Raw genomic sequence first — 125,755 nt, 5'->3', positions numbered from 1 at the left:
GTAGTAAGAGAAAGATCCGAGAGAGGAGGAAAAAATATAGAGCTAACCTTATAGCTAATTTAATGTATTATACATGTTAGCTCTGCAATAAACTTATAGATACTAGTAAGCTCTACTATTAAATTTGCTTTTACCCTTGTCTCACAGGGTTCAATAGTGGCTTGTTTCTTTGGCAGATTTAAGATGAGAAAGATGAGGTCGACATAGCATTGTGCAAATGTATATCACCATCAAAAGATGTGCTAATTTATATAATACATGTGAAGAAAGGCAAGAAAAAACACGCGAACAGTGGCAATTGTTAATTGTGGAGGAATATCAAACCAAAGATAAACTAGCCACTTAGTCGCACGTTGCGCGACATTAAATACCCGTATGAAAACGTTGTATATATGAGTCAAAATATGGTATGAAATTCTACTTTAAATTTGAAAATTGACAATACCATATGACTTAATAAATAGTAATTGTTAGAACCACCGCTGCATAGGGTGGAAGTATCTCTTTCGCTTATCTTAAGTAATAACCTTTAATTAGTTTTCTAAATATACATTATCTTGCCAATCAAAAGAACTTAAATGTTATGTTACAAAAAATCATATATCATTAAATCTAACGAAGTGATCTACAAAATATTTCTGACTTCAAAGGTGTATGAACCTAAGTTGTCCTACTCCTACCATGTGCACTTTGCAGAGTTAACAAAAATGAATTAGGTTGGGTTTGGAGTATGATAAAAGAGTAAATAAATCCGATGTATATCCATACGGATTACTGTATTTGCAGCTCTTCAATTCAATCTAGCTTTCAGCAGCAAAATGAAATATGTGAAATCTAAAGACCAATTATAGTCATATAGGAGTTATTCTAAGAGAAAATTTACCATTTCTAAAACCAAATATGAGCATCAAATGAATCGTTGTGCTGATGTACATGAGCATATGGAATCTGACAATGTAGTAAAATAGGTAAATTGGCATTCTGTGAGTTACTTTACCCTGTGACAAACAATCATGCGCTTTGTCAATAGTAGAAAAGGTTGCTGCTTCTTCCTTGAAGATGTACTCTGTCAGTTAAAGAAAATTTCAGTGCCTTATCCTTCTAGACCATAATTGATAAGTTTTCATCACTATTCTCTTATTTAAAATGATATTAATTATTTAGTTAGTGAAGGAAGACAACAATGTTAAGACACACCAACGGAAGAGAACAAAAATCTAATATAAAATCAGAGCACATTAAGTTCAAAAGCTGCATACCAAAAGCCATCATCAACTGACGGATGAATGCATCGCTTATTCGCTTCATTGCTTGAGTTAAATTAATCGCAAGTTTAAGCTAGCTAGCTGGGGAGTTCCCACGGGAACTGATCAAATAGCAGACCAATCTCAAGTAAACTTTTCATCGAGCATCTTGTGTGCATGGATGGTGAAATCAAGGAAGCCAGTTATCGGCTGAAGCATAGGCATAGCTAAGATCTTGTCATGCATGCTTGGAGCAATCCTGACTCCTGAGTTCCTGACGAGTGGTAGTTGAGGCGAGGCTGGGAGCTAGCTAGGAAGAAGGGAGGAGATGGCGATGACTTCTGACGACACGCAGTTGTCGCCTCCTCATCTCCCCAACCCCGATCTCCTCATCCTGGGCACAGATCGACAATGCCGCTAAGATCCATCTATAGATCGAGCTAATTTGTCGCATGATTGATCTATATGTGGAGAGAAAGAGATAAAAGTGTTGGGGAAGAGGATGAGGCGATGGAGACGGGGAGATGAAGGTGGCGACGGTGGGGCAATGGGGATGGGGAGGACGAGGTGCGGAGGTGCTGGGAACGGAGAGGAGGTGTAAGAGACGGTGAAGGAGATGTGGATGGGGAAATGGAGGACGAGGTGACGCCGCCACGGTGGTGGAGAGGAGCGGCGCGGGAGAGGGCGGCGACGACGGCGATGAGGATAGAGGCTGCAGCGCGTGCGGCTATGCCTATGCGAGACGGGTGGTCGCGAGGAGAGCGTTAGGAGGAGGAAAATGCAACATTAGGGGTGTGGAAGGACTGGACTGTAAAAGAAGTTTCTGGAGGGATCAAGACAAGATTTCACCGATTGCAGGATCCGACGGTTTACAACGTTTAGAGGAAGAATCGGACGTTCCATGTTTCTCTGATGACGTGGCGCATTAATTTTGCAAGAAAGTTTAGTGCTTTCACTACTTTAGATTAGAAGGAGGTATTTACAACAAATCATTTTTTTATAATGGATATTAAACCAACTGAGCTACAATCACTTGGTATAAAGTTTTTGTTTGAAACCCAAGCACGACAGATAAAAACAAATGTAGATTAAAAGACAACACAACCACACCAGCCAAAGAAGAATAGTAATTTATTCAAAGTTCAAGTCTATTGCTAAATCTCTATCCAAAATTAATGAAAACTTGCATGACTATTGACTCTAAATTCTAGCATGCAGCATATATAACTTCTATGTTCACTTCACACTTTTGAAGTTGATACTAGATCAGATTATTATAAGATTTAGTTGAAGTTTTTTCAAAACAATATCATTTCTACTTAGTCACGTAGCATGCTCCTATCAAAATAATTATTTTTAACTTTAATATTCAACGAATAAATCTCAAACAAGTTGATATTTAATGTGTCTTTAAAAGAAAAGTCAAACGCCAAGGTAATCATTGGTCAGATTATACAGGGAAGAATTCGCAATTTGAGGAAAGAAACAAAATTCGTGGTTTGCTCAGGAGAAGTTGCATGTGAGGGCGCGACAGCGAAGGGGAGGCAACAGCCAGCCAACAGGTCATCGGGCACCGGCGAAACCGCGGCTCGGTCCGACACCACGGGCGGCTGGGCACCGCGTCCCGTGACAGCGAGACGATTGATATCCATGCACACTCTCATGGTCAGTTGGTCTAAAAAAAGGCACTCTTTGACGACGTAGACCAAGACTTTGACTGACTGTTCATAAATTGGATAAGGGACTCTTTTGATTTATACGAAAAATATAGAAACTTTGGAGGATTTCAATTCTATAGAAAAAAAATCCTATGAAGGCCTTTAAAACAAAGGATTGAATCATATCTAATCCTTTAAAATTCCTATGGAATGAGTAATCCTATACACATTTTAAAGGAAAGTTAGCAAGAGGTCTAATCTCTTGGAACATTTCCTCTGAGTCTATCTCTCTCATCTGATTCCTGCGTTTTTCCTGTGGTCCAATCAAACGGCCATTCATATGTTTTTCCTATGTTTTGCAATCCTCTGTTTTACAATTGTATTCCTGTCAGAATCCTGTGTTTTTCCTATTCCTCTATTTTTTCATTCCTACGATTCAAAGGGGCCCTAAAATTTTGGATACTCGTGACACGCTTTTCAAACTACTAAACGGTCTGTTTCGTGCGAAAAACTTTCTATACGAAAGTTGCTCTAAAATATCAAATTAATCTATTTTTCAAGTTTGTAATAATTAAAACTCAATTAATCGTACGTTAATAACACCTCGTTTTACGTAAAACACTTAATCTTCATTTTATCTTTATCTTCAGGAGAAAATAACACCACCGAACATCTTGGTTTGGCTATGCATACGACGAACATCGATCGGACAAGCACTTTCTTCTGTCTAGTGCTCGCTATTAGGGATCTGTTTGGAGAGCTTAAGATTTTGAGAAGCAACTGGTTTGGTAATCAATTTCTGAGAATATGGAAAACTGGTTTTTTACCTTCTAACTTCTAGTTTATTTTTTATTCTATATATAACTATAGTTTATTATAATCTGGACTAAAAAGCTGAATTTTTTAGAGGAACTTCTAATTCTGGGGAAGCTGCAGCAGATAGAAGCTCCTCCAAATAGGCCCCAGGACAGTTAAGCTGTCGACTGCTACTATATATAGTATGATATATGCCAAGTAAGTTCCAGCAATCTGAGAGGATTAGATCGAGTTGCATTGCAAAAACAATACATGGACGTGTTTAGATGCATCCACGTTCTAATAGCCTTAGCCTTGCTTTTGTTCACCCCAATCATCTCCAATGAGGCCTCAGCCAATGCCAATAGCACAGGTGGTTGTATTCCAAGTGAGAGATCTGCACTTATCAGCTTCAAATCAGGATTATTAGACCCTGGAAACCTCCTTTCGTCATGGGAGGGTGACGATTGTTGTCAATGGAATGGCGTGTGGTGCAACAACGAGACCGGGCATATTGTTGAGCTAAATCTCCCAGGAGGTAGCTGCAACATCTTGCCCCCATGGGTTCCGCTGGAACCAGGACTCGGAGGCAGCATAGGCCCCTCGTTGCTTGGCTTAAAGCAACTGGAGCATCTCGACCTCAGCTGCAACAATTTCAGTGGGACGCTACCGGAGTTCTTGGGTTCTCTCCACAACCTGAGATCTCTCGACCTATCCTGGTCGACATTCGTTGGGACAGTGCCACCGCAGCTGGGTAATCTCTCCAACTTGCGCTACTTCAGTCTTGGTTCTAATGATAATTCTAGCTTATATTCAACGGATGTATCCTGGTTGTCACGGTTATCTTCTCTCGAGCATCTAGACATGAGCCTTGTGAATCTCAGTGCGGTTGTGGACTGGGTTTCGGTGGTGAACAAGCTTCCATCTCTTAGATTTCTCCGTTTGTTTGGATGCCAGCTTAGCAGCACGGTCGATTCTGTTCCGAACAACAACCTAACATCTCTTGAAACTCTGGACCTTTCACTTAATAATTTCAACAAGAGGATTGCACCCAATTGGTTTTGGGATTTAACTAGTCTTAAACTTCTAGATATCTCAGATAGCGGTTTCTATGGACCATTTCCAAACGAGATAGGCAATATGACCTCTATTGTGGATATTGATTTATCAGGCAATAATCTTGTGGGAATGATACCATTTAACCTGAAGAACCTATGTAACTTGGAGAAATTTAATGTTGCTGGAACCAACATCAATGGGAATATAACGGAAATATTCAATAGATTGCCTAGATGCTCATGGAATAAGTTACAAGTGTTGTTTCTACCGGACTGCAACTTGACTGGAAGCCTACCAACAACACTAGAACCCTTGAGCAATTTGAGCATGCTTGAGCTTGGTAATAACAATATCACAGGTCCCATCCCACTTTGGATAGGAGAGCTCAGTAATCTAACAATGTTGGGCCTCAGCTCCAACAATCTAGATGGGGTCATACATGAAGGCCATTTATCAGGCCTAGAAAGTCTAGATTTGTTGATCTTGTCTGATAATAACCACATAGCCATCAAGGTGAATTCTACCTGGGTTCCTCCTTTCAAGCAAATAACAGATATTGAACTTCGGTCCTGTCAGTTAGGGCCTAAATTCCCAACATGGCTCAGGTATCTAACAGATGTATACAATCTTGATATCTCAAACACAAGCATATCAGACAAGGTTCCTGACTGGTTTTGGAAAGCAGCGTCATCAGTAACACATTTAAATATGAGAAACAATCAGATTGCAGGTGCCCTTCCATCTACATTGGAATACATGAGAACGATCGTAATGGATCTCAGTTCTAATAAGTTTAGTGGTCCAATACCCAAGCTTCCTGTCAGTCTAACCAGCTTAGACTTCTCAAAGAACAATTTATCCGGGCCTCTACCATCAGACATAGGAGCGTCAGCTCTAGTATCACTTGTTCTGTATGGCAACTCCCTTTCTGGTTCAATTCCATCTTATTTGTGCAAGATGCAGTCTCTGGAACTGTTGGATATATCAAGAAACAAGATAACTGGGCCAATTTCTGATTGTGCAATCGATTCAAGCTCAGCAAACTACACATGTACGAATATTATCAATATAAGCTTAAGAAAAAATAACCTCTCAGGACAATTTCCTTCGTTCTTTAAGAACTGCAAAAACCTTGTTTTTCTGGATCTTGCTGAAAATCAATTCTCTGGGACACTGCCTGCATGGATTGGGGAAAAATTACCTTCTTTGGTATTCTTACGGCTGCGTTCTAATAGCTTTAGTGGTCATATTCCAATTGAACTTACCAGTCTGGCGGGTCTTCAATATTTAGACCTTGCACATAACAACTTTTCAGGATGCATACCGAATTCTTTGGCGAAATTTCATAGGATGACACTCGAACAAGATAAAGAAGACAGATTTTCAGGGGCTATTAGACATGGAATTGGGATCAATGATAATGACATGGTTAATTATATTGAGAACATATCTGTAGTCACAAAAGGTCAAGAACGCCTATATACAGGTGAAATCGTATACATGGTGAACATTGATTTATCTAGTAACAATCTTACTGGAGAGATTCCTGAAGAGATTATCAGTCTTGTTGCGTTGACAAACCTGAACTTATCATGGAATAGCTTAAGTGGACAAATTCCTGAGAAGATTGGTTCCTTGTCACAATTGGAGTCCCTTGATTTGTCACACAATGTGCTTTCTGGTGGGATTCCCAGCAGTATAGCATCTCTTACCTACTTGAGCCACATGAATTTGTCGTACAACAATCTTTCTGGAAGAATTCCAGCAGGAAATCAACTCGACATTCTTGAAGACCCTGCATCTATGTATGTTGGAAACATCGATCTCTGTGGGCATCCTCTACCAAATAACTGCTCTATCAATGGTGATACTAAAATTGAACGAGATGACTTGGTCAACATGTCATTTCACTTCAGCATGATCATCGGTTTCATGGTTGGCCTCTTGCTAGTATTCTATTTTATGCTCTTCAGCAGAAGATGGAGAAATACTTGCTTTGTGTTTGTCGATGGCTTGTATGACAGAACGTATGTTCAAGTGGCCGTAACCTGCAGGAGGTTATGGAGGAGAAACTGAGGACAAATGGTATGTCTTGGTAAAAAATAATTAGAAAAATAGTCATGCATAGAACGGGTAGATGTGAAAAATTGAAACGTAGTTTCTATAGCAAATGCTGGCTATATAAAAAAATTCCCAAGCTTTTTTTCTCATCCACCACTGGGCATGGGGAAAAAATGTTTGTATTTTCCTGGAGATTTAATTCTTGAACATAGTACATGCTTTTAGTGGTAAAGCACGTACCCGCACTACATGATGTTATGTCTCTACTATCTCATTTGAATGTGTAAAGGATACATATCTAATTGGGCACGTGCCTGCACTACATGATGTTATGTCTCTACAATCTCATTTGAATGTGTAAAGGATACATATCTAATTGGTTGTTTTGTGTGAGTTTGAGTGTGGTGTGTATGCATGAGTGACTTTGTGTGTTCAACTTGTACTTGAAAAAAAAAATGTAAACTTACTGTGATATGTTTGCGATGTTCATTTGCGATAGTTTTGATTTTGATATTCTGATATTTTTGGTATTGTTTTTATTTCCAACGTTATTTTGATTACATATTTGAGGGGAAAAATATGGGAACGGAAAAGGTTAGGACAAATTTTCGACCGTTTTTATCACTAGTAGCGGGTATTCTCTGCCAAGTGTTTCTCTGGCTTTGATGAAATACAATTTTGGCATGTTTTGCTATGGGCACTTATTTTACAAAACTTTTGAGACCCAAACCAAATGCAAGCAGTTTTTATACCTCGATACTGTTTCTCAAGACTTGAGATGTTTACTAATTCAAATCAGACTGGTTTATACTGAAGATGATTATCATCACTCCTGTACACTAACTCAGAGAAGCGGAAGCATGTCCAAGAAAACACTGAAAAATGAGATGGCAAATAAAAACAAGACTTCCCTTTTAAAAAAAGGACTAGCCGGTGGTGGTGGTCGTGGGGTGGGGGGATACTGGTCGGTGTTGGGGCAGCCAATTATGATAAGGTCTATGTACAGGTGGTTATAAGCTGGACTCGCTTGGTGCAAAAAACACAAGGCAATGCAGCATGAAGAGCCTGTGTTTGCTGCCAGTGAATTATTGAACTAGTATCTAAATACCTCATAACTCAATGAATAAGTTCTACTGTTCTACAAGGTAGAAGATGCACTCCATAATCTTTTTCTTCCAAGGAAAAAAATATATATACTCTAATGGCAACTGCACTATGCCTTTTTTTTCTTAGTAATAAGATTCATTTTTTTCTCCAATAGCATTGCAATACAGTACTACTTACCGTTTAATAATTTGGATATCAAAATTCTATTTGTAAGAAGGGTAGAGACCTCGGCATATGGATACGGGTCATTCTATGACAGATTTGCAGGTCCAGTACTGGAGTTTCCAAGGGGAAAGTTTCATACCTTGACTTGTGCAGTAATCATTTCTCAGTACCTTTGATCCATTTCGTTCATCAATTGATAGAGATATAGGAAGAAGTGTCAGCCAAACATTGCTGTTCTAGCTACAGCAACCTTGGATTTGGAATTTGTAGAGCGGATCAGCCTCTGTAAGGGAAGCCCATGACACAGACTGGCGACCTGGCCACACCGACCTCTGAATCGGTGGCGGCTCCCGTCTCCCCTAAATCGTGAGGTTCTCCAGTATAAACGAGCTGCTTGGGGCCCGCCCAGCCGCGCTGCCTCTTGGATCGATTTCCCATCGATCGTTGCTGTGTCGAGCTCCGGTCAGGCATACGATCGAACACCTCGAGGGGGATCATCGTCCACCTCCGCCCGGCAAGCCGCCACGGAAGGGGCGGCCCAGCTGAGGAAGCAACCGTGGTGCTTCCTGACCCCGACCTCACCGGCAGGACGCGGCACGCGCTAGCCCTGCACTGCAGCGAGCGCGCGAGGAAGGCCGGCGGCGGCGAGTCGGTCCGCAGTTGCCGCCGGTGCACCGCGGCCAATCGCATGCGCAGGAGGGCCGTGCGCCTGTGGATGGGCCATAAAACGGCTAGTACAGGAGCAAGTCTATTTAGCCTCTCTCTCAGCTGTTTCCATTGATCGAAAAAGTATACTTTGGACAATTTCGTTTCCCCCCCCCCCCCCCACTTTATCTCTAATATTAATTTTGTCTTCTATTTTTTAGGATTTTCGTTTTTGCTCATACTTTTTTTTTAACTGAAAGAGACGTTTACCTCTTATTTGGATGATGGAAGTTAGTTGGATGGGGTTTATGGCAGAAAAAAAATAGAAAAATAAAGAGAATAAAGATTTTTCGAATTAGTGATTTAACTTTTTACCCCTGGAATTCTCCTCTCCTCAAACCCGAGACCTAGCCGGCGGCGCAGGCGGCGGCGGAAAGCGGGCGTCGGCCGCTCCTCTCGGCGCGAGCAGGAGGCGGCGGCGACCGGCCGGCGGCCAAGCGGCGAGGCTGCTAAACATGGCGCCAAACACAGCGAGGCTGCTGCCGTTGCACGGGCCGTCGTGGGCGAACACGAAGTTCATCGCCATCATCAGCGACAGCGCGTCCTTGCCGGCGGCGACGACGTACATCCCCTGCGCGCGTCCGACCAGCCTCGAGGAGGTCAGGTTGGGACCGTCGGTGAGCGGGTTGTCGATCACCACCACCGTCCCGAACCACGTCGCCGAGGCGTTCGTCGTCGGCGCCTCCGCCACCTGCGCCACCGTGGAGTTGGGAGCACCGCCGCAAACACGAAGGAGGAGGAGGCAGCCATTACTTAGCTCTGTGTTGGTCGCATGGTTCTAATTAAGATAGCTTAATTAGCTAGCTGTCTGATCTATTTGTTTGCCTATGATAGATGTGGTAGAGGGTATAAATGTCCTATTTAACACCGTTAACTCCATCCAAAACAGGGGCAAAAGTATTTTTCGGTTTAAAAAAGTGAGGGAAAAAACGAAAACCCTAAAAAGTAGGGGCAAAATCAATATTAAAGATCAAAGTGGGAGCAAAAACGAAATTGTCCCTATATTTTAACATCAAAAATCGGTGCATTGATTTGCACCAGTTCTTTTTAAAAAATGGGGAAAACGTTATATCCGGTTTTATATTTAAGGGACAAGAATTTCAAAAAAAGACAAAAATAGACTTATTTAGGTAGAAGTTCTATCTGTCGGTAATACCGTGTACCGACAGGCTTTCCACTGACACATCCTCTCTATCGCCAGAGGCCTTTTCCGACGGACTATTGATGTTAAAGGTGGTCTTCGCCGACAGATTAGTTGTTGCCAATTTTGGGACATGGTGTAGTGGTAGTATATATGATCCATCCAAATTCCTACTTTGATCCAGATTCCAGCACAAAACCTAAGGTGCGAATGAGTGGGGCAGTGTTTGCTAATGAGCCAGATTTCATAGCCGCTCCTAAAGCTTTGGGCTTCCAAATGGGCGAAGTCCTCCATCTGCTCACTTGTCGCCACAACACATAGGCGTTCCGCTCCGCAACTCTCGTGCTGACCTATCTACCACACAAGGTCAAGGAGCTGTCGGATGAAATTCCTCGCAGCTCATCAGCTCTCACAGCATTGAGACGTTTCAACTTGTTCTCGATGACCAGGCATTTCGGTGTATGTTGGCAACCAAAATATTTCCTCCATTTCAAAATGTATGACGTCGTTCAATTTTTCGTATAACGTTTAACCATTCGTCATATTCAAAAAAATTTATACAAGTATTATTTATTTTCTTGTAACTTGTTTTACCATTAAATAAAATATAATTTTAACTTATACTTTTACATATTTATTTTTTTAATAAGACGAATGGTCAAATATTTTTAACTAAAAATCAACAGTGTCATACATTTTGAAAAGAATGTACTCTCTCTGTTTCAGGTCATAAGACGTTTTGACTTTGGATCAAGTTTGTAGAAAATAATAATAACATTTTCAAGCCAAGACAAATTTATTATGAAAATATATTCGATTATTGATTTCATAAAACTAATTTAGTATTATAAATATTACTATATTTGTCTATAAACTTAGTTAAACTTGAAACAGTTTGACTTTGACCAAAGTCAAAACGTCTTATAATCTAAAACGGAGGAAGTAATATTTTTGTTTCTCCTTTAGTCAAAGAATTGTTCAGAAACCTTAAAGGAAATTCGCTTCCCCCACCGGGTCACACATCCCCTCATACTCGGGCCTTGTTTAGTTCCAAATTTTTTCTTCAAACTTCCAACTTTTTCATCACATCAAAACTTTCCTATACACATAAACTTTAAACTTTTCCATCACATCGTTCCAATTTCAACCAAACTTTCAATTTTGCCGTGAACTAAACACACCCTCATTGGAACTGATTATTGGATAAAAATCCAAGCAATGACACTGATCGATCTTCCTGTTCACATATGGAATTAAACGTGATAGGGAGCCTCCTGCCTGATCCCCCACGCTAAAGATACAATGGCAGCATCCATATATCCAAAGGAGTAAAAAGGACATCTACCCAAAAAGACAACCGAACTGCTACCAAATGAAGTCTTTGGTCTTCCGATAAGCATAGAATCATAGATGCTTCATAACCATCCCGTTCGTGCTCTTAGCCTCTTACAACTCTTGTGAAATTAGGTTCAACAGCCAATTAGTTACTCCACCAACTGAGGTCAATATGTCTAAACTGGCGCTCCTCCTCCGAGGAGCTGCAATGATCTTGTGGCTACTCATCTCGCAGACACCATCTACCTGTTGTGTTCATGCGAGATGCGTCACCGGCGAGCGTGATGCGCTGCTCTCCTTCAAGGCAAGCCTTCTGGACCCTTCTGGCAGGCTGTCGTCATGGCAGGGTGACGACTGCTGCCAGTGGAAGGGAGTCCGGTGCAGCAACAGAACTGGCAATATCGTTGCGCTTAACCTCCGCAACACTAATAATTTCTGGTACGATTTCTATGATGCTGATGGGTTGAACCTATTGAGAGGCGGTGACTTGAGCCTATTGGGAGGTGAATTGAGCTCCTCTTTGATTGCTTTACATCATCTGAGGCATCTCGATCTGAGTTGCAATTTCTTCAACGGAACGAGCATACCTGTTTTCATGGGCTCTTTCAAGAACTTGAGATATCTCAACCTCTCCTGGGCAGGTTTCGGTGGGAAAATACCTTCGCAAATTGGTAATATTTCCAGCTTACAATACCTTGATGTTAGCTCGAATTATTTCTTCCATGAACAGAACACGTTTTTCATGTCTTCAACTGATCTTTCTTGGTTGCCACGTCTCACCTTTTTGAGGCATGTTGACATGACTGACGTTGACCTCAGTTCCGTGAGGGATTGGGTTCACATGGTGAACATGCTTCCTGCTCTTCAAGTTCTTCGTTTGTCCGAGTGTGGCCTTAACCATACTGTATCTAAACTATCCCATTCAAACCTCACAAATCTTGAGGTCCTTGATCTATCATTCAATCAATTTAGCTACACGCCACTCCGACACAACTGGTTTTGGGATCTCACTAGCCTCGAGGAGCTTTATCTCTCAGAATATGCATGGTTTGCACCTGCAGAACCTATCCCTGATAGATTGGGTAACATGTCTGCCCTACGTGTCTTAGATCTAAGTTACAGTTCTATTGTTGGTTTGTTTCCGAAGACCTTAGAGAATATGTGTAATTTGCAAGTATTGCTAATGGATGGCAACAATATTGATGCGGACTTAAGGGAATTCATGGAACGGTTGCCAATGTGCTCGTTGAATTCTTTGGAAGAGTTGAATTTAGAATACACAAATATGAGTGGAACATTCCCAACGTTCATTCACAAAATGAGCAATCTCAGCGTTCTTCTATTGTTTGGAAACAAGTTGGTTGGCGAGCTACCTGCTGGTGTCGGAGCGCTGGGTAATTTGAAAATATTGGCTCTTAGCAACAATAACTTCAGAGGTCTAGTGCCGCTTGAAACAGTAAGTAGTTTGGATACTTTGTATCTTAACAACAACAAGTTCAACGGTTTTGTGCCTCTTGAAGTTGGAGCAGTAAGTAACTTGAAAAAGTTGTTTCTTGCGTACAATACTTTCAGCGGCCCTGCACCATCATGGATTGGAACACTAGGTAATTTGACAATATTGGATCTTAGCTACAATAACCTCAGTGGTCCAGTACCGCTTGAGATTGGAGCTGTAAATTTGAAAATTTTGTATCTTAACAACAATAAGTTCAGCGGTTTTGTGCCTCTTGGAATTGGAGCAGTAAGTCATTTGAAAGTGTTGTATCTTAGCTACAATAATTTCAGCGGCCCTGCACCATCGTGGGTTGGAGCATTAGGTAATTTACAAATTTTGGATCTTTCCCACAATAGCTTCAGTGGACCTGTACCACCAGGGATTGGATCACTCAGTAATTTGACAACATTGGATCTTAGCTATAACAGGTTCCAAGGCGTAATCTCTAAGGATCATGTTGAACATTTATCTCGTCTGAAGTATCTGGATTTGTCAGACAACTTCTTGAAAATAGATATACATACAAATTCTTCTCCGCCATTCAAACTAAGAAACGCAGCTTTCCGATCATGTCAGCTGGGGCCGCGCTTTCCATTGTGGCTTAGATGGCAGACTGACATTGATGTTCTTGTTCTTGAAAATACAAAATTGGATGATGTTATTCCGGATTGGTTCTGGGTGACATTTTCCCGAGCTTCATTCTTGCAAGCATCAGGAAATAAGTTGCATGGCTCATTACCGCCAAGTCTAGAACACATCTCAGTTGGTCGCATATATCTCGGTTCCAACTTGTTGACAGGTCAAGTTCCTCAACTCCCTATAAGTATGACTCGCTTGAATTTGTCTTCAAACTTTTTGTCAGGGCCATTGCCATCTCTCAAAGCTCCACTGCTGGAGGAGCTGTTGCTTGCCAATAATAATATTACAGGCAGCATCCCACCATCCATGTGCCAATTGACTGGTTTGAAACGTTTGGACCTGTCAGGAAACAAAATAACAGGAGATCTTGAACAAATGCAATGCTGGAAACAGTCAGATATGACCAATACAAACTCTGCAGATAAATTTGGTTCTAGTATGCTCAGTCTTGCCTTGAACCACAATGAACTTTCAGGTATATTTCCTCAATTTCTTCAAAATGCCTCACAATTATTGTTCCTGGATCTTTCACACAACAGGTTTTTTGGAAGTTTGCCAAAGTGGTTACCAGAAAGAATGCCAAACTTGCAAATCTTGAGGTTGCGGTCAAATATTTTCCATGGCCATATTCCCAAGAACATTATTTACCTTGGTAAACTTCATTTTCTGGACATAGCACACAACAACATATCAGGATCCATACCAGACTCCTTAGCAAACTTCAAAGCAATGACTGTTATAGCTCAGAATAGTGAGGACTATATTTTTGAAGAGAGCATACCAGTAATCACGAAAGATCAACAGCGTGACTACACCTTTGAAATCTACAATCAGGTGGTTAATCTTGATTTTTCATGTAACAAGTTAACAGGGCATATTCCAGAAGAAATACATTTACTTATTGGACTTACCAATTTAAATTTATCAAGTAATCAGTTCAGTGGAACAATCCATGATCAAATTGGTGATTTGAAGCAGTTGGAATCCCTTGACTTGTCCTACAATGAATTATCTGGTGAAATCCCCCCAAGTTTGTCAGCTCTAACTTCTCTAAGCCACTTGAACCTATCATACAACAATTTATCAGGCACAATACCATCAGGATCACAGCTACAAGCACTCGATGACCAGATTTATATATATGTTGGAAATCCTGGTCTTTGTGGGCCTCCTCTCTTGAAGAACTGTTCAACTAATGGTACACAACAAAGTTTCTATGAAGATAGAAGCCATATGAGATCTCTCTACCTCGGGATGAGCATAGGATTTGTGATTGGTCTATGGACTGTGTTTTGCACCATGATGATGAAGAGAACCTGGATGATGGCTTACTTTCGGATCATTGACAATTTATATGATAAGGCCTATGTACAAGTGGCTATAAGCTGGAGTCGCTTGATGCGGAAAAACCAAGATGCAGCGTGAAGAGCGTTGTTTCCACTGCAAATGAATTATTCAAGCTACTAGTTTCTGAAAAACCTAGTAACTCAAAGAATAATTTTAGGTGTTTTACTATTCCAAGTGGATATTTACTGTTCCTACTATAATATCTGGTTTCCGATGAAACCTACTAGCATATTTGTCTGTAATGTGCTTGACATTCTGTTGTCATTGTATTATATGTTGTTGTTATATGATTTATTTTTTAAGCTGGATGGATTGAAGCTAGTAAAGATAATATATAATGATAACTGCCCTCTGCCTTTTCAAGGTACTTACCTTCCTGTCTGAACATTTGCATGTCATAATGCTAGTTGTAGGGTGTGTCCGTACTTACCTTCTTATTCATAATAAGAATATGTATATGCCTCATTTTAACAGATTTGCATGTCCACAGCTGAAGTTCCCAAGGGATGTTTCATACCTTGAATCCTTGATTTGTCAGTAACCCTTTGTCAAAAATGTTCTAGCTAAGCTTGAGCTCCAACGTGACGGACTGGAGATTATCTTGTCTAACATAATAACTGACCATGATGATCCAGTGTCTTTGGTCTCTGGGTGGCCACAACGGATGGATATACGGGAAGTTCCATCCATGTTGATGCAGGATGGCTGGATATATGGGGAAATTCCTACAGAACATAGGTTTAGCTACCAGCACCTTGGAATCTGTGGACGGATCAACCTGGAGGGGAAGCTCATCGTGACATATCGGCGACCTGGTCACATACTCACATCAATCCATCATATCCCTGAATAGGAGTAAACGGAAAAATCCGCAACCTGCCCACACGGCCACACCAACCTCTGAATCGGAGGAGACTCCCCGAAACTGTGAGACTGAGACATTGCTCCAGTCTCCACTGACCAGCTTGGGGGCTCGCACTGTTGATCTGGTCGAGTTCCCGGCTTCCCGTCGATTCATTTGATGCACCGCGCCCCGGTCAGGCAAACGGTCGAGCACCTCGAGGGGATCGACGCCCACCGCCACCCGGCACTCCCCCGCCGAAAGAACGCCGGCCCTGCAGATGAAGCAACAGTGCGCGGTGCGCCTTCCTGAATCCCTGACCTCGTCGGCAGGCTGTGGCACGCGCTGGCCCGGCGAGTCCCGCCGGCGCCGCCACCAATCGCCTGCTCTGCTGACCGCGGTGCTAAGGCCGAACTCGCAGATTCGCGGGTGCTGGGATTGGATGCGGCAGCGCAGTTGATGGCGCCCCGTCGGCGGCGAGGTGGATGGGCCATCGAGAGGCCCATTTACGTCCAGCTGACATTCCGGCCCACACGCTCGCGAGTAGCCCGTTCAGAAGTCCGGCTGCTATTTGGAAAAAGTACACCGAAGATCCCTTAACTTGTCATCGAGTTACAAATCGTCCCCGAACCGCAAAACCGGATACAACGCATCCCATAACTTACAAAACCAGTGCAAACTAGATCCCTCAGCGGTTTTAACTCCAGTTTTGACCGACGTGCAGCTGACTCAGCGTGGGACCCACATAGGTCCCACGTGTCAGCCTCTACTTCCCCTCCCATCTCCACCTCTCTTCCTCTCTCTCCTCCCACGAAAGCAGCTGGGTACGGTTCGGCTGGCGCGGCGGATGGCTGGTGCGGAAAAACTGGGCGGCGCCAGCGGGGGAGGAGCTGGGCGGCGGCGGTGACAGGTGACGCGGGGACGCGGGAGAATGGGCGACACGGTGGCGCGGCGACACGGGAGAACGGGCCACGCGGCGGCGATGGACTCGGCGGGTGCCCCGACCGCGGAGCTGTTCGCCGCCTTCGCAGGAGAACCGCGGAGCAGGCGAGCGAGGCGGGCGGCGACCTCGCTTTCGTTCGCGTGCGGCGTCGGCGTCGTTTTCAACTCTTCATCCTCCGCAGCGAGCTCCCGGCGAGTTGGTGAAAACTGCAAAACCGGGCAGGGGCTAGCAGGCAGTCTCGGCCGCGTGTGCGTCGGGCGGCGTCGTCGTCGGCGAAGGAGGCGGACGAGGGGCTGAGGGCCGGGTTGCTACGGCGGTTCACGGTCGTGGGCGGCGGCATGTCGGAGGCGTCGGGCGCCGCGCGCGGGGTGTGGGGGGGAGTGCGGCGTGCGGCCGTCGTCGTCGCCGCGGGCTGGACGCTAACCGGCGGAGAGTCGCCGCCGCCGCCGCCGCCGGTGGCATCTCCTCCCTCATCGGCAGCCGCCCGCGTCCGCCGTGCCCATATACTCTTTGCCATCCGTCTTGTCACGCCGTTCCTCCCATCCCGCATGCGCGCACGACGTGCCCACCGTCGGAGGAGAGGGACGCGTTTGGTGGGTGGAAGCGGACAGCGACAGCGACGAAGACAACACGGGTCCGGCGAGCGGCGAGCGGCGGTGCACCTCGACCCGGACGGCATGGAGGCCACCTATAGGCTACAGCGCACGGTCAGCGGCGGCAGAGGCCGGCCGAGGCAGCGCGACAAGCGTTGTGGGGGCAAAAGTCGGTGGCAGCTGCACGCCGTCCTTGCTGCCCCACAGCGCACGCTTATCTTCTGTGTATTCAACTCTTCATCTCCACAAGACTTCAGTGATGAAAAGACACACACGATGCACCGCCGCCTACTGCTAGCCCGATGTCCTTGGTGACCGGTGCTCCTTGTCTCTGTCTTGATGCAGCAACGTGCCTCGTCGTCTCCCTCTCCCATCAATAGATTCATCCCCAAATTTGCGATTGGTTGCATACGGACGACGATGGTGGCAGCCCAGGCCGCTCGACCGCCACAGCGCCACGCCGCTGTCCCGGGCCGCTCAACGTCGCGCCACCACGTGGACCGCTCGACCGCCGCGGCGGTGGGCGCCAAGGTAGAAGCGGGCGCCACCGCGGTGGTGGGTGCGGAGGCACGGCTGCTGCTCTGGACCGCCGCCAGCATCGGTCTGTTGTTCGGCGAAGTGAGAGAGAGGGACAGAGGAGGGAGAGAACAGGGTGAAGAGAGGAGGCTGAGGTGGCCACGCTGACACGTGGGGCTCACGTGGGTCCCATGCTGAGTCAACTGTCATGTCGGTTAAAACCGGAGTCAAAACCGCCGAGGGATCTAGTTTGCACTGGTTTTATAAGTTAGGGAATGCGTTGTATCCGGTTTTGTGGTTGGGGGACGATTTTGTAACTCGATGACAAGTTGAGGGACCTTCAGTGTACCTTTTCCGCTGCTATTTCAGGCTTTTGCCAAGAAAGGAATAAGTTCACCGGAGGTCCCTCAACTTAACACCGAGATTTCTATAAGTACCTTAATCACAAAATCAGAAATGTGTACCCCTAAACTATGTAAAACCGTCCAAAAAAAGGTCCCGAGGTAGTATAGCTGCCCGATTTCGCTGAAGTGGCATCCTAGTTAGCAAAAAAGTTAAAATAAATATGTGGGGCCCACATGTAAGTGAGAGAAAATGGTGTGGGTCCCACATTTATCCATTCTTTTCTTTTTCTCTTCTCTTTTCTCCCGATTCTCTCAAGTGCACGCAGCGGCAGAGGGGAGAGAGGTGGCTAGCGGTGGAGCGGGGGCGGCGAGAGAGCCGGCCGGCGCGACGGCGGCGGCGGGAGAAAAGGAGAGGAGGCGACCGGCGCGATGATGAGCTCTCGGACGGCGCGACGGCAGCGGCGGGAGAGGAGGCGATCGACACTGTCGAACGGCGCTGTCGAGCGGCGGCGAGAGACGGCGCCTGCTGTGGCGGTAGCAGCTGGTGCTAGACAAAGAAGGGGGAGATAAGATCGGCAAGAGAGGGGGCACCGCCACCTCACCTGTCGCCTTCGTCTCCACCTCCGCTGGCGGGGGCGGAAGGATCCGCGCGCTGCGGGCGCCCATCCCCTCAACCGCCGCCGCTCCCGAGGGCATGGGGACGATGGTGACGACGGTGTTGGCGTGGCGACGGCTCCACAGCCAGCCATCATCCGGTCACGGCGGGAGAAGATACGCGCCGACCACGAGAAGCATCTCTCAACTCATCCAAGTCGAAGCCGATCATGTCGATGTCGCCGTGGTCACGGCGTGCGCGCACCGTGGCGACCTCTTCGCTGATACGGTGCTCCACCCCCTCTCCCGCCGCCTTCACCTGCGCCCTCTCCGGCCGGCACCAGCTGCTGTCGCGTCACTGCTGCCGCTGCTCGCCTGCCACGGCCCCCGCGCCCCAAGCCCCTCTACTCCTCCTGAGCCCAGAGCCGCCGCTCCGCAGCCGCACTCGCCCGCCGCGTCCCCCGCATCCCAAGCCCCTCCATTCCTCCCGAGCCCGGAGCCGCCACTCGCTTGCCACCGCTCTTACCTGCCACCGCCGATGCTCCGCAGCCGCTGCCACTCCCCCTCTCGGCCAAGAAAAAAGCGATTGAGGAGAAGATTGCTGACTAGGATTGTTGACCCCACATTTTTTTCTCACTTACATGTGGGCTCCACATATTTATTTTTTTCTGACTAGGATGCTATGTCAGCAAAACCGGACAAAAATACTGCCATGGGACCTTCTTTGAACGGTTTGAGTGAGTTTAGGGGTACACATTTCTGATTTTATAATTAAGGGACCTTAAAAAATCTCGCGGTTAAGTTGAGGAACCTCAGGTGAACTTATTCCGCCAGGAAATAAACCAGGTTTCACCCAACTACTATTCCTGCTTAGCCGTTTCAAAAGGAGGCCTTTCCATAGCTGCTGCGAACAATATGGGAAATGGAAGTGAGTTGATTCATATCTAGCGCAAGTTGCTAACACTAACCATGAAAAAGCAGTCAGCTACTCTACAATCTGTGCTGAAGCCTGACGGTGCCTTTGTTCATGAGCAAAGCACGGATCCTATCAGAGATCCCGAAAGAGACGCCATAGAACGGATCCGTATTGCTGCTGTACAGATGAAAATACTACTTCCTCCGTTTCACAATGTAAGATTTTCTAGCATTGTCATTTAGATGTTAATAAATCTAGACATATGTATGTGTTTAAATTCATTAACATCTATATGTATGTGGACAATGCTAGAAAGTTTTATATTATGAAACGGAGGGAGTACATTTCTTTCCGGAGGAAAAAAAACAACACGTTGCCTTACCCTAAAGTATGAAGTATGAACACAAATATTTCAGGCCTTCTGGTGATAAAAAGTGATCGTACGTAACGCTTATACAAAAGCTGTATCGTATCTCGCCGATGTCCCGGACGGCTCACGCCGCCCTGAACCGTCGCCGTCGCCGCATCGCCCCATCGGGCTCCTCCGATCCTTGAGCAAGAGCGCATACAAAAACTTCAGGTGGTTCAGGCGTTCAGCATCGACACCGACGGCGACAAAATGGTTGTACTAATAATTGATTTAGGGAGAAAAAAACAAAATAAAGAAGATGCTAAAAACAAACCTGCCGTGATGATAGCGCAACATCATCGGCCTCCAGCATGCGGACGACGCTGCCCATCGTGGGCCGCTTGTCCGCTTTGGGGTCGACGCACTTGAGGGCAGCCACGAGCGCGCGCCTCAGCTGCCGTTTGGTTGGCTTGGCCTCCATCGCAGGGTCTACTACCTCCTCGGCTCTTCTGCTGCTAGCCATCAGCTTGATCCACTCCAGCAGGTGCACCTGCAAACAGCACGTCTTGTGTTATTGAAGGGGGAAAAAAATGAAGCTTGAAGTATCCACGTGTGCATAGAGAACAACACACAGCTCTGAGATTCAGTCGATGTAGAAATAAACTGTTTTACTGCTTTTAAATGTGAGAACTCCATATTAAGAAAATAATGGCGACCGGGCAGCAAGGGTGACAGATATGAGATTGTGCATGTCCACCTCATCGGTAGGTCGACCATAGTTAACTGGATCCCTTCCGGTCACTGCTTCCAAGAGTAGCACTCCAAAACTGTAGACGTCACTCTTCTCGTTTAGCTGCCCAGTATTAGCATATTCAGGGGCTACGTACCTAGAAAACAATGGGGGATTAAGTGGCAATTGCTTGAGACGCTATCAACTTTGAATAAAGGAATTGGAGATAGTTAAACATGAATTTCATGTTGATCAGTATTTTATACAGCCCCTGCAACTCAATCAGGAAAATTACAACTTAAAACGAGAGCTTAGTAGCTTACCCAAAGGTTCCCATAACTCGGGTAGTAATGTGGCTTTTCCCAGCACGTAAGAGCTTAGATAATCCAAAATCAGAAAGTTTTCCTGTGAAATCTTTATCAATAAGGATATTACTTGATTTGATATCACGGTGGATAACTTTTGGCTCTATCCCCTCATGCAAATATGCCAGTCTGCACAGCATTCCGTTTACAAATTTTATGCTTGGTCTCATATACAAAGGGAGAAATCAGAATCACTGATAGTTCATTTCTTACGCTTTTGCAATGTCAAGGATAATTTTCATGCGGGCTTCCCATGTAAGAACACCATGTTGACTCCTTGCGCCATGTAACCACTGGTCTAAGTTCCCATTGTTGATGTATTCATAGACAAGCATCCTGCAACGTGAGAAGCCTAATGATGTTTTGCTGTAAACCTAACAGATTCACGGAAAAGCTTAGTTTGATATAGGTTAATGGACTTCTATAGTTCTATGAATATGCCTCTGTAGTAATACATTTATACAGTATATGATTGTGTTTGATTAAGAAAGCAGACAATCTATCAATATCAGAAACTTCTAGTTCAGTTAGCTGGTGGGGTGAGTGTACATTCCGAACACCCATTTTTACTAAGGCGGGTAGATCCTCTTAAATGTTCTCCATTTCTAGAACTCTAGCAATATATCAGGTCCATGGATAAATATTGCGTACCAAAGTTAACAGCAGACCAAGCTGACGTTGTGGAGGTTTCTTATTACCTGGATGCTAACTTAAGATTTCAGGATTGCAGCAAATGGTTCAGAATCAGAAAATTTAGAACCAAAGCATATCTATGGAAACACGATATGCAGATACTAGAGTAGGATAACAGTTAAAGACACTTCTAGGCTTTGAAGTGGGCCCTTTGCATATTTTTCGAGTTCTATAGTGCTTTGCATAATTAAGTACATAAACCATCTAAAAAGACAGATTATTCTAACCATTATACCAGTACTTGGTATCATTATCAGTTAATATATTTTGCTGAATAGATTAAATATGACCATGTCGAGCTGCCAGACTTGAACATTTTGTTTCTTTCTTAAGTTGTAATTGACTTGTGACATTGAAGGCTGTGTAACAGCAAGAGGACATATTGTAGCAGTCACTGCAAGAAAAATATACAATTTCCTGCAGATCCATGAACGATCAACTGAAAATATAAAGGCTAACTAACAAAACACAGATTTACCTGTAGCTTCCCTCAATGCAGTAACCTAGAAGTCGCACCAGATTCTTGTGCCTAACATGACCAATAGACTCAACTTCAACCTTGAACTCTTTTTCTGCCTGCCCTCTGCAAAACCATAACCAGAGTATATGGTCAATAGTGAACAACCATAGCAAATCATTAAAAAGCATTATCGGAAGAAACACTCCTTTTTGGCTAAAATCAACTTCAGTGTCTCTTACATGTTGTTAAAAAGCCTTTTGATTGCAACATCAGTTCCATTTATAAGACGACCGTGGTAAACAACCCCATAGCCGCCCTCTCCTATGATATTGTCATCAGAGAACCCATTTGTTGCGTCCTCCAAATCCCTGAGAGTGAACCAATAGCCCCAACCCAGATGAGAGAATTCTGGGAGACCAATCTGAGGAGATGTGGACATTGTGGCATACTGAGAGTACTCCCTCTCATTATGTCCTGAGGTGCCTTCGTCACTGGAGTATGAGCACTGAGCCTTATCATTTTGGTACATTGAACTGCATCCAACTAAATTATGGCTACCACTTGATTTGCAGCTGAGGAAATGAGCCAGCATTTTCCGTGAACCTTTGTTGGTCTGCCTCTCCTTCAATGAGAGGGTGTAACTTTCTTGACGTTGGACGTTTTCTGCAGCCACTCTGTTTCTTGCTTCGTCTACTGCAATCTCTTTGGTAATATCTGGGATTTCAGGTTCAGCAGTATCACCAAAGCGATTACCTCGTTTCCTCCAGTATATAAGGAAGAAGCATATGCAACCTAGGACAAACAGAATTGCAGCCCAAATGCTAATGCCAAGCACAACCCATAGCCTCAGACCAAATGGAGGCGTCCTAGACAATAACCCCGCCTGTAAGTTTTCGCCGGTTGACATCTTCATTTCCCTGACCAAACAATTTAACATTATAGTATTATCGAAGCTGCATGCCCTACTACCATAATTGAAGTGAAGTAACCAAATCAGGGTAAAAAAACTAAGAAAAGGAAAAGGAACAAAAATGGTAAAGCAAACGGAAACAAAGAACCCATCACGGTCAATTTGCCAAAAGAGGATCATTTTGAGACCAGGACTGATGCCGACTCATAGTTCGCTTTCAATTGTCACTCAGGTGCATTATCTAAAGAGTATGGTAAAAGCTATCCAAAAAAACCTGTCACTCAGTGAGCTAAGTTATCATTCAACCAACAAAACTAAGAAATCCTAAAAAGCATCATCTTCTCAGGCAAACACCTCTTGATCACAATTACAGTTGCTCGGTTGCTCCCTCTGACGCATTAACACAAACAGCTTCCGTGCCATGCACAGGCACACGAACAAACAGCTATAATGAGCACCATCACGCAAGATACATCTAACTCAACAATCATACTCACCTGGCCATCGTCAATGTCGCGGCCATGAGCGGTCATGCGAGGACGACGACGACGACGAAGACCCTTATCGCGAGCTGGAGGAGCAGAGGCCAGCAGCGCCAACCCCTCCGCGCCCCAGCCACTACCGCCACCACCTGCACCCACGGGTTCCACCATCCGTCGTCGCGGCTACTAGCTACTAGTACCCCGAAAGGGATCGCTGTCGCTGAGACCAGCCAACCACTTAGCCGGAGGAGAGGAGAGGAGAGCAGCGGAGGACTCTCTCCTGGTGGGTGAGAGCTGCTCGTCCTTCGCACTTTCCCGCTGCTTCTTGTGCGTGTTGGGTTGTGGGTTTAGCGCTAGGATTTACCGGTTTCGGTGGGCTTTCGGTCATCTGTCTCTTGGATTATCTTTGGCTGCACAGATTTTAGGTGCGTCGGTTGGGACTAATTATACTAATCTATAATATTCTAATCTACGGTGCATACCGGTTTGTACTTTTCGATTGTTACCCTCGAGGAAATCTTGTTAGGTAGGGGATGGGGACTCAGGGACTCTGTTTTTCGTTGTTTATGATGCACAAGGTTATAAGGAAAATTGCTCCCGCTTGGTCGTCCGGTTACACCCGTTATCTCCTAAATGCTTCCGGTCAGTCACCAAATTAAAGCGTGTGTTTCAATTAGAACCCGACTCTATTGCATTAAGTTCTATTTTATGTTTCTCTTACTGTTTTAGTTACTGGGATAATGTTTTGTTGGTGTTGCATTAGTACTTTTTGATACTGTATCTCGTTGAAACACTTCAGTACTTCACCCAACGAGCCGAAACATCTAATCAAATGATGCATAATTTTCTGTATCTATCGGAGCAATGCCCCATTTTTTAGCAAAAGCCGGACGTCCAGCGTCTTGTCCCACTTCTTATCCTCTTTATCCTCTTTTCTTTAGGTCATCTTTCTTTAGGCTTATTACTAAACTTAGGGGCTGTTTACTTTTGTGCCATTTTCAACCTTACCAAATTTTGGTAAAGTTACCAAAAAAAAGTGGGTACATTTAGTTTGCTGCCAAATTTTGGTAACTATATAAGAAATCCTGCCAAAATTTTGGCAAATTACCAAAATTTTGACATAGTTGCCAAAAAAGTGGGTACATTTAGGTTTTTTTTGGCAGCAAAGTGAACAGGCCCTTATGAGTCGGTGTACTGTGCGCGGTAGAAGAAGGACGACTTAAACCATTTTTAAGGCAGTAGAGATGACAACGGGGCACTACTCACTTTTACACTTTGATCATTTGTCCATTTTGCAAAAATATCAACAAATACTAAGGAAGATCCACACTATTATTATGGCTAAGAAAACTTTTACTTACTTTGCCATAACCATTTAAAGAGTAATTCGTAGTGGTCAACATTCAAGTTAAAGTTAAAATTGTTAGTTATCTAAAAATGGAGGGGTAATACACAGGAGTAACAGTCAAAAGTAGCTCTCCTATGACAAAGCACGGGCCGGGGGGGGGGGGGGAGGGGGGGATTCGATCTAATCCTCTCGCTCTCGATGGCTCCTCCAGGCGAAAAGAAGGTCTTCTTCCTCACTCTCCGTCAGGCCCCTTTCCTCCATTGATTCCGGCAACTCCAGTCGCCAGTGATGGGGCAGGGGAGTCCAGGTAGTCGGGTTCTTCCCGTAGTAGTGTTTTCCTCTTTGTTTTCTCTTTTCTTTTGGTACTTTTGTGTAGTGCAAGAGTTTGTCAGCGTCATGTTTCTCTTGTCCCGGTGATCATCTATGGTTCCCAACCAAATCCATCCATGGAGTGGTTTCTGGGTTTGCCAGGGACGACTTCAATTGGAAGTAAGACAAGTTTACATCGGCCATTTGGTTCATCTCCGGCGAGGCAACCACAAATATGCAAGCCTTCTTCGTCACCGATGGTGCATCATCAGAGAGAAGCCAAGTTTTCATGGTTTTGTCATGTAAGCCTCAACCTCCAAGCGGAGGTCCCTTTTGGATATGCTTCCTTGTATCTATAGATGGCCAAATGGTTCGCCCGACCCGGCACGGCCTAGGAACGGCCGGGCTTGGGCCGAGGTTAGTCGAGCCGGCATGGCCCGACCTACACGCCGAGCCGGCCCTTGCCTGTCCACGGGCTGCACCCATGGCCCAGGCATGGCCCAATAAGACTTGGGTCATGCCGGGTTGGCTCGAAGGCACGACAACCCATTATGCTTCTCTATAAAATAAGTATATTTTCCCTCCCTCATCTCTTTGGGTTGTCTTATATGGTTGAATTAAGTCTATTTTGTATCCCTCTTATCTTTGGGCCTTGCCTCAAATGGGCTGAAAGTATGTCTATGTTGGATCCCTCAACTGTTTTTTTTTCATTGTGCCATACCGGGTCGGCATGGGCTTGACCCTAGCGGGTCGGGCGGTGCCTAGGTCGGGCCAAATTCTCATGCCTTGGGCCAGGTCGTCGGGACTCAGGCGATGTGGCCAACTATACTTAGTATCTTCATCTGCAGTCACTCTTGGTTTCTTCATCAGCGTTGCAGCCATGGATCTAGCTTGCTACCTGACAGAGAAGAGAAGGACTTATTGCTTTTTCTAGTTTCTTAGGAGTCCTTCCTGCGAATTTTCAGGAGCTTATGTTAATTTGGCCATCTTCAAGGGACATTTTATGCAAAACTGCTTTTACTTGCAATTGATTTCCCGCTAGGGATAACTCATGTGATATGTACCTAGTTATCTATAATTAATAAAATGCATGAGTTTTTTTTTTAAAAAAAAAAAGTAGCTCTCCTATAGATATGACATGTCTCGAAATAGGTGTTTTCCCTCTATTAAATTAAAAAAGTGATGCCTCTTCAGGCAACGATAATTTCATGATGACTGTTTATTTATCCTGATTTTAGAAATATACATAAAATTGTACCCCACACTTTTAAAAATATTTCCCGATTTTATAAATATTCTTAAAAGTGTTCCCCACACTTTAAGAATAATTAGGATTTCTAAAAAAAAATCAAAGGTCTACTCATAGAAAATGCAGCCTTTTCCCTACATCGGATACTAATCTATTTTAACGTCTAATTAGATCATAGAGTTCTTCCAATTAAGAAGTTAAGCTTGTTGCCTTTTGTTTTGCCAGAATTGGAACCAGGCTCTATCATTTATTCATTAGACCTAGAAAATCAGAATTTTATTTTTCCATTAAAAAATCCAAAATAAAAAATTGATTTTATTACGACACGCTATTTTTTACATTCATTACCCTTGAGGATAGTCGCGGTCTTATATAAGTGTACCCCACCATTTATTTTACTAGGTTAAACCATGCGCGTTGTTGCGAGAGTTTATTATGATAACAATAAGTAAAAATAAATGTGTAAAATAGCTTTAACAACATAAGCTTACATAAACATAAACATAAGTTTAAATAAGTTGATGTGATTTAAATTTAAAAAGTACTACCTCCGTTTTTTAATAGATGACGCCGTTGACTTTTTCTCACATGTTTGACCATTCGTCTTATTCAAAAAATTTATGCAAATTTATAAGATATAAATCACACTTAAAGTACTATGAGTTGATAAAACAACCCATAACAAAATAAATTATAATTACGTAATTTTTTTAATAAGACGAATGGTCAAACATGTGAGAAAATTCAACGGCGTCATCTATTAAAAAACGGAGGGAGTATGTAGAATGATGATTCAAATGTAAAAGTAGGATGTTGTGCTTTTATGAGAGAACAGAAGAAAGAAGATCATTTAGACCATGCATCTAAGGGCTAAAAAAATTAAAATGATACGGCTTAATGAGAGAAGAAAAGAAGAGAGATAATTTAAACCGTAGATTAATCATCTAAGGACTAAAAACAATTGATGCAATATGACTTAATAAGAGAAAAGAAAAATAACATGAACTAAGTGAGGATGAACTGTAGGTATATAGGATATTCTAAAAAATAAAGAGATAAATTGAAATATTATGTGAATTATGTGGGATGATTTAACATGCTTACATTTTAAATCTCTAAAATTTAATAAATTATTAAATTATAGATAATATAGCATGCTTGCATGATGCTTAAATATAACAATTCTTAGTGGATGATGATGTGGCATCATTGCATGTTAATTTTTAGGAATTAGTGTGCTATAATTAACTTTATATAAGAGAGGATTTCTCGATTTTAAGTGTATTATATAAAATCTTGTATGACCAGATAACTCACTGCACGATAAGTCAAGTGACTCCAATGCCTTGAGATCACTGAGTTCTCGTGTATTCTTCTACACAGATTGTTTTGAGATAAGTTCAAATTCTTTAGCGTAACTAGCTAGAGCATTGATCTCATTAGGGATCTTTCAGTAAATAATCTGTTGCAAGATAAAATCGAGGTTTACTGTGTACACTTGTGGAGAAATCATTTTTACTCCCGGTTGGTAACCCCCTATAGTCCCGATTTTCCAACCGGGAGTACGAATCTAAGACTAAAGATCGGTTCAAATATCTTTGATCTTCAGTCCCGGTTGGTGTTACCAACTAGGAAAAAAGAGAGGAATCTTTAGTCCCAGTTGATAACACCAACCGGGACTAAAGAGAGAGTAGCACTTTTTTTTTCTTTTGCCAGATTTAATCTCTATATTTTCTCCCGAATCTAGTGCCATGTATATCCCTAAATCAATCCCCAAATCCCCAATTCAAAGTAACATCCCAAATCTTAAGTTACTTATAAATATAAATCAAATACATCACAAATCCTAAAAAATACACACAAATCAAATACATCACAGATTATACATCTCATATCCATACAATGAATCACAAAATTACACATCTCAATCAATCACAAATTATCAAAAAAAAGAAAAAAAAAAGAAAAGAGGCCGACCGGCAGTCGAGAGGGCACGGCCGCCGCCGGGCACGCCCCTGCCGGTAGCCGCTGCGCGCGGCACCTCCGGCCGCCCGCCAGGAGTGCCGCCGCCGGGCGTGGCCCCGCCGGCCGCCGCCTGCCACGGCCACCGCCGCCGCCGCCGCCGCAGCCCCGCCGGCCACGGATGGGAAGTGAGGAGGGGGATGAAAGGGGAGGAGGGGAGGAGGAGTTAGATCTGTGAAGAGGAAGGGAAACGGATCTGTGAAGTGTAGGAGAGGATAAGGGATAGGGATTATATACTACGTATTAAATTTTAGTCTCGGTTAGTAATACTAACCGGGACTAAAGATCAATATAATTTTTAGTCCCGGTTAGTATTATCAACCAGGACTATAAAGATGTTACCAACGGGGACTAAAGATCCTCGGCCCCCTGACTGACACGGGATGAACCGGGAGTAAAGATGATCTTTAGTCCCGGTTGGTGTTTTTAACCGGGACTAAAGATCATTTTTAGTCCCGGTTTTTATTGTAACCGGGACTATTGTAGATTTTGGCCGATCGACTAAAGATGGTTTCTTCACCAGTGATAGTCCGTACATGGGACACCTTCAAGCTGCTGCCCTTTTGTAAATCACCGATGTGTTTCTTTTGATAGTACCTGATGGCTGATGAGGCATATCATCATCGGTTTTCGTAGCGGCCAAAAATAGTGTTTTCAGGTGAGGAAAAGGACCGACCGTAAACAAAGGAATTTACGTATGATGATCGACGAACAAGTAACAGTACAAGTTGGTGAATGGCCTCTTTCAATTTGCATGTGATATTTCTGTAAAAAGCCCGTTTATGCGTGACTAACTGTCTACTTTTTTGCTAGGCTAACTACTGTCTGTTTGCCACGGGACAACACCTAGTTGATCAGGAGGTTCACATCCTCACCATAGTACGTGTGAGACAATAAAAGGATACCAGTGACTAATAGTAATGATATTATGATAGAAGATCCTCACCTGTCGATCAGGTCTCTCAGAAACGTTTGATCGGTAAGGTGTAAATGGCTAACTGTGAAATCCATTTATTTGCAAAAAAAAAATACAAAGCTGCTTATTTTGACTTATAAATGGGTATACAGGTTCACGGGTTAGCCACTTACATTCTACTTGTATGAGTTCAATCATTTACAACTTTTTCGCCTGTCAGATTATTTATTTAATTATATTTTAAAACAAAATACAAACATAGATGCTCACAATACGCATACACTTATCCTTATGAAGGCGCACACACAGTACACCCTACCCTTATAAAGTATAAACACCTTCGGAAGTTTATTTATTTAATTACTTTTTAAAACAAAGTACAAACATAGGTGCTCACAATACGCGCTCACTTACCCGTATGAAGCTACACTCGGCATACGGCCTACCCATGTAAACCTAGCACACTCATCTTATGAAGGCACAAATACGTACCCTAACCCTATAAATACCTCCGGAAGATTGGGACCATATATCTTAAAATCGATGGAGTTACCATGGAGCCTTCCTGCAACGTAAATACGAGCACGTGTGTTAAGTTCAAGATATGAATACGGATGGGCTAGTTTCGCCACGAGTAACTTAATCAGCTGAGTTATGCTCACCTTGCTATTCATTTACTTATTTATAATTTTATCTTACAAAAGTTAGTGATATAGTACTTCATTTGTTTTATTATTGGGTTTTAATTGGGACGGATGGAGCGTTTTCTTTTGTTGTTTTTACTCACGCTCACTTGCTTTTTTTCTTTAAAAAAAAGAAAGCATACTCAATTGTTGCATCTCTGTAGCAGTCAATATTTCGTCATGCTCGTTGTCGCTGATTCACAAATCACAAGCTGGGTCTTAACCCCCGAACAATGCAAATCTAATGCGCGGCTATCCGCGCCCTCCCGAGTCTACCTTTATCATTGTCAACAGATTTCTAAATAACTAAGTAGGTTCTGGTTACACCCCAGTTATATTGTAACTACGCTTAATAAATTGTATATAATTGGGTTTCAAACATAAAAACAATTCTAACTTAGTGATAAATGAGGCGCACTTGTAAAGTCATTCACAGTGTACCTAGGTGTCATTCTCCCTCATCTAGCTAGCTCAAAGATTCCTCTCCACCTAGGCATAGTTCGGAGCCTCGGCTCTTCGTCATTTCACAACTTTTGGGCCCACAAGAGAAGAGGTGAAGAAGGGAGAGGGAGGGGAGAAGCGTCGATGCCCGCGCCGCCGCCAGAGGGGAGAGGCGGCACCGGAGCCTAGAGGGGAGAGAGGAGAGGCGGTCGCTCGTCGTCGGCACCGCCAGATCCGCCCCGCTGAGCTCCCTGGAGGCCGCGCTGGCACATGAGGGGAGAGGCCGTTGTCGGCGCCAGAGGGGAGAGGCAGCCGCTCGTCGCCAGCGCCGCTAGATCCGTCCCGCTGAGCTGTTGGGAGGCCGTGCTGGTACCGGAGAGGAGAGGGGAGAGGCCGCCACCGGCACCGGAGGGGAGAGGCCACCGCTCGTCGCTGGCGTCGCTTGCAAATCTCAGCCGCTTGAAGAGGGAGAGAGAGAGATGGGAAGGAGCCGAGTAAGGAAGATGAAGAGAGAGACGGGCCTGGGAATTGAAAATGGAGAAAAGTCGTGGCGGGACCGGCCTTAAAAAATTACGCTCCTGAAGTCACGCCTACGCGTGCACGTGCACTGAGGAGTGAGGAGCTTGACTCCTTTTTTCGAGTTTTTCTCCTACGTGGATAAACTTGTTTTTTTGCTTTTGTGCGACGCCCTGCTGCTGCCCTAAAAGAGGCGGGATCCATTCATACCCCACGCGTGAAGACCTGATATTTTACGCATTATGCCTGCACCAATCTTGGAACAAATCCGGTAGTGGAGAAATTGGACAGATTTATTTGAAAAAGAACGGTCGAAATCCACCGCGCGGGCACGGGGCACGAGACCAACCACGCATTCTAGCGCCACCGAACAAGCTGCAACAGCAGCAGCGTGGCAACGCCACGTGTCTCGTGGGCCCCAACCCCCGTACTCACTCGCTCTCACTGACACGTATGGCCCACGACGCGCAAAAGCGCCAACGTGGGGGGCCCACCCCCAGACGCTGCCGTCACGCGACGACCCCATAAATAAAAACATCTCGTCGCCGCCGTCGTCCGCCCCAGAGGCTGCGGCTTCACTAGAGAGAGATGGTGAACGGCGAGCCTCTCTGGCACGGCGTCCGCCATGGCGGCGGCGGCGGCGACGCTAGGAAGCAGCACCACCACCACCACCAGCTCAGTCACGGCTTCGGCGCCAAGGATGCCTCTGCGTCCTCGCCGTGGTCGTCGTCCGACGGCCTGTGGACCGACGGCCTCGTCTGCGCCTTCGAGTTCGTGCGCGGCGGCGGCGGCGCCCATGGCTTCGTTACCCCGGCCAACTTGTGCCGGAGCAAGTGCTGCTCCTTGCTGCAGTCCAAGGACCTCGCCGTCCAGGACCGCAGGAGATCACTCGCGGCCAAGATCGGAGACAACGGCGACGAACCGAGGCCGCCGACAGTGGCGCCGGCGGAGAGCTTGTGGGCGCCGATCGGGTGGAGGAGGATCACGCAGCTGGTGGGGATGGTGGGAGGGGACGCCGCGGCGTGGCACGACGACGGGCAGAGCATGAGCCTCATGGAGCACGACGGCGGCGGCGACGAGCAGTGCGACGACATCACCGTCGCCGACGTCGCCGCGCCGTACTGGCAGAGGGCGGCGGGGCCCACCTGGTGGTGCCACGTGGCGGCGGGGCACCCGGCGGTGGACGCGTGGCTGGCCGCCGCGCGGTGGCTCCACCCGGCGATCTGCGTGGCGCTCAGGGACGAGAGCGTGCTCATCAGTGAGAAGATGAAGCATCTGCTCTACGAGGTGAGCTTTACCTTACCATACTTCTCCGCGGTTTTCTACTCCAAATTTTCTACCGAAAGCTAGAAAGAAATCCAGCACTGCACTACCCAAGAGATTGGGTAATTCATCCATTTTCTACTGTTTTATATGTTTAAGGTACCATTTTTTAGAGGGAAAGCCAAAAGAGGCCGGCTTTTTGATAGAAAGCACCATGTCTTGGTACTATTTGTATGCAAATCATTATGACTACATATGTTCAACTAGCATGGTGGCCCGTGCAGATTGCGCGGCTAGCATCATTATATTTTCTCTCATATAATATCATATATGTTTTCTTATTATATTATTAAAATATATTACAATGACAACATAATATTAAATTTTGCAATAACTTTACGAAACTACTCATGTGTAATAACTACTCTAGTCTTCTCTTCTAATATTCCTTATTTTCTAATTCTGAATTTCAACTATTTCTAAATTGTATTTCTATATGGACTCTGCTTTTTCTTTTTCTCCGATTAATGTGAGAATTTCTAGGCCATAAGAGCGAACGTGGAGGCTCCTTTTTATTCCGGATTTTAGTTGGTTTTAAATTCCAATATGGACTCTATACTCTACTTCTAATATTCCTTATTTTTTAATTCCAAATTTCTTTTTTTTTCTTAATTGTATTTCTATATGGACTCTATGCTCTACTTCTAATATTTCTTATTTTTAATTCCGAATTTCAGTTATTTCGTAATTGTATTTCTATATGGACTCTAGTCTCTTTTCTAATATTCCTTATTTTTTTAATTCCGAATTTCAGTTATTTTCTAATTGTATTTCTATATGGACTCTAGTATCCTCTTCTAATATTCCTTATTTTTTAATTCTGAATTTCAACTATTTCTAAAGTGTATTTCTATATGGACTCTAGTCACCTTTTCTAATATTCCTTATTTTTTAATTCCGAATTTCAGCTATTTCTAAATTGTATTTCTATATGGACTCTGTTTTTTTTCTTTTTCTCCGATTAATGTCAGAATTTCTAGGCCATGAGAGCGAACGTGGAGGCTTCTTTTTCTATTACTTTAATTATATAATAGATTTTGAGTCTATTGATGTTCTATCTAGAATTAAACACTCTTTCGTGCGTAAACGCTTGTAAGCCAATTTGTGTAATAATTGGCTGTAGCAAGTTAAGCAAAGGCATAAAATATATTCCATTATCTAAAAATATATGTTCATTTAGATATGTAGGAGACTACGAGTGTCAATGTTTCAGTGTGACTCTACTGCCACTTCTTAGCTTGAATGTCTGAAAGACTGAAACTCTTTGATGATTTCATATGGGCTACTCATTTCGGTGACCCCCGATACGATATTAATTCGGCCGAAGTTTTTGAATTTTTCAATTTTTTCATGAATTTGGATAATATTTGTTCAAATTCAATTAAATTTTGTTCAAAATTTCGGAAATTTCGGACCAAAATTTCCGAAATTTCAGGATTTCGGTGACCCCCGATGGAAACCCCAGAACCAATAGAGTGAACCCTGCTCCCATGTACTACATGCACAATTGCGGAATGTCCTGAATTAGTGTGTCTACCTAGATGCAGTATTTATCTAAGCTTACTGTTACTTGGAATATTGTCTGGATTTTCTTCACTTGATAGTGTAGTGGCAAGGGGCATGTGGTTTCAACCCTAAGGTCTCGTGTTCAATCCCCAGCACACTTACAATTTCTTCTTGAAAAATATTTGGAGGGACGTCTCTCCCTCCAAACCTCGTATCTTTTTTTTAACTTATTTCAGGTCCCTGTAAGAGTTGCAGGAGGCTTGCTATTTGAACTGTTGGGGCAGTCGGTTGGTGATCCAGCTCGTGACGAAGAAGACATTCCAATTGTGCTCCGTGCTTGGCAAGCTCAAAATTTTCTGATAACTGCACTTCACGTGAAGGGATCTGCACCAAACGTTAACGTCATTGGAGTTACTGAAGTTCAGGTGGTAGCTCATATATATATATATTAAGCCGTTTCGCTCAGCAATCTTCCTTCTTTAACCCATTGTCTTGCATGTTTCCCGTGTTGTTTAGGAGCTTCTTTCTGCCTGTGGAAGTACAGGTACAGCTCCTAAAAATATTCAGGAAGTTATAGCACATTTGGCTTCACGGCTTGCCCGATGGGATGACAGGTAAACTCAGAAGTTGTGCAATGAAGTTATAGCACTTATGTTTTCTATACTGTAACTTTATGTTTAAAGCATGATATGTTCAGATTGTGGCGTAAATATGTCTTCGGTGCCGCTGATGAAATAGAACTTAAATTTGTAAACAGGTAAGTTAATACTCAGAGTATGTTATACTCTGTTATTCGAAAAAAAGTACTCCCTCCGTTTTACAATGTAAGACTTTCTAACATTGCTCATATTCACATAGATGTTAATGAATCTAAACACATACATATGTCTAGATTCATTAACATCTAAATGAACGTAGGCAATGCTAGAAAGTCTTACATTGTGAAACGGAGGAAGTAGTACGTTATACTCATCTTCTTTGAATTCCTTTCTTCTGTATATATAACTGCATTAGCGTTTTCAGGCGAAAGCAAGAAGATTTGAAACTGTTGTGCATGATATTTAACCAAGACATTAGAAGATTGGCCACTCAGGTATGTGTCCAGACCAAAATAATTGACAGGGACCTGAAATATAGTGAATTCCATGCATTGACTTGAATTATGCATTCTATTTAATTTGACTAGGTTATCAGAGTGAAATGGTCACTGCATGCTAGGGAGGAGATAATTTTTGAGCTGCTGAAGTATCTAGGAGGCAGCACCACAAAATCATTACTTGAAGCGATAAAGAAAGACGCAAGACAAATGATTGAAGAGCAGGAGGCAGTTCGTGGCCGGCTCTTCACCATCCAAGATGTGATGCAGAGCACCCTCCGTGCTTGGTCACAGGTATGAGCTATAAAATGACCTTCTGAATCCTTGTGCATTCTAAATGAACATCAAATCCTTATATCCTACTACTGAACAGACAATATGACACTATGAATCTAGTTATTTAGTTAGTGATAGCTGAAGTGTCATGTGTGAAAACTAAAAACTCTGTTGGTGTGCTACTCAGGAGAAGAGCCTTCGCATTACGCATAACCTGACAATTTTCGGTGGGTGTGGCTTGGTTCTGTCCATCATCGCCGGATTGTTCGGAATCAATGTTGATGGGATACCAGGAGCTGAGAACACTCCCTACGCTTTCGCGCTATTCTCCGCGCTGCTTTTCTTGGTAGGACTCCTGCTGATCATCGTGGGGATAGTCTATTTCGGACTGCAGAAGCCGATCAGCGATGAGCAGGTCCAGGTGAGGAAGTTAGAGCTCCAGGAACTGGTCTCGATGTTCCAGCACGAAGCCGAGACACACGCCAGGGTGAAAGAAGGGGTCTTGAGGACTGACTTGCCTCCCAGAGCTGCCGATCTCATATGTGATGATAATGGTGATTCACGTCTCCTTGTTTGTGACTGTTGAAGTTGAAATAGCCAATAGGTCTAGCTGCTTTGGGTCTTCAGTTTTTTTTCCCTGTTTTTAGCTTCATTTCCGTTTTGCATGGTCGAGCACGATCTGGGCTCTCTCGCCTTCCCGGATCTTGCGCAGTTAAGCCGGACTCTCGTCGCGCGCTTATGTAGGAGTCCACTACATTTTCAGTTGTAATTCCCTTATTAGTAGTCCAATGAAATAATCAGAAAAAGCTGCAGCTTCGCAGCACCAAAAAAACCTCGAAGTGTTCCTTTTTTTTTTCTTTCTTGCAAAGGTCCCAGAATCTTTGAGTGTTTCTGTCATTGACAGCAGCGACTAACAAGAGTATAACTGAACCTAACTGAATTGCACAAATTGGACATCAACATGAAAAGACAGTGTGATACTACGTGGACAAACTTGTGAACCTCTAAGACCCTACAATAGAATCACTAGAGCCAGTTTACAATTCCGAGATGGCCTTCCGTTTCGGGCTCTGGCGGAATGACGGTTTTCACGAAATCAGGTAGAAAGTCGGTAGATTCCGAACAAATTTTATAAATTAAAATTTAAATACAAATTCCCTGAGTTTACCGATAAGCTCGTGAAAACCAATCGGCTTTGCGAAATTCCGAGCGAAATCATCGAAATTTCAATCGGTAACTAGAACAATAGGTAAATTGATTTTTTTTTCCTTTTTTAATTCATTATTCTTTTCTTTCCTACTGTAAATTTCAGAAAATACACGTAATACATCATTTTTTTTGAAAATTTATATCCCAATAGATTCTATGAATATCATACTATTTATAAGATTTTGTTTGATTTTTCCTTTTTTATCAATTCAAATTTGAATTTGGATGAAACTCATCGAAATTTCAGACAACTTCTACTTTCGAGCCTCGTCGAAACCTCGAAATTTCGCGGAATTCGACCGGTTTTCATCGGAATTATGAACCCTGACAAGAACCTTGTACATTTTTAACTTATTTGTAACAAGCTTAATTTTAACCTATATGTATATTTCCTACTGTTCACATTAAAAAATAAAAATAAAATAAGGATAGCCAAGATTTTTCTTTGAAAACAAAAGGATTACTCATTGTATGGAAGCACGCATCTCCCTGATCTTGTTGTAAAAAAATAACAATAAATAGAAGTATGGCCCAAACCTAGAACTTTTAAAATCATACCACAAAAAATCTGCAACTTATGTCCTTCATGTTTTTCTCATTTGATTTGTTCAGTGTGCAAACTGGGAGGTTTCTTCTCATCTGAAGCTAAAAGATGAGCCAACCCTTCAAGGTTACCACTTGGTTTCCCTTTGCACACCCTGTAGGAGCAAAACAATGAGGTCAGCAGAGCACATCCATCCATCAAACTGTTCTCTCACCATGCAAGGTAACACTGCTGATTTCTTTGATTCATGCAGCCCAAGATAGGAGCGAATGCAGCAGGTTCGTCGCAGCATGCCCAGTTCTGAAGAAGAAACTGGACGGAATGGTACATTTCAGAGCCCTTTTCAGAGGCAGGTAACGTAACAAGGTGATCTTTCCAAATTATCACATAATCCCTCCATACTCACAAAGAAGTCGTTTACAACAATATTTAAGTCAAACCTTAAAAATATAAATCTTGAATATCTTTCAAGTTGTTGAGTTTGAAATTGTAAAAATTATATATATAGATTTGTCTTGAAAAATACTTTCATAAAAGTATACATATATCATTTTTTAATAAATATTTTTATATAAACAAGAAGTCAAAGTTGTGTTTTGGAGACCGTATAACGACTTCCTTTACGAGTATGGAGGGAGTACGTCGCTGTGGTGTTTTCATCAGACTTTGTATATAAGATAATAGCTAGAACTTTGTTGTAGTACTTCACTACTTCCTTGAACGATCCCTCTCATGATCATGTGACATTCACATGACCAGAGCCCAGAGAGGTTGATGTAACTTGTAATTTTCCTCCCAATTCACATGGGTATTGAGGTCGATGTAACTGTAACTTTCCAACCACTACAAGTTGGGTGAAACCAGACAGTGCTAAGTTTCTCAGAATTGGCCATATTCTGAGAAAGTTCACAAAGTGTTTTTCAACTATACGTATCTGTCACTGCTAGCTTAGCAGTTGTAATAGAAAGTTCTAGATGAAATTATACCCAAATTTCCTTGTCAATGCAGTGTAATCACTATCCACCTAAATTATTGTAACCTCGGTAGGAAGCAAATCTTAGCATGGGCAGTGTTGCTTCAAGTAAAAATCATCATATATGATGCATCCAGTGCTTTTAAATTTGAGTGGTAAGGTTCAGACTTCACCTAACTACCCCAACCTGTCAACTTATAACTTACATTTTGGGAATATAAAATTGTAGCGTGTGCATACTATCAATTAATTTTCGTTCAAAATACTAACAGTTAAAGCATGTTCAGGTTAATTTTGATCATTTTATACTTGATTCAGTTCGTATACTGTTCTGGGAGTAATTTTCTTGCAATCTCTTCATTACTCTTACTAATTATCAGAAGAATTATTATATCATTAAGTAGCACGCAGGATTAAACAAGCTAATTTTATAATTAATTCACAACACCATATTTCATTGATCAGGTTCAGAACCTGCACAGAAATACACACTACCGGTACAGATCTCACCCTCTCTCCAATACTCGTACATCCATCCACGCGGTCCACACGAATACGTACATCTATACGGTACACGTACGTACATCTACTGCACCGCGTACACACACGCACACTCTCCTGCAGAGACGCGCATCGTCGTCAACCTAGCTAGCTTAGCTGAAGGCGATGCGTCGCCATGGCAGCACGGCGGCGGCGGCGCTCACTTGCCGGGGACGAAGTTGGTGGCGTAGGCCCAGGCGTTGTTGTTGACGGGGTCGGCGAGGTGGTCGGCGAGGTTCTCGAGGGGGCCCTTGCCGGTGACGATGGCCTGGACGAAGAAGCCGAACATGGAGAACATGGCGAGGCGGCCGTTCTTGATCTCCTTCACCTTGAGCTCCGCGAAGGCCTCCGGGTCGTCGGCGAGGCCGAGCGGGTCGAAGCTGCCGCCGGGGTAGAGCGGGTCGACGACCTCGCCGAGCGGCCCGCCGGCGATGCGGTACCCCTCGACGGCGCCCATGAGCACCACCTGGACCGCCCAGATGGCGAGGATGCTCTGCGCGTGGATCAGGCTCGGGTTGCCGAGGTAGTCGAGCCCGCCCTCGCTGAAGATCTGCGACCCCGCCTTGAACCACACCGCCTCGCCGAACTTGACGCCGTTGCGGGCGAGGAGCTCCGGGAACACGCAGCCCAGCGCGCCGAGCATCGCCCACCTGGAGTGGATCACCTCCAGCTCCCGGTTCTTGGCGAACGTCTCCGGGTCGGCGGAGAGCCCCGCGGTGTCCCACCCGTAGTCGCCGGGGAACTCGCCGGTCAGGTAGCTCGGCGGCTCGCCGGAGAGCGGGCCGAGGTAGAGCACGCGGTCGGCGCCGTACCACGGGCTCCCCGACGCGGCGGGCTTGGGCTTCGCCGCCGACTTGCGCATGGTGATGCGCCCCTCGCCGAACACCTTCGCGGCGGCCTTGCCGGCCAGCGCCGGGGACGAGAGGGCCATGGTGGCGGCGGCCATGTCTACCTCGCTCTGCTGCTTCAAGCTCAGCTACTGCTGCTGCTGCTGGTGGGGTGTGTGTGCGTGCTGTGTCATGGCGACGAACACTTGGCGTATTAATACGTGGAGAGGCTTATCTGGTGGCCACTTGGGAAGATTTTTTGCTGGGCTGGGATTGGCTGGATGGGCCGGGATGAGGGTGACGTGGACGATGACGTGGAGGGTCGGTGTGGCCCCTGTAGCCTATCGAGAGAATCTTGGGGGTGCCATGTAGGATAGGGCGCGTCCAATCAGGAGTTGCCACTTGGTGTCAAGAAGGGTATGGATGGATGAGATTGGTTTTGGTTTAGCAGATTGGAGAGTACTGTGCTGTGCGGCTAATTGACGAAAAGCAATCAATGAAGTGTTCTTTTGTGTCGACGATTCAAACGAGTGGCTCTCGATGGATCTTCACGAGTTACTTACGAGAGAGCGTTTTTATTTTCTTTGTTGCTCTTTTATTTCAAAAAAGTTTAGATTCTTAAAAAATATATTTATGAAAATATTTTGTTATAGGATCCAAAAATACATTGGAAGATAGAGTCCAGAAAACCTAATTTTTATATATTCTTACCATATGACAATTCACTAACTAGAACAAACAGTACGTGACATTTCATAATATAATGAAACTGAACATGTCTGACGGAGCTCGAGGCTCCTCACCGGGAGACCGCGCAGGCCCCCCTTTGCCGGTTCGGCCGGGGGCTTAGGGTGAGATCCCAAGCTCTCTCTCTCTCTGTATGTGGAAGGATCGTCAGCCAGCAAGAAACGCGAGACACGGACGATCTATACAGGTTCGGGCCGCTCGGAAGCGTAATACCCTACTCCTGTGTTTTTGTGGATTTGTGTATGGACAAGTTACAAAGTGTGAGCCCACCTCTCCCTCGTTCTAGGCTCTGAATCTGGAAAGAATCAACCCCCTTCTCTATGGGCAAGGTCCTCCTTTTATACTTCAAGGGGATACCACATGCACCCTTCTCTTTCCAAACTGGACTGTTCTTTTTCTCTTTAATGGGCGGAGATCGGTACGGTTTCCATCCGGGAGCCCTTCTGATGGGACAGCCCACACCTACCTCCACTCCCGGCGGAGACGGAGATGACGCGGGATCGTGGCTGCCCGTTGCTGATGCGACCAGTGTCAGACCGGTCATTCTTGTCCCCCACGCGTCAGTTTAACAACGTGCATGTTTTGCCCTTCTTCGTGTAACACCTTGCCTGTAATGGTTAGGATGAAGCCTGGTATAAATCTAACCAGGGCTAACGTGCCATCTCTAAGAGATAACACGCTAGCTCCGGCTTGAGACGAGTGCCTAGAGGCTTTCGTCTTGACGGGATGGGGCAAGGCGTGCGTCAGACCGCCAGTCGCCACCTAACCCGTGATCTGACCGGTCTGTGACTGGTCACAGACCGGGTAAAGGAACGCGCTGTACTGCGTTGCATGCAGCGTGACACGCTTGACCAGACTACAATAAATGCTGTTAGGTGAGCACAGCTGTGCTCACTTATCCCATATATGTGGCGCAGACTTCCTTAAGGGGTCGGGGTGCCTCGGCCCTCGGGGCCGGGGCAAGCGCAACCCGACCCCCCCCTCGGGGGAGATCAAGAGGAGGGCGGACACCTCACCCTCGGGCCCGACGTCCCCGAAGGTGCCAGGCCACGTGGGCGATTATGTCTGCCTCAAGCCTCTGGTCATGATACTCCCGGTCCCATATCACCGACAGTAGCCCCCGGCGTTATGCCAGAGCAATTTCCCTTCCCAAGGGAAGCGGTCAGGTGTGACGCCACCCCTAAAGCCTGGTGACAGGTGGGACCGGTCTCCGTAGTTGGGCAAAATACCCAACGGTCTCAATCCATGCGCATTGGTATTGGTAACTTTGGTTGTCCATAATGGGCGGTCTATTCAAGACTGCCACACCTCTTGAGCAGCGCGCGAATCTGGGTGAGCAGATTTATCTCGCCCGGAGATACGGTAACGCCGCTTCGGTCGGCGAGCGTAATTAACGCGCGCACGATACAATCCATTTCGATTGCCACAACCGCATATCCACTTCATGCGCCGTAAGCGGGCGAATGGGATTAGTGGAAGCGTGGGCACGGGAAACGAGGGAGCGAGATAGCGAGATACGAGGGAGCGAGGTAGTGGGCGCGAGAAACGAGGAGCCAGGCCCAGCGATGGCAAGGGTATAAAAGCATCGAGGAAAGGATTTGCTTCCTTCCTTTCGCCATTGTTCCTCTTGCCTTCGCCGCCTGAGCTCTAACTCTTTCTCTGCTGCGCCCTACTTTCGCCACACGCGCTCGTTCTCAATCATCTCTTCCTCCACCGCCATGGCACGGGGCTCTGCTCTGCTCGACGGCAGTGTATTACCGCCTTCCCGCATCGTGAACGAGAGGCACGCCGGACTGCCGCGCCGCTTCATGCCGGAGTCCGCCACCGGTCGGGAGATAGTGATGCTGGGCGAAGGGCGCCCGGCACCAGACTACCCGGGGCGGTCCATTTTCTTCCTCCCCTTCGCAATGGCTGGGCTGGTCCCGCCATTTTCCTCTTTCTTCATGGATGTCCTGGAGTTCTACGATCTCCAGATGGCGCACCTCACCCCCAATGCGGTGATGACATTGGCCATCTTCGCGCACCTGTGCGAGATGTTCATTGGGGTGCGCCCCTCTCTTCAGCTGTTCCGGTGGTTCTTCACCGTGCAGTCGGTGTCACCGCCGTCGGTGGTTGGCGGCTGCTACTTCCAGCCGCGGGGGCCGGTGTTGAACCGCTACATCCCCTGCGTCCTCCGCAAGAAGTGGGACGACTGGAAGAGCGACTGGTTCTACACCCCCCTCGCCAACGAAGCGCGCCTCCGACTTCCAAGCCAGCCCCCGGCGCAGGTCTCCAGCTGGCGGGCGCCAGTAGATCTGGGGGAGGACTACGACGCCGTCCTCGACCGCCTGGCGGGCCTGCGATCCCAGGGGCTCACAGGGGCCATGGTGTACGGCGACTACCTCCGTCGCCGGATTGCGCCGCTTCAGCGGCGCGCCCGGAGCGCATGGGAGTACACCGGGTCTGAGGACTACATGAGGACCCACCAGGGAGCCAGATGGGATTGGGCTCCCGAGGACTTCAAGATCGTGGTCCAAAGGGTGCTGAATCTTAGCTCTGCGGAGGCGTCTCGCATTCCTCAGGAGATCCTCCCCCTCTGCAGCGATCCCGACCGCGCCTCCATTCTAACAATTATGATGGGGGTCGGGGCCTCAGAGGAGAGAGCCCCTAAGGGCCACGACGGCGCCGGCGGGGGCCGCCAGGAAGAATCAGCCCCAGGAGGGGGCCGTGCTTCTGGGCCCCGCGACGGGGGCTCGGGGAGCAACCGCCCTGCCGACGCCCGGGGGAAGAGGAAACAGGGAGGAACACCTCCCCCATCTCCTCCCCGAGGGGGCGGGGCGGCGCGTGCCAGCAGCCGGCGCCCGGAGGGGGCCGCGCCGACGTCGCAGCCCGAGGGGGAGCGCAAAAAGAAACGGCTCCGCAAGACGGGGGAGACGGAACCATGCCGGGGAAATCTGATTTCCCCTCCAAAGTGGTCATTCAACCGACCCCCTCGCAGGTTCGTCTCACTCTCCTTGCAACCATCTTTCTCCCAAAAGTAAGTTTTTTCTTACTCATTTTGTTCGTCTTCTGGTTTTTTCTTCTGCTTCAGCAATGTCCCGTCGCATTCCTCCCGCCACCCCAAGTCCGGCCGGTCCGAGGCCGAAGATCCAGCGGCCGCAGAGGAGCGGAGGCGAGAATCTGACCGGCGTGAAGCCGCAGATCGCCTTCGGGAAGCTGAAGAGGCCGCTCGGGAGGCCGCCCGGGTTCGCCAAGCGGAGGAAGCTGCTCGGGAGGAGGCCGCCCGGGCTCGCCAAGCCGAAGAAGCTGCCCGGGAGGAGGCCGCCCGGGTTCGCCAGGCTGAGGCGACAGCTGCTGCTGGCGCGTCACTTGGGCCCACTCCCTCGGGCGGCCCTCAGGCGACATCCTCCGAGGCGGCTCGCGACGAGGCCGCGGGCGCATCGCCTGGGCCTACCTCACCGGGCGACGCCCAGGACCAAACGGGCCCGGGGGACATCCCCGAGCCCAGCGCATCCTCCGGGGGGCCGAGCCGCATCGCCTTCTCTCCAAGGCGGCTCTTCTCCTCATCTTCCGTCGCCCCGCTGAGCGCCGAGCCCATTCTGCAGGCCTTGGCCGCCGCAAACACCGCGGTGCTAGATGGGTTCAGCGCCCAAGTGGAGGCCCTGCGCGCGGAACGAGCGGAGCTCGAGGCCGCATGGGCACGCGTTGAGGAGGGGCGGCGCTCGGTGGACGCCATGGTGGAGGTGGGCCGCAAAGCTCACCGCCGTCACGTCTCGGAGCTTGAAGCCCGGAAGGCGGCGCTGACGGAGATCGCTCGTGAGGTGGAGGAGGAGCGAGCGGCCGCCCTCATTGCTACCACCGCGATGATCGAGGCGCAAGACACCCTCCGCCTTCAGCACGCAAGCTGGGAGGCGGAGCTGAAGGAAAAGCTCGACGCCGCCCAAGGGGTCCTTGACTCCGCCGCTGTCCGAGAGCGGCGGGTAACGGAGACTGAAGCGGCGTCTCGGCGGCGCGAGGAGGCCCTTGAGGCCCGTGCCATGGCGCTGGAAGAACACGCCGGCGCCGTGGAGAGGGGCTTGACGGACCGTGAGGCCGCCGCTGGTCTCCGAGAGGCGACGCTGGCGGCGCATGAGGCCGCCTGCGCCGAGGAGGAGTCCGCGCTCCGCCTCCGCGAGGATGCACTCGCTGAGCGGGAGCGAGCTCTCGAGGAGGCCGAGGCCACGACCAGACGGCTGGCGGACAGCCTGTCCCTTCGCGAGGCGGCGCAGGAGGAGCAGGCGCGCCGCAATCTTGAATGCGTCCGCACCGAGAGAGCCGCACTGGAGCAGCGGGCTGCTGACCTCGAGGCGCGGGAAAAGGAGCTGGACGCGAGGGCGCATATCGGTGGGGCGGCCGCGGGCGAAAGCGACTTAGCCGCCCGCCTCGCAGCTGCCGAACACACCGTCGCCGATATGCAGCGAGCGCTGGACTCCTCCACCGGGGAGGCCGAGGCCCTTCGCTTGGCGGGCGAGATTGGGCCCGACATGCTTTGGGATGCGGTCTCCCGCCTGAAGCGCGCCGGTCGGCAAGCGGGCCTCTGGAAAGGCCAGACGACGGTGCCCCCCACCAATCTGGAAGGCCTCGCTCCGCACCTCCACAGGATGGCCTGGGTTCTCGAACAACTCCCCGAGGAGCTTGAGAAGACCATTAAGTCATCCTCAAGGGACCTCGCGCGGGGAGCGGTCGAACTCGTGCTGGCGAGTTACCAGGCCCGGGACCCCAACTTCTCTCCATGGATGGCGCTGGAGGAGTTCCCTCCCGGGACCGAGGACGACGCGCGCGCGCGGGTCGGGGATGCTGCCGACCACATCGTCAACGGCTTCGAGGGGTCGGCCCCTCGGCTTGCTTTCGCCCCCAGCTCCGACGAGGAGGGCGACGCCAGCGGTGAGGACGACGGTGGCGACAAGGCCGGCGACCCGGGCGCGTTGGAATGAGCCCCCGAGCCCCCGCCAATCTCCAACTTTTTCTTTTCCTTTCTTCTAAGGCCTTCACGCCTCTTTTGTGTACAAATTAACTTAATCTGCAATCAAAAAATGATAAAAAATTTCTATGTTAACTTTATTTTGCTATATATACACGATGAGGATGATCTGTGCCATGGTCCTTTTGCGCCTTAGCTTGAAATAAGGGCTCGTGCCCAAGTCCCAGTCCTCGAATGGCTCGGGTCGGGGCTAGTGCCTGGGGAGATCCACATGTCGAGACTGGCCAGGCCGGGAACGTGGTGACCGAGGGGTATGGGTGACCCGATTGTGGGTTTTTGCCGATTCCCCCCCGGAGTTCACCACGCCCCGGGGCACGGCTCGGTTCTGGGCCCCGTTTGGCGATTTTAGCTGACCGAACCGAGCCCCCGAGGGCAAGGTTGAGCACGAGTGACCTTATTTCAAGTTAAGATTCTTCAGAAGGAAAAACGGCACAGACACAACCTTTAGGAAATTGAAACTTCCTTTATTGAAATGCTGAAATAAGAAAAGTAAAACTGTGCATGTGTGGTAGCCCCCGGCTAACCCGGCACACCCGAGGGGGGTGCGGGGTTAGCCCGAGCCCGAAACCTGACACTCGACCCCCCCCTCAGGGGTAGAAGCGACGAAGGTGTTCGATGTTCCACGGGTTTGGCAGCTCAGTGCCGTCGCCCGTGGCCAGCCGTACGGAGCCCGGCCGGGGGACGCCGATCACTCGATACGGACCCTCCCACATTGGTGAGAGTTTGCTCAATCCAGCACGCGTTTGGACGCGGCGTAGGACGAGGTCGTCGACGCAGAGTGATCGGGCCCGGACGTGGCGCTGATGGTAGCGCCGCAAGCTCTGCTGGTAGCGCGCGGCTCGGAGGGCCGCGCGCCGCCTTCGTTCTTCTAAATAGTCAAGGTCATCTCTGCGAAGCTGATCTTGATCAGCCTCGCAGTACATGGTGGCCCGAGGAGACCTCAGGGTGAGCTCGGATGGGAGAACCGCTTCTGCGCCGTAGACGAGGAAGAAAGGCGTTTCCCCGGTCGCTCGGCTTGGTGTGGTTCGGTTTGCCCAGAGCACCGCTGGCAACTCCTCGATCCATGAATCGCCGTGCTTCTTGAGGATATTGAAGGTCTTGGTTTTAAGGCCTTTGAGGATTTCTGCATTGGCGCGCTCCACTTGGCCATTGCTTCTGGGGTGGGCAGGTGAGGCGAAGCAGAGCTTGATGCCCATGTCTTCGCAGTAGTCGCCGAAGAGTTCACTAGTGAATTGGGTGCCATTATCCGTAATAATACGGTTAGGCACTCCAAAACGGGCCGTGATGCCCTTAATGAATTTAAGAGCAGAGTGCTTATCGATCTTGACAACCGGATAAGCCTCGGGCCACTTAGTGAACTTGTCGATCGTAACATACAGATATTCAAACCCGCCCGGGGCCCGTTTGAACGGTCCCAGGATATCAAGCCCCCAGACAGCAAATGGCCATGACAGTGGTATGATCTGCAGGGCCTGGGCCGGCTGATGGATTTGCTTGGCGTGGAACTGACACGCTCTGCATCGCCGGACCAGATCGACTGCGTCATTGAGAGCTGTCGGCCAATAAAATCCTTGACGAAAGGCCTTGCCAACCAGGGTACGCGAGGCGGAATGGGCTCCGCACTCGCCCTCATGGATGTCAGCAAGAAGCTCAACGCCTTGTTCCTGAGGAATGCACTTCAGGAGGATTCCGTTAGCCGCGCGCCGATAGAGGGTCCCTTCTACCAGCACATAGCGTTTGGAAATGCGTTGTACGCGTTCACTCCCTTCGCGGTCCTCAGGTAGAGTCTTATCTGTGAGGTATGTTTGGATCTCAGAGATCCAAGCAATCAATCTAAGGGAGCTTGGAGCGCTCCCTTCGGGTCCCGAGGCCTGGACTCCGACGGGCCTCGGGGGCCGGTCAGGCGCATCCGTCTCCCCTAAGGGATCGGGTCGCGCCGACGGCTGGGTAAGCCTTTCTTCAAAGGCACCCGGTGGGGTCTGGGCTCGCGAGGACGCGAGCCGTGAGAGTTCGTCGGCTATCATGTTATCCCGTCTGGGCACATGCCGAAGCTCTATTCCATCGAAATGGCGCTCCATACGCCGCACTTGGCGTACGTAGGCGTCCATCTGTGGGTCAGAGCACCGGTACTCCTTACAAACCTGGTTAACGACTAGCTGGGAGTCGCCTAATACCAAGAGGCGGCGGATCCCCAGTCCGACTGCCACTCTGAGTCCGGCAAGGAGTCCCTCGTACTCTGCCATATTGTTAGTCGCTCGAAAGTCGAGACGGACCAAATATCTGAGGACGTCTCCGTTCGGAGAGGTCAACGTGACCCCTGCACCGGCGCCCTGGAGAGACAGAGAACCGTCGAACTGCATCACCCAGTGGGCGGTGTGAGGCAGCTGAGAGGGGTTCGTGCTGGCCTCGGGTATTGAAACGGTCTCTGGAGCCGGGGTCCATTCTGCCACAAAATCGGCGAGGGCCTGGCTCTTGATAGCGTGGCGTGGTTCAAAGTGCAGATCGAACTCAGAAAGCTCGATTGCCCATTTTACCACTCGTCCTGTACCCTCTCGATTATGCAAGATTTGACCGAGGGGATAAGACGTAACCACAGTGACCCGATGCGCCTGGAAATAATGGCGCAGTTTCCTCGAGGCCATCAGAATAGCGTAAAGCATCTTCTGGGCCTGAGGGTATCGGGTCTTGGCGTCCCGGAGGGCCTCACTAACAAAGTAGACAGGCCGCTGCACCCTTCGGTGGGGCCGATCCTCTCTGCTAGGGGCCGTATCCCCGGGGCGTTCTTCGTCCAAGTGGCCTCTCGGGGCACACTCGTCTCCTGCGCTGATGACCTCGGGGTCCGAAGATGACAGGTGCGGCCTTCCCACAGTGGCCTCGGGGCCGTCCTGGGGGTCGGGGGCTCCTGGCGTCGTCAGACACGCGGGCAAAGGGCCAGCTCCGATCGTCAGGGGCTTCAGGCCTCCGTTCGGCTCGGGGGCCTCTTCTCCCTGCTCTCTCCCGGGTCGAATCAGCACAGGGTTAGCCTCGGGGTCAAAGGGTGGTAGGTGCGGCCTTCCCGCAGTGGCCTCGGGGCCTTCCTGAGGGTCGGGGGCACTCAGCACCGTCTGACAAGCGGGCAGAGGGCCGACTCCGGTCGTCGGGGGCCTTAGGCCACCGTTCGACTCGGGGGCCTCTCCTCCCTGCCTGCTCCCGGGCCAAGTCGGCACAGAGTGGGGGTACGCAGAATGAGGATTGTCCTCATCGCGCTCCACAACCAACGCTGCACTAACTACTTGGGGGGTCGCCGCTAAGTAAAGTAGCAGGGGCTCATTTGGCTCCGGGGCGACTAGAACTGGAGGAGAGCTGAGATACGCCTTCAGCTGGGCGAGGGCATTTTCAGCTTCCTCCGTCCAAGTAAACGGCCCCGAGCGCTTGAGGAGCTTAAATAAGGGTAGCGCCTTCTCTCCCAACCTCGATATAAAACGACTTAGGGCGGCCATGCAACCAGTGACGCACTGCACATCCCTAAGTTTGCTGGGGGGGCGCATCCGCTCTATAGCTCGTATCTTCTCGGGGTTGGCCTCAATGCCTCGGGCAGAGACCAAGAACCCGAGAAGCTTGCCCGCAGGCACACCAAACACGCACTTATCGGGGTTCAGTTTTATGCGGGCGGAGCGGAGATTTTCAAAAGTTTCCGCTAGATCTGAGAGTAAGGTCTCTTGGTTGCGCGTTTTTACAACCAAGTCATCGACATAAGCCTCAACATTACGTCCTATTTGGCTACCCAAAGAAATTCGAGTAGTACGTTGAAAAGTAGGACCTGCATTCTTTAACCCAAAAGGCATTGATGTATGACAATAGGTTCCTACGGGGGTAATGAACGCAGTTTTTTCCTCATCCTCCCTAGCCATGCGAATCTGATGGTAACCAGAGTATGCATCTAGAAAACACAAAAGGTCGCACCCCGCAGTGGAGTCGACAATCTGATCTATGCGAGGCAGGGGGTAAGGATCCTTAGGACATGCCTTGTTAAGGTCGGTGTAGTCGATGCACATCCGAAGCTTGCCGTTCGCCTTGGGAACGACCACCGGGTTCGCCAGCCACTCCGGATGGATGACTTCACGGATGAATCCGGCCTCCAGAAGTCTCGCCACCTCCTCGCGGATGAAGGCTTGACGTTCCGGGGCCTGCCGCCGCACTTTCTGCCGGACCGGCCTTGCGCCCGGCCGCACGGCGAGACGGTGCTCAATCACCTCCCTGGGGACCCCGGGCATGTCCGCTGGTCTCCATGCGAAGACGTCAGCGTTTGCCCGCAGGAAGGAGACGAGCGCGTCTTCCTATTTGCCATCCAGAAGACCACCGATCCGCGTGGTCTTGGATGGGCCGTCGCCCAAGGCAACCTCCTTGACCGGGACCTCGTCGCATGTGACGATCCGCTGCCTCGGGGCGGTGGGGGCAGAAGGGCCAAGCCTCTCGTCACCACCCTCGGGCTTGGACGCAGCAGCGAGGCGGTCCGCGCGCTGCTCCATGCAAGCGAGCGCGACTTTAAGATCGCCATGGACAGAGATGGGGCCACCCGGGCCCGGCATCTTCATCTGGAGGTAGGCGTAGTGGACCGCCGCCATGAACTTCACCAACGCGGGCCTCCCTAGGACCGCGTTGTAGGGCAGACTGAGGTCCGCCACATCGAAGCTCACCCGCTCCGTGCGGAAGTTGGCGGGTCCACCGAAGGTGACCGGTAGGTCGATGTGACCTAATGGCCACGTGTGCCCCGGCGTCACACCGATAATCGGCTGGGACGGTCGGAGCACCATCCCCGGGGCCTTGATGGCATCGAAAGCCGCGGGGGAAAGGATGTTGAGGGCCGCTCCTCCATCTACGAGGACACGTCCCAACTTCACGTTGCAGATGGTGGGGGAAACCACCATCGCAACCTGCCCTCCCCGGGCAATGCACGGTGGGTGGTCGGTCTGGTCGAAAGTGAGAGCAACCTCCGACCACCGCGCCCGACGCATCGCCTCATGAGTAGGGGCCATGGCCAGAAGCTCTCGCTTCATAGCCTTGAAGCTCCGGCGAGAGACGTGAGCACACGCTCCTCCATCGACGGTGGCAATGGTGGCCCCAGGTTCTTGGAAACCTAGGTCATCATCGCCGTCATCGATGTCAACAGCGGGGGCCTTCTGCTTGGCCTCACTTCGCCGTTTGCCGGAAGGAACCGCCGGGGACTTGCCCTCACGGCGTTCCTGCCTCCTGTCCTCCTCCCACTTCCTCGTTCGCTCAGCTAGGTTTTTGACTGCACGACAGTCCGCGAGATCGTGGAGGGAGGTGTTGTGGACGGAGCACCACCTGCCGGCGGGGCGCTCCCTGCTGGGAGTACCAGCCTCTTTCTTTTTGTCGCTCGCAGGCCTCCCCTTTCGAGTGGCCCGCAGAGCGCCCTCGACGGCGAGGACATGACCCTCGTCGCCGGAACGGTCTGACCTCTTCTTCCTCCTCCTGTCACGCCGCCCTGTCTGAGCGGCGGATCCGGGGGCGGCCGAAGCTGCCACTCCGGAACCGGAGGAGTTCCATGTCCACGCTTCCTCCTTACGAGCCACTCGGTCCGCGAGCTGAAAAAGCTCCGCGGTAGTCTGGGGCTCTTTGGAAGCGATCTTTTCGAGCATGCGGTTGTGCCGCACGCCCCCCCTGAACGCATAGATCACCGCGTGTGCAGGGATGCATGGTATAGTATTGCGGACTTGGCAAAACCGCTGAATGTACGAGCGAAGCGACTCATCATCGCCTCGCTGTACTGCATGCAAGTCCGCTTCTTCGCCTGGGCGCGGATATGTGCCTTGGAAGTTCATGGTGAACTGTTGGCACAAATCTTCCCAGGAGTGGACCGACGCGGGTGGCAGGTTCATTAGCCAACCCCGCGCCTGTCCTTTTAGGGCCATGTCCTTTTAGGGCCATGGGAAAGAAGTTCGCCATGACCCTGTCGTCACCCCCAGCGGCCTCGATCCCGGTCGTATAGACCTGGAGAAACTCGGTGGGGTTGACGCTCCCATCGTACTTCTCGGTGATGGTGGGCCGGAACCTTGGGGGCCAACGGACATTCCGAAGACTCGCCACAAAGGCTCTACAGCCAACACCACCGGCCGGGGGCACGGAGGGCTGATTCTCACGTCCATGTCGAGGTGACACTCTGGACGAAGAGGCGCCCTCCGTTGCGCGGGGAGTACGCCGGTTATTACGCCGGCGCTCGATGTTGAGGCGGGCATCCGGCTCCCCATGCTGATCCTCCCGAGTCGAAGGTGTCGACGAGGGAGTAGCAGCCGAATGACGTGCAGCCGCCGCCGCTCGCCGCGCCCTCCGCCTTGACGACACGGAGCCGGTGGTAGCGGCGCCGGAGGTCTTGGTGGTGGCGGACCGTCCACCAGCACCCAGGCGCTGCTGTGCCGTCATGACCAAGTTGGCCACGTCTTCCAGCCATCGTTGGGCTGGAGACTCCGGGTCATGGACGACAGGCGGGTGTCGTAGGAGCGCGCCAGCAGCCTGAAGCGCACCCTGAGGCGTGCTGCCGTCGCCGTAGACGAGGAGGCGACGCTCCCCATCTCGCCGTTCTCCTGCATCACCTGCGACTGGTGATGCCACGGATTTGTCGACCCTCTCAAGCGCCTCCCCCTGCTTAGGGCTTTGGCGCGGAGGAGGTGGAGTACGAGCTCGACGGCGTGGGTTTGGCTCCCCGTCGTCGCCGCTCACACTCGGAGAGAGGTCGTGCGCCTTTGCTTGCTCAGCCATTAGGTTGAACAAGGGAAGCTTGGCGCACACGGAAGAGTATGAGAGCTCAGAAAAAAACACGCTGAGCCCCCTACCTGGCGCGCCAGATGACGGAGCTCGAGGCTCCTCACCGGGAGACCGCGCAGGCCCCCCTTTGCCGGTTCGGCCGGGGGCTTAGGGTGAGATCCCAAGCTCTCTCTCTCTCTCTGTATGTGGAAGGATCGTCAGCCAGCAAGAAACGCGAGACACGGACGATCTATACAGGTTCGGGCCGCTCGGAAGCGTAATACCCTACTCCTGTGTTTTTGTGGATTTGTGTATGGACAAGTTACAAAGTGTGAGCCCACCTCTCCCTCGTTCTAGGCTCTGAATCTGGAAAGAATCAACCCCCTTCTCTATGGGCAAGGTCCTCCTTTTATACTTCAAGGGGATACCACATGCACCCTTCTCTTTCCAAACTGGACTGTTCTTTTTCTCTTTAATGGGCGGAGATCGGTACGGTTTCCATCCGGGAGCCCTTCTGATGGGACAGCCCACACCTACCTCCACTCCCGGCGGAGACGGAGATGACGCGGGATCGTGGCTGCCCGTTGCTGATGCGACCAGTGTCAGACCGGTCATTCTTGTCCCCCACGCGTCAGTTTAACAACGTGCATGTTTTGCCCTTCTTCGTGTAACACCTTGCCTGTAATGGTTAGGATGAAGCCTGGTATAAATCTAACCAGGGCTAACGTGCCATCTCTAAGAGATAACACGCTAGCTCCGGCTTGAGACGAGTGCCTAGAGGCTTTCGTCTTGACGGGATGGGGCAAGGCGTGCGTCAGACCGCCAGTCGCCACCTAACCCGTGATCTGACCGGTCTGTGACTGGTCACAGACCGGGTAAAGGAACGCGCTGTACTGCGTTGCATGCAGCGTGACACGCTTGACCAGACTACAATAAATGCTGTTAGGTGAGCACAGCTGTGCTCACTTATCCCATATATGTGGCGCAGACTTCCTTAAGGGGTCGGGGTGCCTCGGCCCTCGGGGCCGGGGCAAGCGCAACCCGACCCCCCCCTCGGGGGAGATCAAGAGGAGGGCGGACACCTCACCCTCGGGCCCGACGTCCCCGAAGGTGCCAGGCCACGTGGGCGATTATGTCTGCCTCAAGCCTCTGGTCATGATACTCCCGGTCCCATATCACCGACAATGTCTCTTATCCAAATTTGTTGTTTATAATATAATGAATTTGAACATGTCGCATATCCAGATTTGTCGTACGAAATGTTTACTGCCCTATGGGATGAAGGGAGTAGTTGTTTTTCACAACCTTGAACTCTTTAAATAGGGCCTATAGCTACTAGCTGTGTTAAATACTATTCCCTTCGTTTCACAATGTAAGTCATTCTAACATTTCTCACATTCATATTGATATTAATGAATCTAGACATATATATCTATTTACATTCATTAACATCAATATGAATGTGAGAAATGCTAGAATGACTTACATTGTGAAACGGAGGAAGTAGTAGATACCAAGGAAGACAAATGATTACAGGATAAATTGGCAGGAGAAGCAAGAAGATATCGACAAGGTAATTAAGCTTACTGTTAAAGTAATTCTCGTTTATGTCATCATCCTAGACTCCTAGTTGCCCTAATGTCAGTTTGTTGGAAAGCCTCTCTCCTTACGTTTACGAGAGTGTAATAACTCATGTCCTATGTTTCTAAATGGTTAATATTAATAAAAGTCATGAGTTCTAAATGAAAAAAAAAAAGAGCGAGAGAACCCGCGCGCACGCTGGAAGGCACGGTTAACCATTTCACAGCTCGTGACTAAGATCATATTAATGGGATCTCAGTGTCCCAAATATTAACAAAATCAACGGGACAAGGCCGAACGTGTTCACAGGCCAGGACGGGGTGAGTCCAGTCCATTTTGGACTCAAAGATGGGCTGCAAGCCTACCCTTGTAAGCAATAAGTCCACGTTGACTCCCTCCAATATAGGTCGAGTCTGATTGGTATCTCTCAACGCAATATCAGATATCCTTTTTTTTACTGAAAAATAATATCTCAATTATTAAAACCGATGCAAAATAACTCCCCCGGTGGTTTTGAAGGTGATTTTCGTTGAATGGCATCTACATATCGCATTGACTTAGTCTTCGTCATCTGACATGGCATTACAATAAAAAAATAATATGTGGAACCCATGGGTCAGTGACCACTTCTCCTTTTTCCTTCCCTTTCACCCCACTCTCTCCCGCTGGTCAGGACGATGGCGCAAACCGACAAAACCAAGGTGACGTCGGGCGGAAGAAGAGCCGGAGACAGCGGCTACATCGTCGGTGGGAGAGGCAATGGCCATGCATGGCCAGAATCAGCTAGGCGGGGAGGCGGGAGAGAACAGCGGTGGGGAACTCAGGTCCGACACAGGTGTTGTCGGTCTCGCCCTAGCCACGGCGGGGAGGCGGGAGAGGAAGACAACAGGAAGGACCAGCCGGCGTTGGTTTGGCAGACGAGGAAGACGACGAGGAGGCCAAGGCCAGGGGTGGCGGTAGGCAACAACGAGGAGCCTCAAGATTTCCAAGCAGCAGCGGCAACGTCAACTTCTCTCTCGCCTCGAAACCAGCTCGCTCACCATCTCCCCAATGTTGCGACGGCCGCACTCGCTGACTCCCGTCTCGCTCGCTGTCTCCCCTCCCTCGAGCTTACACAACAGCGGTAGAGGGGAGCACGCTGACGAAGATGACGGAGAGGGATACGACAGGGCGGGGGACACCATGGGATCACCCGGAGGAAGGACTCGGCAAGGAAGGCAGCGGTTGTGGGAGTGGGGGCACGCAGGGCTCGAGAAACACGAGCTTCAGCTCTAGGTCAGCAACGGAGTGCTTCAATCGCGTGGTCTCCTCTAGTGCCTTGTCCCACTCTGTGCGCATCACTGCTACGAGCCGTCATGATAGGTTGTGACATCCTGGCACAGGGCTTAATAGGATTAATAGAATACTCATACCAACAAGTTGCAACTTTGCCTGGAGCAATTTCAGGATGGGTGACTGACCGGAAAATTCTTCCCGGGTGCACACGAATGAGGACAAGGTGTGCTGAAAAGACCTTGTGTTGGTCTGTGAGGGCATCTATGTCCAAGAAAAGCTGCCAGTTGTAAGTAAGCCCGGCTTGGGAGAGGCGGGACGTTACATAATGGTATCAGAGCCTACTCTCGCAGTTTCACGGGTGCGTGTTGGTCTGTGAGGGTAGTCTATGTCTAAGAAAAGCTGCCAGATGTAAGTGGGTCCGGCCTAGAAGAGGCGGAACGTTACATAATGGTATCAGAGTTGACTCTCGCGGTTTCACGGGCGCGTGTGTTGCAGTTGCACAGGCATAGTGCGCATGGCTGGTGTGGACTCGGAGTGATCACACTGCATGGTACATGCGCTGGCACTGGACATATGGACGTGGCCAAGAGGAGACATTCCTAGCTTGGGGTTGACTGACGACGTCGATCTCTTAAGGGGGTGAGGATGTGACAGCTTAATTGCAACTTCTTTTTCAGAAGCCGATCTCCAAAGAACTCTAAGGTTAAGCATGCTTGGCCTGAAGCAATTGCGGGATGGGTGACCGACCGGGAAATTCTTTCCAGTGCACACGAGTGAGGATAAAATGTGCAGAAAAGACTTATGTTGCGTGCGAAGACACTACTTGAAGCAGTAGCTAGAGCAGGAAGTAAGTCGTGGAGTCCGCTACGCCGCCACCCCCTTCTCCACCTCGGTTCGGGCACCCCTGTTCTCTCCACTTCGACTCCTCATGTCACTCCCTCATAGGCATCGTCGGCGTTATTCCCTCGCACCGGTCTCCCTTGCCATAGTCGTTGCCGAGCTCCTCCCCCTTGTCACCCTGTTCTCTCCACTTCAACTCCTCATCGTCTCCATAACGTAGTCGTTGCCGAGCTCCTCCCCCTTGTCACCCTGTTCTCTCCAGTTCAACAAGCATGAGTGAAAATCGCCTTGAAAACAGTTAAGGGAGTTATTATGTACCGGTTTTAATAGTCGTAGTATTAATATATCTAGTAATTCCCCCTTTAAACATCCTAAACTGGTCATGGGCCCAATGACATTTTTTTCCTCTTCACAACTGTTCTTACTTGGCGATGCGCTCTCAGTTCATTATGGCAACGATTAGAGTACGCTGAACCTGGATAATGTTGTTCTGAGAAAAACTTGGATTATATTACACAGATCTACTCCCTCCATATTTTAATGTATGACGCCGTTGACTTTTTGTCCAACGTTTGACTATTCGTCTTATCTAAAATATTTATATAATTATCATTTATTTTATTATGACTTGATTTGTCATCAAATGTTCTTTAAGCATGACATAAATATTTTCATATTTTTTCAAAAATTTTGAATAAAACGAATAGTCAAACGTTGGTCGAAAAGTCAACGGCGTCATACATTAAAATACGGATACGGAGGGAGTAGTTTACAAGATGAACCGTGCGGGGCATCTATCTTGTTAAGAATGAGAGCTAAACATGGCAAACTAACTGTGCTAGAATACTAGAAAAAATTTTAGAACTGAATATGAAGGAAATTGATTCCTATAAGGAAAATAGATAAGTGCATTTCCATTATTTAGCAATTTACAAGAGGGGCCGGATTTCCATTATTATAACTGCGCTTCACGTGAAAGGATCTGAACCAAACGTTAACGTCATAGGAGTTACTGAAGTTCAGGTGGTAGCTCGTATTAAGGCCAGGTTTAGTTTCCAAAAGTTTTTGTTCTGGGTATCACATCGGATATACAGATAAACATTTAAAGTATTAAATGTTGTTTAATAACAAAACGAGACGAATTTATTAAGCCTAATTAATCCATCGTTAGCAAATATTTATTGTAGCACAATATTATCAAATCATGGAGCAATTAAGCTTAAAAGATTCGTCTCGCAAATTAGTCACAATATGTGCAATTAGTAATTTTTTAGCCTATATTTAATACTGCATGCATGTGTTTAAACGTTCAATGTGACATGGTAAAAAATTTTGTGGTGGGATCTAAACCCGTGATCCAGTGACGAGGGGAGCAACACGGTTGTTTCCATGGCCTTTTCTGTGAAATCATTGTGATGATTAATATTTTGTGATGAATAATTGGCTTTACAAATGATTTAATCAATGAAAAGATGTGTGGATGTTGGTGTGAGTGCGTGTGACTAATGTGGGTCAGGTTGTGATATTTGTATCTAGAAACGGTTGTTTTATCTGATTATGTGCAGGTGACTTGAGATTAGCCTTGGTCAATACTGAGGACCGAAACTATGCTCAGGGAGGAGCAGAGGTCTAGTGCGATCGGGATACCATGTGAGAAGGTGAGTAGAGTCAGAATTCTTGAAGGACAAATTTGGTCAACGGTGGGGATCGGGATTAGACTCAGGGAGGAGTTGAGGTCTAGACGGTTAAGGATACCGAGTGACGAACTTGGATACAAGATGGCACATGGTCGGGTTTCACGTGGTACGTGTGCAAGCGTCGGTGCTCGCGACGGGAGTTGAAAGAAAATGGAGAGGAGTATCTGATACTACAGTACGGCGAGGTACTGTAGCATGCATATATGTATGTGTACTGTGGCGAGCAATGCGTGGTGATGGCTGTTTTGGGAGCAGTAGCTGCACGTGTGCTGCAGCAGCAGCGGCTCGGTTGGTGGGCAAAGCCGAGTCGGCCCAGGAAGCAGCAGGGAACGGCCCACGCGGGTGCTCGGCTCCGAGGCGGATGTGTCCGATGCCGCGAAGGACGAAGGAAATCGAGTGCCGTGGAGTCCGACTGGGATTGTGGCCGGTTGAGCCTGCAGTTTTATATGTGGATTTAGATATTGAAGATTGAGTCCAGAGAAACTAGGAGTTCTACTCCTACTTTTTTAAGGAGGTTTTGGGTCTATAAATAGATGAGGAGTTAAGGTTCAAAGAAATTGACTTTTTTGAGAGAGAAAAGTTAGGGTTTACTTGAGGTCCTAGTTTGTGAGTTGAGATAGGAGTGCTTTAGGTGCAATAAAGTTGATCTACTTTCAAGTGTTCTGTCGATACGTGTTTTTTTCGATCCCGACGGTTTGACCGGAGGCGAGTCAGCGGTCTAACTGGCGGGCGGTCACACCGGCGGCAGGGAGGCGGTCCAACAGGCGACAAGGGGAGTAACACGGTTGTTTCCATGGCCTCCGTCGACGACGAGGGGAGAAACCAAGGTGGTGGTCTTCCCCATGGCGAGAGTACTACAAGCGAAACGCCGGATCTTGGCACTCCTCATGCATCCTCCTCCAACACCGAGACTAGTGGCGTGCAGGAAACTACGGCGGTTGCAAGCAAATGCGTGCCCACCATCCACTTTGTGCGGGCGAGCTCCGGCGACACGGATCACCATCGTCTATCGTTGTTTTCCCCACCCGCTTACTGCACTTCCTACTATCCCCCGTTGCCGCCGCAGCCCGGGAGCCTGGCGACCAACCAGATAGTGGCGAGGTTGATGGCTCAAATGAACTACGAGGAAGGCGCCGGCCTCGGCAAGTACGGCCACGGGATTATCGATCCCATCAAGCCGACCATAAAGTATGGGAAAGGAGGCATTGGAAAATTCGAGTCACCGTACGACAGCGACTCGAATTATGACATGGGGCCGCCTACAGAGCCCGAGCTCGAGCGGGGCACCGGCGAAGCAGAGCCAGAGGCCATCGTCGACGCCGAGGAGGTCCGTGCCATGGACACGCTACAGAGAGAACGCGAAGCCTATGCCGCCGCGCGGGCGTGGGAGCGGCACCACGAGAAGGTTCGGGCCTATAACATGCGTGGGCAACGCCCACCGAAACACGACACCGCCGCCGCCGACGACTGGGAGGGGATAACCTCCGGGTACACGGCGATCAAGCGCGCCTTGAAGGTGGTCCGGGGGCAGAGCGAGTCGGGGAAGCTCACGTTGGGCGGCCTGATCCACGAGTTCGCGGGAGTGAAGGCGAAGTTCCCGGAGGAGTACAGGACGAACCGTATGCCATACAAGGCGATCAGCTTCGCAGCGCCGCTGCTCCACTCGCAGCTGAGCCGACAGTACAATGCAAGTGAGTACGGAGGCACGAAGCCGTTGCTGAACCGTACACTTGTCATGGTAGAAGCGCTCAAGGACATGCTAGGAGCTGACACGTCGGCAGCGTACCCTCGCCTGATCCACGATCTCGTGATGGCGCCGCCCTTGGATGCGTGGAGGTGGAGGGCTGAGGAGCCGAAGCCGATGCTACGGTTCATCAATCGATGGAAGGGCCTCCTTCCGCAAGCCACCATGGATTCCATACTGGATGAGGTCATCTTGCCGGAGCTGGTAGCCGCGGCGGACGTGTTTAGGCTGACAACGTGGTCGAGTAAGCCGAGCGTTTGCGTGGGCATGTGGATTCCTCATCTCGGCCACGCCCGCCTACGAATAGTGTACATCATTATAAGCAGGCGGCTCAGAGATCGATTGTGCGGCGGGATCTCTGACTACGACTACAGGCTTGCGTTGCCATGGAAAAAGGTGTTCGATCCAATGAGCTGGGACGAACACATCAAGCGGCATGTGCTGCCTCACATGAGGAAGGCTCTCCATGATCTCGAGATCTCGGTAAGAATGACTTGGCTACAAAACAACAACTTCTTCCCTCTTGTTATGAGGTGGGCATCCATCGTGCCAGTAAAGTACATGGTGCCACTTTTGATACAAGGGTTCTTCAAGAAATGGATGTACGCCAACTATCGGTACCTAATGGGCGAGAGGCCTCGGCTAGATGAGGCGATGGCTTGGTATGAAGTGTGGAAAGGGCTTTTCACGCCGGAACTGCTCGCGGAGAAGCGCGTGGTCATGCAACTCGAGGCTGGCCTCGACATGATCAACCGCGTGATGCAGGGACTGGAGATAAGCGTGCCGAAGCATTAGAGCAAGTACAATAGCAGGCTATAAGCCAGCTATAAACACATATGGAGGAGATGAAAGAAGAGAGATGAGCAGCGGGCTACAGATTTGTGGTCAGCTGCAGTACGGGCTTCAAGACATAATGTGTGTATGATAGGTGGGACCAGATATTAATAGTGTATAGTATATATTTATAGGTAACTATTGTATGAATTGACTACTAAATTGACTATAGACGATTTGGAGCCAGTAGTTGGCTATACTATTAAACTTGCTCTTAGTAACATAAACTGCTGAGGTCTATGCGAGTTCGAGATGCTTAGCCCCTGCTAGTAAGAAGCTTGTATGTGTTAGATATGGAAAACTCAATTCATCCCTTAAGAGGATATCTCATCATTTCTGCATGTCACTTAAAAAGTCATCCAAAATTTTTTTTAAAAATAGTAGGGTAGATCAATATGTGATATGCCACTTCACAAACATGCAAATTCAACTTATACAAGTAGAAACAAAAATAACAAATTTGACTATGAATAGAACGTGTAAATCACGGTAAAATTTGTTATTTTTGTTTTGAATTGTATAAATCGAATTTTAACCCGCATGTTTGCGAGAAGATATATCATATATTGATCTATCCTGATAATTTTTTTTTAGAAAACTTTTATAATTTTTTGAACGACATGCACAAAACGAGGGGATGTCTCCTCGAAGGGAAAAAAAACAGTTCCGTTAGATATTGTGTTTACCACAAATTTATGCATGACATCTACTATCATGTAATCGTGACATGAAGTTTAAGTTTAGTTTTTTTTTTTTTTTTTGCCTCTTTGCTTGTTATGTCTATACTATGTCTATGAATGTTATTTTTACTGGCTTTTGATTTAAACCTAGAGTTTGATTTTTTTTTGGAACGGAGAGGTAGACCTTTGCATCTTATCGGTCAAACCATAAAAATAATGTCTACAGCACTAGCAACAACGAGAAACTCAGAGCTTCCAAAGAATATTGATGCTCAATTTAATAGGTCCATGGAGGCTATTCCCACTTCCCAGTTCCAATCCTCAGTAGTAGCAGTGGTTGACGTGTAGTTACTATAGACGGACAATACCTGTCGGTTCCAGGTAGGCTTTTATATAGATTAAATATAAAAGAGATGATCGCTAAACAGATGTACTAAAAATCGATGACCACGATCGATCTACTAATTAATGGTACCATGGGATACAGAATCAGAGAGCAAACATGTGTAAGGAGGAGGGAGGCAGGCAAGTCAGCCTGGAGACGGCAGCGCGGGCAAACGGAGAACACGGCACAGGACAGGTCATATTGCGGATTGCGGTGGTGTGGTGGACGCGTAGAGTAGAACCCTAACAAGTCGCCACCGGCCCAACAACCACCACCGGGGTGCGGGGTGCCTTGCGGCCTTGCCTATATAAAGCCGACACGGACGCCACGCCACCAAAGAAGTCACAAAGGAAATTTGCTTGCAAACGTTGGCGTCAGTCAGGCGCCGCCGTGCGTTCGTCTGGCGACCGCGACTCCATCTTGACCCTTCCGGCCTTCCCCCGGTCACCGTCGGAGCAGCTCAGATGGCCGCTGGCGTTGACGGCGACACGGCCGCCGCCGCCGCCGCCGGAGGCGGGGTGGTGGTGGTGTTCGACTTCGACAGGACCATCATCGAGTGGGACAGCGACGACTGGGTCATCACCAAGCTCGGCGCCTCCGACGCCTTTCGCCGCCTCCGCCCCACCATGCGCTGGAACCCCCTCATGGTACGATCACCCTGCGCGCGCACACACACACAGAACACAAGAACATGCATAGATTGAACCTGCGAGGATGGGTGGCTTCTTCCAGGACAGGATGATGGTGGAGCTGCACGCCCAGGGGAGGTCGGCCGACGACATCCGCGACTGCCTCAAGAGCGCCCCCCTCGACGCCCACGTCCTCTCCGCCATCACCACGGCCTCGGCATTAGGGTACCGCACCATCAATGATCAATCCATCCACCTCTAAAGCTCTGATGGCGCCATGGATAATCTTTGGTGGTGGTGGTGGTTGTGTTCCACCTGTTGTGTTGTTTGTTGCAGGTGTGATTTGAGGGTGGCGAGCGACGCCAACGCCTTCTTCATCGAGACCGTGCTGGAGCACCACGGCGTCCTCGGATGCTTCTCGGAGATCAGCACGAACCCGGCGCGCGTCGACGGCAACGGCAGGCTGAGGATCTCGCCGTTCCACGACCCCGACGACAGCTCGCCCCATGGATGCAGCCTCTGCCCCGAGAACATGTGCAAGGTATGGACAGTAGGACACCAGCAGATTGACAGGTCAGTTCACATTTTTCATGTCAGCCTTTAGCGCGTCCGCCCCGATGCACGTGGCTGATGGAGACAAAAGAAACAGCATCATCTGTCCAAAAGAAACAGTATAGATAGATCATGGATAAAGCAAAGAGTGTGATGGATTATGCAATCTGAATCTTACACATAACAAATAAGAATATTGCATTGTTCAACAATTATAAGTATTAAAGTTTCTTTGCGCTAAAATCTTAGTGCATTTATTCAGATGAAGAGGGATATGAATAATGGAAAGCATGCATGGTCCCCCGCTAAAGTGTAGCTTTATCATGTGCAGGGCAAGATAATTGAGAGGATTCAGGCGACGGCCAATGGTAAAAGGCATTTCATCTACATTGGTGATGGCAGAGGAGATTATTGCCCCTCCCTTAAGCTAGGGGAAGGGGACTATGTCATGCCAAAGGAGAAATACCCCCTCTGGAATCTCATCAGCAGCAACAAACAGCTTCTCAAGGCCGAGGTTCATCCATGGAATAATGGCGAGGAACTCGAACAGACCTTACTTAAGTTGGTCAACAAGTTGATCACCCCACCTGCACAACCATCCCAATTTGAATATAAATGTGATATGAGCAATCCAGTATCCACTGAAGTAGGACAGGCTCTTCGTGTGCCACATTAATCTGTAACCAATTCTTTACTCACAATGGCAGGCAATATTGCCTTACCATTTCCATATGCCTCGACTAAGGAACTCTCCTCAGTCTGCATTTATCCTGATATGTGCTGTAATAAAAAGGATGCAATGATTTAACAGATAGATTTGCTGAAAGTGAAGGATAGCATGAGATTGAACTATATGGATTGAGACTTACTGAGTTACTGCCAGTTAAGTGGGCAACTATATAAGTCTTCAGACAAATCTACGTTTCCAGCAGTATAGTTTACCCTAAGATTAGCCTGTTTAAATCAGATAAAACAGTTCACCAATTAGCAGAGTTATGTAGATTGGATACTGAACACGCATCATGTACAATGATAATTCTCTTAAAAAAGATTCATCAGAACTAGATAATACCTGGAACCGGTTTTCTGGCCTGTGACTGCATTGACATTTCAGATTGCAGGACCAAGATGGGTGAAATACACCACTCAAATTTTAGTATTTAGCGCACCCATCTTGTGACAGGAAAACATGTAACTTCCCATTGATTTCAATCCAGCTGCACCCTGGTTCCTTCTTTACTCCACGATCTACTAGCATACTCCTAAGTTTAGCAACATCATTCCACCTTTTTAAATCCGCATAAATGTTAGACAACAATATGCAAGAAGATATATCATCTGGTTGTGACTCAAACAATTTTTCTGCTGCTCGCTCAGCAATCTCAATGTTTCCATGCATCCTACATGCTCCAAGAATGGTCTTCCATAAGGATGCATCTGGGGTCAATGGCATCTCATTAATAAGAGATTCAGCCTCAGCTAGTTTTCCAGCCTTGGCCAGAATATCAACCATGCAAGCATAGTGTTCCAGTGTAGGAGTAATTCCATACACACTACTCAGCAATTTGAAGTACCTCCTTCCCTCATCAAGTAATCCTGCATGGCTACAAGCTGAGAGGACACCCACAAATGTTATCTCATCAGGTACATTCCCCTCATCTATCATCTCTTGGAAGGCTTCCAATGCCTTATACCCATGACCATGTTGAGCATAACCACAGATGATTGTATTCCATTCAACTAAGTCATGTGTGTCTGACTCGTCAAATAGCATCTCAGCATCTGCTAAGTTCCCGCACTTCACATACATGTCAACTAAAGCACTGGAAACAACTGAACTGTTCCATCCTGATTTGATGGTATATGAATGCAGCTGGAGGCCACTGCCCAAGCACGCCAAATCAGAACAAACACTTAGCGAGGTAGCTAATGTGGCATCATTAGGCCTTTTGTTTTCTCGCAACATTGAGCGGAAGCATTCTATTGCCTTCTCACCTTCATCAGTTTTAGCATATGTTGACATAACAACTGTCCATGAGAACACATCTCTTTCTTTCAGTCGGTCAAATACCAAGCGTGCATTTGTAAAGCACCCAGCTTGCACATACATGTCAAGAAGCATTTTTGAAACATCATAATCTCCTTGAAACCCACTTTTAAGAACACATGCATGAACTTGACAACCAAACCTCAAGTCCATCAAGCTAGTGCAACACCTCAAAATTCCTACATAAGTATATTTATTTGCTAAAACACCTTCACAAATCAACTCCTTGAAAATCCTCAAACCATGCTCGCAGTTGTTTCCACTATAAAATCCAGAGAGAAGTGTGTTCCAAGAAGCTATGTCAGGCCCCTGCATAAGATCAAAGGCGAGAATCGCATCTTGAACAGCACCAGTTTTCACATACATACCTACAATGGCATCACACACTCCTTTTGTCCTAGAAAATCCACTCTTCACAATGTGTGCATGAATGCTGCGACATAGGTTCACATCACCAGTTCTTGATGCAACGATGGCTAAGCCGACAAATGTATATTGATTAGGTTTGACTCCCATGTCTGACATCTGCATGAAAATATCGAATGCTTCTGGAGCCATGTCATGCCGATCGAAACAAGAGATCATCAAACTGCAATGCACCACATCTGGTTCATCTATCCTGGCAAAGACCTCATAGGCATCTTCAGCCGACAGACACTTTGAATACATCTCAATAAGGCAATTGTTCAACACTCTATCTGTTTCCAGCCCTCTCTTGATCACCAAACCATGCACAGCCTGACCAGATTTCGCAAGACCGAGCTCCATGCAGCACTTGAGAACAGTAGGTAAAGTATACTTGCTTATCTCATCACCAGATTCCACCAGCTTATCAAAAACAAGCATGACCTTGGCGTAGTCACCATCCCGAGCATACTCATTGAGCAGAGCATTCCATGACACATCGCTTCTCACCGGCGAGTCCAACAAGGCTCTCTCAGCAACATCCACCTCGCCACAGCTCACGTAAGCCTCGACCAAGGAAGAAGAGACGTATGGATCAAGCAAACCTTCCAGCTTCACCGCCTGAGCGTGCACCTGAGGCGTAAACCCCAGGTCCGAGCCCACCGTGCAGGCCTTCAGCGCCGCGGCGAGCGCGAACCCGTTGGGGACGACCCCTTCCTCGCTCATCTCGGCGAACAGCCGGAGGGCAGCACCGGCATCTCCCGCCGCGGTGATAGCGGAGACCATGGCCGTCCAGGCGACGACGTCCCGGTGCGGCATCCCGTCGAACACGCTGCGTGCGTCCGCGAGGCGGCCGCACTTGCAGTACATGTTGAGCAGCGAGTCGTGCAGGAACGCGTCCGGGCGCGGCCCGGACCGGAGCAGGCGCGCGTGGAGGGCCTTCCCGCGGCGGAGCGCGCGGCTGGCGGCGCAGCCCTGGAGTGCCGCGGCGTAGGACCGGAGCTCCTCGGCTCGGAGTCGGAGGCGCTCATCGTCGCGCGGAGACGGAGAGGGGGCCGAGGGGTGCGCCGCGGCGAGGCGAGAGGGGAGTGGCGGTGGCGGTGGCGAGGGAGGAAGGCGGCGGTGCGAGCGGGAGAGGAGGGGCTCGTGGTGAAGAGCAGGGAGTGGGAGGGAAGCCATGGCTCGCCTCACCTCACCTTGCCGCAAGGAGCAGCCAAGAATGACACTCCGATGACGCGGAGAACGGCAAATACGCCTATCTCCCGAGGAGGCGTATTTTTACAGGAACGCCTCTCTTGCAGGAAGGCGTATTGCAATTTAGAAGAATCTCTTCTATGTACTGAAGACAGCATTCATGAGCCATGACAATATCTATCTATTACTCTAAAGACAAATATGTCATGACAAATCTGATTGAAGACAGTGTTCATGAGTTATGACAATATCTATCTATTACTCCCTCCGTCCCAAAAAATATCAATATCAAGTATTATGTTGGATTTTTATGGGACGGAATATCAAGTATTATGTTAGATTTTTATGGGACAGAGAAAGTGGAGCAGTGAAGACCGTGTTCATGAGTCATGACAAAACCTAGTATGTTGTAACAAACGGCGCTCAACTGAATTCTGACTCACGGAGTTCACATTTTATGCTTTAAAGGGATCACATGATTCCCATCTAAACGGCACAAGCAACTACTCTACAACATCTAAACGTAACTTGTGATGCAACACCTCAATTTTCACCCGAGCGTCCTACCGAACAATCCACCGATATTTCACGTCTTCACCATGATCGTCACAGAAAATAGCAACTCTACACAGAACATGCCAATGTTGCAATGTAGAAACACTAATCGTAACAGCTACACAAATGCTAAGATTTCACTAACTTAAAAGATGTTCCGTGGGATAACATAAAAGGTACTCTTCTCTTACAGAAGTCTTTAAAGTAGATCTACATTTTAAAGTCTCTATTGCATATAGAAGAGAACATGATATATAGTTTGTAGCATCATGCATCGAGTCTAAGTTAGCTAAGCAGTTACTACTATATCGGTAAGCCTGGCTGGGGTCGGGCTCTGCGTTGCAGATTATTATCCTAGAATCCCGCTTCATTCATCATCCAGACAGAAGCTGCATGACATCCTACAGAAGGGGAACCTGAAGCAACAGCAATCGTCCCAACTCCAGACTCGCCAAAAGACTCTCCCAAGTAAGCATTAGCGGATGGTTTCCTCTCTATCCATCAATCAGTTTCTTCCATCTCATCATCAGACTGTGGATTCTCTACCTCACTACCACTGCTCATACCATTATTTGCCGACAAGAAGTAATCCTTCACTGAGCTGTCTTCAACCTTGTACTTCACAAACTTGACCACATTTGCGTCTTCAGCCCCGCAATCCTTCCTTTTCCTCATGCCATTAGCCATCGCCTTCATAGACTGAGCAGCAGCCATAAAAGCATTGTCTGCTGTTTCCATCTCAACAGCTTCTTCATCCTCACCAGCTCTTGTGTCCATAACCTCCCCACCGCTCTGCTTGTCAATGAAGAAAAGGTCAGCATCTGAGTGAGTCATCCTGCTCTGGTAACCATTCTTGACCTCGTCATACATCAGCCTCTCCCTAATCCTGGAAACATTCTCTCCAAATACTTTGAAGCCCTTATCTTCCAGATCTACAAGCCACTCTGTCAAAAAGCAAACATATAGGGATTTCATTAGTTACTCTATAAAAACATCAACCCACTCTACTGAAAATCAAGTGAATCATGCTATATCAATACATACTGAGAAGAGCTTGAGGTGTGATAGCAGCTGGTTTGCTGAGTTGGTTGAAGCCAACTTGACTAGTAGCGCACTTGGCAAAATAAGTGGGGATGTTTGAAGTGAAGAAGGCATTCATGAAAGACATCGCCCTTCCTTGATCACCTTTGCTCCTGTCAGAAGGAAATGGAATGAGGAGAAATTTCTAACATCAGCTAAGTTCCGGTTACACAAACACTTTATCACCTGGCGTCATTGATGGCATCATGAGTGATAAGCAATCTTGACACATAAAGGGGCAAAAGGGAGCTATCAGCTTGATCAACTCCTGCTCCTTTGTTAATGAAAGAATAATCCACCAAAATCAGAGCATCATAAAGGACATCTCTCACCAAGATTTCATCATCAGCACTCTGAATTATGCATAAGAAACCAATATGCAGCATCAATAAGATGGCACAAAATCCCAGCAATGGCATCGTCACAACCCACATTTGATGGCTAATAACTAACAGCTCACTCTTCTAAATGAAATATTACCAGAGTAAATGAAGGAAACTGATCAAGTAGTCATCTACTCAAGGAACACATAAGAACAAGTGCGATATACAAAATAAATTAGTTTCGCAACAATATATGATGATTATATTGGTGAACTTAATTAATTAGGGAGTAAATAATATGGCCATGATCAGCATTTCCTTACAAGTAAACAGTATAACGAATAATATTTGTTCAGGCAACATCAAGTTTGCTAGCTTCTCACAACACAGCATAGTCATTCCTAGTGAATATCATATTATCAATTGAATAAAAGGGTGTAAGAATATCCACAGTTCAGACTTCAACCTGTTTGCTCATCCCAAAGATGAGATAGAACTCCATCCCAATTCAGCCTCCTTGAGGATACATCGACAGCAATAATGGTACAGTAACACCAGCATTGGGAAACATAATATTCCTAATACTGTTCTCCTCTTTAATTTCCGCAAGTTAACACAGACTCCTGAGTCCAAGCACAATTGAAGTACAAAGGAACAAGTTGCAGAGTTCTTATTTCACAAAGGTAATTTGTGCTAATTAACTAAACACACAACAGATAATGATAAACCTGAGCTTACACCCGCTTGTTAATTCAAGGCATGAGCTTATTAAGTTAATTTCAAATCCTAGGCTTCTTGTGATACATATTGGAATGACAATACTGTGGAAATACAATGTTCATGATGCCGAAATGCATTAAGAGGCTAGTGCATACTACCCCTATGTTGCTAGCCTAGTCATACACTAACTATATCCCTCAAATCAATCATTAAGCATGAAACACGTACCAGTAGTGAATAAACAGGTAGCGGAGGATTCACGAGCATGTTCAGCAGAACCCCTGCGAAATCCATCAGCACAACGGTCATCACAATCGGGTCACTGCACCTGAATCCTAAGAGAAACCATGATACAAACACAGGTAGCATCATATCAAGTCTTACCGAAGAATTGCTGGTTCTGGAAGACCGAGATGGAGCTCACTGCCCAGATCCTGAGCTCCTTCTGCAGCTCGGCGCGTGACGCGCCTGCCGCGCCCTGCACCTTGAGGCAGAGCCTGAGCAGGAACGCCTCGGCAACCACCGCCCCGGCGAGGAAGGCGACGCTGCAGCCTTCCCTCATGAGCTCCCGCCTGGCGTCCTCCCCGACAAGAGGGAAGAGCACCTGGAACGGGCACCTGTCCCTCGAGTGGCGCACGCTCCACACCTTCACCAGCTCGCCGAAGGCCGGTAGCAGGCTCCCGGCGTCGGCGCCGGCGCCGGCGCCATCGCCGGCGGCGGGGGCGGCGCGGCTGCTGCAGATGCTGATGTAGCTGAGGACGGCCTCGACCAGGGCCTCGGCCTCCCTCCGGGGCTTGGCGGAGTGGTAGAGCTCGGAGACGACGGGGGCGAGGAGGGCGAGCGGCTTGGCGGCGGAGCGGGAGGAGGCGGTGAAGGCGGAGAGGAGGTGGAGGAGGCTGCGGAGGTCGCCGGGGTTGTCGTGGAAGGAGAGCGCGGAGAAGAACCAGACGGCCTCCAGCGGCGGGTCCGGGTAGGTGTTGAGCACCCGGGAGAAGAGGGAGCGGAAGTTGGTGAGGTCCGGGTCGGGCGCGGCGGAGACGGCGGCGAGGAAGCGGGAGGTGGAGTCGCGGAGGAGGGACTCGAGGCTGGAGAAGCAGCAGGCGGCGCCCATGGAGGGGAAGTCCACCACGATGGAGCCGGCGGCCATGGCGGGAGGGGGAGGCGGAGGCGGGTGGATTCGGAAGCCGGTGGGGAGGAGGGGGGCCGAAACCCTAACCCTAGGTTTCGAGGGGAGCAGAGTGAGGGGAGAAGGGGAAGGGGTTTGGTTGGGGAATGGGGGAGGAGTTCGAAATGGTCGTGGGGCGTGGGGGGTTTTTGAAGATGGAAAGGGGCGGGGAGGGGGTGACACTGGTGGGTGGGTCCCACATGTCATTCGGCGATGGACCGTTGCGTTCGGCTCAGCTTGAGTTTGGGGGAAAAGGGGGCCCAGTAAAATATTTGGGCTAGAGGTATCGTGGGTTGATGACCACTTGACTTGAGACCGTGTGGATTCGAGGCCTAGTGAGATACTTGGGCTAGTACGGATTATCTTATCTATGAGCTTCTTTTTTTTTTATTATTGCGTACTAACCACGGGCTTCTCTCAAAACAAGCGAAAGCGACGAAAAAAGACGTTCGTCTGCTGTGCGCGTGTGGTGTGACATGAGCGTGGTGTTTCTGTGTGTCATATGCAAGTCAAAGTGTACCCTCACAAGTAAAAAACATTTCCAGAGGTAGTACTAGTACTTATTTGCACAAGACTTGTGTAAGAGTCAAGACATGACGGTATATTTTTCCTAGAATGATTTGAAGCATACAATGTGAAAATTATATTGACCAAACTAATACAAATCATAAGCAAATAAAGGGCTTAGACAAGTCGGGAGAGCAGAAAAGATGGCACATGTCTGCATCTGGTTTTGATGCTCATCCATTTTGCATTACGTCGCATAACGACGGACTGCTACCCAGGCATTCGGTAGGAAAGAAAAGCTACGGCACATAGGAAAGAAATATCACTTTTGTAAAAACAAAATTATCAAAAGCTTCAGTGCCTCTGTCCTGAAGTTACAAGACCATAATTTCAACATGAATACAACGGAAGATCATCCCCTTATCATCTAACCACAGATTCCCAACAGTTCTTGTTCCTTCCAAATGTCGAACTAGAAATCTTATCTTTTAAATCTAAATGAACCTATAAGGGAAAGACAGGCCTTTCCCCTCGAAAAAAAATAATCAGAATCAAGCTGCTTCCCGGGAATGATCGAGTCACTTCCTCTTGGACTCTGGACAGCTCTATATGGCACTCAAAAGAACAGCATGTGACCGGCCCAAAAAAAACACCACTACCAGCAACTCCCTGCTCTGCTGCACCAGGGGTTAAAACACTTCTCACCGGGAGCAGCTACCAAAAATACTGTCGCTCTTCTTATCCCCTCCTTGTTTATGCATAGTACATGTACAAGCTGTTCGCAGCGGCACAAGCAATTAAATTTTCGGATGGGTGCCATGCGAGATGGAGCAACTTTGTGCTCAGATCGTAGGAATTTCCATTGGCCTCTATTCCGGTGCTTTCAGCACCTGCATAAGGATTCAAAATTAGTAGTTGAAATGACGAGCTTCTACAAAGTTAAACATGCTACACATCATGAAGGTAACCTCGTCTAACAACTCTTGTCAGAGTGCTTAGAGATCTAGCAGGCCTTGTGGGATTCTGAAGTTGCCTCCTGGTTACACATTAGACAAATAAGAGTGGAAAAGATGGTTAGTGCCAATAGCTGAATTTGAAATACTCCACTTCATTGGAGCAAATGGGACTGGTAGAGGCGCATCAGATGAACACTATTATAGTTAGTTTTACAGGCAGAAATAAACAGCAGATGTGTACAGTATAAAGTTAGCTTCCATTATTCATATAGGAGAAGGATTACCTAGTAGGGTTTCGAGTTGCTTCAAGTGTCGTTGCCTCATTGCTACCAGTGCCACAACCAAACACACGAAAAATGTTGCTGAAAGAGCATACATCAACTAACAATTAGTTCACATGAAGGAGACCGAGCAGTACCATAACTGAGATGAGCAAAAGCAACACCTGTAAGAACCAGTTGCTACTCGCAATCCATCTCCGCTTTGACAGCACTCAAACTTATCAAAAATGGAATCATTTTCATATAAATCACATAGCTGCAGTTTCAGGAAGCAATACATGAATCAGAGTTACTCCAGTGAAATAGTTTATTGTTCATGATCCTCAAAGAAGTATGGATTATTCATCTTAACATGTACAGAATTACCTTGGGCCTTAAATACTCATGAACCTGGAATGTTGCAACTGGACCAGAGTTCATGTTAATATCCCAAAGCTGGAACAAAAGGAAAAAATTTATATGAACACAAAAACATCGAAGTAACAGCTGCAGAAAAATAACACCTCTATGGCTACAGAAAATAGTATAAATCACCAGCTTCCCAGAATGTAAACCATAGCAGTTACAATGAATATAGAGACCATAATAGTGAAAAATGAAGTATGAAACATCTGAGGCAGTATATGCAATGCAGTGCAGATATGTAGATGATCATCTAAAGGTAGCCCTGCTAATCTGGTTATCCTGTCTAGGGATAACTGAAGCATGATGTAGCCAAGTAATATCCAACATAATCAATGCTTCTTGATGACTAAGATCAATAAAAAGTAAAGGGATGTCAACAGGTAAACTGGTACAGACCTTCAGTGTCATGTAATCACGACTGAGAATATGTCTCCCATCCTTGGAAAACTTTATGTCTGAAATCGAGGCTATAATCTCAGTAAAGAATGATCTTGAACCTGGGGCCTCATGCTGCTCAAAGCTACACACATAGAATAGGAATAGCTATAATAAAAAATAGTACGAACAAGACAGGCCAATCCACCAGATGCTCATCCAAATAAACTATGTTGAATATTGAAAAAGAGTATGAGTAACAAATGAAAACTCACACTTGGGAATGAGTGTCACAAAGGGCTGACTGCCTCAGGTCAACAAGTCGAATGGAGCCCTTTGAGCTACTATAAGCCAATGTATTACAGTGAGTAGGGTGGAACTCAGCAGATGTTATCACCTCTGCACACAATACAATAAAATAATATCGATAAATACATTGGGCAGATAGATGATACTCCCTCCATCCACAAAAGTTACACATATTTCACATTTGAGTTTTTCCAAATAAGTGGTTCCTATTTGTAGTCTTTATGCATTTAAGACTTAAATGAAGAGATAAATTAAATGTTTTATTAGATCCCAAGGAGTCCTCTAAATACTCATTGGTTGCATGCTTGCATTCACTACTTGATTTTGTAACATCCAAGGTGATTTAATTTCTCCTTGGTCTTGGTGTCAAAAGTAATATGTCTAACTTTTGTGGATGGAGGGAGTACCTCTTAATTTGAAAGGTGTAGTAAAACAACAAAGGTCGGTTAGGATACACTTGCACAAAAACCAGTAAACCATCTTTGACATACAAACTTAATTATCACACAAATCCATTTTACTAAAACACATCTTAGCTTAGCTGACTTATTTGTCATAATTGCATGCAAGGAAACAGTGTTAGCAGTTAGCATAATGCAGAACTGTTTGAATACATGACAATTCAGAATGACTAGACCATGGGTTGAACATCAGTCACATAATTTTGCTTACTGTAGCTATATAGGACTGCATTTTTTTCCCATTGTGTGAGAAAAGGCTGTATATGTTAATACTCACTAGTCAGCATAGCTAAGAGTTTGAAGATTTGAAAGTTATACCAGTCAGGTCCTCCATGTTTGTAGGTTTAACATCAATAATGTTAAAACTTTGGTTGCTAATTTCCAAATTCCAAAGATTTATCCGCAAATCATCTGCTGATATGAAAGTCTCACCATCACTGTCGAAAAAAAAAAGAGCAGGCAACAATATGTCACTACATAAAACTCGAAAGGGTACATTACATCTAATCGAATGTATATGAGATGCACATCAGCAAAATATATAGCAAACACACATGGAAAGTAGGAGGTGGTGTATTAAATTATCTATAGCTGATGGCATACAGCTCAATCACAGACGATATTACTACAGATGACAAATTTTCAGCGCGCACACAAATACGGCACAAGCATCAAAAATCTCCTGTGGAGAATGAATTGACTATAGTGATCTTGGGCTACAGGGTTCAGATGAACTTCCCAAAACTATACAATATTACTACAGAGGTAGTAGATATGAATCTGTTAGGCTTTCGCTACCCTGATTTCCGTACTAGTTAAGGCACATTAAGGTATGTTTTACATTGAGATTATCAAACAAAGAGTCCCTAAAAGGATATTGAGAACTTTATTCTGGTATGTCAAAGAGCAAATAAATTTGGCATATTGTGGGATGCAAATTTATCATATATGCAGAAACTGTGAAGCTAGGTGGCTTGGTTGGTTACAAATATGCTAGATGCAGTTATCATGTGCAAGGTGAAACCAAATAAGCTTTTGCCCTTAAGAAGGCCCTTTTCTAGCAACACTCATTTGGAGCTAATGGCCGTGGTCATATTCAATAGCAACAAGTTCAAATAATATCTATTATACAACTAAATAAAAAAATTAATAATGTAGAAGACCTGTTATTTGAAATAGAGTTTATATGGTAGTCATGTGCATGCGTAAAGACTCTTCGGCAACTTGCAGAAAGACTTGTTTCTTGGCTTGTAACCTGTCATACAAAGTTAAGTAAATATAACAAATCAAAGAAATAAAGTTACAATAAACACAGGAAATACATATGAGGCAATAAAAACAACTGAATAGTTGAAGATGCATGCTAGGCACAACAGAAATGGCAGGAATTAGCTCAATAATACTGTCTGAGACCAATTTCGAATAGATTTTCTTGTGGTAATGAAAATTTTAAGTTCGGTACTACCACCACAGGCAGGCGAAGCGAATTGAGTCCAACAGGTTTTGAAATGCCACCATTTGGGAGATATGCGCTCGAACCACTAGCATTACTGCCAGCAGGTCTACCATTTGCAGATGCATTTGAAGGGCTCAAATTCATCTCAGATACCTTTTTGACCTTCTTTTCTTGAACCTACAAATAAAAAAAAAACTCCGATTAATATAGCTCAGGTAAGTACAAGAATAAAAGAATAATCCATTGCCAGGGCAAACTTTTGGTAGCAAATAAACCTGGAAAGGACAGAGTACATTAAGTATTTAAAAAGCATTTTTCAAGATGTTAAAATGTGTAAAGCAAATTTTGAACATCAGAAAATTCAAAATTATCACTGAGTTGCACATACATATGTAAAGAAGCATGCAACAGTTTAGCAATACTGGTTTACAAGAAATTTCTATGATTTCTAAATGATGAATAATACCTTCCAAAACTTTATTGTCTTATCATTTGTGGACAGAAGAAACAATGCTCCATTTGCTGTTTGGCACCACTTTATCTTGTTAATCTTCTCTTCAATTTCCAAGCTCTTCAGATAATCAAACTAATCGCATGACAAGACAAATTAGTTAAACAACAGAAATTACAGGTACTTCACTAAGCAGTTAGTCTTGTACAATATACCTCTGGTTCATGGCTTTGAAACTCAGTTTTGTAGCGAAATTCAGGATGCCTGCTAACGGAATAATCAACTTTCTCAGCCTCTTTTCTACAGGCATTCTAAGGGAAACAGAAAGAAAATATGTTCAGTCATCAGAGCGAGACAAGACAAGGTCATATGACTTCCTTTGTGAAAATGCACAGTCAGTTCCATATACATACATCCTTGGCATCTGTCCTTTCAAACAAAACAACTCGCCCCCCTCTGTCCCCAGTGGCAAGATGCTGTCCTGATTTATTGAATTCTATTGCCGATATGATGTCCACTACACAAAGGAACAAGAGAAACATAGTAATGTTAAAGCAGTTCACAACCATATTATACTCCGTCACTCTATTATTTAATATCAAGAAATAAAGGGAAGAAACATGTATTACAGCAGGCAAAACATCCACATTCCACACATGATTTCCCTGGTGCACGTGTATACAAGCAATGACTAAAAACTAAGACAACTGGAGGAGAAAATAACACAAATTGTTGCAAGTCATGTGTAACTTCAAAGATAGAGGTAAAGATACTCAATATATATACTAAGATAATGTTACAGAGTATTTTGGTTCTGCCTCTGATAACCAACACAATGGAAAAACAGAAAGACCTAGGAAATTGAGATCATTAATAGAATATTCATGTTACTTCAAAATGTGAGTACAAAATGCAGAGAATGAAATAAGCAATGGATCACATTAGAATTGCAGAGTAAATCTTTACTTTCTATTAAAAGTTTTGCATTTCAGATATATGACCAGTGACAATGCAACAGGTCCATTTTAACTGGGGTAGAGAAGAATAAAAAAAATATTTTCTTCATTGATATATCAAGCGTTATCTGAATATTCCAATAGTTTGTCAGACAGCAAACTCCTGTGCTCTCGACACAACAACACATCAGTAGCAAAGCAACAGCATGAGTCCCAAAAGGCATTTATGAGTCCAAGGCGCACACATCGCTAAATCCATGTTTGGAATTCTCCATTAGTCGCGTAGCATAACAACAATTTGTCGGCTAGCGACCATAATCCGATGCAGCACCACAACAGGCCATATCATGTGCAAACTCTAGTGCACACCATTCACATTATTGAGCTTACTTAAGCAGAAGAGGAGAACATCATAGATCATCTGCACTCGGCGACAACATTTATCACCTGGCGAACGCCACCCTGAATCCATAACTGTAGTTGCATATATACTAATAATCCTACAATGGCATTCAGCTAGATTCCGACAGAGTGCACCCTACCACCCTATCAGTCCATCACCCATGAAACCACCTCAGCTGCACCACCGAATTGCACAGTGCCTCACATCTACAAGTCAAAACTACCTGCGTGCTACACACGACAGGATAAAGGCACTGATCTGGAGGAGAGGGAGCAGCAAATTCCACATCCATGACACCTAAGCATCGGGCTATAGCGCATCGCATCCGAAGCAACCGCTGCCGCAGCGAATTGGTGACTCGATCTAAGCATCAGGCCCCCCCGACCATGGGCATCCCATCGCCCATTCACCGCCCGTCACCTCGTACCCAGCTCCGGAGCACAGGAACACTAAGATCCAGCAGCTAGCAGCACCCAGAGCGCCCCAAAAAAATTAAAAAAAAAACCCACGACGACGAGAGGGGCCGAGAGGGGACAAGCGATGGATCGTCTTACCATCCTGGACCTCCTCCCCAGCGCTGCGCTCGCCGAACACCTGCGAGAACCTCCACTCGGGCGGCGAAGGCGAAGCCTGTGCCGGGGACGACGCCGCCGCGGCGGGCTCGGGTACTACCGCCTCCCCGTTCATCGTGCCCTCCCCCCCCCCCCCCCCCCCCGCGCGGCGATGCGGCGGGATCGGATGCGTCCGCGTGGGCGGGGTGAAGGCGGGGGGGGCGGCGGGATCGGGTGGGGGGAGGCTGGCGGCGGACCACCGGCGAGAGGAGAAGGGCGGGTGCGCTACGCGAGCGCGGCGAGGCCGACGAGGGTTTGGGGTTTCATGGGGGGTGGAATGGAATGGAATGGCCAATGGAATGGAGAGGAAGAGGAGACGAGGAGAGGAGAGAGGAGGGAGGAGAGCGAGATGGGGAGGAGGGGAGGAAGGGAGAGGAGAGGAGGAGGTGGTGGGGGCAAAGGCTTCGACACGACAAACGGAGAGGGAAGAGACCAAAAGAATTGGTTTTTTCTTTTCTTTTCTCGCTCTCTCTCTCTCTCTCTCTCTGTGTTTTGTGTGTGTGTGTGTGTGTGTTTTTTTCATCCTTCCTTTTGGGTTTTCTATTCATGTTTTGTGTGCCATCTGCCCATCTCCAAGGAGATTGCTAAGCGATGGAAAATATAATATTTTTTCCACGAATGAGAAATGGTTGTAAGTTTTAACTCTAGCCAGTTGGGCATTGTGTTTTGCTCCAAAAAGTAAGTATATTGTTATGCTGGTTGTTGTTTCTTTATGACCATTGGATAAAGAGAAACCGGAAAATTCTTTACATATCGTTCCATAACATGTTGGGTGCTTATTATATATCAGTGTAAGCTAATAAATGTAATAAGTTGCTTAAGATATTACTAGCAATTATATTGATGATTGGGTTATTGTAAAAACAAAAGGAGTATATGGACGTTGTTAAGTCGGTTACAAATTTATGAATATAGTAAGGTGGTGACACTATTTAATTACATTGTACCGGTTATAAAATAAAAAGAGTTACATCACCCCAATGCACTTTTATTTTGTTACGACGGACCTGTTTACTTCTATACTATTATAAAAATTAAAGATGTTTTCACTGGAATTTCAATACATCATCCGTATTTCAGTTAGTATATATCGTTTGTATCCAATTCGATATGAGTTTAGAATAACTATTATACACACATATATCAGCCCAACACAACCCAACCTCCCAACATCATCCTGCCACCCTATCATGTGGGCCTCCACTCGGCGCCTCGCACGCCCCTCCTCCAACCGGTGTATTTTTTTCTTTCCCTTTTTCCTTTTTATTTTTATCCTTTTTCTCTCGATAATTCTGACCCTCTCCCTCATCTTCCAATCTCCTCTTTTACCTCCTTTTCTCTTTTTTCCTCTTTTTTTCTCTTCCAAATATCTCTCCTCATAATATTTTTCTTTTTTTCTTTTGAATTTATCATTGTTTAAGGTATGTATGTAGCAATTTTGTTACTTTACAAATGATTTTCGTCTACAGTAAAAAAAATTACTAACTGAATAACTAAAATTTTAATATTTGATCGATGAGGTATAGTAAAATGCACATGCGTCAACTTATGGAATAGCCACCCGATCGATTGTGAAGCTATAGAAACTTATGGAATGCGTCAACCTCATTTGATGATGCATGAAGCATGTGCAACCTGGTTCAATGTTATATATGATTTTTGACTTTGTTTTGCTATTGTTTCAGTTTGTCGTTTAAATTGAGAGTTTTTATCAGTCATGAAAATTATTTACACATGTTGCAACGCACAAGTATTTTTTCTAGTCTGTACCAAAATAAACCTTACCAAATTTTAAATTACCAAATATTGCCATTGCCGATATTTGGCTATACCAATTTTTTTCTCTGCAAAGTGAACGTGCCCTACGTACTAATTTTCTTACGCATTTTGTTTCATTATATTTTGTTCACCGAGGAAATCAAATTAGTGCGTAGGGTTGCCTCGTTAACTCGGCTGTTTTTATTTTTCGCTTTCTCCTTTATGTACAATCTGGACAGGAGTATGAATTTTTTTGAGAATTAATATTATTTTTATGAAAAATCGCAAAAGTAGTGGCCAACCGGGGAAAATCGCGAAAGTAGGTCCCTGTCGAACGGGTGCAATTCGATAGGGCACCTATTGAACGACGGGCAGTCGACAAAGCCCTGTCGAACGGCTGGCGTTCGACACGCTCACCTGTCGAACGGAGGGAGTTCGACAGGGCCCACCACCCGGCGCCGCGAGGCCTGTCGAACCGGGGGCGTTCGACAGGGCCCTCCACCGACCCTGTCGAACAATGGGCGTTCGACAGGCCGGCTTAAAGCCCCGTCCACCCAGGCCGCGAGTTCGATTTGTTTGAGGACCACATCGCCAGCCGCCGCCGAGAGTCGCCACATCGTCGCCGTGAGCGCCGAAGGGAGCGAGGGGAGGGGATAGCAGGCCGGGGAGGAGGCCGAGGAGGCGCCGGCCGGGAGGAAAGGGTTGACGACGCCCTCCAGCAGTGAAGTTAAGGTATACATTAGTAATCCCTAAGTACAATGCATATGAAAGTTTAATAAAAAATTGGTTTAAGAGTTGTTAATTGTTTTGCATTATTCGATGTTAGTATGTATGGTTAGCACATATTTGTTATTGCTAAATGTTGGTAGAAGTATTTAAGTAATTGTACGGTTAAATTAGTTCTTAGTTAGTACATATTATTGATATGTTGTGTGTTAAAATAGGTACAAAAGTGTTATATTTTATTTGGATTATTAAACTAGTTGTTTGTTACTAATAGTTGTAAATTAGTACACGGCAATGTAGTATAAGTTGTAATAGGGTAATTATCGAATGATTAAATGATTAAACGTGTGACTATTTGTCATGTTTTATCAGGATGTCAGGTGATATGCCCATTCGTCTGTATTATGGCGATGCTCCTATACAAATATGTGATAGCGGGGTGGATTTGACTGTATATGCCTTCCATGATACTAGTCTGAATGCACCGGAGCATATGGGTTTGAACGACGTGTTAGGGTGGTTGTATAATATGTTTGGGGTAGATCCAGTGCACGATAAATTTATCATAAATGCCGTGTGGCCAGTGAGGGGTCAACATGGATGGCAGTGGAGAGTAGTGGAGGTTGCGTCAACTGGGAGTTGGAGGAAGTTTGTTAGTAAAGTAAGGGAGAAAGGCTATAGCCTGGCAATAGTGGTGCAGAAGACAACATGTGTTGATCGATCGGGGGAGTCAAGTCATGCCGTGGTGGAAGAAACTCCGTTGGAAGGTGGACAAGCTGAAAATGTTTGGCGGACTGAGCAAGGTCGAGGGGAAGAAGTAGTAGAGGGTAATACACAAGGAGAGGTCATTGTTCGTGGTACTAATCGTGAGGCCAACGATTCGGACGATGAAGAACCGGATTCGCCTATGCGTGTTGATGCAGCGGAGGAGAATGAGGCGGTAGTGGATCAGATGGAAGTGGAAAACGAGGAATACCTTGCGCTTGTAGTGGAAGGAGAAGATACAACACTGTGGGACAACGAAACTAACATACCCGATGATTGGACGACCATATCAATGAGTCGTATGAAGGTAAACGATGGTTTAGATGCCCACTGGTGTTATGATAGTAAGCAGGTGAAAGTTGGACAGATGTTTCATGACAAAGGTCACTTACAAGATGCGGTGAAGAGGTGGGCATTTGTCCAGAAGCGTGAGTTCAGGGTGAAGGTTTCAAATAGGACGACGTATGACGTGAAGTGCATACAGAGTGGATGTCCTTGGAGAGTGCATGGTTACAAGCCACAACATGACACTTTATGGGTAGCTTCGAGGGTTGAGCAACATACGTGTTTGTTGGAGAATACCCGTCTGGTGCACAGAAACCTGACAGCGGCATTTGTGGCACAAATGGTATATTCAAAGGTGGTTAGAAAAACATCTTTGTCCCCTTTCACCATAATGCATGACGTTGAGAAAGAGTACGGATATGAGATATCATACGACAAGGCTTGGAGGGCAAAACAGAAAGCATTGGAGATGAGGTTTGGAACTTATGAGGATTCTTATCACAATCTTCCCCCACTATTGGAGGTGATGCAGGCAAGAAACCCGGGCACACACATGGCTATTCTCGATGAGGTGAATGAATATGGGGAGAATGTTCTTCGTCGGGCTTTCTGGTCATTTGGGTGCATGATAGAGGCCTTTAGAAATTGCATTTCTTTGCTCTGTGTTGATGGCACTTTCATGACAGGCAAGTACAGAGGAACAATTCTAACCGCGATCGGAGTCGACGCGGATAGCCATGTCGTTCCTGTTGCTTTTGCATCTGTTGAAAGCGAGAACACATCAAGCTGGCTATGGTTTTTGCGGCACATTAAAATGTGTGTTGTTGAAAACAGACCAAATGTGTGTGTTCTGCATGACCGACACGCCGGTTTGCTATCAGCGATACAGAAGCTTCAAGAAGATGTCACACAGTCCGTGCCATGGCCAGATTTACATAGCAGATGGTGCATGCGATATTTTGGGGCTAATTTTTATAGACAATTCAGGAGTAAGAGATTGATGGACCTGTTCAAGAAGTTATGCAAGCAGAATCAACAAAGAAAGTTTGATGCCATATGGGATCAACTGGATCGTTTGACCACTACACACATGGAAGAGGTTAGGAAAAAACCTATAGTTGCCAGACAGGAGGAGCCGGAGGGACTTGAACCCATTCCTAATGAAGCACCAAGTATTACTCGGCGCAGGAAGCGTGGAAGGGCCACGAAGTGCTTCACGGAGTGGGTAGAATTTGAGCCAAGGGAGAAATGGTCGTTGTTGTACGATACAGATGGATCGAGGTATGGTGTGATGACAACAAATCTTGCTGAAGTGTATAACTGGGTTATGAAGAATACACGACCTCTACCACTTGTTGCTATCCTGGAGGGCATCACGAGGGGTACACAGAAGTATCTCTGTAAAAGGTATTCCATGGCTAGTCTGAACCTCAGCAAACCCAGTGTTAAGTATAGCCCCGCTATTACACAGTACATGGATGAGAAAAGTAAGAAGGGAGGAATCCACAGAGTGTGGCCTGCTGGGAATAGAGAGTTGTTATTTGAGATACGACTTCGTGACAAGAGTGGTGTCGGCATTGGGACTACTGACATCATATTGGAATGCACGTTGTGGCCAGAGTATCACGCTTGCAAATGCAATTGCAACAAGCCTTACCTGTTACATCGGCCATGTTCCCATGTTCTTGCTGCTTCCGCAAAAGGGGGTATTGATGGAAACATTTTTGTTTCTCCCTACTTTAGAAAGGAATCGTGGGAGGCAACTTGGCGTGGTGAATTGCGTGGTTGGCGTGCCATGTGCGATTTCACTCGTCCTCCTCCAGGGCAAGCCAATTGGGTTCCTGACTCAAATTTATTAGTTGATACTAAGGGTCGTCGCCAGTCGCGCAGGATCAAGAACCTTATGGATGAAGCTGAAGTGAAAGATCGTTCTCGTCGTAAGAAAGCTTACATTCTTTGCGGGGAGAACCATTCCCGTAAAGATTGCAGCATGTACAATGTACGGCAAGATGCCACAGGCGCTGATGTTCGTCGCGTTCCAAAGGGGAAGTCGAAGAAGAAAAATAATCCTTAGTACATGAACTTTCTACAATGTGCTAAAGATGCGAGGACCGGATCAATATTGGCGTATTGATCCTCGTTGGGTTTCAAGGTGTGTGAAAATATATTGTTTTTACTAATACAAGGTGTTTATATTTTCATGTATTAATAACTTGCGCTCTGTCATGTTGTAGGCTGAGAGCAGCTGGGTTGTTGACGTTTGCACGGTTGGTCGAGCCTTCACGTGCAAGGTCCGAACGAATACACATTGACGCGGCGCTTCTGAGTGCTCTTGTGGATAGATGGAGGCCTGAGACCCACACTTTCCACCTCACAGTTGGAGAGATGGTGCCCACTCTGCAGGATGTGTCTTATTTGTTGGGGCTGCCGATAGCTGGGCCAGCAGTTGGCCCAACAATGGTGAATGCTGGATGGGCGGATGACCTTCTGGCCAGTTTTGGTGGTGTGCTGCCTGTTGCACTGGAGGATCTCACAGATGGGCACGGGCCTACAAAAAGTTGGTTGAATCAGTTTCGACAGGATGTCTTCCCTGATGACCAGGAGGAGTGGATTGTGCAGCGGCACTTAGTCGCTTACCTGTTGTGGTTGTTTGGATAGGTGATGTTCACGGGAACTCACGCTGACTCCGTGGACAAGCACTTCATCCACTTTGCGGAGCAGATTGCAGAGTTACCTATCGCGGAGATTCCACAGTACAGTTGGGGGTCAGCGGTACTTGCGGCGACATATGCCGGACTGTGTGATGCTTGCGTGAGGAACAGCAAGCAAAGTTTACTCCTTGGATGCCCGTTACTACTTATGTTTTGGGCGCACGAGCGCTTCGACATTGGGAGGCCTCAGCTTGACTCGTACGCAAACTACGGTTTGCGAGAGATGTACAGGTCTGGTGTTGATGACATCGACGATCGTCCCACTATGGGATCCTTGTGGACACACCGTGAGGTATTTTTTGTTAAATTCGTTTATGTTATCATTATGAATACTAGTTCACAAACTTTCCTTATATGACTAATGAAAACTACTACTTGTTACAGCCGCAGTGGGTTAGCGGGACGACACGTCGTGTCTACACTCAGTTTGTAGCTGACTTTGATCAGCTTACGCCTGACCGTGTTCGGTGGACTCCCTACACTCAGCACGATGTCAATGATCGTGCACCGCACGGTCTCGCGGATCTTTGCACGCGAGATATGCAACTCTGGATGACGACTTGTCACCTCGTGGTGGACGTGCACGTCGAGCCACACAATGTCCACAGGGTTCTCAAACAGTTGGGCATGTATCAGGACTTCCCTCCGAGAGATGGTCGTCCTTTGGCTGATAGTCTTCATAGGTTAGTTCACATCACAGTTGTTTAATCCTACATTTTTTAAAATAAATCACTACACAACATTTTTTCTGATGTGTGAATTTGTTGTTGTGCAGGTACTCCAGAAAGGGGCTCGGGCTTTCCTACGAGCTAGTTATTGTGACCACGGTTCAGCCGACGGTACAAAAGTGGGAGCACGCAGCTGATAACTTGGCACTTCAGACACCTCCAGACGATGGGAGTTATTATGGAGCTTACCTTCGTTGGTACCGCAGTGTTACACGATGGAGGTGTTTTCCTCCACAAGGAGATAGCACCGTCCCCCACCAGGCAACGATTACTGACACGTTTGCCTCTCAGCCTAGATCAGCTTACAACTCAATGGTACGTGTTTATTTGTGGAATTTGAGCAACTAGTTCAATATTTTTAAAAAGTTAGCAAGTAGTTCAGTATGTCTAATAAATGTGCAATTGGTTCAACTAGTTCCTTTTCTTACATAAATGTGGAACTAGTTCAGTATTTATAAATGATGTGCAACTGGTTCATTATTTCTAACAAATGTGCATCTTGTTAAATACTCTTAATAAATGTGCAACTGGTTAAATAATTTTAATTGCCTTGATTATTTGTGGAACAGGCGGAATTTGTTGAGCACGTTCACGTGGAGTCCGACACCCTGCTGCAAAGACCAGAGGCGAGACCTCCAGTCGTCAGGCCTGACGACGTGGCGAGCATCCTTCGCAACTTCCGTGCACGTGCTGCCGCACTACTACGTCGTGTCTCCTGTCGGAGCACGGCAGATGTGGTGCAGACATCGGGCCGACGGCCATCACCACCACTACCCCGACGTTCCAGCGTGGATCGGAGTGGTCCATCCTCTTCACGTCGCGGGTACGAAGCGGCCCACACATCTCACGGTCGTCCTTCCTTTCAGCACACCCCAGCACCGGAGTACACCAGGGGGTCAGCCGGATCAGGGGTACCCACGTCGAGCACGGCACCACCACGTCCGCAGGTATTCCAAACTCCGCCTTATGTTCACCCCTCGCAGGGAGCATCTGGGTCGGCACACTTCCCTTACATGCCAACGGGGGATAACGTGTTGAACACACCAGCATGGGGACTTCATATCACTCCGCGTGCGCCAGAGCAGGGCCACACACATCACACATGTAAGTCATTTTAAACAATAACACGCTTTAGTTTCTAATTATATGTATCGTTACTAACTACGCCATATTTTTTGGTTTCTCCCTCTTGTGCAAACAGACGATGAGTACGGTTCGGCGTCGACGCATCACGGAATGCCTGCTTACTCCCCTCGCACAGCATTCATTGAGGACTTCTTTTCCACTGATCCTCCCCAGGGGGAAGTAGGGATGGATTACTGGCACGCAGCACCTCAGGTCACACAGCCGACGCAGGAGACGGAGGCCGGTCAGGGGCCAGACGTGACACCACAGCAGGCAGCTAGAGATAGGCACCCCCCTGATAATTTGACATATCCCACTGAGCAGATTAGGCGTAGGAAGAAGGGAGGACCTAGCAAGCGTGCGAAGGGCACTGATCGTCCTTGACTTATCTATTTGTATTAAACTTTTAGTCATTTATGTTATGTCCGTACTATTTGAGAAACACTTTACGATTAACTTAGTACTATCAGTACTATTTCATAAACTTCTTCGGATAATTACTCAGTAGCATACCCTTCGAATGAATCATGACAAATTATCATTCAAATATACAAATAATGAAACTAAATAATTCAAATATTTTAACCAACAAATAAATACTACAATTTCTGACCAAACATTATCAAAACCCTAAATCATATACATATAACATTACAAAAATATTTTCCTTTCTTACACACTAAAATAAATTACATATTATTAAAAAAAATAACTTATTACAAATAAATGGAGAACGCGACCCTGTCGAACTGCGCCAGTTCGACGAATATCCTGTCGAACAGGGGCAGTTCGACAGCCCTGCCTGTCGAACGGGGGCTGTTCGACAGGTCCTGTCGAACGGCAGCCTTCCGATCTCCTCGCCAGTCGCGCTCTGGCCGTTCGATAGGCGCCCTATCGAACTGCACCCGTTCGACAGGGACCTACTTTCGCGATTTTCCCCGGTTGACCACTACTTTTACGATTTTCCATAAAAATAATATTAATTCTCAAAAAAATTCTAGGAGTATCGGGAATAATATATCTTATCAGTACTAACTTCATAGCTTTGCGGTACTATTCCACTATATACACACACGGTGGAAGTTGGTAAGAGTGGCCCTGATGAACATGCTAATTGCTATCAGCTGTCTTTTCAATATTTTTCCAACTACTCCCTCCGTATTTTAATATATGACGCCGTTGACTTTTCAACCAACGTTTGATCATTCGTTTTATTCAAATTTTTGGTGTAAATATGAAAATATTTATGTCATGCTTAAAGAACAATTTGACGTCATCAAGTCATAATAAAATAAATAATAATTATATAAATTTTTTGAATAAAACGAATGGTCAAACATTGGACAAAAAGTTAACGGCGTCATATATTAAAATATGGAGGTGGTACTAGTTTTGTTGAGATCAATCCCTCTTCTTTTTCTCCCTCCGATCTCTAATCCAGTAGAACGTGTGCACTGGGACAACAGATTGTGACAATAGGTTCCTTGTTTCTAGCAAGGAGGTAAGTAAAAGCCATTGCGTGATGGCAACTTGGGTAAAGAACTGGCTGCTAATTAACCAAAGCATGGTTTGCTGGTTAGTAGGCTACAGCTGTAATCTGTGAGTACTGGCATTACCAAATCCCTCTGACGAAAGCTGTGATAGCAACGTTAATTAAAGGCAAGAAGAAGAAAACAAAAACACCGGCATGACATGACATCAAGCCATTTTAACCTGTCTCTTAGATTTAAATTTAACTACGGTTATACCCAAACAAGTTTTATGTTGTTGCAGGCCTTACTGTTTTTGACCACGTGATTAGTGTCAGTTCGAGGAAAAGATAGGTCGTTATGGTAGCTTTATTACAGCCTTTTGGATTCATAATTAAACTACCCATCTTTTTACCGTACGTGTTCTCTTGATCATGTTGGGATTGTGAGTGAAGCTCGAGGTGCCAGCATGTGGATCGCACTGCACGATTCGATTTGACATTAACTTCTTGATGTTTTCTCATTAAACAAAACTATTAGTATTTCCGAAGCACCTTGGAAATTTCCGGAAAACACCAGCATCGGAATTCAAGTTCAACACCACTTCAAATATTTCCGTAAGTACCTTTGGAAATTTCTGAAAAAAGACCAGTACTTAATTTTGCTTCAACTAACAGCTTTGGATATTTTCGAAAAAGACTAGTACTTAATTTTGCTTCAACTAACAGCTTCGGAGATTTCCCAAGTCAATTGGAAAATTCTAAAAACCACTAGTACCTAATTCAGCCAAATCAACAAAGTTCAGAAATTCCCAAAACTCGTTTGGAAACTTCCGAAAAAGACCGGTACTGATTTATGCAAGTTCACATCATTTTGGATATTTTCGAGAGGCCTTCGGAAATTTTCAAAAAAGACCCGTACCTTTTTTCGAAGGCAAATGCAGTTCGAAAAAAAATTCCGAACTTGATTTTTAAAAACTCCATAAAACACCAGTACACACAAATATAAGAAAGAGAACCACTTCAACTAAAACTCTTTTGAGCACTTTTCTCATTCCTATATATCAAGGCAACATCCCCTTGATAGCATGAATTTTCTATTGACCCAATCTAATGAAAATTTACAATTTACTAATAATTTTTTGCCGTTTTTTATCAAAACTCCACACATAAGGATATTGCATCGAGCATCATCTCATGGCGGACTAATATTCCTTCACACATTCTCAATCGCAAAGCATTAATCCTCGCTAATCGATTTATCATTAACCATCAAAAATAAATAGGGTCAGATGCACTTTTAGAACATACATTGCAACGTCCCATTTCTTAAGAAGCCTTTGTAGAGCATCAAAAACTACGAGCAATGTGGCTTTCTTATAATTTAACGAATATTTTTGTGGGAAAAAAGATTCTTCGCATACTTAGGGCCTGTTTGGTTTCCAGTGAGTCCCTGTCATATTGGATGTTTGGACACTAATTTAGAGTATTAAACATACACTAATTACAAAACTCATTCCATATCCTTGGACTAATTCGCGAGACGAATCTTTTAAGTCTAATTACGTCATGATTTTGACAATGTGATGTTACAATAAACTTTTTCTAATTATGAATTAATTAGGCTTAAAAAATTCGTCTCGCGGATTAGCTCTCATTTATGAAATTAGTTTTTTTATTAGTCTATGTTTAATACTCCAAATTAGCGTCCAAACATCTGATGTGACATGGGTTAAAAAATTTTAGCCCCATCTAGACACCTGCTTATACTCTGGACTCTTTCACCACGAAAGTAAGCAATTTTTGTAAACAACAAAAAAAACTGTTGCGGATATCTAATCATATCTGTTAGCCACTTCACTAGTCAAATCACATATCCAAAGAAAGCATACATGCTTTTCCTTGATACCTTGAAGAAACGGTTGATTATACATTTCACAATGTAATATATAATTCCTTTTCTTTTATTTTGGTAAATATCAATATGCCTTTAAACACGTTCATACATTATAACCTTACCGGTTAGTACTTCACAGATATACATCACACAAATAATTAGTATAGCAATCAGTACGTAGTAGGATTTCAAAGCAGGGTTTATGATTCCGACAGTAATTTCCGTTTCGGGCACTGGCGGAATTTGAAATTTCATGAAATCCGGTGAAAAACCGGTAAATTCCGAACAAATTTTATAAACCGAAAATTGAATATAAATTCCCTGAGTTTGCCGATAAGTTCTCGAAAACCGGTCGATTTTGGCGAAATCCCGATCAAAATCATCGAAATCTCGATCAGTAAGTATTTTCCTTTTTTTAATTCCGGTCGGTTTTGGCCCATGTAAGGGGCTGTTTGGTACAGCTCCAACTCCTAAATATTACTCCAGGAGTTGAGTCTGGAGTGGAGTTGTGGAGCTGCCTAAACCCAGCTCCACAACTCTAGTACATTTTGTGAGAGAGCTCCACCCAACTCCACTCCCAGTTTTGGTGGAGCTGAAACTGTTTGGCTGAGCTCCAGCTCCAGGAGGGTGGAGCTGTGCCAAACAGACCCTAAGTGTTTTCCTTTTTTTAATTCTTTACTCTTTTCTTTCCTGATGTAAGTTTCAATAAATACACATAATACATCATTTTTTTTGAAAATTTTTATCCTAATAGGTTCTATAAATATCATTGTAGTTATAAGATTTTATTTGATCTTTTTCTTTTTTTATCAATTCAAATTTGAATTTGGATGAAACTTCTCGAAATCTCAGACAGTTTCTACTTCCAAGGTTTGTCGAAACATGGAAATTTCGTGAAATCCGGTATTTCGTCAGAATAGTAAACCCTGTGTTAACGCATCTCCTTCTCCCACCATCATCTACTAGCACGGATCTCAACGCGCGCCCAATAACAAGACGCAGCTGCACAGTGAGCCGGGAGGCGAAGAAAAACCCTAACCAACAAGTAGACGGACGAAACTACCCTCCCATCCACCCCACCCCACCCCACCCACCGTTTTCCCCTCTCCTCCCATCCCCCCGCACCCATCTCGCCGTCCTCCTCCTCCTCACCTCACCTCGCCCCGGATCCCCCATCCACCTCGCGACCTCTCCTCTCCCCTCCCCGGCGCTTCACCCACGGTAGCAATCACTCCCCCCCAAAACCCTAGCCCCTCCGATCCGCCCGCCGCTCGCTGGCCCTTCCGAGTCCCGGATCGGCGCGGCGGCCAGATCTGCTTTCCCCGTTCGATCTGACTCGGTTTCTCTCTTTTCCATCCGCGTGTGTGGTGTGGTGTTGGGTTTGGTTGGTGGGTGTGGGTGTGTGTGTCTCCAGGCGATGGCGTCGAGGCTGGCGCAGCTACGGTCCAAGGCGGCGCAGGCGTCGGAGCTCGTGTCGAAGCACGGGTGCGCCTACTACAAGGAGGTGATGGAGAAGAACAAGCAGCACGTGGTGCAGCCACCCACCGTGGAGAAGTGCCAGGAGCTCTCCAAGCAGCTCTTCTACACCCGCCTCGCCAGGTGATCCCCGGATTTCACCCCCGCTGTGCCTGTTCATGCGGCTCCATTTGGTCGCTGTTTCGTAGTTGGCGGTGTGTTGCGATCTGTTGGCAATTGCGCGCCGGGGGGGGGGGGGTGTTCAGGCTTGGGTGTTCCGACGAATGTAGCTTGGCACGATCGAAAATTCGCCAATAATTGGTGGGTATCCAAATTATCGTGCCTCCGATTACTCTAGTTTAACCTGAATTTGGTATGGCTTGCTCTGCTCATGGTCTGCAATTTGGGTAGTCAGGGTGAGCCTACATAGTGGTTAGTAGATTTCGCTAGACGATGGGTTTTTTTTTTGTTGTCTGGTAGTCTGGTTGTGCACTTGTGCTTTTGTTGTTGTCATGACCTATTAGGGGTTTGAGAGCTCCCTTCCATACTTGCACTTTATAAATCTTAATCATTTGAGTTGACCATTTGTTCACACGCTCCTCCCTTTATGAATTGTGCTTGTGTAACTTGTTGCATGTATAAACTTCGGAGAGCTCGTAACCATGTGTTATGAGGCTGTTTGAATGTTTTGGCCTGTGGGATGCGTGATGTTCTCCTTGAAATACGCTACCTGCTAGTACATTGTTTTGGTCAGACTTGCTATGCTCAATAATTTGGTGAAAGAGGATAGGCACAGTATTAATTATGGAACTACTTATTAAGAGTGCATTTCATCTGGTCATGCAGGCACTGAGTTCTGTAAGACCCATAATCTGTCAGTTTTGAAAGTTTGTAACAAAAGAAACCTATGCAATAAGTATGATATACCTGAGGCTCTTACTGTATATTCCTTGTTACCTTTGTATTTTTGCTTGGATCCATGGTTCATGAAGACATAGAACGATGCATTACTGTTAGGCGAAAGTGTGAGAAGTCAAATACACCGAGTGAAATGTGAAATCTATTGTGGATGATACATAATGACAAAATGGAATGGTATGTATTTTGTATGATTTAAGAAATGAACTTATATCAATATTGCTGTGGTAATTACATTAGCAGTTTGTTCAGTATGTTTGAAATTATTTCTTGTTTGTTTGTTTCTGCAGAAAAGGCATTGCAGTAAAATCTATTACCAATTTACTTTATGGGATTTACCTAATTACTATGAACTATAATACAAAATCTACATTAGTCCATTGTCTGTTCTGAGAATGTTATAGAGGTACAGCTCTGTCATAAATCTGTAGGATAAGATGAATGCTTTTCTGGGCCTCAGTCTTCTATTCTTTTTCACTTGGCAACCAGCTGTGTTTAGAATAAAAAAAGTGACAACAATTCAAGTGTGGATGCAATATTAGGCTTTATCACGGAAAAGTTATTTCTTGAATCCCAATCCAGTGGCCGCACTTTAGCCTGCTTTATTATTGTGACGAACATTGTTTTTTCTGATTGCTGTATAATGATGCTAATCCTTGTTTGTGTACATGGTTTGATGAGTGGTGTTGTTCAGTGTGGGAGCTGATGACAGAACAAACTGGCTAGGTCAGTGATCACTGATCAGTCTGGTTTACAGAACTTTGTTGTATACATGATGTGCAACCAATAACATGCGATTTAGTTAGTATCTTGTCTGCAATGTTTCAAGTCATGATTGATAATTCTGGCTAGCAATCACGTCTGTTAAATTAAGGCTGAGCAATTTCTTCACGTGTTATAAATTGATGTTGAAATGTTTTGAGGTTGGTCAGGAGCAGCTATTATTTTTATTTTTACACGTTTTTGCATTAGAATTTTGTATGTTGTTTCCATTTTTTTTCATTAGGGCTCTTAATCAAGGCACTATCTCCAATACTGTAGCAGATGGTGTACCTTTTGACCATCTTCTGCTGTGATGTTAGAATTAGGGCTCACCAGGTTGAAACTATACTGGTCAATTCAGGCTGGTCCAAAGAGCATGCATGAGACAATGAGATGGACGGGACACATCTTCTGTGATTTGCCGGTGCCCATGTCTACCTATCATGAGGGAAATGAACGGATTGACGAACTTTGGGTAAACTGGATTTGTTTACTCTTAACTTTGAATGATTAATTAAGATGTCATGTTAGCCCTTAGATGCATATGCATAGGGACCAGTCACGTGCTTGTTGTGGATTGTTGGATGGAGAAGTTGCAAGGTCTGCACTTGATAGGCAAAGCAATTGTGCATGTATTTATGAATGTGTATCAACTTGGGTGGAGCATTGTGCTTTTAACCTTTTTTTCTTTTTCTTTTTTTTTGGGGGGTGGGGTGGGGGGGGGGTGTCTGCCATATTTTCTTGAACAAGTCAAGTCATCGATTCTGCATTGTGAATATGCCTTCGTTACTATGCTTGTTTACTTTGGAGCTCTGATCTCAATGACTTATATGGCTGTTGTTTTCTTCAGTTTGCCAGGCCGCTATGAGGCATTTTGGAAGGAATTTGATGGTGTCAAGCAGGTATGGAAGAATAGAAAGGAGCTCAAGGTAGAGGACCTTGGAATTGTGACATTATTTGGAGTTGAGCTTTATGCGTGGTTCTGCGTAGGCGAGATTGTTGGCAGAGGATTCACCATAACCGGCTATAAGGTCTAGAAGAGTTCTGATTAAGACCTGGTTTATAAAATACACTGTTAGCTGATGCTTGTCGAAATGACAAAGATACCTCCTGCCTTTTCACAATTTTGTTTATGGAAAGTCTTTCTAGTGCTGGATGTCAGCCAAGACGAGCACATCGTTGCAACACTGCTTCAATAATTTGCTCGATCTCTCGATTGCCATTTTGGTGTCCTGTAATGTGAAATACTGAAATTCCATCTTGCCCCACCCGTCAAATTGTCATTTATTTGTTCTCTTGAATCCATCTCAAACTGCAAGACTCAAGTTTGTCGCTCGTTCAAAATGCCTTTCTGTTGATGTTGGCATATACATCATGTTGTGCAGCTAGAAACGATGAAAGCGTCAGTACTGTTCTATTGCTCGTTAGAGTTTGCTTTAAACAATGAATATCTAATTATCTTACTTATAGAACCGGGGTCTTCCTGAATACCGGCACTTTTATTTCCAAATCACTAGTACTTCCTCGGTAACAGCCAGGCTAACAACAACCTAACGTAGATCAACCGGGACAAGCTCTACAGGAGAACGTGGCGACAAAGCTAGCAGAAAAATGGTAAAAAAGAAAAGAAAAGCTGTTCCTAAGGTGAGTTGGGTGGGCTTCAGTTGTATAGCAGCACTAGGAAAGTAGTGAAGCTGCTGCTTGCCAGTACGAGGATCCAGCCCTTGCTCGCCCCGCACATCCTCTCCGCCGCCGCCGCCCCCTTCCTGGTGAAGAGGAACAGCACCCTGTCGCACGCCAGCTTGAACAGCGCCAGGCACGCGAAGAAGAGGCTGATGGACAGCACGGCCAGCTCCTTGTTCTGCATCGTCTCCTGGATGCTCCTCATCTCCTCGACATTCGACCTGCACCCAACACAACAATTCTCATCAAGAATCCGTAGCGCCTTCTGCGAACAAATGGAGAATCGCAGCTGGAGAGACAGAGAGCTTGCCTCATCGCCTCGTTGTCTCTGATGAGATCGTCCAGCTTGCCGGACACGGCTGACCTCCACTCCTTGAGCTCGCCGAGATCCTTGGCCTGATCAACAACAACAAATGGCAAAGCGAATTTGGTGGATTAATTTTATGATGACAAGTTTCAGCTGTCGTCAACAAGCTACAGGAATCAATCAATGGTGATGGTTTTGTACCACGTTGCCCTTCCACTCAACGAGGTCGCGGACGTCGGCCTTCATCCTGTCGAGCGCCATGGTCGTCTGGGAGAGGCCGGTGTGGAGGTCGGGCAGCTTGGCGCCGTACCGGTGGTTGAGCGCCTTGGTGTAGTCCTCCAGCGTTGAGAGGCCCAGCTCCAGGGACCGCATCTTCTGCATCATGATCTTGAGCACGGCGTCGCCGTGGAACCGCCCCGCCGCGGCCGGCTTCCCGTCGCCGGCCACCGTCATCCTCGAGCCGTTGTTCTTGGCGCCCGCGCCGTCGCCGGCGCTGTCGTTCCGGCCGGCGGCGCTTCCTCCTCCTCCTCCCACGCCGTCCAGCCTTGCGTTGACCTGCGCGGTGTCGTTGCGGAGGGTGCCGCCGTCGCCGCCCTCTTCGGCCTTGGCGGCGGCGGAGGCGTCGGTGTCGGCGCCGGAGCCGGAGATGATCTCCTGCAGCATCTGCTCGACGGCGTCGATGCCGTACACCTCGAGGTAGCTGAGGATGCAGTAGAAGCCGGAGCCGTAGTGGGTGGCGAGGCGGAGGCGGAGGTAGCGCGTCCACCGGGGGTCCGGCAGCACGAAGCGCTGCGCGTGCTTGGCGTTGTCGGCGGTGAAGCGGCCGAGCAGCTCCCACTCCTCCGCCGGCGCCGGGTAGCTCGGGCTGCCGTACAGCTCGAAGTCCCTGAAGTTGGAGGAGTAGTGCTCCAGGTTGGCGAGGCCGATGGTGCGCACCAGCGTCTCCTCCGACAGCTCGACGTCGACGAACTTGTCGTCGGCGGAGCACGGGTTGCGCAGGTACCGGTCCTTGTCGCCGCCGAGGATGTTGGCGGCGCCCTTGGCCTCCCTGTTGTGGGCGAGCACCTTGGCACCCTTGGACGCCGCCGCGTAGTTGTACTCCGCGCCGCTCGGCTCCAGCCGGTGGGCCGCCGGCGTCGCGCCGTCGGGGACGCGGCCGTTCTCGGCCTTGCCCTGCAGGATCCGGCTCCGGAACTCGTCGAGCTCATCGAGCGCCGCCGCCTCCGCTGACGATTTGCCGCCGGTTGTGTTGTTGAACGGCTCCAGGCTCCGGTGGTCAGTTTCCTGCTGCGGCTGATCCGGCGGGTGCAACGATGGCTGGCACGTGGGCGCGGCCGCGGAGGCGTTATACTCGGTCGGGAAAATGTAGGCCTCCAGCGGCATTACCTTGCAGTAGTTTTCGCGCATTCCGTCCTCCACGTCGTCGTAGAAATCTACAATCAATCAAACGCCATGGGTGACATGACGACATTGATCGATCGATCCATGAGCATGAGAGGAGGTGGATCGTGGTGGGTACGTACCTGAAGGGTCGGTCTGGCTGTGGAGGAACTGGGAGCGAAGGAGGAAGAGGAGGCACCAGACGGAAAAGACGACAGAGAGGGACACCTCGCGGAGGCCGCCGTCCATGGACAGCGCATCGGTCACGGCCGGCGGGTCGCAGCCGCCGTTTCCTCCGCCGCCTCCTTCTCTCCTCTTCTTGCTCATGCATACACCTGCGCGCGCCTTCCTCCTGCTTGCTGTGCCAAAGCGCTAACCACGTACGCCGCTGCACGCTCTCAGTACAAACCTTGCCTCTGCCTGCCTACCCGAACGACGTACGCGCGGCGCGGTGGATCGATCGGTCTCGCGGACATGCACTACGAGTGGATTCGGGAGATGAGCGAGGGGTGCGCGAGGGAGATTGGGACGGGGAGCAGGAGCCAGCGGTGGAGCGGCAACGTCGGAGCGGAGCTAGGGGCGCGTGCGGACCGAGCACGCGCTGCGCCGAGGCGACTTGGCCGGTGCCCGGTGATGCCCACGGCTGTCTCGGCGCGTGTGAACTGTTCAAATTATCATGGTAAGTGCCACGTCAATATCACGTGGGACGAAGACTTAGTCAAAGAAACCACGTAGGCGTCACGTCAGCTAAAACAGAACACAATACTGTCGAGAGACATCGTTTGCACGGTTTTATCGGTTGAAGAATGCGTTGTACCTCGTTTTGCACTCAAGAGACTCGCGACAAATTGAGGAACCTAAAGTATACTTATTCCTTTGGGCGAGGTGGTGGCCCAGTGAAACGTGGGCCGAGGCCTAGGCCCTTCTTCTGGTGAAAACGATGAGAATATGAACCGTGGGCTGGTAGCCCAGTATATGCCTGTATGTGACAGGATTAAGTCCACTGTTACTCCCTCAATTCGTATCCCTCAACCATAATACAAGTATCTTAACCCTCAAACTATTGAAACTAGTTTAAAACTTTAAATTGACTCACTCGACAATTTTTGAGACTAATATAGCTCGTTGACCTGGACTAACTAGCTTAGTAAGCACGCGTGACCCACATATCAGTGTCACATATTTCTTCTCCTCTCCTCCTCTTCTCTTTGTTCCCTCTTCTTTCCCTCATAGGCATACAGCGATGACACTGACTAGCTCGACTAGGGGGGACGGCCATCGGCAGCTTCAGCGGGCCAAGAGCAGAGCAGAGGAGAAGGCATGGTAGAAGGAAGGAAAGCGGCCCTTGGCATGGCCTTCTGGCCACGTCGGGGTGCCGTCGTCGTCGTCGCCCTGCCGCCGCCCTCCTCACGAGCCGTTGCGCCACCTCCTTCTCCGGCATTGGTAGCGCCGCCCTCCACGATGACGATGCAGCCCCGTGCTCGCATTCTCCAATTGATCTGGCGATCGAGCTCTCGGAGGGCCTCCACATCTCCGCGCAGCCCCGCCGCTTTGCCTCCGCTTTGAACTCCACCAAGCTCCCTTGCTCGATCTGCCTCCGACTTGAGGGCCTTGTCATGCACCGCAACAGTGAGCGGAAGAGCATGAAGAAAGATATGTGGGCGACTTTGGGGAGGAGGTCCTTGGGCTACGGGCTGGTGGCGGCGGCGGAGATCCACGCGAAAGGGCGATCGATCTGCCTCAGTCCCCATCAGGATTGGAAATTTCGGACCGAAATTTCGGTCATTTCGACCCCCTCCGATACGATATTATTTCGACCAAAATTTTTAAATTTTTTCATGAATTTTGGTAATATTTGTTCAAATTCAACTAAAATTTGTCCAAAATTTCGGAAGTTTCGGACCGAAATTCTGAAATTTCGATATTTCGGTGGTGGCCGATCAAATCGGTTAAACCTTTTCGGTTTAACCTGGTCCCCATCACGGCGGAGCGAAACCTCGCGGAGCGGCTTGTCGGTGGTGAGGCGCCAGAGGCAGACGGCAACGCGCTGGGGCACAGGGATGGAGGCGTGCACCGTGCAGTGTGGTGTACTCCTTGGTGACGACGGTGGCCAGGTGGTCGCAAAGCTTGTCAAACACTGCGCACGGCATGCGGAAGGCTCGCCGGAAGTCCGTCGGGCTCCTGCAGCATCGCCAGCCAAGCGCCCGAGCAACCTCTATTCGTACATGCTCTTTGCCACGTCCTCTGTCTTGCTGCATCCCGTTGTCGCCCTGAACTCAACTGCTATATTATGCACGATGCCACCTACTCACACCTAGGGGTGAAAATGGGCGGGTATTTCCCGCCCGCCCACCCGACCCGAGGCTCACGGGAGGAATATGGGAGAAATAATGGGATATCCGATATTATCCGAGTTCGAAACCTATTTTGTTAGAAAATATGGTTTAGGATACGGGAAAACATGTATCGCCTGTATGTCCCATATTATAAAATATATATGAAAATGTATTATAAATGCACCTATAAACATGATAAAAGTTTGATTAATCGCTATTTTACGAGCTCACATGCAATATTATATAATTTTTCTCTTGATGTATCTCTTTTAATTTTTTAATTACCTTATTATATTTAAGAGTACATTACATTGACATTGACGGTACGCGAACTTATGCAGTGGGTGCAATAGTACAAAAACTTGAAAAACTCTCGTTTCGGTACACAAATTTGTGTAGTGCGTGCGAAGCAAGGCCAATACATACATGACTTCATTGCCAATCTTATTGAGTTGGCTTGTGATTAGGATGCCACATCAACGCTACACACGTTATGTGGGGCGTGAGCTGGCTACACATATTTGCAAATAACCCCTCATACATCTTTCGATTCCTCTAAACCTCCTTTTGTGTTGTAGCCCACGATGATGCCCATGCTAGAGATCAGTTTCCTGATCGCCTGACGCCAATTGAGTTAGCAACAGAAAGAGATAAATCAGGAGATTGATATTTGGATCAAGGTTGAAGGCGGCGAATTGGATCCAGGCGGTAGGGCTTTGCAGGGAGACACCGCGCCGGCCACGTTTAGGGCAGCGGTGGTAGGACGTTGCCGCCGGCACTGAGGCAACATGGTACCAGGGCTGCGAAGTGAAGGTGCACGATCTCCTGTATACAATGAGTACTTTAGTTTATATGGTCAAAAATGAGATTGTCTTTCTCAATTCCAATTTTTGTGGAGATTTGTTCCTCTTATTGTTGATTTATTAGGTATTGCAAACGAGAGGACTATTGATCAATTGTTTTAATTTATGCCAGGATCTAGTTCATGGTACACAAAAGCTGTACTTTTTATTGACGTTTATGGTATAGCAGTGATTATGGCAAATTAGTATTTTGAGTACTCTAGTATTTTTGGAGAGCAATTTGATTATTAATGTACTGCTAGCTTTTGTTGTTAACTATGCCTTCTTCCTGGACATACCCTTAAACATCTGAACCTAAAGTAAACTGTTCTGAAGATGAATAATTCTCTGTATACAATATATGTAGATTCTGAAGATGAAGAATTCAGCATTGAGATGCACCACAGAGGCTTTTTTATGGGAAATGGTGTAAACCGGGCTTATGTTGATGGTAGAGTGAGCTGGTTTGACCATTGTGAGTCAGATTCTTGGTCACTGTTGTGGATTGATGATTTCATTGAAGAACTAGGATATGACAAATCTGAGAACACCAAAATTTACTGGTTGCTTCCTGGCAAAGAATTAAGTGATGGGTTGAGGAGGGTTAAGTGTGATGCAGACACTAATAGTATGGTCGCTCTTGTACCTAGGGTCAGATCATTTGTTTTGTATGCAGATCATCAAGACATTGTCGATGGTATTGACTTAGATGATGTGGCAATTATTGGTTCAGATACTTTGCGTGCTGCTGTGCAACCAATTAAAATAATTAGGGCTAAGAGTGATGGTGGGGAAAAGATTGTAGATAAATGTGCTACCTACTCTAAAATTGATGAGGAAGAGGAGTCAAGAATTGAAGATCCAGATTTTGTTGATAGTGATTATGAGATTGATCATGGGGATGATGACTTGTTTGATAATTGTGTTGAAGGGCAAATTGAGTTAGCGCATAATAAAGAGGAGGGTTCAGACTATGGTTCATCTGAAGATGAAAGGTTGATGATGCCAGATATTTCTGAAGAAGAAGAAGAAGAAATTAAGTTCAGTTTTAAGAGTTTTAGGGCTGATGTAGACATGGAGACACCTGAGTTCAAGGTTAGCATGATGTTTGCAGATGTTGTAGAGCTTAGGAAAGCAATAGATCAGTATACTATAAAGAACCGAGTTGCTATTAAGAAGACACGGAATACCAAAACAAGAATTGAAGCTAAGTGTGCTGAAGGTTGTCCATGGATGTTGTCTGCATCTATGGATAATAGAGTTAAATGCTTAGTGGTAAAGTAATATGTAGAGAAGCACACCTGCTCTAAACGGTGGGAGATCAAGGTCGTCACAACTAAGTATCTTGCAAAAAGGTACATTGAGGAGTTTAGAGATAATGACAAAATGACACTGATGAGCTTTGCTAAGAAAATTCAGAGGGAACTCCACTTAACACCATCTAGGCACAAGCTAGGTAGAGCTAGAAGGATGGCTATGAGGGCCATATATGGAGATGAAATATCTCAGTACAACCAATTATGGGACTATGGACAAGAATTGACAACCTCTAACCCAGGGAGCTCATTCTACCTGAACCTACATTCTGGTTGCTTCCATACTTTGCATATGTCATTCGATGCTTGCAAGAGAGGGTTTATGTCTGGGTGTAGACCTATCATTTGCATTGATGGATGCCATATTAAAACAAAATTTGGCGGCCATATCCTAACTGCTGTTGGTATGGACCCAAATGACTGCATTTTTCCCATTGCAATTGCGGTAGTTGAAGTTGAGAAGCTGGAGTTGGTTTCTTGACACTCTAAAAGAAGACCTTGGCATTGACAATATATCTGGACAGTGATGACTGATAGGCAGAAGGTATGACTTCGTCTGAATTTTCATAATATACATAACTCACATTTCAGTTCCTAACTATAATTATTTCTAATTCGTTTCCAGGGGCTTGTTCCAACTGTGAGAAGGGAGTTTGCTGATGCTGAATAAAGATTCTGTGTGAGGCATCTATATCAAAATTTCCAAGTGTTACATAAAGGGGAGACACTAAAGAACCAACTTTGGGCTATTGCAAGATCTAGTACCGTGCCCGAGTGGAATGCCAATATGGAAAAGATGAAGGCATTAAGTAGTGAAGCTTATAAGTACCTTGAAGAAATTCCTCCAAACCAATGGTGTCGAGCCTTTTTCGGTGACTTTCCGAAGTGTGATATCCTTCTCAACAATAACTCAGAAGTGTTTAACAAGTACATTCTTGATGCCAGGGAGATGCCTATTTTGTCTATGCTCGAGAGAATTAGAAATCAGATTATGAACAGGATGTACACCAAGCAAAAAGAACTAGAAAGGAATTGGCCATGTGGCATCTGCCCAAAAATAAAACAGAAGGTCGAGAAAAATACAGAGATGGCTAATACATGCTATGTTTTGCCTACTGGGATGGGAGTATTTCAGGTTAGCGATAGAGGATCTCAATACATTGTTGAACTTAATGTAAAGAGATGTGATTGTAGGAGGTGGCAGCTCACTGGGATTCCTTGTAACCATGCCATTTCCTGTCTAAGACATGAAAGGATCAAGCCAGAGGATGTAGTGTCATTTTGTTATTCAACCAGGTGCTATGAACAAGCTTATAGCTACAACATAATGCCACTGAGAGATAGTATCCACTGGGAGAAGATGCAGGGTATAGAGGTGAAGTCACCAGTATATGAGAAGAAAGTGGGGAGGCCAAAGAAAACTAGGAGAAAACAACTCCAAGAACTCGAGGGTGGGACTAAAATTTCAAAGCATGGAGTAGAGATGCATTGCAGCTACTGAAAAAATGGTGGTCACAACAAGACTAGTTGTAAACAGAGGAAGGCTGACTTAAAAGTTCAGAAGCAACCTATGCAGCAAATGGCGACTTCATCAATTGTTGCTTCAGAAGAGCCTGTCATCACTCGGGTAATTTTTATACTTTTTTGCTTGTGTATTTGTTTATTTCCATTGACTAGGAATTTCAAACACATTGTATATTTGTTTCAGGAACCTGTCATCACTCAGGTACTATTGATACTCATTTTGCTTGTGTATATGTTTAGCTGCACTAACTAGGAATTTTAAATAGAACATATATTTGTTTCAGGAAATGCACCTGCTCAGCATACCCCAACAAAATTCTATCTGAGTTCATCTGTGGTGGAAGCTTTTATTAAGGAGGTGACAATCCTTCGTTAAGTTCTCAAAGAAAAAACAATCCTTCATTAAGCTAGCATTTGTGGGCTAATAGCAACCATAATAAAATTAGTACATAATCTTTCATAGGCTGCTAGCAACCATCAAGAAAGGGTGCATCCAGGAGCAGTGCCAGAGTCTGCTTTCATTGCTACTAATAGGAGAGAAGGGGTTCAACCACCACTAACCACATCAACAAAAGAGGGCAGGGCCACATTGAGGAAGAGAAGTGCAGCACCCAAGAAGAAAAACTCTCCCAAGAAAAAGAAACAGTAGTTTATACTATGCACTCAGTTATGCATTTAGTTTTCGTTCAAGTTATTCACTGAATTTTATTCAGGATCTCAGTTTCTGTTCAAAATATGCACTCAGAAGTTTCATTGTGTTCAGATTTTGTCACAATGTGTACAATTAAGCATTACATTCCTTGCTGCTTCAGTGGATTTAATGTTCATGCGGTTAATCTGACGGCACAATGGCTTAATTCCTTGCTGCTTCAATGTCTGCACTGAAGCATTGGAGCTAGGCTTCAAAGTTGCTATATGAATTGTCAGTCTGAGATAACCGATGTTGGCCTAAAGCAAGGCACTCATATGCCTACCGCAGCATCAAAATAAACTAAAACTTGATTACTGTTGCAGCCACCACCGCCAGACTTGACCTACCCGTTGCAGCAACCGTCGGACTCGACTCCCCCAACGGCGTAGCTGTCGGGCTCGACCTCCCCGCTGCTACTGCCACCAAACTCGACCCCCACATCGCTGCAGCCACCACGCGTGGATTCGACCTCCCCGGCTCCCCGCCGCTATGAACACCTCTCAGATTCTTTTCACCGAGAAATTATACATGATCTAAATACCAAATAATAGAAGGGGTTTTCTGATAAAAAAGGGCCATTGCATATGAGCAGCAGAGCATGCAAGTTTGTCCTCCTTACGTGAATACGTGAATGCTTAGTTGGCGGTCTACTCATCATCCAACTCAGCAAAATTAGTTTTGCTATTCTATTTAGTCATAGTTCGCACGCACCTATACAAGTTTGTGCATCAAAATAAAAGTTTTACAAGTTTTTACACTAAATTGCACACACATTACAAGTTTGTGTACCGTGAGCGCAATTTACTCTATATTTAATATCTATGAATTAGAGGTGCAAATAGATATCAGTTTCCAAATCCGATTCGAAGAAAATAATATGGGATAGGATACGGGATGAGTGATATATTATTCGGCACTACCTGTACCCAACTCCGAATTTAAAGGAAAATATGGGTTAGGATATGAGAATGCCATAATCCGACCCTAGCCACCCGTTTCTCTATTTTTTACTTAAAAAGTCTGGTGGCGGTGAAGCCAGCACTGACAGACACACATAATATGGACCATCCGATTGCCAGATCCAACGGTTCGGATCGATAAGCAGACGCACGTTTCTCTCCGCATCTGCGCATCTAATCTCCTCCGCATCGGGCGGCACCTCTCGTCACAACGTAACCCACCGCCGGCTCTCTCCCTTCCGCGAATCCCTCCGCTCTCCACCGTGCCCCGCCGCAATACGCTTCGTCCCCATGTAGCCAATCCCTCGCGCAATCACTCGTCGTCAGGTCGCCGTCATCTCGCTCCGGAGGCGCCGCTGCGCCCCCACGCCGCCGATCCCTCGCCACTAGGTCACCGTTGTGCCGCGTCACCAGTGGCACCCTCAGGCACCGCTGTCTGATCTCCATCGACGACCACCACATCTCGCCTCCGTCTGCGCTCCTCCAGCCGGCCGATCTTGCCTCCATATGTGCCGTCGCAAAGGTCTCTTCTGCTATAAATAATTTTCATATTTGCTTTCCAGCATGTGGAATTGACAGGAGTTATATGTATATAGGATCTAGCTAACGCTTGAGAAGGGAGGATATCAAGATCTTGCTGGCGTAAGAAACCGATGTTGATGAACAGGTCATGCTTCACTGCCCAATTCTGCTCTATCATTGAGGATTTTGACACTTTTTTACCCACCTCGACACCATATCCTTTCCAAACTACATAATGCTATCTTCAGATAAGTGCACATAACTACAACTTAATTTGTGTTGACCCCTTAATTACCGTAAAAAATGATTTGTTAATTTGTATTTTTGGCTGCCAACAGCTCCCTGTGAAGGTCATCAAGTATGTCTGTTAGTCAGCATATAGGATATTTTACTTAATTTATAAAAGCTAGGATATTTTACTTAAATTATAAAAGCTGCTCATGTAAGTTGTGTCCTTATTTAGTCAATACAGTTAAGCACATGATGTAGCAAGCAGATTCAGAATGATGAACTTCAGAACAATTCAGAAAACGATGAAGTTCAGAGCTCTTTCTCTTACTGAGTTACTGTACTGTGAACGATGTTTCACTAGCAGAAGGTTATTCTTGAATGCTCTTTTGTATTAGCTAATAGCTTCTTAGGTATTATTTTACCTATACTATTAATAGTTCCGATAGAGCTGTCAATTTTTATCAGGGTATACTACTCTCTATTCTCTAGGACAGCCATATATCTTTGAGAATATTGATTTTATTCCCCCTATTTGTATTAGATTATCCATATAGAGACTGCTGTTGGCCATGAATTTATCCCATAGCATTTGTGCGCATGGAAATGTGCTGAATTTTTTTCACAGTGATTCACAAATATAATCTATTGAGTTGATCATATTATTCAAAAGCTTCTTTTGATTTCTACCTATGTCCTTTCTATTGATCACTATACAGGACCACCACCATCGTACCTCGCCAATCACGACAACAGAGGCTGCAGCCTTCATCCTTCCATCCATATAACCTTAGGCCATTGCCCAGCCATGACAATTTGTTACTCTTAACTGCATTTGAGAACTAATTAATTTGTTTCTTAACGCATGCATTGCAGCAGGGCATCGCATGCTTATTCTTCCCAGTTACCAGGAAAAACTAATCCAGTGGAACAATTATGAACAACTCACATCTGAATAACTCTTTGTAGCATTTACAAGTGGAAGCAAATAATTTATGGCGTTGAGTTGAGGTACCTCTCATGTTCTCTGATTAATATTAGCACGATGCCTTTTCAAATACTATTCATGAACCAATATTTATATTCTACTGACAGGTAAAATGAAAATTCGGAAGGGTATACTTACAGGACTACCGTGAATTTGGACTCAGGTCCACAAGGGGACTGTAAAGTCGTTTGCTTAATTTATATTTCCTATTTCCAAATTTCCTGGTAAGTCAGATGATATATTTTGCTTAGAGATATCCCTGTTACGGATTCTTTCACATCAACATGCATATCCAAAACTAACTGGAGTGCTCCAGCAATTGATCTGATAGGTTTTGCTGTTTACTATGTTAGCTCTGTTCCATTAATTAGCACTGGATTGAAATTAATACCTTGACCATACTTTGCTCGGAGTTGGGATGAAATCACCACTGGGTTAATTTTGTGATGGCATATCCATCTAGCCATATGGCCAACTACATAGAGGAATAACTATGTATTTATTTGCTTACAGAAGTGAAATGCTCTGCTGGGTAAAAATGATTAATATGGTCAAGGGATTTTTGTTTGGCGTATATTGTTCGATGCAATAGATATTTGGTTGTATTGCTGACAAAAATGTTTGATATAAAATTTTATTGATTCATGTAGATTAACAATTGATTCCACAAGCAAACGAAAGAGTGTGTTTTTTAGACATTTATTATGGGTACACTTGCTATTATTTACTAAGGAGGTGTTTCTTAATTTTCAATCCCATTGTTACTTGAGGTGCTGTTAAGGAGGGAAGATGTTGGAACTGCCAAGAAGGCTGAGCTCCAATTGGTCTACTGCTCCTTCATTGGCGAGATCAGCCTCAACCTGCGTTTGTGGAAGTTTGACATGTTAAATAGCCCGGTTGACTTGGTGTTGTATCACATTCTGTTGGCGATAGTTTTTTATTATTTAGCCCAAAAGACAATCGATTAATTTTGTAAAACTGAATCATTATTAGCATTTTTTTGTCAGTGCTATATATGGTGATAGATTAATGTGATTAGTTACTTTGGTCACATTGCAATGTAAGATGACGTATGATCAATACGTAATGCATATATAAAATTAGATCTCTGCTTTTCTATCGGCTCAAAAGCTAGCTCCTATTATTTTAGTTATTATTTTGTCCTTTCGCATATCAACGAATTTTCAATATATAAATATTTCATCTTTTTGTGTATCATAAGCTAGCTCCTGTATGTTTCAGTTATTACAATGTTTTTAGATATTAATAATTATCCAGTTTATCATCAAAGTTTAATTTGTGTAGCACGTATAGTTAAACGCTACCTGGATTTTAGTTAAGTGGGTATGTCATTTTTTGTTTGCACGAACAGAGTAAGGTGTATAATTATTTACCCCTTGCCACGTAAAATATTCACTTCTTTTATTATCTAAGTTGCGTTTATATCTGATTTTCATGGAAAAATGCTCGAGGTTACTAAAATACAATCCACCCTAATGTACGAAGCTAGCTCTAGAAAATAATTTGTGCAGCATAGTTAAAACACTATCCACCTATAGAATATGGTGCGCAAATTACTTTCTTTTCCATTATGCTCATCATGCACGTCGAATATTAAGTTTGATCATTTCGGATCCTTTCATAGAGATTGTTTGCTATGTTGTCACTAATGACTCCATTTGAACAAGGATAATAACTATGTTATTTAATTTTTATAAATGTGGCAATTTAATTAATAACATAATAAATATATCCATCAATCTTAATTTGTATTTTTAGATGTCGTCGTAGCGTTAGCATAGGCTATTACTACTTCACCCCTACTCGCACTGCGCGGGGTTTTCTATCTCTCTCGCGCGCGCCAAGAGGCCAAGTCGCGCGCGTGGGCCCGCCCCGCCCTCCACTATCTCCACACGGACGACCCCGCCGTTCGCTCTCTCCCTTATCTCTTTCGATCGCGAGTCGGAGCGAGCGCAGCGGCGACGACAAGGGGCGGTTTCCCTTCGGCGGCGGCGGCGGCTCCGGCTCCGGCGAGCCCGCTCTTCTTACCTCCGACGAGCCCCTCATCACTCCGGCGGCCACGAGGCGAGAGCTGAGTGGCGACGCCGGCGAGTCCCCTTCCTCCTCTCCTCGGCCAGGTTAGCAGTCCAACAACACCCCCCCCCAACCACCCCCACCACGCCGCCGCCCCGGCCTCGCCAGCGCCGAAAGGCGTCAACGTGCCGGCGTGGCCCCGCCCGGCCGACCTTCTCCCCTTTGCCCCCGCCACCATCACCGGCCCACCGCCCGCGGCCGACCCAGCGGCTCCGGCGGCGGCGGCGCCGCCCGCCCTTGTCCGCCACCCACCGCCGGTCCGCCGCCTCCTAGACCCTCTCTCTAAACCCGATCCCCCACTTCCCCCTCCCCAGGCCCCAGCGCCACCTTCCCCTACCCCACCCCGCAACCCTAACCCCTTTTTTCTCAATACACCTATCCCCGTACACGTAACTCCGGGTCTTACCCACCCTCGAGTCCAATCTCTCTAGCTAGCGTTATCGTGACGCGGTCAGAAAACGCGCGCGACTTCTCTAGCTAGCGCGCTCTAATTAGGATTCCTGCGGCAGCCAACCATAAGCAAACTTTTTAACCGAAGCCATAAGCAAACTAAGCTTTGCACACACATAAAGACGAAGCAGAGCACAGTCAAAACGGAGCTTGCATACATGGGACGGGAGGCGGGGCATGATGCGTGTCCCCGGCGCCGGAGAGCAAGCATGCCATCCAGTGCAGCGCCGCCTGCAGGCCCTACTAAAGATGATATGGGAAGAGAGAGGGGTAGAGAAAGGAAAAAGATGAAAGGATGACATGTGGGGCCTACTGTCGAAACATGATTTCGGCAATAATAAAAAGGGGTAGCACACGAGACCTAAAAGTGGATGGATGCAGAGACAAAGGATTTAGACAGGTTCAGGCCCTCTCAATGAGAGGTAATACCCTACTCCTGTTTGGGGATTTGAATCCGCTGGGTGTGTATTGATCTGACGATCAGGTTGTCTCATGCCCCCTAGAGGGCCTCCTGCCCACCTTATATAGGATGGGGGGCAGGATTACAAAATAGAAACCTTAACCAACACGGTATCGGCTTCCTAAATCTACTTTACAATATTATCAAATCAGGACTTTAGGCCGCTCCATAATATAAAAGGAAACGTAATACCCAAGTCATGATCTGTTACATATTCCATACATATATGTTATCCCCTATTACTAGTCGGATAACCATGCCGTGTGGGTATGGGGTACCCATAATCTCCACAGGCCTACTATTTTTTTAAATTTATTGATGATTGGATTGTCATGTAGACACCACGTCACCAAAACCACTCTCGAAACAGCCTAGGAAGTCGTTTTGAATGGTTTTAATACTTGGGACATTATACATGATTTTACGGTTGAGGGATATGAATTAGATCCAACCTATATTTAAGGAAGTCATCTTGGACTTAACATGCGTACAAAATTGCAAAAATGATGATAGATATCGTTCTGAGTTTAAGATTTTCCCCTAAAAAGGGTTTGCTGCAAATACCACTTCTCTCTCCTAACTCACCTTTGCTTTTGAAATCCCCCCACCCCCAAAATGTTGTTGCTTGCCCATTCTTGTAATCGCAAACCCCATATACACCCATATACGCTCATATGAATACTATTAGATGAGGAGCTATGGTTGTCACTCATAAGTCATGCCCTATATGATATGATTGTGGCATTCCCAGTGATGGCGCCCAACACTTCATTGGACAGTGGTTGTCATGAGTCTTCACTCTTGGACATCTTAGTCACTAATGAACTGTTGCGCTTGCCTCTTGGGGTTCGGTGAGATATGTTTAGGGACATGTACATCAATATATGCACTAAATTGTATAACACATGCGGAAAGACAAAAAAGAAACACACAAGCAAAGGCAATTGGGGAGAGGTATCAAACTGGTGAATTAAGAGGGGTTATTTGCAATAAACCATCTTATATAGGGAATCATAAAACTTAAGAGAAATTTGCATATATGCTACTCGAAAAAACTAGCTTCGCTAGAATGGCACTCTCAAAATGGGATTCAACCAAATGCCACTATCAATCTGGGGGCATTCGCTGAAATGCCACCTTCGGGCCTTTTTCTATTTCAAAAATATTTTTCATCAATTTTAGTTTTTCTCGGACGTTTATGCCCCTAAGTCAACTGCTGAATCGTACGTTGAATCGATTGACAGTTTCTTCTCTGTTTCTCTCGATCCTCATGTGCTTGCCCTTTCCCGCTGTGGCGAGGCTGTGTGCGCGCACGCGCGTCTCGCCGACGAGGTTGACGGCGAAGTACACGGTGCTCGGCCTCAGCCCAAGGCATTCCCGCGTGGACGCTGCCACCGTGCCGGACGTGTCCACGAGCACCGCCACGTCGCCGATGTTGTCCGCCTTCACCCACGTCTCGCCGCACTCGTCCAGCACGCGCACCACGAACCCCTCCTCGACCACGACCACGGGCTGGAGCAGCTCCACCTGCATCAGCCCGCGGCGGCCACCGGCGGAGCGCGTTCGGCCACCGCGTCACGGAGGGGATGATCTCCGGCGAGGCGGAGCCCAGCCTGCGCAGCTTGGGAACGCGTACACCATCCCATACCGCGTATTGGCGTAGAGCTGCCCGCGGTGGACGGACACGTCGACCATGGCGGGCATGCTCGTCGGCTTCACGGACTTCTCGACCTCCATGGCCCCCTCCTTCCTGTTGTCCTTGTTGCTGTCGTCTTCCTCGTCCTCCAGCATGGCGGTGCAGATGGGAGAGAAGGCAGCGGCGCGCGTGGGCGTCGGGCGGCGGCGGCGGCGGCGTGCGCATGCGTTGGTTGGCGGCGATGATGCAGATGGGGGTAAAGGCAGTGGCGCGGCGGCGCAGATTGGGGAGAAGGCAGCGGCGCGTGCGTCGGGCGACGGCGGCGACGTGCGCGTGCGTTGCTGTCGACGGTGCCACAGATGGGGGGAAGGTAGCGGCGTGCGCGTGCGTCGGGTGACGGCGGTGACGTGCGCGTGCGTCGCTGGCGGTAGTGCCGCAGATGGGGGGAAAGGCAGCGGCACACGCGTTCGTCGGGCGGCGGCGCCGGCGTGGTCGCCGCTGTCTTCGCCCTTCTGTCCTTGCTCGTTGTGGTCGCAGACGACAGAGAGAACATGTGGTTGGACGTCCAGGGGCAAAACCGTCCAAAAAAATTATTTCGGTGAAAAATCTTTTGCAAATGCAACAGACACTGAAAATGGCATTCGAGCGAATCTCATTTTAACGATGGCATTCCAGCGAAGCCGCTTTTTAAGGATGGCAGAGATGCAATTCTCTAAAACTTAAGGTGATATTTGGAATGGTTTATACAATTTTCTCTAAAAACAATAAGGTAACGAGGGAGAGTCGGCCACGTGAATGCTCTCATTTCCAGGAGGTAGCAAAAGTGCACATGAAACATGCTAATGGTATTTTGGACCACTATTATTTCTAACATTAAGCTACTACATACTCCTACTAAACTGGTACCACCAAATATATCTAAGGCGGAAGGCCAAACTTCACTCTAACTCCAAAACAAGACATGCCTTGCCCTCATTTCTCATCTGAGAGCATTTCGACTCAAAACAATTTACAAACGCGTATCGTTAATGCAAAACAAAAAGTTGCTTATATAGTATGAAAAAACTAAAATGTGCGGAAAGCAAAGCGAATCATTACATAGTAACAACTCGTAGGTTTCGATTTCCTCTTATTTTTGAATTTTTTGGCTCCTCAAAATAGCTGTCATGTTTTTTTTGCAACAAGATTTCTCAATTGGGCCAGCAGAATCAGCGACACGCGGTTCGATGGTCAGCTGCTCTATTTCTCATTGGTTTGTGCAACGATTCAGTAACCGGGCATAAGCAGTTGAGGCATACATGTGTGCAATGCAACCTCACACATGGTTTTTTTTATAAAGACCTTAATACTCTAAAAATCTCGAAGCAACCCTTTAACCGTTTTTACCCTGTTGTAAATTTTGTAAAGCCCTATATATTTTTGAGAAATATAACACGAAGAAGACAAGGTTTCGTTTTTAGAGGTAGCATTGTAATACCAAGAAGCATAAGGGTTTTTTTGGCAAAAATATCATCCCAATCTGATGCAGTCCCCTCTCGTATCATCTGAACTTCCGCCTCCTTTGCCGCCGCTTTCCGCTTCTGACGCCGCACTCGCTCCAGCCGCGGAGCCGCCTCTTCTTGCTGTTCTCCACCTGTGGTGAAGGAGGCCAGGTTTGCCGCCCAGCCACCCGCTTCGCCGCTCGCCCTCCCCCACCTCCTGCCACCACCCTCCCCGGTAGCGCCTCCTGCCGTTGTCCCCACCTCGCGCAGATCGGGGGAAGTGGACCTCGGTGTGGATGAGGTCAGCGGCGCTGAGGAGCTCGCGGCCCTTGAGTCAGCGTGGGGACGACTCTACTTAACAAGTTAATACGTCTGCTATCGTGTGCGGCGTGTCGCCGCGCGGACCCTTCTAGTGCTATTGGAGTGCCATGTCGTGCTAAGGGATAAACCAAATCAGAGGTAGGGTGTGCGTGTGTTCCTTCATAAATATAAAGGTGGACTTATTTTTACATCCTCTTCATAATACGTGATAGACAGATGCCACGGAACACAAGCATGTACCATGGCTATATATGTGCAATCATGATGTAGCACTCTTTGAACACTAGCAGTTGCCACGGAAGAATTAGCACTTTGAGATGTTTCTTCACCGGAAGACAAGTTTATAACTAAGGGTTTTTTTTTTAACGGGCAAGATAAAAATTTCAACTAGATTTTTCACTTTTGCAAATCTTTTAACTTTACCTATATCAGTGGTGTAGTTGAAAAGGGAGATGCATCAACTCTGAACTAGAGAAATTTTTAGGATACAACTGAACTAGCTTAACCAAATTTTCCTTGTTTGACTCCTTCAGTTGATTTAGTGACTTCAAACCTACCGTTTTCTTTTTTATTTTTCAAATTTCAAGCTCTACAACTAATTCAGTGACTACCTCAGTTTAAAACAAAACAAAAGGCCGATTGGTTGGGAGATTTGGGAAGAAACTATTAGGTGGTGCTTTGGTCTGTGGAGGGGAGGGGGCTCAGGGGCTGACCACCTCGCAGCTCGGGGCTCCGGTCTACGCCTCCCGCCCTTACGCCGCGTGCCCGCGAGACTGGAGGTATCTGAGTGCGGCGAGGTCGGCGCTTCGGCCGTTCGGCGTCGCTGCGTCGGGCGCCCGGAGGGTGTCGTGGTTCGGGGGACGGAGGGTGGCTACTCACCTAGACCGATGGAGCCTAAAGAAATCTAGGGTTACATGCTATTTTGTTGGGCCTATTTTATGGGCCTGCGACTTTGCAGTTGGCCAATGCATATTGGAATAAGTTTACTTTAGGGTCCTCAATTGCTCGTCGAGCCTAAAATTCGTCCACCGCAAAACCAGATACATCGCATCCCCCAACTAAAGGTAAAGTAGCAATGGCGGTGGGCGGCCAGCGAGGAGGGCCGCGGCGGTCTGTAACGACAGAGGAGGTGAGGGGGGAGTGTCGGGGAGGAGGGAGGTGAGGGGGGAGTGTCGGGGAGGAGGGAGGCGAGGGAGCTCGAGCTCACCATCCCCTCCGCGGTACGGCAACAACGGCGAGGAGGGGGCCAGGAGTGGCGTTGGCAACGGTGCGGGAGTCGAAAATTGAGGAGAATCGCTGTTGAGATTTAGGAGAACTGCCACCCATGCTTTGTGGCCTCGCGTCACACGCAGCACCTGCTCTTGCGCCGCCGATGCCCTGCTGTGGCGGCGCCAACTCCTTGCCCCTGCCGATGCTGACGCCCTCCTCTCTTCCTCTCTTCCCCATCTTGAGGACGACAACCGATGGGAGAAGGGCAGCACACGGCGGGTGCCGGCGGCCAGTGAGAGAAGAGTCGAGCGATGTGCGGCGGCGGTGTCAAGCGGGCCCTTGAGCATGCGGTCGTCGTCCTCGCGCACGGAGAAGGACGCGACGTCGCACTCCTGGTAAAGGAGCTTGTACGACGAAACCCATCCCCTGCTCATGCATCCCTCCTCGTCCCAACCTCCCTTGGGTGTGCTGCTGCTACCCTCGCTCACGAAGGACGCAGCGACGTGCTCATGCAGGGGTGGAGCTCGTGCGGCGGGACCCAGCCCCTGTCCTCGTTGCCCTCCTCGTCCCCGTTCCCCCTATCAGCGGGAGAGTAGTTGCACGGCGCATGGCAGGCGTCACGGAGGACTCCAACCTAAGGGTCCGCTCGACGCCGCCGTCACGCGCCGCTAAGTTCTGCTTCCGCCGGCATGGTGATGGGGACAAGAAGGATCGCGGGAGCAGGGGATGGATCCCGGCGCACGAGTTCCTTCTTTGTCGGGAGTGCGCCGCCGCGTCCTTTGTGTGTGAGGGTGGCGGCCGCTTGCTCAAGGCCCCTCTCGTCGTCGCGCGCCGCTTGACTCCTTTCTCACTGGCCGCCGGCGCCCGCTGCGTGCTTCCTTCTCCCGTTGGCTGTCGCTCTCAAGATGGGGAAAAGAGGAGGGTGTTGACGGGGGCACGGAGTTGGCGCCGCTGCAGGAGGAGGGCGTCGGCGGCGCGGGAGTAGGCGCTGCATGTGACGCGAGGCCACAAAGCGCGGGTGGTGGTTGTTCTTCATCCCGACGATGGTTCTCCATCCCAATGACAATTCTCCTCCATCTTCAACTCTCGCACCGCTGCCAACGCTGCTCCTGGCCCTCTCCTCGCCGTTGCCGCCTTACCGCGAAGGGGATGGCGAGCTTGAGCTCGCTGGCTCCCTCGCCTTCCTCCTCCCCGCCACTCCTGCTCACCTCCTCTGCCATCACGGACCACCACGGCCCTCCTCGCTGGCTGCCCACCACCACTGCTACCTTAACTAAGTTGGGGAATGCGATGTATCTAGTTTTGCGGTCCAGTGATGAATTTCAGGCTCGACGACAAATTGAGAGACCTAAATTAAATTTATTCCAATATGCCTCGGCTAACTGCAAAGTCGCAGGCCCATAAAATAGGCTCAACAAGACAGCATGTAACCTTAGATTCCTTTGGGCTCCAGCGGTCTAGCTGAGTAGCTGCCCTCAGTCCCCCGAACCACGACGCCGCCCGGACGCCCGACGCGGCGACCCCGAACGGCCGAAGTGTCGACCTCGCCGCACTCTGTCACCTTGCGGGCTCTCGGCGAAAAGGCGGGAGACGGAGGCCAGAGCCCTAAGTTGCGAGGTGGTTAGCCCCTGAGCCCTCTTTCCTCCACGGACCAAGCCACCACCTGGCAAGTTTCTTCTTAAATCTCCCAACCAATCTTCCATTTGTTTTGTTTTAAACTGAGTAGTCATTGAATTAGTTGTAGAGCTAGAAATTTGAAAAATGAAAAAGAAGACAATAGGTTTGAAGTCGCTAAATCAACCCAATGTGTCACTGAATCATTTGCTGTTTAGGACAAGGGAAATTTGGTTAAACTTGTTTAGTTGTATCCTAAAAATTTCTCTAATTTAGAGTTGATGTATCTCCCATTTCAACTCCACCACTGATATATGTAAAGATAAAAGGTTTTCAAAAATGTAAAATCTGGTTGAACTTTATATCTTGTTTGTTGAAACGAAGAAACACCTTAGTTATGAACTTATCTTCCGGTGAAAAAACATCTCAAATTCGTGCTAATTCTTCCAGTGGCAATTGCAGTGTTTAAAGAGTGTTATCTTCGCTGAATCACGTGAAGAATAAGCTATGAAAAAGAATAGGAGTGCAATATATGAAATTTTGAAGATTGCATACCTACCTTTCTTAGCGTGGCTTTTTGTGCAAATTAAGGACGGTCACATCACTTCTCGCTTTCGAAACCATGGCACAAAGTTAAATTGTACTTTTCTTCAAGTGTTATGTAATTCATTGAAACTACGTGAGACATCTCCAGAATGAACTATTAGTGCTACTATGTGTACTCTAAAACATCTCAGTTTTGTTTCTTTTCATATGAAACAGTTCTTTTAACTCATTATATTCAGCTGCAAAATCCTTTGTCCGTCACAATTGCCCATGGACTCTGCTGTCGATGGCCCGAGACAACCTCCGGCTAGGGCGGGAAGCCGCCTCTGCACACGCTGCAGCGAGCGGAAGGCTGCCCTCAAGCGTCCCAAAACCCTAGAGCAGTTGTGCCTCTATGCCCCTCACATTTTCCGTGTAGTTTGTCCTGATGTTTCGAGACAATCCAGGTGCAATAATTTAGCTCTAGTAGCTTAAGATTAACAGACATTTTTTAATGTTTTTGTGAAAGTAGGAATACTGTGAAATGCAAAACCGTTTTTGTTTGGCAGTTGTAGATAGTGCTTACACATATTCTTCTAGATATGTAGGGAATGCTTCTACATTGTCTTTGAGGATGAGATCCATCAGACTATTGTTGAGAATAATTTGTTTAAACCTGGTGATCGTGTGGCCATTGGAGCTTCTGGTGGTAAAGGTATTTCCACACCTGTATATGCCATCACTAACTAATGAAATAGCATGTGTTCTTTATGCAACTATTGACTATTTTCTTTCTTCATGTATAGCTATAATCTGCATGCTTCTTTCTTTATTCTGCTCTTGATCTTCCAACAGACTCAAATATTTTCATGTCATGACTGCTATTATGCAGATTCAACCGTGCTCGCATATGTGCTATCAGAGTTAAATCATCGTCACAAATATTGTCTTGATTTGTTCCTCTTATCTGTGGATGAAGGAATTACTGGTTACAGAGACGACTCACTAGAAACTGTTAAAAGGAATGAAATACAGGTTCCCCTCCCCTCTGCCATCAACACAATAATGCCTGTCTGCTGCAGCTTTTTCCTTTTAATATTGGTTCTATTTTTTACAGATATTTAATCACCAACTTTTACCATTTAAATGCATATTCGTCAGTTGCTGATACAACCGACTTATTGCAGTATGGCCTGCCATTGAAAATAATTTCTTATAAGGACCTCTATGGCTGGACAATGGATGATATTGTGAAAGCAATTGGCCTAAAAAATAATTGTACCTTTTGTGGTGTTTTTCGACGTCAGGTAATTCTTACTTGCCTCTTTGGTGCAATTTTTTACTAGTTATAGGTTAAGCTTTACTGCCAATCCTTTTTTCTAGGCACTGGACCGAGGTGCTGCTCTCTTAAAAGTTGACAAGATTGTGACTGGACATAATGCTGATGACATTGCAGAAACTGTGTTATTGAATATATTACGTGGTGATATTGCACGGTTAGTGCTGATCATTCCTTTGTCCTTTTTTTTCTGTGGTTGATGTTAAGGCTGATTTTCTTTATATATAGGTTAAGTAGATGTACCTTTATAACTACTGGCGAAGATGGGCCAATCCCAAGATGCAAGCCTTTCAAATACACCTATGAGAAGGAGATTGTTATATATCCTTATTATGCAATATCCCATATATTCTCATGTGATCTTATGCTCTATTTATCAATTGTATGTTATTATCCTTGACCCTATGACACGTATGCATATTTCAAAAAGCTGGACTACTTCTCCACAGAATGTAATTTCTGGCTCCTTCCTATGTATAAATGTTCAGGAATCACTGACTAGCATTCTGTAACCAATCATTCTTTTATACACACTAGCAATAATTCTGCTAAAAGAAATCTGCCATATACTTGAATATGTCATGAACTTTTGACAGTAGTATTATCTTCTACCGACTTTGAGATTAAATCCATTTAATTTTTCTGTATTTCATAATTCAGGCATATATTCACCAAATGCATACCGTGGATTTGCTCGCGAATTTATTAAAGATCTGGAAAGGATGAGGTAAAGGCTTCTGTTGTCCAAAGGAATGATCATTATTTTTCCATTTGTGTTTGGTCATTTGTTGGTAAATACTAGCTTTGTCATCCAGAAGAGAGAAGCCTATTTCTTGCTTCTGCAGTATTTTTTTTTTATCTTGAACTTAGTAAATTATGATTGGTGCAGACCTAGAGCTATACTGGACATCATAAAATCAGGTGAGAATTTTAGGATCTCCACAACAACAAGGATGCCAGAGCAAGGAACATGTGAACGTTGTGGCTACATTTCTAGTCAGGTATAGTGATGGTATAATAATATATATATATGTTGACTTTTTAGGACCTCTTCCTTGCTGATTTACTCAATGAGACTGATGCTAATTAGATTAAGTGAATAACAGAGGTGCTTTTGCTAAGTCATTAGATAGGTTGTCATTTTATTTTCGTTTTGAGGGAAACATTGTCAGTTTATTCAGTTATACCAGTTTATTTGTGCCATTACAGTTTGTTTCTTTGAAGTGTTTGAATAACTCACCCATATGATAGTTCAATCCATCTTGTGCATTCCATGAACTATCGAAACATGACCATGGCTGCTGAGGCCCTCTGCATTGTGCTCACTCATATAAAAAAGCTATCTAATGATGTGACTGGCATGAATTCCCCTGATTTCCAATGCTTTTACTGAACATCAGTTGACATTCTGGTCTTCGTAGAAATTATGCAAAGCATGCGTCTTGCTGGACGGATTGAATCGAGGCTTGCCAAAACTAGGCATAGGGAGGACCAAAGGCGTAGCTGGAGGTGATAGTGACTGTGAGCAGCAGGCCAAACGTCCGGAGAGGAGCAGGTCGAGTCTGCAAGGAAAACATGGAAACGTCGACTTTTAGATATTATCAGTTTTTTTGCTCAAAGCCTCAAAGGCTTCTGCCGAGATATTTTGTTAAAATGTCATTGTTGGTTTACTACACCTGGATCATTTGACATGATTCAGTTGTACAATCTGACTATGGGCCTATTTTTGGGAGCTTCTAGTTATTACAGTTTCTCTCAAAATCAGAAGCTTCCCTAAACAGTCTAGCTTTTGGTCTAAGATTCTAAGAAACTATACTTGTAAAATCTAGAAAATGAACTAAGAGCCAGAAGCTGAGAAACCCAGCTTTTCTATATTTTTATAAGCTAGCTAAAAACAAGCTGCTTCTCACAATCTGAAGCTCTTCAAAAGACCCATTGTAAGATGGCTTGCTAAACTGTCAGCTGGCTGATTCCACAGCATGTGTTCTGTACATGATTCGCGACGACCAGAGTCGTCCACACAACGGTCACACTATCCTGTTATAAATCCTGTTTGAAACCAGATACTCTCTCTATCTCGTAGTATAAGGGATTTTGAGCTTTTCCCTGTAACGTTTGACCACTCGTCTTATTCAATTTTTTTAAATTATTATTTATTTTATTTGTGACTTACTTTATTATCCCTAGTACTTAAAGCACAATTTTTTGTTTTTTATATTTGCAAAAAACATTTCAATAAGACGAGTGGTCAAACGTTGCAAGTAAAAACTCAAAATCTTTTATATTGTGGGACGGAGGGAGTATGTTTTTGTTTGCTTTATCCCTTGATTTTTTTTATTTTTTATTTTATATATTAAAATATTTATAGGAATGATTTTTTTGTTTGAAAATTATTCCTTTATCAATAAACAGTTGACTTTATGAAAAATTCTAAAAATAGTTAACAGTGAATATGAGAACACAATTATTTTTCAAACATTGTTTCTTAATAATAGATAGAAACCCGGCCTCTATATTCATATGTGCCACCATTTACTATTAAGCGATTTCCACGATTGGGATGAAGCGACCAAGACAATTAGGATAAGACATAAATCAAAATGATTCTCAAATATATTTGGATCACGTACGAATTTATATGTTCCTTCTGAGAAAATTACTTATGTGCCCCCTGAGTTTATTGATCAACCTACCCCGTTATAATCAGAACCTACTATGATTTAACAATCAAAATCTTTTTAAATTAATGCAAATAACTTTTTAGGCCTCCAAAAAACAAATATCATGGCTTTCAAAGCTATTCTTATAATGTAATATTGTACATAGATTTAGTTGGTAAAAACCACGATTTATAAGCGATTTCACCCGTTGCAACGCACGGGCATTTTGATAGTAAATTAAATATTAGAAAGTTGATTTTTAAAGGTTTCTAAAAGCACTAAGATAAAAGTTTCTGTCATGGTTACGGATAAGACATACCTTCTATCCTACGATTCATGGAATATACTGATAAGGTATACCTTCGCGTACATGGATTGTTCCCGTATATATCGTTTGGAATCCGTCCCAAATTACGGAAAATATCTCAACGAGTCAAGTGATTTCCAAAGTCTTACTCGGAGGGGATAGAATTTCTGTTATACCGTACCAGATCAAATATCCTCAGGTCTTTCTTAGGGTCAAGATGATCCGCGGTATAAAAGGGACCCCCAGGGAGGAGTGAGGGGTATCCAATTCAACTACCAACACACCCACCATAGTTTGCAAAGCCGGAGTACACGAAGCCAATTTGCCGGGAGATCTCGTCGAAACCCTCGACTACGATCTCGTCGGTATTATTTGTCTCGACTACTCTCTTTGTAATCTGTTATCACCATCATAAATTCCATAAAAACTGGACTAGGGCTATTACCTGATCAGGGGCCTGAACCAGTATAATCCTTATCTTTTGTCTGCTTGATGTCATACTTCGTAGACCCTCGTTCCAACGTACCCGGTACTCAACTCATCCGGTCCGTGAGTATCACTCGTCGAAAGTTTCTACAAAAATCGTGGTAGTAGCTCCGAAAACGTGTTCATGATAATCCATATAGAATCATTTGAATTTAAGTTAGGGAAACATTTGAATCATTGTACAATTGTGCATAGGTTGAATCATATACACAGTTGAAGATAGAATTTATAAAAATATTTACAAAAATATAATTATGTACTTAATTTATAAGGAAGACAACGCAGTGGGACAACAAAGGGAATTTATAAATCAAAACAATAGAATGCTATTATTTTTTTGAGTAAAATGCACCAGCGGTCCTTAAACTTGTCAGGAGATTTCACTTAGGTCCACGAACTTGCAAAGCGCACATCGAGGTTCCTAAACTTGGTTTATTGTATCATCCAGGTCCAAAGCCACTTTTGACCGTGGTCTTGCCTACGTGGCACGCCACGTGGACGATGACATGGATTTTTTATTTTATTTTTTTCTCCCTTCTTCCTTCTTTTTTCTCTTTTATGAAAAGACGATGACATGGACGATGATGTGTACGAAGCATTTTCGTCTTTTCGACAAGGAAGAAAGAGAAAAAAGAAGGAAGAAGGGAGAAAAAATAAAAAAATTTCCATGTCATCGTCCATATGGCGTGCCACGTAGGCAAGACAACGGTCAAACGCAGCTTTGGACTGGGATGATACAATAAACCAAGTTTAGGGACCTTGATGTGCTCTTTGCAAGTTCGTGGACCTAAGTGAAACTTCGTGATAAGTTTAAGGACCGCTGGTACATTTTACTCTATTTTTTTATTCGTGACGCATACATCAGCACATCAGTAGAAGTTGCGTTATTATGATAAAATAGTTAAGAAGTCCTATGGATAAACGATACGAATTTACACAGTTGAAGATGGATCATGTACACAGTTGAAGATAGAATCTACAAAAATATTTACGAAAATATAATCATGTACTTAATTTATAAGGAAGACAACGCAGCGGGACGACAAAGCAATTTATAAATCGAAACGATAGAATGCCATTATTTTTCTATTCGGGACGTATGCACATGCACACCAATAGAATTTGCATTATTATGATAAGATAGTTAAGAAGTCCCATGGATAAACGATACGAATTTGTCCGTCTCGACGAATTGAGCTTGAGCTTATCCACCGACCCCTTCTACGTCATTCAATGCGTATTGCATTTCTGTGCTCCTTTAATAGTTGATAATCTACTTATGTTTTATTAGACTCAGTTATTTTTTCACCATGATATGTTGGATTGACATTGTCGATCTACAAAGTGAATCCGCACATCCTTGGATTGACCTAAGAAATAAATAAAGTTAGTCAGTAAGGTAGTAATATTATGCAAATGTTAGCGAAATTGAAAAAAATGTAAGGCTTCGACGTACGACGAAGCTGTTATTTACGTTGGGGCAGACAAAATATCTCCTTCCACATGTTTCTTCTGCAAAGGAGGTAGCTATCTGGCAGCGACCTCTACAACCGTACTTTGAATGCTCGGACCATTTAGGTAAACCTAATGGATTGTTCTTTCAGTCTAAGCTAGCAAATTGTACCCGGCATTCATACTCCATCCATGACTGGTTGAATTGTGTGGTCGCTTCTGTCAGGTTATGGATACCACATACCTAATAGTAGTTGACTAAATCTCGGCAGGACCCACCACATACCATGTCTTATACAGAAACAACCTTCGGATATAGGATGAGTTCCGTATAAGGAAGGATGAATAGAGTTTTACATGGAAAAGACAAGGACTACTCGGATTGTATCCATATTAGTTTTCCTAGTTTTACTTGTACAAGGGGACACCTATGAGTATAAATACAAAACACCTTATGAGGAGAGAGGACACGGACAACATAGACACCACAAAGCCACAAGCCAATACAAGCATACATACGCCAAGACAAGCTGCTAGATATCGACATCAGAGATAAGCCTAGGAAAACCCCATATGGTACCTACGGGAACCAAAGAGAGGAATCTAGTGCTGTCTCTGATCTCGCCGGGCAAGAACTCGAGGAGGAAGACTACCCTGTTGTCGACTACGGGATGGTTTCATGGCCGCCATGTCGACAATAGATAGATAGGCTACCCCAAACATTGTATTGGTGTGATTATGGTGAATAAGAGCAATGACCGGCTTCGGCCAACAGGAGTAGGGTTATTACCTGACAATTCAGGGGCTCGAACCTGTATAAAAATCCTCGTCCCCATCTCTTTTACCTTAATCTCGCATATATTCTAGTACCAACGATCCCCATACTATGCAAATACCGGAATCGCGACATCAAACGTCCACAGCCTCAGGTTGCGTTATTCTTTGACTGGTGGAAGTAACTCTTACCGTATCGATTCACTTTACAATTTGACATTTCCTTAGTCCTTATCTTTGTCCAATTTTATTAGGAGAGATGACATAGGTAAGTGCATGAAAGTAGTGATCAGTGTGTTGATCGAAAAACCCGCGCCTGGCCAATGGTGCTGGATCTGTGTTGGCGCGGACTTAGTCGATAACAACAACGGCTTGGGAGATCTGCTTAGCTCCAGTGCAGGACCAAAGGTTGATGAGATGCGGGCGTGCCAGTCAGTTTGATCCTGCAACTGACAAGATATACAAATAGTAGATCAATAAGCCGATCGGCTGACAAGCCGATGGGGTAGTTCCAGCCGATTCCGATACCAGCCAATAGCGTTAGGGTTTTGAGCGATTTAGCCGGTACCGGCATTAACCCTAAAGCGAATAGCAGCCGATATAAGTAAATCGAGATACTAAGACTAAATTAACTAAGATATATGATAGATTAGGTGCTTACACTTACAAGATCAAAGTGTCGAAGCCCTAGCCCCGCCGATGCAAGCCGCCATGATAAGAATAAACTCGTCGAAAAAGTAGAAAAGGTTAAAGGTGGTGATGTGCCAAATTGTATTGATCGTAGAGATAGTTTACATGGACCCCGAGTGTACATATTTATACCCATGGGTAGACACAATACTTGCTAAACAAGAAAGAAACTTTCCTAAAGATAAAAGGGAAACATAAAGTCCTTATATGACACTAAACACCCTTTCCTAAAGATAAAAAGGAAACTAACGGACTTTTCCTAATTAATAGATACACTGCCATGCCGCATCCTCCTTGAACTCGGTCTCTTCTGGATAAGCTTTTCTTTAATAGATTAATTTCCTTAACCAAATATAGCAAGAATCCGGCTATGGCGACTTGACGACTCCCATCAGCCGATTCCAGGATTCTGAAGCCGATACTGACTCTAGCCGATGATGACTTCGGGGCTTACCAAATTTCACTGTTAACACAGTGGTAGTGAAAAAAAGAATGATATGACGAAATTGTCTTCGACAATGTTAACACACACAAAGCAACTTTGTCGTAGAGTTTGTTATCTTACGGACCTTATCATCTGACAATGGTCACCACAACGACACTCTGGATGCTTCTGCCATGTGAGGAGTCCCAGGGGATTTACCTGCCATTCTAATGGTTCTGCAGCAATTCATCATTCGTGCTCATCCTTTCGCCTGAGGTTGTCCGATCTTCTTTCACTACGTGAATATCAACGTGTTCCGTCGTTATGTGGGTTCTCCGTATCTACCCACTCAATGAAGTTGCACACCGTACGGTATGTCTACGAAAGATGTTATGATTGTGTAGAAACCAGTTAGCATTTTATGTATTGAGTATAGTTAATTGAACTTGAAACAAATGAATCATACCTGATCAATGTTTGGGCATTGGAAGAATCTCCTGCCCCCGAAATTCTACCGTGAGGGATGTCTAGAGTATGCATCGATCACCGCAAGCGCACAATGGGCGGTCACACCATGGTGGAAACAGACCGGCTAAAGGATCACTTCGCCAGTTAAGATGCTCAAGAAATGGAGCTTCCATTCTCTCTAGATCTGTGGGAATGTGAAAAAAAAATATGGCGAGCTTGTATTCGGCCTGTCCATTTTACTAAGGTCCGTCTATATATAGTGGAGCAACTAGTTCGACGAGAGTCGATTGTCACCACGCATGTGACAACACAATCACACGTGAGCAGGCTTTTTACCTGACAATGCAGTGCCAAAAGTTGATCGTGACAACTCGAGCTGGCACTGTGTCCACATACTTTGGTTTACAGTGCGACCTAATGGACCCGATCTTCACGTGCTGAAAGTATGTTGTCGTGTGCATAAGTAGTACTCCACTGTGGTAAGGTTTCTACAGCGTACCGATGATGTGTTCGTCCACTGTGGTTTACTGTGCGACCTAATGGACCTGATCCTCACACGACGGAAGTTTGTTGTCGTATGTATAAGTAGTTGTAAGGTTTTTGTAGTGTGTCGACGGCATGAAACCAAAAGAAAAGTGCACAAAAGATTACAAGATGTGGATAACTACTGCCGAAGCCTCTTACCTCTATCCTTCCTACCTTGCGCCCTAACATGTCCTTGGGAGTACGTCAAATGGTCTGGTGGTACAGCATGGCCTGCCCGTCCCTCCGGTACTGGTGTGGCCATTGGCTGCTCCTGGATCTGAGCAGGTGGAGATCCTGCTAAGCTGTGAGGAACAAAGTATCTCCTAGTTTGGCTCGTGGCCATGGTGGTGCTGGAACTGGTGGAGGTACCGCGTCCACGGCGCTGCGACAGGAGAAGACACGCATCTTGGACTGCATCCGATCGAACGTCAGCCCCTGCTCAACATAACTCAAGTGCAAAGCAGCGTCTAACCTGGATACCACGAGTTAATGTTGGCACTGACAGCTCGTGCAGCGTCGGCCTATTAGAGACATACGTAAGCATGTTAGTACCAATCGGACAAAAGAAAAAGAAAGAATTGAGCAGGAGTTCGACTTACCCCGAGGAAGTAGTTTCGGTCACAGTGCGTGGGGTACTCATCTGTGACAGCGGCAACATGCGGCTATGGCACGGTAGGAGTAAAGGTCTATTAATAGTGAAATTTGGTAAGCCACAAAATCATCATCGAACTGGAGTCAGTATCGGCTTCAGAATCCTGAATCGGCTGGTGGGAATTATCAAGTCACCAATAGATTATGCTCAAAGGAAAAAGGGTGTTCCTGTTCAAATTCGGACCGTTCTTTCTAAAAGAGATTGCATATTTTCCCAGGGAGAATTTAACAGATTGCAGAGATTGTTAATCATTAATCATCATGGTTATGTGCTGGGATATAAACCATTTCCATTATCTAAAAGAATCATTGTGGTTAGGTACAGTCAGTGAGTCGTTTCAAACAATATTACAGTCAGTGAGCCAATAGGAGTGTTTGTTTGTTGAAATTTGCTCCGGTCCAATAAAAAGTACCTCGAGGAACTAGTACCTCACGGTACTAAATCATTTTCGATCATTGGATCTAATTGGACAAGATGGGTATTGCTAGATCCAACGATCGGAAACGATTTGGTATCGTGAGGTATCGATACTTTGAGGTACTTTTTTTTTTTGGACTGGAGCAAATCTCCTGTCAGTAAAAACTCTGTTCTTATTTGGTTTTCTAACAAAGCTGGATCAATAGATATAATTTCCAAAAAAAAAAAGAAGTTGCGTATGTCATGCAAAATATTTTTTTTGAAATAACTAAAGCTAATTTCAGATGGATCAGGTGGAACATACTTTTGCTTATGTATATGCTCATTGTATTTTTCATTTCATCTCCTAACGTTGAGTTTATGCCTTGCTGTGTCAGGTGGAGGATCTTGGTAATCTGATCAAGCTATACACAGACTGGCATTCTTCGCTTGATTCCTTATTACTCCTTTGATCAGTTTGTGTGAAAAGTCGAGAAAGTGGGTGCTAGTATAAACAGATAGAAGAGCAGGACGATGCCTTTCGCTCAAATGCAGGAGAAGAAAACCGCGAAGAAAAGCCGGATGTTACGAGAACATACGCATTAGGGCAACCACAATGTGCATGAAAACTAACCTTAAGAAATAAAGTAGTAATTTTTGTTGTACCTTTGTACATTGGGAGATGAGCTAGGGAGAGAATAGTGCTATGTGCAACCTTAAGCTTAAGGCTAGCCATAAGAATTAAAAAAATATATCATGGCTTTGCAACATGCATGCACACTTTCAATCTTGAGTAAATATGTGTCTTTTTACTCAATGGGTCCCACCTTAAGGTCGAGAAGCTACCATATACATTGTAGCATGTACTATAGATAAAACAATATAAGAATGTGGGTCCCATCTTATGGCTCAATTGATCTAAAACATTGAGGATGCCCTTATTGCACGCGACCTTTATTTAGGCCCTTAAAGCCCTGTGTTTATTTGTGTCCAAGATTTCCACCGACTTGAGCTTTACTTCCATATAGGCTGTGTTTAGTTGGATCCAAAGTTTGGATTTTGGTTGAAATTAGAGATGATGTGACTGAAAAATTATGTGTGTATGACAGGTTGATGTGATGGAAAAGGACTGAAGTTTGGATCCAAAATTTGGATCTAAACACAGCCATAGTACATGGCGTTTCAAAGGCCGTATATATATGCAATAATCAGAGCTGAGTCATGGCATCGAAAAAAAGAAGGCTGCCATCACGAAGCAATGGAGTGGGTATCATGGGAAAGAGCCAGCATTATGTGACTATGAAATCAATGGAGTCATGTGCTCTGCTCATTGCCAAAAATTTCAATGCCATAGTCATCAAACTCATCAACACTACAGCTATGGTTTGAGTCGCCTCGCCGACCCGTTGCACCGCACTACTCCAATTATCAACCGGATCTAAACTGTTTTAAAATAAAAGGACGTGAATATTAGGAAAAAAAACTAATATCGAATAATTAGAAGAGGTGAGACTTCAAACCCAGATCATCTAGCCTACCATCTTGTAGAGCTAGCAGAAAGAACCCTCAGTCGTTTCTCTAAACTGTTTCTTTTAATGAAGTTTTTTTAATGAAGTTTTTTATGACTTATAGTCAGACAGTGAGAGAGAGCTTATTGGTACCGACGACATTATACTAATACGAGTACTCCATCGTCCTCAAAATATAAATGATTTTATTGGATGTGATATATACTAGCACTAAAAATCTAAATATGACGTATTCTTTGGTGAAGACAACTATCTATTTG

General features: G+C 46.2%; 13 protein-coding genes, 1 long non-coding RNA gene and 1 pseudogene across 17 annotated transcripts; 9 read left to right on the top strand and 6 right to left on the bottom strand.

The window, feature by feature from the left end:
* The first annotated feature begins 3,931 nt into the window (after positions 1-3,931).
* On the top strand, positions 3,932-7,139 carry LOC9268844 (receptor-like protein EIX2). Its single transcript, XM_015775071.3, has one exon. The coding sequence runs from the start codon at positions 3,971-3,973 to the stop codon at positions 6,830-6,832; it is 2,862 nt and encodes a 953-aa protein (XP_015630557.1). The 5' UTR covers positions 3,932-3,970; the 3' UTR covers positions 6,833-7,139.
* A 4,179-nt stretch (positions 7,140-11,318) lies between these two features.
* On the top strand, positions 11,319-15,059 carry LOC9266262 (receptor-like protein EIX2). The gene has a single exon (XM_015769609.3). The coding sequence runs from the start codon at positions 11,443-11,445 to the stop codon at positions 14,827-14,829; it is 3,387 nt and encodes a 1,128-aa protein (XP_015625095.1). The 5' UTR covers positions 11,319-11,442; the 3' UTR covers positions 14,830-15,059.
* Positions 15,060-19,793: 4,734 nt separating this feature from the next.
* LOC4324601 (probable receptor-like protein kinase At2g42960) lies at positions 19,794-23,858 on the bottom strand. Of its 2 annotated transcripts, none has more exons than XM_015776792.3 (8): positions 23,503-23,858; positions 22,335-23,012; positions 22,114-22,218; positions 21,156-21,278; positions 20,901-21,071; positions 20,605-20,734; positions 20,182-20,397; positions 19,794-20,072 (listed from the first exon to the last, which is right to left on the bottom strand). In XM_015776792.3, the coding sequence occupies exons 1-8, from the start codon at positions 23,526-23,528 to the stop codon at positions 19,950-19,952; spliced, it is 1,572 nt and encodes a 523-aa protein (XP_015632278.1). In that variant the 5' UTR covers positions 23,529-23,858; the 3' UTR covers positions 19,794-19,949. The 2 variants fall into 2 exon arrangements, with proteins under 2 accessions (XP_015632278.1, XP_015632286.1); XM_015776800.3 differs by having other exon boundaries at positions 19,794-20,048.
* Positions 23,859-31,530: 7,672 nt separating this feature from the next.
* LOC4324600 (uncharacterized) lies at positions 31,531-36,022 on the top strand. The gene is made up of 7 exons (XM_015780052.3): positions 31,531-32,258; positions 34,037-34,225; positions 34,317-34,414; positions 34,498-34,557; positions 34,824-34,893; positions 34,987-35,190; positions 35,360-36,022. Exons 1-7 carry the CDS (start codon positions 31,560-31,562, stop codon positions 35,756-35,758), a joined length of 1,719 nt encoding a protein of 572 aa, XP_015635538.1. The 5' UTR covers positions 31,531-31,559; the 3' UTR covers positions 35,759-36,022.
* A 2,254-nt stretch (positions 36,023-38,276) lies between these two features.
* LOC4324599 (chlorophyll a-b binding protein 2, chloroplastic-like) lies at positions 38,277-39,454 on the bottom strand. The gene has a single exon (NM_001406163.1). The coding sequence runs from the start codon at positions 39,382-39,384 to the stop codon at positions 38,599-38,601; it is 786 nt and encodes a 261-aa protein (NP_001393092.1). The 5' UTR covers positions 39,385-39,454; the 3' UTR covers positions 38,277-38,598.
* An 18,484-nt stretch (positions 39,455-57,938) lies between these two features.
* LOC107280913 (septin and tuftelin-interacting protein 1 homolog 1) lies at positions 57,939-59,684 on the top strand. Its single transcript, XM_015783045.1, has one exon. The coding sequence runs from the start codon at positions 57,939-57,941 to the stop codon at positions 59,682-59,684; it is 1,746 nt and encodes a 581-aa protein (XP_015638531.1).
* A 1,075-nt stretch (positions 59,685-60,759) lies between these two features.
* On the bottom strand, positions 60,760-65,642 carry LOC4324596 (putative pentatricopeptide repeat-containing protein At3g25970). Of its 2 annotated transcripts, none has more exons than XM_015758461.3 (4): positions 63,042-65,642; positions 62,839-62,923; positions 62,557-62,749; positions 60,760-62,072 (listed from the first exon to the last, which is right to left on the bottom strand). In XM_015758461.3, the coding sequence occupies exon 1, from the start codon at positions 65,598-65,600 to the stop codon at positions 63,123-63,125; it is 2,478 nt and encodes an 825-aa protein (XP_015613947.1). In that variant the 5' UTR covers positions 65,601-65,642; the 3' UTR covers positions 60,760-62,072; positions 62,557-62,749; positions 62,839-62,923; positions 63,042-63,122. The 2 variants fall into 2 exon arrangements, with proteins under 2 accessions (XP_015613947.1, XP_015613935.1); XM_015758449.3 differs by having other exon boundaries at positions 60,835-62,072; positions 62,522-62,749.
* On the top strand, positions 61,124-62,821 carry LOC4324597 (thiamine phosphate phosphatase-like protein). Its single transcript, XM_015758491.2, has 4 exons — positions 61,124-61,435; positions 61,521-61,642; positions 61,754-61,958; positions 62,301-62,821. The coding sequence occupies exons 1-4, from the start codon at positions 61,253-61,255 to the stop codon at positions 62,643-62,645; spliced, it is 855 nt and encodes a 284-aa protein (XP_015613977.1). The 5' UTR covers positions 61,124-61,252; the 3' UTR covers positions 62,646-62,821.
* A 640-nt stretch (positions 65,643-66,282) lies between the features above and the next one.
* Positions 66,283-69,479, bottom strand: LOC4324595 (uncharacterized). The gene is made up of 5 exons (XM_015758482.2): positions 68,678-69,479; positions 68,522-68,574; positions 67,437-67,603; positions 67,215-67,363; positions 66,283-67,114 (listed from the first exon to the last, which is right to left on the bottom strand). The coding sequence occupies exons 1-5, from the start codon at positions 69,438-69,440 to the stop codon at positions 66,672-66,674; spliced, it is 1,575 nt and encodes a 524-aa protein (XP_015613968.1). The 5' UTR covers positions 69,441-69,479; the 3' UTR covers positions 66,283-66,671.
* A 795-nt stretch (positions 69,480-70,274) lies between these two features.
* LOC9270873 (serine/threonine protein phosphatase 2A 55 kDa regulatory subunit B beta isoform-like) lies at positions 70,275-76,947 on the bottom strand. The gene is made up of 14 exons (XM_015766589.2): positions 76,573-76,947; positions 75,073-75,176; positions 74,875-74,970; positions 74,675-74,794; positions 74,218-74,385; positions 73,916-74,007; positions 73,071-73,189; positions 72,258-72,381; positions 72,004-72,127; positions 71,569-71,637; positions 71,367-71,458; positions 71,206-71,283; positions 70,934-71,001; positions 70,275-70,855 (listed from the first exon to the last, which is right to left on the bottom strand). Exons 1-14 carry the CDS (start codon positions 76,703-76,705, stop codon positions 70,719-70,721), a joined length of 1,524 nt encoding a protein of 507 aa, XP_015622075.1. The 5' UTR covers positions 76,706-76,947; the 3' UTR covers positions 70,275-70,718.
* A 12,258-nt stretch (positions 76,948-89,205) lies between these two features.
* Positions 89,206-92,504, top strand: LOC4324593 (uncharacterized). Its single transcript, XM_015766990.3, has 3 exons — positions 89,206-89,313; positions 89,507-89,691; positions 92,078-92,504. The coding sequence occupies exons 2-3, from the start codon at positions 89,510-89,512 to the stop codon at positions 92,262-92,264; spliced, it is 369 nt and encodes a 122-aa protein (XP_015622476.1). The 5' UTR covers positions 89,206-89,313; positions 89,507-89,509; the 3' UTR covers positions 92,265-92,504.
* Positions 92,505-92,707: 203 nt separating this feature from the next.
* On the bottom strand, positions 92,708-95,201 carry LOC4324592 (SUN domain-containing protein 5). The gene is made up of 4 exons (XM_015766989.3): positions 94,741-95,201; positions 93,419-94,650; positions 93,221-93,306; positions 92,708-93,131 (listed from the first exon to the last, which is right to left on the bottom strand). The coding sequence occupies exons 1-4, from the start codon at positions 94,922-94,924 to the stop codon at positions 92,888-92,890; spliced, it is 1,746 nt and encodes a 581-aa protein (XP_015622475.1). The 5' UTR covers positions 94,925-95,201; the 3' UTR covers positions 92,708-92,887.
* A 4,881-nt stretch (positions 95,202-100,082) lies between these two features.
* On the top strand, positions 100,083-100,941 carry LOC136355426 (uncharacterized; annotated as a pseudogene).
* A 1,529-nt stretch (positions 100,942-102,470) lies between these two features.
* LOC107277984 (uncharacterized) lies at positions 102,471-105,133 on the top strand. Of its 2 annotated transcripts, none has more exons than XR_010738901.1 (5): positions 102,471-102,788; positions 102,862-102,932; positions 103,735-104,026; positions 104,111-104,227; positions 104,785-105,133. It is a non-coding gene; the product is annotated as an uncharacterized lncRNA (long non-coding RNA). The 2 variants fall into 2 exon arrangements; XR_010738900.1 differs by having other exon boundaries at positions 104,774-105,133.
* A 333-nt stretch (positions 105,134-105,466) lies between these two features.
* LOC9269998 (cytoplasmic tRNA 2-thiolation protein 1-like) lies at positions 105,467-116,819 on the top strand. The gene is made up of 11 exons (XM_066307989.1): positions 105,467-105,475; positions 105,870-106,141; positions 114,402-114,508; positions 114,686-114,828; positions 114,981-115,100; positions 115,177-115,289; positions 115,361-115,453; positions 115,544-115,584; positions 115,793-115,859; positions 116,022-116,133; positions 116,554-116,819. Exons 1-11 carry the CDS (start codon positions 105,467-105,469, stop codon positions 116,725-116,727), a joined length of 1,251 nt encoding a protein of 416 aa, XP_066164086.1. The 3' UTR covers positions 116,728-116,819.
* The last annotated feature ends 8,936 nt before the right edge of the window (positions 116,820-125,755 follow it).

This window comes from Oryza sativa, chromosome 1 (genome assembly GCF_034140825.1).
Source record: "Oryza sativa Japonica Group chromosome 1, ASM3414082v1".
Lineage (NCBI taxonomy): Eukaryota > Viridiplantae > Streptophyta > Magnoliopsida > Poales > Poaceae > Oryza > Oryza sativa.
This window is presented reverse-complemented; position numbering and strand designations above follow the sequence as displayed.

Coding starts and splice junctions, on each gene's coding strand:
- LOC9268844 (XM_015775071.3), top strand. CDS start 3,971: ATGGACGTGTTTAGATGCATCCACGTTCTAATAGCCTTAGCCTTGCTT.
- LOC9266262 (XM_015769609.3), top strand. CDS start 11,443: ATGTCTAAACTGGCGCTCCTCCTCCGAGGAGCTGCAATGATCTTGTGG.
- LOC4324601 (XM_015776792.3), bottom strand. CDS start 23,528: ATGGCCGCGACATTGACGATGGCCAG. Junction 21,072..21,155: donor ATCCTTGACATTGCAAAAGC/GTAAGAAATGAA, acceptor AATGCTGTGCAG/ACTGGCATATTTGCATGAGG. Junction 20,073..20,181: donor TTGCGCTATCATCACGGCAG/GTTTGTTTTTAG, acceptor AACCACCTGAAG/TTTTTGTATGCGCTCTTGCT.
- LOC4324600 (XM_015780052.3), top strand. CDS start 31,560: ATGGTGAACGGCGAGCCTCTCTGGCACGGCGTCCGCCATGGCGGCGGC. Junction 34,415..34,497: donor CTTGCCCGATGGGATGACAG/GTAAACTCAGAA, acceptor TGATATGTTCAG/ATTGTGGCGTAAATATGTCT. Junction 34,558..34,823: donor GAACTTAAATTTGTAAACAG/GTAAGTTAATAC, acceptor TAGCGTTTTCAG/GCGAAAGCAAGAAGATTTGA.
- LOC4324599 (NM_001406163.1), bottom strand. CDS start 39,384: ATGGCCGCCGCCACCATGGCCCTCTCGTCCCCGGCGCTGGCCGGCAAG.
- LOC107280913 (XM_015783045.1), top strand. CDS start 57,939: ATGGCCTCCGTCGACGACGAGGGGAGAAACCAAGGTGGTGGTCTTCCC.
- LOC4324597 (XM_015758491.2), top strand. CDS start 61,253: ATGGCCGCTGGCGTTGACGGCGACACGGCCGCCGCCGCCGCCGCCGGA. Junction 61,436..61,520: donor TGCGCTGGAACCCCCTCATG/GTACGATCACCC, acceptor GGCTTCTTCCAG/GACAGGATGATGGTGGAGCT. Junction 61,959..62,300: donor GCCCCGAGAACATGTGCAAG/GTATGGACAGTA, acceptor TATCATGTGCAG/GGCAAGATAATTGAGAGGAT.
- LOC4324596 (XM_015758461.3), bottom strand. CDS start 65,600: ATGGCTTCCCTCCCACTCCCTGCTCTTCACCACGAGCCCCTCCTCTCC.
- LOC4324595 (XM_015758482.2), bottom strand. CDS start 69,440: ATGGCCGCCGGCTCCATCGTGGTGGACTTCCCCTCCATGGGCGCCGCC. Junction 67,364..67,436: donor GATGCCATCAATGACGCCAG/GTGATAAAGTGT, acceptor TCCTTCTGACAG/GAGCAAAGGTGATCAAGGAA. Junction 67,115..67,214: donor CACACCTCAAGCTCTTCTCA/GTATGTATTGAT, acceptor GCTTTTTGACAG/AGTGGCTTGTAGATCTGGAA.
- LOC9270873 (XM_015766589.2), bottom strand. CDS start 76,705: ATGAACGGGGAGGCGGTAGTACCCGAGCCCGCCGCGGCGGCGTCGTCC. Junction 73,190..73,915: donor AACTCTATTTCAAATAACAG/GTCTTCTACATT, acceptor TTTTTTCGACAG/TGATGGTGAGACTTTCATAT. Junction 71,002..71,205: donor GCAACTCGAAACCCTACTAG/GTAATCCTTCTC, acceptor ATGTGTAACCAG/GAGGCAACTTCAGAATCCCA.
- LOC4324593 (XM_015766990.3), top strand. CDS start 89,510: ATGGCGTCGAGGCTGGCGCAGCTACGGTCCAAGGCGGCGCAGGCGTCG. Junction 89,692..92,077: donor TTCTACACCCGCCTCGCCAG/GTGATCCCCGGA, acceptor TGTTTTCTTCAG/TTTGCCAGGCCGCTATGAGG.
- LOC4324592 (XM_015766989.3), bottom strand. CDS start 94,924: ATGAGCAAGAAGAGGAGAGAAGGAGGCGGCGGAGGAAACGGCGGCTGC. Junction 94,651..94,740: donor CAGCCAGACCGACCCTTCAG/GTACGTACCCAC, acceptor GATTGATTGTAG/ATTTCTACGACGACGTGGAG. Junction 93,132..93,220: donor AGAGACAACGAGGCGATGAG/GCAAGCTCTCTG, acceptor TGTTGGGTGCAG/GTCGAATGTCGAGGAGATGA.
- LOC9269998 (XM_066307989.1), top strand. Junction 115,860..116,021: donor AAAGATCTGGAAAGGATGAG/GTAAAGGCTTCT, acceptor TGATTGGTGCAG/ACCTAGAGCTATACTGGACA. Junction 116,134..116,553: donor GTGGCTACATTTCTAGTCAG/GTATAGTGATGG, acceptor TGGTCTTCGTAG/AAATTATGCAAAGCATGCGT.